Below are 144,179 nucleotides of genomic sequence, written 5' to 3' on the forward strand. Positions count from 1 at the left end.
TAAGCATAGGAAAAGATGCTCGATATCATTTGTCATTAGAAATGCAAATGTAAACAACGAGATACCACTACACACCTATTAGAATGGCTGAAATCTAAGAAAAGGCGACTATACCAATTGCTGGTGAGGAGGTGGAATGACAGGAACTCTCATTCATTGCTGTTAGGCATGTAAAATGGTACAGAAACTTCGGAAGACACAGCAGTTTTTTACGAAGCTGAACATAGTCTTACTGTACAATCTGGCAGCCGAAATCCTCGGTATTTATCCAAGTGATTTGAAACTTATATACACACAAAAATCAGCATGCGAATGTTTAGAGCAGCCTTATTCGTAATCACCAAACACTGGAAACAACCAAGATGTCCTTGGATAGGTGAATGGTTGAACAAACTCTACACCCTGACAATGTAATCTTTTTCTGTGACAACAAAGGGATGAGCTATCAAGTCATTTAAAAATATGGATAAATCTTAAATGTATATTGCTAAGTGAAAGAAGCCAGTCTGAAAAGCCCTCATATCACATACTTCTTTATGACATTGTAGAAAGGGCAAAAGTACAGATATCAGGGGTTGCAAGGCATTCAGCGAGTAGGGAGAGAGTTGAACACGTAAAGCCCAAGGAATTTTTTTTAAGGCAATAAAACCATTCTGTATGAAACTTATCCACTGGTCAAAATCTATAGAACTTTAACAGCACAAGGAGTGAAGCTTAATATATGAAATTCAAAAAACATAATTTAAGAGGTTGAGCAGTGGGGGGGGTAGGGAGATACAAAAAATAGAATGCAGAATGTGACAAAATAAGCAAACTTTATTAGAAATGTATGAAGTAACTTTGAAGGGGGTGATGGGAAAATGGCCTGACATAAGTGATGCTAGAAATGAGTGGAGTAAAACTAAAAGCAAAGGAACTGTATCTAATCACTCTACTCTAGCTGATAAAGTTGCGTCCTAATGGGGTATGGGTTAAAAATTCTGAAAACACTACATATGTATATTTGAGATGAACCATTAAATGTATGGATGACAGACTCGGGGAGGCCAGGTTTTTCACCATTGGGGTGGGAAGTTAGAGAAAAGCAAGGGGAGAATGCTAGAATGATCCATTTGGTAATGGATTAGAGTTGGAGACATCAGTGAGAAACACATTTAACTTAATATATATACAGATGGCTGCACAGAGAATATGTACAGATGTGTGTATATACACAGGTTAATAGACACCCATATATTTTGTTGCTCTCAGTTGAGAGGGCCTTGTACCAAGAATATCTCAGTAGCAAGGAGCACACCTATGGCTCAGATCTTGGTTTCTAATACCATTCTCAAATAAGAGGAACCAGGCATCCTTGGAAAAATAGCTGCTTCTAGGACTGAGATAGGAAATATTCAAGATAAGCCTGCGGTATTTATACTACCAGAAACTAAGGAAGTACTCCAAAAAAATTGTTTTTTAATTGACAGAGCTATGTCAAAGGGACTCTGGAGCCTTCCGAAAGAGTTCCCAATGGCCAAAGCTGGAATAATTTGAGCAAAAAGATAAATAAAATGATACTGGATTATAACTCAGAGTATAAAATAAATAACCATGAGTCCATAATGATACAAGTAGTTCACTGAATAAGGAGAATAGACAAATACCCCTTATAGAATAATTCCAAATAATTTATGTAGATACCCCACCCTTAAGAAGGTAGAAGACGACTTGCTCCTTCTTGCGTGTGAGCTGCACATAGTGACTTCTTTCCAAAGAGTAAAATATGGAAAAGAGGAAAAAGAATAACTTTAAAATGGAGACATCAGACCAGTAGTATCTCAGCCAGGTGACCCAGATTAACATCAACAGTGATAAGTCAGGTTGAACATGTACCACTGATATGATCTGATGAGAATGGCACTTGACCTCTGTGGTTTTTCTCCCCAAATCCCATAACTCCAGTTCGGTCATAAAGAAAACATCAGACCAATTCCAAAAGAGGGTGTCCTACAAAATACTTGATCAGTACTTGTCAAAACTGTCAAGGTCATCAAAAACAAAGAAAGTCTGAGTAACTGTCACAGCCAACAGGAACCTAAGAATACATGATAAATAAATATGACGTAATATTCTGGATAGGATCCTGGTACAAAAAAAACAAAGGACATTAGGTAAAAGCTACGGAGATCATAGTAAAGTACGGTCTTCAGTTAACAATAATGTAAAAAACTTTTTCCACTTAATTTCAACAGACTCCTCTCTACCCTTCCCAGTATTATCACTCTTATGTTCAGGGAACACAAACAGCTGTATAATCACAGATATCAGAACTCCCAGGGAATTGAGATTTCTCAGGAAACTGATTATTCTGCAGAGGACGAAGTCTTAGTAAAATAAGATTCCCCACCTTTTCAAGCAGTACACACTCAACCTGATTTAATCTTTCCTTGATGACTCAAGGTCTCTAGGGAGAGCAATTGTTGGATGATTTACAGGGATTTTTTTTTTTTTTTAAGGGCCAATTGTCCTAACTCCAAGTACTTCTAAGACAGAGGCAGCATCCCATTTTGAAAAAAGCATTTACACATATATCCTTTTTGGTGAGCATGACATTTGATGTGTCCCTAGATCACCATGGTCTCTTTTGGTTTTCTATTACAGTTCCTTCTCACTTTTTTGTCTGGCTCTGGATATAACTATCTGGCCTGACCTGAGAATTACTACCACGTTGCATCTTATAACTGTTCCTCACCTCTACATGTTGCAGCCATGGCAAGGGACATAATATCTCAGACCTTTGGGATACCACTATGGTAGCCTTGGTAACTCCTGAGCCCTATTTGTCATTTATTAAACTGCATGTTATTTATTTTGCATACTTTAATTTCAGAACAAAATAAACAAAAACAAAAAAAAACACTATACAAAACATCCAAACCCGATGTCAAATGTGGGAAGTTAACAGGGCTTGAGGCCCTTGTATCCTGCCTTAGACGGAAAGACAGAAATTAAACCACTAGACATCAGCAGGGGGAATCAGGCAGGTCGGGGCCACTGGGGCTACTGCTGGGGGAGCCATGGGAATGCCTATGAGAAAGGCATTTCTTGATGACTTTATATAAAATAATGTCTCCTAATAACTGTCTAGCCCTTCTGATTTATTTTCTGTAGCACTTATTACAGCTGGATTTACATGCTTATGTGTTTATTTGTTTATTGTTTATCTTCTCCATTTGAATGAAGTTCAACAAAGGCAGGCACCATGCCTTTCTAGTTCCCTGCTCCAAACCCCATGCTTACAATAGTCCTAGTTAATGAATATTTGTTAAATAAATGAAGATTGAACTTTCTAGGGTCAGAGTGTTCCTGTGTGTTTCTAAAAAAATTTTGGAAGTCTCTTTGCTTTGTCTAATCAACTTCCTCCACACTCACAGAAGTTACAATAACCACTGATGAATTAGATTTCAATAAACACTGGTTGATGGTCTGTGATGATCTCAGATAAGGAACTATCTGAACTATGTGTATGTACTTTATGACATCAATGTTGGCCACTCAAATGCCTTAAAGATTTCTTGGCCACATTCTGGAGGTTTTATGTGAAGTTGCTGAATTGTTATGCTATGAATCGCAGAAGACTAACTGTTACTTTAATTTACTCCCCCCCCAAACATGCACAGTACAGGAAGTATTCTTGGAAGAAAAAACTACAATCAATTCCAAAGACAAATATATGCTATTTTAAAAACTAAGTATTCTTTTTAAAAAAATCACATATTTGTGTCCCTCTTCTGTAGAGACTGTAATCAAGAGAGGATTAGATTAATATTGACAAATGTCACTAATTTTATTTCCCCCAAACATTTTCAGATCATAAGTAATATGCCCATATCCATGGGAACGACAAGACAACAGATTTTTCTTGAGGCCACATTGCCCCTATAAAAATAATTTTAACAGGCTAAACTGTCACTCAGTTTAAATAGTGCAAACTGCATTTCCTCTTGGCAAAAGCCATATTTTCATTAATAGCCAAGACTGATCATTGTAAATTAATTTTATCTTTTTATACAGTACTGTGCAACTCAAGGTAGTATCACAAGGTCAGAATGAATGTAAAACCCATCTTTATTCAAAATACACTAACAAAGACAGTAGGAACATTCTGTGCACAGCCCAACAATGAAACACACCAAAATGTCAGAACTGCTTTAATTATATGAGAGCACCAATTGTTCTTAACACAAATCAAATGTGTACACAAAAGAAACAAAACTACTTTTAGCTTCTTCACACACCTACTTATCTCACAGAATTTAAATCTTCAGGGGGCTTGAACTCCTAATTTTATTCCCCTCTTTTCCTTGGCACTCTAGGTTTAAAGGCTGTTTTTCTCACATCTCTCCTTTTGGAAAGGCCCTCATTTGGCTATTCTCATGAATGTTACTCCATTCTCATGAAAGTGGGTCATATAAACACAGAATGTTTCCTTAGCCGAATTCCTTCCGGTTCTATTGTCTCTTTCTATTTATAATGGAAAAACAACAATAAAAAAAATCAAACGTGCCCAGGCAGCATCCTCTTTTACTTTAGCTTCTCAGTCCCTCCTGTGGGGGTGAAGTGACCCAAGATGGCAGTGTGCCTCTTGGTTAATTACTTACAGGAGTCGTCTTCTCACACTCAGATTCAGAACATGGGTCGGATGAAGTCAAAGGATGTTTATAAGTACGTCGCCATTCTCAATTCCAGTTCATGCACCTAAGGAAAGTAGAAAAGGAAAAGACATGATCATACAGAAATATACGTCAGCACAAAACCATGAAATACACATGTAACAAAGATTAATATCTGAGTTAGAAACGGGCTGAGGTAGAATCAAGTGGCTAAGCATTTTAAGGCCTAGTTATTCAGAAGCCAGATACACCAGAAATACATCCACACGTGGAACAACTCCTACAGAACACCTACTGAACGCTGGCAGAAGACCTCAGACCTCCCAAAAGGCAAGAAACCCCCCCACATACCTGGGTAGGGCAAAAGAGAAAAGAATAAACACAGACAAAAGGATAGGGACGGGACCTGCACCAGTGGGAGGGAGCTGTGAAGGAGGAAAGGTGTCCACACACTAGGAAGCCCCTTCGCGGGCGGAGACTGCGGGTGGCGGAGGGGGAAAGCTTCGGAGCCGCGGAGGAGAGCGCAGCAACAGGGGTGCAGAGGGCAAAGCGAGGAGATTCCCGCACAGAGGATCGATGACGACCAGCACTCACCAGGCCAAGAGGTTTGTCTGCTCCCCCGCCGGGGCGGGCGGGGCTGGGAGCTGAGGCTCGGGCTTTGGTCGGAGCGCCGGGAGAGGACTGGGATTGGCGGCGTGAACACAGCCTGAAGGGGTTAGTGCGCCGCGGCTAGCCGGGAGGGAGTCCGGGGGAAAAAGCCTGGACCTGCCGAAGAGGCAAGAGACTTTTTCTTCCCTCTTTGTTTCCTGGTGCGCGAGGAGAGCGGATTAAGAACGCTGCTTAAAGGAGCTCCAGGGACGGGCGCGAGCCGCGGCTAACAGCGACGGGCATGAGACAGACGCTAAGGCGCTGCTGCCGGCACCAAGAAGCCCGTGTGCGAGCACAGGTTACTATCCACAACCCCCTTCCAGGGAGCCTGTGCAGCCCACCACTGCCAGGGTCCCGGGATCCAGGGACAACTCCCCCGGGAGAACGCACGGCGCGCCTCACGCTGGTGCAACGTCACGCCGACGCAACGTCACGCCGGCCTCTGCCGCCGCCGCAGGCCCGCCCCGCCCTCCGTGCCCCTCCCTCCCCCCCCCGGACTGAGTGCGCCAGAGCCCCTGAATCAGCGGCTCCTTTAACCCCCTCCTGTCTGAGCGAAGAACAGACGCCCTCCGGCGACCTACACGCAGAGGCGGGGCCAAATCCAAAGCTGAGACCCTGTGAGCCGTGAGAACAAAGAAGAGAAAGGGAAATCCCTCCCAGCAGCCTCAGAAGCAGCGGATTAAAGCTCGACAATCAACTTGATGCACCTGCATCTGTGGAATACCTGAATAGACAATGAATCATCCCAAATTGAGGAGGTGAACTTTGAGAGCAAGATTTATGATTTTTTCCCCTTTTCCTCTTTTTGTGAGTATGTGTATGCTTCTGTGTGAGATTTTGTCTGTATAGCTTTGCTTCCACCATTTGTCCTAGGGGTCTATCCGTCCGTTCTTTTTGTTTTTTTTCTTAATTATTTTTTTATTTAATAGCTTTATTATATTTTATCTTACTTTATCTTCTTTCTTTCTTTCTTTCATTCCTTCCTTCCCTCCTTCCTTCCTTCCTTCCTCCCTCCCTCCCTCCCTCCTTTCTTTCTTTCTTTCTACTAATTCTTTCTTTCTACTTTTTCTCCCTTTTATTCTGAGCCGTGTGGATGAAAGGCTCTTGGTGCTGCAGTCAGGAGTCAGTGCTGTGCCTCTGAGGTGGGAGAGCCAACTTCAGGACACTGGTCCACAAGAGACCTCCCAGCTCCACATAATATAAAACGGTGAAAATCTCCCAGAGATCTCCATCTCAACACCAGCACCCAGCTTCACTCAACCACCAGCAAGCTACAGTGCTGGACATCCTATGCCAACAACTAGCAAGATAGGAACACAACCCCACCCATTAGCAGAGAGGCTGCCTAAAATCATAATAAGTCCACAGACACCCCAAAACACACCACCAGACGTGGACCGGCCCACCAGAAAGACAAGATCCAGCCACATCCATCAGAACACAGGCACTAGTCCCCTCCACCAGGAAGCCTACACAACTCACTGAACCAACCTTAGCCACTGGGGAAAGACACCAAAAACAACAGGAACTATGAACCTGCAGCCTGCAGAAAGGAGACCCCAAACACAGTAAGATAAGCAAAATGAGAAGACGGAAAAACACACAGCAGATGAAGCAGCAAGGTAAAAACCCACCAGACCTAACAAATGAAGAGGAAAAAGGCAGTCTACCGTAAAAGAATTCAGAATAATGATAGGAAAGATGATCCAAAATCTTGGAAATAGAATGGACAAAATACAAGAAACATTTAACAAGGACCTAGAAGAACTAAAGATGAAACAAACAATGATGAACAACACAATAAATGAAATTAAAAATACTCTAGATGGGATCGATAGCAGAATAACTGAGGCAGAAGAACGGATAATTGACCTGGAAGATAAAAGAGCGGAAATAACTACTGCAGAGCAGAATAAAGAAAAAAGAATGAAAAGAACTGTGGACAGTCTCAGAGACCTCTGGGACAACATTAAACGCACCAACATTCGAATTATAAGGGTTCCAGAAGAAGAAGAGAAAAATAAAGGGACTGAGAAAATATTTGAAGAGATTATAGTTGAAAACTTTCCTAATATGGGAAAGGAAATAGTTAATCAAGTCCAGGAAGCACAGAGAGTCCCATACAGGATAAATCCAAGGAGAAATACGCCAAGACACATATTAATCAAACTGTCAAAAATTAAATACAAAGAAAGCATATTAAAAGCAGCAAGGGAAAAACAACAAATAACACACAAGGGAATCCCCATAAGGGTAACAGCTGATCTTTAAACAGAAACTCTGCAAGCCAGAAGGGAGTGGCAGGACATATTTAAAGTGATGAAGGAGAAAAACCTGCACCCAAGATTACTCTACCCAGCAAGGATCTCATTCAGATTTGATGGAGAAATTAAAACCTTTACAGACAAGCAAAAGCTGAGAGAGTTCAGCACCACCAAACCAGCTTTACAACAACTGCTAAACGAACTTCTCTAGGCAGGAAACACAAGAGAAGGAAAAGACCTACAATAACGAACCCAAAACAATTAAGAAAATGGGAATAGCAACATACATATCGATAATTACCTTAAATGTAAATGGACTAAATGCTCCCACCAAAAGACACAGATTGGCTGAATGGATACAAAAACAAGACCCATATATTTGCTGTCCACAAGAGACCCAATTCAGACCTAGAGACACATACAGACTGAAAGTAAGGGGATGGAAAAAGATATTTCATGCAAATGGAAACCTAAAGAAAGCTGGAGTAGCAATTCTCATATCAGACAGAATAGACTTTAAAATGAAGACTATTAGAAGAGACAAAGAAGGACACTACATAATGATCAAGGGATCGATCCAAGAAGAAGATATAACAATTGTAAATATTTATGCACCCAACATAGGAGCACCTCAATACATAAGGCAAATACTAACAGCCATAAAAGGGGAAATCGACAGTAACACATTCATAGTAGGGGACTTTAACAGCCCACTTTCACCCATGGACAGATCATCCAAAATGAAAATAAATAAGGAAACACAAGCTTTAAATGATATATTAAACAACATGGACTTAATTGATATTTATAGAACATCCAATCCAAAAACAAAAGAATACACATTTTTCTCAAGTGCTCATGGAACATTCTCCAGGATAGATCATATTTTGGGTCACAAGTCAAGCCTTGGTAAATTTAAGAAAACTGAAATTGTTTCAAGTATCTTTTCCGACCACAATGCTATGAGACTAGATATCAATTACAGGAAAAGATCTGTAAAAAATACAAACACATGGAGGCTAAACAATACACTACTTAATAACGAAGTGATCACTGAAGAAATCAAAGAGGAAATAAAAAAATACCTAGAAACAAATGACAATGGAGACACGACGACCCAAAATCGATGAGATGCAGAAAAAGCAGTTCTAAGAGGGAAGTTTATAGCAATACAATCCTACCTTAAGAAACAGGAAACATCTCGAATAAATAACCAAACCTTGCACCTAAAGCAATTAGAGAAAGAAGAACAAAAAACCCCCAGAATTAGCAGAAGGAAAGAAATCATAAAAATCAGATCAGAAATAAATGAAGAAGAAATGAAGGAAACGATAGCAAAGATCAATAAAACTAAAAGCTGGTTCTTTGAGAAGATAAACAAAATTGATAAACCATTAGCCAGACTCATCAAGAAAAAAAGGGAGAAGACTCAAATCAATAGAATTAGAAATGAAAAAGGAGAAGTAACAACTGAAACTGCAGAAATACAAAAGATCATGAGAGATTACTACAAGCAACTCTATGCCAATATAATGGACAACCTGGAAGAAATGGACAAATTCTTAGTAATGCACAACCTGCCAAGACTGAATCAGGGAGAAATAGAAAATATGAACAGACCAAGCACAAGCACTGAAATGGAAACTGTGATTAAAAATCTTCCAACAGGGCTTCCCTGGTGACGCAGTGGTTGAGAGTCCGCCTGCCGATGCAGGGGTCATGGGTTCGTGCCCCGGTCCGGGAAGATGCCACATGCCGCGGAGCGGCTGGGTCCGTGAGCCATGGCCACTGAGCCTGCGCCTCGGGAGCCTGTGCTCTGAAACGGGAGAGGCCACAACAGTGAGAGGCCTGCGTACTGCTAAAAAAAAAAAAAAAAAATCTTCCAACAAACAAAAGCCCAGGACCAGATGGCTTCACAGGCAAAATCTATCAAACATTTAGAGAAGAGCTAACACCTATCCTTCTCAAACTCTTCCAAAATATAGCAGAGGGAGGAACACTCCCAAACTCATTCTACGAGGCCACCATCACCTTGATACCAAAACCAGACAAGGATGTCACAAAGAAAGAAAACTACATGCCAATATCACTGAGGAACACAGATGCAAAAATCCTCAACAAAATACTAGCAAACACAATCCAACAGCACATTAAAAGGATCATACACCATGATGAAGTGGGGTTTATTCCAGGAATGCAAGGATTCTTCAATATACGCAAAACAATCAATGTGATAAACCATATTAACAAATTGAAGGAGAAAAACCATATGATCATCTCAATAGATGCAGAGAAAGCTTTCGACAAAATTCAACACCCATTTATGATAAAAACCCTGCAGAAAGTAGGCATAGAGGGAACTTTCCTCAACATAATAAAGGCCATATATGACAAACCCACAGCCAACATCGTCCTCAATGGTGAAAAACTGAAAGCATTTCCACTAAGATCAGGAACAAGACAAGGTTGCCCACTCTCACCACTCTTATTCAACATAGTTTTGGAAGTTTTAGCCACAGCAATCAGAGAAGAAAAGGAAATAAAAGGAATCCAAATCAGAAAAGAAGTAAAGCTGTCACTGTTTCCAGATGACATGAAACTATACATAGAGAATCCTAAAGATGCTACCAGAAAACTACTAGAGCTAATCAATGAATTTGGTAAAGTAGCAGGATACAAAATTAATGCACAGAAATCTCTGGCATTCCTACACAATAATGATGAAAAATCTGAAAGTGGAATCAAGAAAACACTCCCATTTACCACTGCAACAAAAAGAATAAAATATCTAGGAATAAACCTACCTAAGGAGACAAAAGACCTGTATGCAGAAAATTATAAGACACTGATGAAAGAAATTACAGATGATATAAATAGATGGAGAGATATACCATGTTCTTGGATTGGAAGAATCAACATTGTGAAAATGACTCTACTACCCAAAGCAATCTACAGATTCAATGCAATCCCTATCAAACTACCACTGGTATTTTTCACAGAACTAGAACAAAAAATTTCACAATTTGTATGGAAACACAAAAGACCCCGAATAGCCAAAGCAATCTTGAGGACGAAAAACGGAGCTGGAGGAATCAGGCTCCCTGGCTTCAGACTATACTACAAAGCTACAGTAATCAAGACAGTATGGTACTGGCACAAAAACAGAAATATAGATCAATGGAACAGGATAGAAAGCCCAGAGATAAACCCACGCACATATGGTCACCTTATCTTTGATAAAGGAGGCAGGAATGTACAGTGGAGAAAGGACAGCCTCTTCAATAAGTGGTGCTGGGAAAACTGGACAGGTACATGTAAAAGTATGAGATTAGATCACTCCCTAACACCATACACAAAAATAAGCTCAAAATGGATTAAAGACCTAAATGTAAGGCCAGAAACTATCAAACTCTTAGAGGAAAACATAGGCAGAACACTCTATGACATACATCACAGCAAGATCCTTTCTGACCCACCTCCCAGAGAAATGGAAATAAAAACAAAAATAAACAAATGGGACCTAATGAAACTTCAAAGCTTTTGCACAGCAAAGGAAACCATAAACAAGACCAAAAGCCAACCCTCAGAATGGGAGAAAATATTTGCAAATGAAGCAACTGACAAAGGATTAATCTCCAAAATTTATAAGCAGCTCATGGAGCTCAATAACAAAAAAACAAACAACCCAATCCAAAAATGGGCAGAAGACCTAAATAGACATTTCTCCAAAGAAGATATACAGACTGCCAACAAACACATGAAAGAATGCTCAACTTCATTAATCATCAGAGAAATGCAAATCAAAACTACAATGAGATATCATCTCACACCAGTCAGAATGGCCATCATCAAAAAATCTAGAAAAAATAAATGCTGGAGAGGGTGTGGAGAAAAGGGAACGCTCTTGCACTGTTGGTGGGAATGTAAATTGATACAGCCACTGTGGAGAACAGTATGGAGGTTCCTTAAAAAACTAAAAATAGAACTACCATATGACCCAGCAATCCCACTACTGGGCATATACCCTGAGAAAACCATAATTCAAAAAGAGTCATGTACCAAAATGTTCATTGCAGCTCTATTTACAATAGCCCGGAGATGGAAACAACCTAAGTGTCCATCGACAGATGAATGGATAAAGAAGATGTGGCACATATATACAATGGAATATTACTCAGTCATAAAAAGAAACGAAATTGAGCTATTTGTAATGAGGTGGATAGACCTAGAGTCTGTCATACAGAGCGAAGTAAGTCAGAAAGAGAAAGACAAATACCGTATGCTAACACATATATATGGAATTTAAGAAACAAAATGTCATGAAGAACCTAGGGGTAAGACAGGAATAAAGACACAAACCTACTAGAGAATGGACTTGAGGATATGGGGAGGCGGAAGGGTAATCTGTGACAAAGCGAGAGAGAGGCATGGACATATATACACTAACAAACGTAAGGTAGATAGCTAGTGGGAAGCAGCCGCATAGTACAGGGAGATCAGCTTGGTGCTTTGTGACCGCCTGGAGGGGTGGGATAGGGAGGGAGGGAGGGAGGGAGACGTAAGAGGGAAGAGATATGGAGACATATGTATATGTATAACTGATTCACTTTGTTATAAAGCAGAAACTAACGCACCATTGTAAAGCAATTTTACTCCAATAAAGATGTAAAAATAAATAAATAAATAAATAAAAAGATTATCTGAAGCAGAACAACTCTGAGAGAATTTACTTTTATTTAGGATTTGCTGCTCACTTCACAGAAGTAGTTTACTATACATACAAATTTATGATATGCTGCTATGGTATTGAGATTCAGCTGCTCAGAGAGGGACTGTGATTTGTAGCCTCCCTCTCCTCTTGTATCTAGGTGTGGTCATATCACTATTTCTCAGCAATGAAGTGTGTGCAGAAGTAATATGGATCTCTTCCGGGTCAGGGGGTTTAAGAAGCAGGTGGACCTTCCACTCACTGGCTGTTTACAAAAGATGATAAGGTCCTAAGGGATAGTGGAATTACAATAAGGTTGGCCCAGGAACCCCCTGAACTACCATGTGAAAAACCAGCAGCCAACCAGGAACACCCTCACTGAATCATTACTTGAAGGAAAAATATACTTCTCCTGCTTTAAGCTACTGCAACTTGGGGGTTTATTTCTTATAACTGCCAGTACTAACCTAATACATGCTTTCTTCCATATAGTTTAGGATTTCATTCCTGGTTCAAATTGCACCCTTTCTGTTACACCATGTTCAAGCCTCTGTTCTTCAAAGAAGAGTTATCTGATGGTTCCAACTTCTACTGATTTCTCCTTTCCCTGATTTCCCCTGTACTGTCTATCCTATATCCCAATGGTTGTCAAACCTGGAAAGATAGTGAAATCATCTTGGTAAATTTTTAGAAAAAACACTTAAGCATCACTTGACCTCATGATTTAGATTCTCTGATGATACAACCTGTGAATATGCATTTTTAAAAGCTCTCCAGATGATGCTGATATACACTCAGATTTGGAAACTTCTGGCATAGAAGAAATCTAAAGGTTTTCATATTTCATTGTTTTTGTTCTTTTCATTATTGCTTGGAATAGTCAACTATTTTAAATGAATAAATCTTCATCCTTTTCCCCATTTGTGCACAGATACAAGGAGTTGCCCATGTGTGAAGCAACTCCATGTCAAATCAATACTTGCAAAACTCTTGAGGATGACCACCTGCCTCTGCAATGCACCTCTCATAGGAACCCCAAATGTGAATTTCACATTTATCGCCTTTTAAGAAAATTATCTTATACACACCTTCAACTTTGTTAAATGGCAAATATCTAAAACAATTTTATTAATTGGAAGATGGATTGAACTTATTCTCATGCTTTCATATTTGTCTTTTTCTAGTAAGTGATTATCTCCTGAAAGACAGGGTTCTGCCTTAAGAATTCTAATTTAATTTGTGTCCCCTCAGACTTCCCAAGTTTACGGCAGGTAAAGGAGTCATGAGTCTATTCTCCTTACTTGTTAACATAAAGCATTCAGCTTCATGCAAAATCTCACCCATTAATTTCTGGGATTCCCTAGGGATATCTGTCATGCTGTTATGTTGTGTGTTTCTCTGAGAACTTGAAGTACCAAAGTATTTAGAGGCTGAAGAAAGAACCTCCTCTTGGGCACAATAGTGGCATTATTTTTCATTCTACTATATTATGAAGACCTTCATGGAAACAGCTCTTCTCATAAACTAAGGCTACAGCTTCCAGAGGTAGACCAGAAGACCAATATTTGATAGCTATCTTATAGTCCTCTCTATTTTCCCTCCCATAGGCAATGAACTACCTCCTTCTAGATCCTTTGTCTTTTATGGTCAAAACCACATACATAAACTCCTCTCTGGCTGCTTAACAACAGAAAAGGATGTGAGAGACACCAACGTTGCACCAACAGAATGTTAATAAGTAGTTAAATTAAATTTACATTTATATTGTTAATGTCAGTGATCTTAGTCCTGTGTCTCTGAGTTATTCACATAATGAACTATTTTTTTTAAATGGCACAAGACTAGACTGGATTTCTATAATACAGATATGGGTTTAATTTTATAAATTATTTTACTTTTCTATTAAATATGAATAGAATACCGTTCACAAATCCAATCCTTGAATTTCTCTACTGGGGATAACTCATATACAACATATGTGTACACTCTTAGGGACAGGCATAATAAGGTTACATTTATTTTTTATTACCTTCAAGTGGGCTATGCCTTTAAAGTTATCCTTAAAATATTAATAATTTGATATTTTAATACCAGAGCTTCAATTTTTCTTTGTTCTATGTCCAAATGAGTTTCATTCCATACTGAATTTCTTTGGAGCGTTTCGTATGTTCACTAGCCTTATATTCATTTTCATAAGCTCTATAAGGCTTGAGATATTTTAAGCTGCAACGACTGAAATTTAGTTTAAAATTAAGTTAGTTGGTTTTCCATTATGAGGCCCAGGGTCTCCCAAAGGCAAATAATGGTGAAGTTGGCTTCCTTTTCTAAGTTAACATGCCTGGTAGTGATTTAACTTGTTTTCATAAATAACTTCTCTTTTAGGGAAAATATTCTTGTTTCATCAGGCAAAAATAGGCTAAAACAGAAACCATAATTTTTTCCCAAGATCATAAAAGGAGAGGATAAATTCTAGGCTTCTGTTTACTAGTTCCTCATCATACGATCTTAGTAGGCTATGTTATATGGGTGACGACATAAATATCACAGTTATTTGCTTTTATTCAACTAGGAAACGGACCTTGGTTGAATGAAGGAGTCTTCCCTGGTCAGAAACACCATTCTAACAAATGTCATCTTAAACACTATGGGCTCCTTCTTAGGATATGGACATTTTCTGACATGTGGCCAAACATTTCGATTCCCCCATCTCTTATATTTACTATGGTTGTTGGAGTCAGGTCTAATCTTAATAAAAGTGTAGAGCCCCTGTCACACTGTCAGTTACAAGATCCTCAATACGTACTGGTTATTATCTCCTATCTCCACATTGTAAGACGGTAATCACACAATTTTATAACTAAAGTGTCCAGATTTTATAACTGAAGTTCAGATCCTTTAAAATAGACATTATTTATGCAACTGCACCTGTTGAATTTAAGACTTTTTGTCACATTTTCTACCACCTTACTTAATTATTACTCAGCACTTTACTGTTTTCTTAGGCTCTCATCTGACAGTAAAAGAGAGAAATCTTCCATTCTGTATTAAACCCGTAGAGAGCTTTCCTTTGTGGTTTAAGAACAGCCCAACATACTGGCTATTTTTAAGCACTCATGATAGTTGCTATCTGCCCTGGAACATGTTGAAAACATAGCTCTGAACAGAAAATAACAGAAGCTGTAACTCATGATTCTAACTTAGGGGTAGCCGCATATCTTAGTGGGAGTGAAAAATAATTAACATCTTCCTTCAAAATGGAGAGATTTATCCTGAGCATGCTATAGCAGATGTGCATACAATAAAAAAAAATCAATTTCTTCTCAGAAACCTTAAGAATATTTTCAAGTGGATAGAGAAAAATATGAAACTGTGAATGAATGTTATAATGACTCCCATGTGAATTATCAGGTTACCATGAGAATAAGGGATAGAGAGAAAAGGTATAAAATTTCAGCTCCTGGTAGAGCGTGCTCCAAAACTTTCCTATTATTCAGGGTTGTTGTGAAGCTCAAGTGAGCCAACGTACTTGAAAGTTCTTTGCAAACTGTAAAGTACTTACCATATGAGTACTTGTTCATAGAATACAGGGAGTTGAAACATGAATAAAAAGACTTTGGTGACCTTAAAAATCTATATAACATTCAATAAACATACAAAACTCTTTGACTAGTGATTCTAAACAAAGGTCTCATTCAGAATTTTTAAATCAATTTCAGTCACAGGCAGTAATTCCAAATAATCTATCCTCTTTCCTCTGTGACCTCTCATGTGTAGATTTGCACACAAAGTCATTATTACTTTTCATGCAGTACTTTGGAGTAGGGTCCATAACTGCCTTCCTATTTCTTGAACCTCTCTTTAAAATTCTACTGGCAGACAACTGCAACTATAATCAAAGCAATGGGACAGTTCAAGTGTTTGCAACAGCACAGCGTTTTGTTATGCAACGAAAGATAAATATGGCTTTATCTTTCCAACCGTCCAGCTTTATTTCTGCCAAAGAGTGGTAAAAGTGAAAAGGAAAATATTTGTGGGAAAATGGCTGAAAATGATGAGAAATATAGCAGATACAGATGGTATTGCTCAAGTTAGAGATTTCCTAATTTGGAAATTTTATGAAAGTAGGTTGGCTAGCCACTTCAGCAATACCTTGCAAAGTGGTAGTTCCATAGGTTAAGGCTGACCTCAGTTTTGCAGCCCCAGAAATGTGATTTTATCATTACTACGCTAAAGAATAGGCTTCTGGGAATTGATTCACGCTAAGCACAGCCATCAGATTCTGACCAGAATGTCACTGAATTCTTTACAAAGTATGAGTATGAGCAGTTATGTCAGTGGCTCAATATATCACTCTCCCTAGAAGGAAGTCTGCAAGAAAAGTTAAATTATACTGGAAGGTTGGTGAGCAAGGGAAAGGAAAAAGTGAAGCTTGGTTCAGTCCAGTTCTGTCTCCTATATATTCTAGATATTGCTGACCACTATGCATACTAAGATGAATGAAACAAGACTGTACACTTAGGAGATCAATGAAGTGGGGAACTGAAACATATACACATTATTTCCTATCAGCCAGGGTTCTTAGCTGCAAGTGGCTGAAATCAACTGTAACTTTGTCATGCATAATAGTTTATTAAAACTGGAATGGGTTGCTCCAGGAATTGCTAGAAACTCATCAATGAACTGGCAAGATTGTTTTCCTTGTTATGGCTAAAAGCTATGATAATCCTAAACATCCATCTCCATTAAATTCAAGACAACGAGGCAACATCAAGAACTGACATTAATCTAGGACACATGTAGTTCAAAATATCCTTACAAGGAATAAATTATTCTTTCTATTTGCAAATGTAGATGCCAAACTTTGGTCAGATCAAGAAATTGTGCCCAGATTGCCAACTGATAAGTAACAGAAAAAGATGCCAAGCCAGGCATGTCTGATGGCAACAAATCTGTTTTTTACAGTGTATCAAATGCATCTTAAGATGTATTTGGTTCTGGTCATTCCATCCAGGATTGAGAAAGTCAGGGGGACTGTCTCATGATAACTAAACACGTGAGACTGATTGACAATTTTGAATGCTGAATATTGAAGATCAAGTACTTAGTCATTATGCCCTCTTTTCTGGACAGTTTTGAAAGTCCACTGACCTAACGTTATCATTCTTTTTTTCTGGACATTATGTAGCTAACACTTTCTTGATAGCACATTCTTTTTTTGTTTTTGTTTTGCGGTACACGGGCCTCTCACTGTTGTGGCCTCTCCCGTTGCGGAGCACAGGCTCCGGACGCGCAGGCTCAGCGGCCATGGCTCACGGGCCCAGCCGCTCCGCGGCATGTGGGATCCTCCCGGACCGGGGCACGAACCCATGTCCCCTGCATCGGCAGGCGGACTCTCAACCACTGCGCCACCAGGGAATCCCGATAGCACATTCTTTATCCATGCACACATATCCTAACTAAGTGGATGATTTCTTTCAAAGTCCATCACATTTCAGTAATAACATATAGCTCAGACACTCGAATTAACCTTAAGTATTTCCCAATTCTCCTCTGACCCATATTTACAAAGTTTATCACAGGGTGGGAATAACTCTTACATGTGGATAATCTTTTCTATTACATATTGATTCATAATAGTTTTTGTTCCAGAAAATAAATTTATTTCTAATTCCTACAGGTGCCTACAGTTGCACTTCACTGCAGCCTTCTATGTTCAGAACATATTCTGGGTATAAACTTGAGACCAGCACATCTCCATAAACGTCAACAAAACTATGCTCCAGAATAAAAAGCACATCGACTCTGCCACCAACCAACAGAATCATCTGCCTGTTGAATATCAGATTCCTCCCTGTTCCTTCTTCCAGCTTCCTTCTGCCCTGAGGGTGGCTGATCACCCCATCAATTACACTTCCCAGACTTCCCTCCCCAGTGGCTTCTCTGGGTTCTCATGATGGTAGACACTGACAAGAATGTGGAAGGCAGAAAAAGAGAAGGAGGCAGAATACTTCTTCTCTGACTTTCTTTTGGATTTGTACCTTGGTGATCCCAGATTCTACTAAGACTCTGATAACACTTTTCTTTCCTTTGTTGTCTCAGCTCAAGAAATTTTAGTGGCTTTCAGATGTTGCTAATCTCTAGACTGCCTCATTGTCCCCTATTCGCCTTACTGATCTTCCATCCTCTTTGTAGAACTAATCTCCATATTATATCCTCTTGATTCAGATACTTGGTATTGGTCCTGTTTTCCCAACGGATCTCTGACTGATACTTCTCTCAATAGGATATAAATGAAAAGAAATATATAAATGTTGAAATAAACAGAAAAAATAAAATGATGAAATAACAAATAAACTTTGAAAGTGCGTGCAAGGAAAAAAAGGGACAATTATAAAGGACAGACTGAATCACTTAAAGCTTGAAAAGTCCTTGCCCATGCAACTGATAATAATAGGCTAAGATCGAGACAAAGTAATAGAAAAAACTGGGGGAAAACCTGTTTGATTGGCTAAAGATCAGCATCAACTAATTCTGGAAGCATACAGGGGTTTAAGAACATAAAGCCTGAAAGAAGAAAAAGAATACTTCTGGTCAACCCACCATCAGAAGCCTTGTTCCATTCCTTAAGCTCAAGTCCCATGCAAATCTGTGACTGCCAAAATGAACAACAAAGCAGCAAGACAGGATGCTGCAGTCTGCTGAAGACCTCTCTAGATACTTCCAGAGATGAACACGGACAGAAGTCGCCTGCCTCAATAGATGTGCCATGTAGAATAATCTGGGTTGAGAATGATGCCCAACAAGCTGTGTATCAGCAAGTTGGGGAAAAGATTTGATGAAACAACTCATCTTCAAATTTTATGAAAATAGTTCCGGAGGTTGACTGTAAGATTGAACTCCTCCTGGTGACTTAGGTCTTATAAAGTAGAACACTTGTGGAAAAGTACCCTTAAGGTACCTCACTGTTCCTTTGCAGGAAAGTCGCAACGATAAAATAGTCAACAATAAAAACAAAATAAAAATTCACCTTTAACTTGTACCTACCAAAAAATCCATGAATCTCTTTAGTAAGGTTTTCCCGAGAGGAATGATAACATCTATTTTGCAGTCTCACAAACCATGCAAGAGAGTTCCAGTTGTTCTGCATCCTTACCTGTACTTGGGCTTATCAGTCTTTTAAATTTTAATCATTCTAGTAAGTATTTAGTCACATTTCAATGTGGTTTAAACATGCACTTCCTTAAAGAATAAAGATGTTAAGCATTTTTAATGTTTTTTACACGCAATTCATATATCTTTTTTTGGTAAAATGCCTATTCAAATCTTTTGCCCATTTGGTATTGAATTATCTTTTTATTTTGTGTAATACAAAAAAATTCACCTTAAGTATTTTCAGCTTTAAACAAATAAATTATCGGGGTTCTATGGAATTAAGTTTCACATTAATTACTATTTAAGAGTTATTTGAAGGTTCTACTTGAAACTTGAAGAATTTGAGAAATGCTGTGAATGGCATTAGGCAACGGCTCAGCATTAATTTGTAGTTATAACTCTGCCATTATCTCCTCTTCCCTATGAATAGAACAATATCCTTGAAGTAAGAGTTAAAAAAACAAATAAAATCCAGCCACACAAAAGGTAAAAATTTAGTATGATTTTTAAAAGTTACAAGTGGTATGAGGACACACATGGGAAACATGTGGCTTCTCCAGATGTGATTTAGAAGAAAGCCAAGAACCACTGCAAATGGTTCTAGAATATGAAGATTCAAGAGTGTATCGGGGGAAAAAAAACACTCAAAAACCGAATTAGGATGTTTCCTTCACCAACATCAGAGGCTTAAAGGAATTTCTTTTGATGGAACTAGGAAAAAATTAAAATGGAAATGAATCCTAGATACAAAAAAAATCTACATACTGAAATTCTTAAGGGATACAGAGATGGCTCCGTAATCCCAAGATACTTACTTTATTCATTTGATTCATTTAACTCATTTTTTCCCTTAGCCAGACAAGAGCATTTTCTTAATAACTCTATGAAAACAAAATGATTGTTCAGCTTCAATTGGCTCTTACTTAAAAACTCATGAAATTAATGTAACAGAAATTTGCCGTAAGCCAATAGACAAACTAAAGATTTGCAAAACAAACAAAAAAGTTATTTCTCATTTCTTTACTAAAAAACTCATTGCTCGTCCAACAATGTATAGCTTTAAAATATACTTCCAGTTTAAACAGCACAGTGTAGCGAAGGGTAGTACATCTCAACTGTATAAAGTGCATCAGAGCATTACACACAGCGAGTGTGATGGAAGAGGCTGATTACCTTTGGGATTGCAACTATTTTGATGCTACCTACATCAGGCAAGAACACTGCTGTTACAGCCACATACTGTGGCTATTGTTAGAAATTCTGACTGTCTGCATTTAGCAACTGGGAATATGAAAACAAGCATCGTTCCAACTAAAACAATAGTCAAAGTAACCTTTTCAATTGAATTGGTGCTTGCAATAATGGAACTGTAGTACAGACCACTCCGTGTATTTGCAATCATTTCAGCTGTGTTTCTCTCACTGAAGCTGCTTTACACATCTTTCATAGAAATCTTTTTTTTTTTTTCTTAATCAGTCTACTTGGCAGTCTTCACACTTCCCTGGTGCTTTTATTTATCTTGAAGGCTGTATCTGTAATTGACACAAGAAAGCAGAAGCTAGGAGGATATAACTAAGAGGATCAGAAGGTGGAGGGGGTCCCACAGGCTCATGGATTCAGGTGCAGGACTTTCTCCAGGGTGATGTGCCTTTGGACCACTGGCTACACCTGACTGGAACACTCTGGACGACTGTCAAAATTCACAGTGATATCCTTATGTTTCCAGGCCAACCTTTCACAAAGACTTGGGTGGTGAGCTTAACAACAAACCTGGCTTAGCTTTGCTGGCATTTGCTATTTTGAGAAAATACTCAAAGGTCCTTCCTGCCATAAAACACTGGATAGAGGAAAGCTAGGAAAAGTCCAACTTTAATTTCATGAATTTGCACTTGCAAAAACACACATCTTCACCAAAAATTAAGAAGACTTGAGAATTTGGCTCCAAGCAAAATTCCACTCCTGGGACAGCAGGATTGAATGCAGATTTCTGCTGTGGGCAAAACCTCACTATTATTTCTAGACAATGGGGCTTTCTGTAGTGAAAATGGTGGCTCTCTCCACATAGAATGGCCACCAGCCAGTTCCCAGTTTTCTCCAGTGAATTTGCCAGATTGGCTAAGGGAGAGAATATTTTCACACAGACTGGTAATATGTCTGATGAAACCTGGGGGGAAATTAGTCCAGTTAACTTTTAAAAAAAAAACTGAAGATCCGAAAGCTCAGAGAAAATATATTAAATTACTTCCAAGGGGTAGAGCAGAGACAACTTTTCTTTACAATCTGGAAGGATATTACCCTCCAGTAAGCTCTGCATTTGTTTAATGTCCTCAGGGTGACCTAGCTCATAGCTTCTCTCACTATATTGCTAATACGAATTACCAGAGGGTCTTTTTCAACTTCAGATTCTAATTCTGGAGGTCTAGAGAGAGACCTGAAATTTCACCAGGTGATGGTGGCCCGGCGGATGCCCACCACACTTTGAGTAGCAAGGATTTAGATGACTATATGATCATTCACCTAAGCAACTGGCTGACAAATATTCAGTACAGCATTCCCTCCATACCCACAGGGCATACGTTCCAAGACCCCCCCAGTGGATGCCTGAAATCACAAATAGTACCTAACCCTATACCCTAGTATACACTAGGTTTTTTTCTTAATTATATATGCCTCTGATAAAGTTTAATTAGGCACAGTAAGAGATTAACCAAAATAACCAATAATAAAATAAAACAATTATAACAATATACTGTAATAAAAGTTATGTGAATATGCTCTTTCTCTCTGTCTCAAAATATCTTATTGTTCAAATTTAATGCCTTTTCCATCTTAACTAAACACCACACACCGTGGCTGTAACTTTTGCAGTTTGAGGTGCGCTAGCAAAACTAGCACAAATTTCTTTTTCCTTCTTCACAATATCATGGATAGAAGATTCCTTCTTACTGTAGATCTTAGCAATCTCAGTGTATGTTTTTTTTCCTTCCTTATTAAGTTGATAACTTCCACTTTTTTCACTTAAAGGAAGCACTTTACAACTTCTCTTCAGCGTATCACTACTCTTGCTCTTTGGGGCCATTCTTGAGTAAAATAAGGGTTACTTGAACACAAGCACTGTGGTAGATACCTCTACAGTTCATCTGATAACTGGGATGGCTACTAAGTGATTACTGGGTGGGATACATAGACAAAGGGATGATTCATGTCACGAGTGGGAAAGGGATGGTGGGGGATGGTGGGAGATTTCACCACACTACTCAGAAAAGCATGCAATTTAAAACTTCTGAATTGTTCATTTCTGGAATTTTCCATTTAATATTTTCAGGCCAAGGTTGACCACGAGAAACTGAAACCCTGGGAAGTGAAACCACAGATAAGGGAGGGACTACTGTATACTTAATCAACTAAAGAAAACAATTGACAAGAGTGATGTTACTGAAAAAGGTACCTACGTATCAATACCATGGGCCACTACTCAGCAATAAAAAGGCATGAACCATCCATACGCACAAGTTGGATAGATTTCTAGGGAATTACGCTGAGTGAAAAAAGCCAATCCCAAAAGGTTATATATTACGATTGCATTTATATAACATTTTGGAAATAACACAATTTTAGAAATGGCGGATGAATTAGGGGTTGTCAAGGGTTAAAGATGAAGGTGGGTGTGATTATATGCAGGTGTTGAATTAGAAACTAAAGGTATACAGATAAACCAGGAGATTGGTATAATATAACGTCCTAGACTTACATATAACAAAAGTACATTCAGACTCTTGCCACTGTTAAACAACTAAATTACCTTTGAGGAATACCCAATTAATTTTATTTACAATTCACTCTTTATTCTACCACTTAATACAATTCATGTGATTGACTGGGCTCTATTGCAATGCAAAGTTTTTCAAATTTCAAATTTTATGAAATTTATTTAAAACAGATCAAAATGTATGCACCTGAAATATAATTCGTTTCTAAATCTTGCAAATATTTCAAATTTGTAAAGGTATATCCTAATCAAGAAATAATTAGGTTTATAAGCCACATAAAATCCTCCTTAGAGAATCACGGCAGGTAACAGTCTTCCCAGCATCTCTTGCAAGGGTGTTTGTGATCCATTTCCCACCTTAAATCCATCTCCAAACTGTCACAAGGGTGAATATGGCAGATAGTACTGGTTGTCTGCACACAGATATTTCCGTCCTTCCTTCTAGCAGTTTCTCAATCTGTCCAGCTCCAGAAGATTAAGGCGGGCAAGGCAATCTGTGCTGGAGAGCTTCCATCTACCTCTCCAAATCTATTCTCCCTACTTCCTCACACTGTTCTCTACCACACAGGTTGACCTCTAGGGGCAATATCAGTGGACTCTTATCATCTGGCTTTCAGTTTGATTCAGTCAACGAGCTAGCTGGCAGTCAAGGCAGGGGTGATGTGTAAGGCTGGGGTATTTTCTTTTTTGGTCCTTGTGGAGTTGCTGTGCTGGCCATATCATGTGACCAAAGGGTATAACTCTAGTCAATTGGTACTGTCCACATGACTCTCTTTGTCTTCAGTTTCAATAACTATTTCCTCTGTTTTCTCCTTCAGGGAAAGGTATGAGTGGAAACTGCCCCACCCCCACTGCTACTCTTGCCAGCCCCCATTGAAGACTGTTCTTTGTGGTTTCCCTACACCTCATTCATATCTTTAATACCTAGGTGTTTTTTGTTTGTTTTTTCCTTGCCAGTTATTCATTTTCCCAGCCTCCCTTTCAGCTAGGAGTGGTTAGGCGATCCAGTTTTCTCCAATGAACATATGAGGACATCAGCTAAGAAGTTTGGGGAAGAGCCTTACTCCTTGATAAAAGACATAGCAGCTTTGGTATAGCAGTGTTTCCCTTTCCCTGCCTTCTTAATTTAGATGTTTGGGGTAGTACATGATGCATGGGGTGACCAATCTGTGACTATGAACCTGAGGATAAAAGCCAGCATGCAGAGGATGGCAAAAAGGAGAAGGATGCCAGGGTCTGGGCTTTGATGACATCATTGATCTAGAGTACTGCCTGATACTGACTGCAGTTAGACTTCTTGATGGGGATGCAATAAGTGCCCTTAAGGTTTAAATTTCTATTAATCAGATTTTCATTATCAGCAACCAAATCACTCCTAAATACTGGAGTAATCTATCTTTATTGCAAATATAACCTTGCCATTTTCCTGCTTAAAATTTTCCAGTGGTTCATCATCATCTACAGAAGAACCTCCAGCATAGTATGACCATCTCCTATGCCTTTACCCTTGACAGTTTCCCCACCCCTGCATGTTTCACCTTCCATGCTACACTGCTCATTCCCATCTTCCGGAGTTCCCACAGCATGGCATTCTAGCCTCCGTGTCTTTGTGTTGAGTGCTCTCCCAGGAATATCCTGCCTATCTTCTTTCTCTAGTTATCTTTTACTCATCTCTCAAGAATATACTCAGCAGAATAGGTCAGCATTTTAAATTACAGAGAATATAAATCTACTCTGGAACAATTATTCAAGAAGTAGGACTGATGGAACCAGTTTTGAGTAGTTCACAGAAAGTTGTGAGATGAGGCTTAGGAAGCAGGCAGGAAGAAGAGAAACTAACAGTCAGAAACAGCAAACCTCAGGAGAAATACGAGTCCAGTGAGGCCTCCTTCAGCCTTTCTGAAGAATGGATGCCTCAGCTTACACCACAACCAGCTACAGACAAGGGAAACTCAATGTTGCTGTTGCTGCCCTCTAATACCAGAATGAAGACCCTGTGGTTCACGCATCTTTGCCTCACCAACTTCCAGTTGCAAATCTAGGGAAGATGCATCTGATTGGCTGAGCCTGGGTCAACTACTGATTCCCTAACCAAGTGAGTACCTAGTTATTATACTTGCTTTGGAGGAAGGTGTCAAATTAAGAACATTCACCCACTATAACAGGGTTCAGATGATGTTTCACCAAAAAGCATGATACACGCTCAATATAATATCAATAAAGTGTGCTCAGTGCAATACTGGATGTATAAGTGGATTCAACTGGAATACAGAGTAAGTAGCTACACCTAGACCAAAGCTGTGCAACAGAAATAGTGAACAATGTATGTAATTTTCTATTTCCTAGTAGCTATGTTAAAAAAGTACACAGAAGGGCTTCCCTGGTGGCGCAGTGGTTGAGAGTCCGCCTGCCGATGCAGGGGACACGGGTTCGTGCCCCAGTCCGGGAAGATCCCACATGCCGTGGAGTGGCTGGGCCCGTGAGCCATGGCCGCTGAGCCTGCACGTCCGGAGCCTGTGCTCCGCAATGAGAGAGGCCACAACGGTGAGAGGCAAAAAAAAGTGTACGGCAAAAAAAAAAAAAAAAGTGTACGGCAAAAAAAAATAAAAGTACACAGAAAATTAAAATTAATCAATAATATATTTAACCTAATATATTCAAAATATTATTTCAACATTTAACGAAAATAAAATTATTAGAGTTATTTTTACATTATTCTTCCATATTAGGTCTTTAGAATTCAGTGTGTATTTTGCACTTACAGCACATCTCAATGTGGCTATTAGCTCTATTTCAAGTGCTCAAAAGCCACATGTGGCTAGTTTCTATCATAATGGATAGTGCAGACAGACAAACCAGCAAGTAGGAGGGGAGCAGTGACGATGGATCATCTACCCGATAGGTAACTGTGAATCTTTATATATTTGACATCAGAACACCAGGCAGAGCTTGTTACTTATTGTTTTGCCCTGGCTTAGAGAGTCGTCTATTGTGATGTATTTAGCACTCTGCTCTGAGCTATGAGAGATTAAAAAGACATATGGTTAAGGTACCTGAGTTGGGAACAAGAGCAGGGTGTTGGTAGCTTTGTCATTTAAATTGTTGAGTTTCAGGTGCCTGTGTGACAACTGATCAGTGCGATTGAATGCTAGGTTTTAGTTTTGATGGTGTTTCTTTGCATTTCGGTTGAGGCCATGGGAGTGATGAGATTTACTAATGAGACAGTGTAGAGGTGCAAAAGAAGGTCAATGATGAGTCCCTAAGGCACATCAATATTTAAAGATTAGGGAACAAGGGAACAAGAGGACTGAAAATCGTGTTCACTTTGGTAAAAGAACACTGAAAAACTATTTTCTCAGAAGTCAAGGGTCTCAACTGCAAAGTTATTTTCTTCTTGGAAAGCTGACTGAACTTGAGGTATTTCCCAACCTATGTACATAGGTTCCACTAAAAATTCAACTTTTTAAAAAAACTTTAATTAGGCATTCTACAATAACTTATTTGTTCTTGGTCAGTTCCCATTCCCATTTCACACAGAATTTCTTCTGAACATTTATCACTTTCCTTTATCCTCCTACCTACTGCTTCCCTCCTGCTCAATCACTAGCTGACCTTGCCTCTCACTTCAAAGAAAAGATAGAAACCTTCAGGCTGGAATCCCTCGCCTTCCTCAACACCTTCCCACATACAAATTTCAATCCATGTCCATCCTTCCTTTGTTGGAGTTTGGAAGTGCCTAATAAATAACACCACTGTTCTCCCACTTCCTGGACCCCACCACAGCTTGGAGCCAACCGAGAGATAGACCCAAAAGTCAGGCAGAGTACAAAACATCATCTCACTTAGTGACTAAACTGTTAGGGAACGTAGCTTAGGACTGTGACCAATTGGGCTTGAAGTCTCCATCTATCATATTTTCTTCTTCCTTTGTAGTCAGGTTTCTAGAAACCATCTCTACTTCCTCAACACCCAGACACCTCCCCATTCAAGGCAATGTGGCTTCTGATCCAATTACTCTGGTGACACTATTCTTAGAGATGTTCCCAATTCCCTCCCCATTGCTCAACCCCAGGGAGACTCACTAGTCTTTAGCTCCTTTGCCACTGAAAGTTTCACACTGTTGGCCACTCCCTCCTTTATGCAACTCCCTTCTAGTTTTTTCTTCATATTCTCTTGGCTGCCTTTTCTCAGCTTCCTTGGGCTACTCTTTCTCTAGTTAGCTGGTAAATATTTGCATTTCTTAGGGATTCATCTTTTACTCTCCTATTTTATTTGCTTCTTTCTCTACAAATCCCCCAGATTCATTGTATCTAATCCTGAGATTTAAGTCACTATTTCCATGTTACCCTGAACCCCAGCCTTCAGTACTGCCTGTTCTGACGACATTCTTCAGAGTGATCTTTCTACAAACCTGCTGTGATCATGCTTAAAACTTTTCTTTGGCTCCTGGTGCAAACGTTTATATCGTACCCCTCATGTTTCCTTGGGGGGCAGAATGTAAACTAGCATAACATTTCTGGCTAATCTCTACCCCCTTTCTCACATATTGGTAAAAGAGAAGGAGTGATTTAATCTTTCTGCTGAATTTTGACAAAGGAACTGGTCTTGAAAGAGTCAGCACCTTCTGAATCCTTCTCTGACTTTGGAGAGGGTACATTCTGAGCTGCTATCCTGCCACATGATAGGGCACTACCTTATCTGAGAGTCACAGTTTTGGAGAAAGTTTGGTTCAGGAGATTATTGACCACAAATCTAAATCACGTTCTGCAGACTAGTTTTTGTCCATAATAAAGACAACAATTTCATTGCCATTGTCCTCACTCCTGACTCTTAACAGATTGACGACTTTGATAGGGAAGCCATACCTCTATCTGTAGAAAAAAAGAACAAATGGAGAACATTTAGGGGCATTCTAATTTCTCATTAGTCAGGTTTCCAAATTGAGAAACTTCCTTTACACGTTACTTCCAATCTTTCTCCACATCCTTATCCTACAAGGAAGGAACACTGATTTATTTATCTGTTAGGTGAGTTTGGTAGGACAGATTGGACATAGACGGTGTTGCCCCTTCTGGGTCTTTGGAATCCACCCACCTGCAGGGTTGTAATCTTCCAGCTTGCTGTCCCCACAAAGAAAGATGTTTGTTCTTGTTGAAGTAGACTGCAATTTGTGGTGTATGTTTATCTCAGTAGAGTGTTAACAAATCCATTTAGCCACACAAGTAACATGTTTTATTGTGTTTCTCAATAATAAAATTTATATTTTAATATTTATCTGATTCTTGTATATCTCTTTCAATGGGTTCCAAATTCAGCCAAAAAAGGAATGTTACTTATTGGATCCTTTCAAATGCCCGAAGTTTCCCATATATTTACATTTCTTAACATGAAATATGAGACCATCGTCTCTCCCTGCCCCCATGATCTATGACATGGGCTAATATACAATTCAACACTTATTGAACACCTATTAGTTTACCACTCTGCCTGGTTTTAGAGTTAGAAGTTAAATGAAACGTGATCCATGCCTTCCAGGAGTTCACAGCTCAGCAGTACCAGTTTGTCTTTCCAATTCAGGTTTGGGGTATAGTTTCATGGTGTAGTTCTTTAAAAGAAGACCAAAACTATAAAAGAGAACTCATCAAAAGCCAGACTCAATTATGATCACTGGGGGCATGCTTTGCGGTGAGCTCCAGAGTCACATGATTCAGAAGATGGGGATAAATGAGACAGAGAAAATGAGAATAAGATCTCTTTGGTAGAGCAGATCATAATCTAGTTAACATCAGAAATCAGATGATAAAAATGCATAGCAATCTGAAAGCAAGTGCCAATGAGAAGTATACAGACATTCATATTCAGTAGAGGCTTATAACATCAACAGAAACATAGCAAGCTGTGCCCATCTTATAGTCAGGACGAGACCATATTGATTATTTTAACCATGGCTCAGATCATCTTATAGGCCACAGAAAGATATGCGTCCTCATTCCACACAGAAAAAGGCATTGGAAAGACTGGAGAAATTATCACACAAAACAAGTAAGTTCTGGTAACTTAAATTCTAATTTCACTCATGTAAAGAAAATAATCAAAACAGGTGATAGGATTTTTTTTCTGTTTTAAATTTTAAAAGCCCCATCTGTCACTAATTACACATTTATTTCATTATGCAGCATTATAAAAATAATTACTTGAGGTATTTTGTTGACAATTTAGAGTTTAAAGTAAATACTAATTATTTTGTTATAACTGTGTATTAAATTAAATAATTGCTAGACATTTTTTGGGCTTCAAATAATTTTATTAGAACCACATAAGACTGCAATTACATAATTAGTGACACATCTGCCAGTCTTATAAGTCCATCTTATAAAATTTGAATACTTTTTTCCTTTTCATTTCTCCTTTTTTTAGAAGCAGAGACAGACACTTCATGTGCACGTTTCAGCATTTTATAATGATGTATGTGGCCTGTCCAGCCAGCTGGTCTGCTCAGTCACTCTAGCAAAGTAGCAAAGATTCTAAGCAATTAACTAACTCTCACAACTATCGTGACCTTGAGTTGAAGAAAATGTATCTAGATAACTGCAATGTTTTCTACTTTAAGTAAATTCTTTTAGAAATTAAAATATCTTCCCCAAACTCCAACCAGAAGTTGCTGTGAGTTCCATTTGGAATGTGTACTAATAATAATATTTTCTGGAATAATAACAACAGGTTTGGATTTAATTAAATGTGTTGCTCACTGAAGCATCTGTTTTAAACATTAATGAATGGCAGCTCTTATGGGATATCCAAATGGAAGTGTTTTCACTCCATAACACTATCCTAAAGTGTGTTTTGGAATTTTCAAATCATTAGCTGGTCTTTGTTTTGAGAGACTTATCCAGGATAAAAAAGCAATCTTTCCTCAAATCATACGATAGATGGAAGCCATTTAGGGGGAGACAATCAATCATAAAAGCAGTCTCTGAGAAGCTGTTATGCAATCCACAGAATTAAGAGTCAAGTTTTCCTTCATGTTCACACATAATTCCCATTATCATTCATGAGAGTAGTATCTTATCAAGAAAAGGACGCATCCCTTCTCAATCAGGCTAAGCTGCTTTGGGCAGAAGCCATTAAAAATAGCAGACATGGAGCTCCAGAGACTACAGCTGACCTTGCAAGAATTGGAAGCCACCTTTGAAATAACTATTATTAACTTGGAAACATCATGTGAATAGAAAATTTCTGAATTCATGGTTTGTTCATCACTCAAAGGAAATCATTTGAGTAGGAGTTGTTTGTAAAATGGCACTATGCTTATCAGGCTTTATTAAAAAATAAATTGCTAGACTTAAGGTCCATAAAAACAGTGACTAAGTATTTCTTATCAATCAATCTATCCTCACCACAAAGACCAGTACTAGACATAATAGGTACATCAAGATATTTGTTGAATTAATGACTGAACAAGACTAACACATTCTTTTCAATTCAGTAAGCATTTATTGAGACTTTACTTGATGCTAGATCCCACTAGGAACAGAGCATATAAAGTATGTGCATATATATTTGTTCATTGGTTATAATAATTTATTTCTTATAATATGGACAATGCCATGATAAAAGAATTCTTAGGGTGCTATTGGAGCACAGATTTACATGGGGTTTTGGGAGGTATGGTACATGACATCTTAATTTGGTCTGCAACAAAATGCTATAGTTTTGTTGAAATTTATATCATTCAGACAATTTGAATTAACCATTAATACAAAATGTACTTAAGTATGATAATCAGAATCACCATCCTAATTTTCAAAAATATATTTTCAGAAGAATGAATGAAGAGAGAGACCTTCAAGATGGCGGAGGAGTAAGATGTGGAGATCACCTTCCTCCCCACAAAATACATCAAAAATACATCTACGTGTGGAACAACTCCTACACAACACCTGCTGAATGCTGGCAGAAGACCTCAAACTTCCCAAACGGCAAAAAACTCCCCACATACCTGGATAGGGCAAAAGAAAAAAGGAAAAACAAAGACAAAAGAATAGGGACGGGACCTGCACCACTAGGAGAGAGCTGTGAAGGAGGAAAAGTTTCACACACTAGGGAAGGCCCTTCACTGGTAGACAAGGGGTCGTGGGGGGAAGCTTCAGAGCCATGAAGGAGAGCGCAGCAACAGGGGTGCAGAGGGCAAAGCAGAGAGATTCCCACACAGAGGATTGGTGCCAACCATCACTCACCAGCCTGAGAAGCTTATCTGCCCACCCGCAGTGATGGATGGGGGCTGGAAGCCGAGGCTCAGGCTTCGGAGGTGAGATCCCAGGGAGAGGACTGGGGTTGGCTGCGTGAACACAGCCTGAAGTGGGCTAGTGCACCACAGCTGCCCAAGAGGGAGTCTGGGAAAAAGTCTGGACCTGCCAAAGAGGCAAGAGACCATTGTTTCAGGGTGCGTGAGGAGAGGGGATTCAGAGCACCCCCTAAACGAACTCCAGAGACAGGCACGAGCCATGGTAATCAGCACGGACACCAGAGCTGGGCATGAGACGCTAAGGCTGCTGCTGCAGCCACCAAGAAGCCTGTGTGCGAGCACAGGTCACTATCCACACCTCTCACCCCAAGAGCCTGTGCAGCCCGCCACTGCCAGGATCCCGTGATCCAGAGACAACTTTCCAAATCCAAAGCTGAACCCCAGGAGCTGTGCAAACAAAGAAGAGAAAGGGAAATTTCTCCCAGCAGCATCAGGAGCAGCAGATTAAATCTCCACAATCAAACTGATGTACCCTGCATCTGTGGAACACCTGAACAGACAACACGTCATCCCAAAACTGAGGCAGTGGATTTTGGGAGCAACTGTGGACTTGGGGTTTGCTTTCTGCATCTAATTTGTTTCTGGTTTTATGTTTATCTTAGTTTAATATTGACAGCTTATAATCATTGGTAGACTTGTTTATTGATTTGGTTGTTGCCTTCCTTTTTTTTAAAAAATATACATATATATATTTTTCTTTTTCTCTTTTTGTGAATGTGTACGGGTATGCTTCTTTGTGTGATTTTGTCTGTACAGCTTGGCTTTTACCATTTGTCCTAGGGTTCTGTCTGTCTTTGTGGGTTTTTTTAGTGTGCTTTTAGTGCTTGTTATCATTGCTGAATTTGTTTTTTGATTTGGTTGCTCTCTTCTTTCTTTTTTTTTTTTACTACTTTTTTATTATTTTATTTTTAATAATTTTTTTAATTTCTTATTTTTATAACTTTATTTTATTTTTTCTTTCCTTCTTTCTTTCTTTTTTTTTTTTTGTTTTTGTTTTTGCGGTACGTGGGCCTCTCACTGTTGTGTTGTGGCCTCTCCCGTTGCAGAGCACAGGCTCCGCACGCACAGGCTCAATGGCCATGGCTCGCGGGCCCAGCCGCTCCACGGCATGTGGGACCTTCCCGGACCGGGGCACAATCCCGTGTCCCCTGCATCGGCAGGTGGACTCTCAACCACTGCGCCACCAGGAAAGCCCCTTCTTTCTTTTTTTTTTCCTCCCGTTTCTCTAAGCCGCGTGGCTGACAGGGTCTTTCTGCTCCAGGCGCCATCAGGCCTGAGCCTCTGAGGTGGGAGAGCCAAGTTCAGGACATTGGTCCACCAGAGACCTCCTGGCCCCACGTAATATAAGATGGCAAAAGCTCTCCCAGAGATCTCCATCTCAACGCTAAGACCCAGCTCCAATCAATGACCAGCAAGCTACAGTGCTGGACACCCTATGCCAAACAACTAGCAAGACAGGAACACAACCCCACCCATTAGCAGAGAGGCTGCCTAAAATCATAAGTCCACAGACATCCCAAAACACACCACCGGACATGGTCCTGCCCCCCAGAAAGACAAGATCCAGCCTCATCCACCAGAACACAGGCACAAGTTCCCTCCACCAGGAAGCCTACACAACACATTGAACCAACCTTGGCCACTGGCAGTAGACACCAAAAACAATGGGAACTACAAACCTGCAGTCTGCAAAAAGGAAACCCCAAACACAGTAAGTTAAGCAAAATGGGAAGACAGAGAAATACACAGCACATGAAGCAGCAAGGTAAAAACCCACTAGACCAAACAAATGAAGAGGAAATAGGCAGTCTACCTGAAATAGAATTCATAGTAATTATAGTAAAGATGATCCAAAATCTTGGAAATAGAATGAACAAAATACAAGAAACATTTAACAAGGACCTAGAAGAACTAAAGATGAAACAGTGATGAACAACACAATAAATGAAATTAAAAATTCTCTGGAAGGAATCAATACCAGAATAATGGAGGCAGAAGAACAGATAAGTGACCTGGAAGATAAAAGAGTGGAAATAACTACTGCAGAGCAGAATAAAGAAAAAAGAATGAAAAGAATTGAAGACAGTCTCAAAGACCTCTGGGACAACATTAAATGCACCAACAGTCTAATTACAGGGGTCCCAGAAGAAGAAGAGAAAAAAAGAACTGAGAAAATATTTGAAGAGATTATAGTTGAAAACTTCCGTAATATGGGAAAGAAAATAGTTAATCAAGTCCAGGAAGCACAGAGAGTCCCATACAGGATAAATTCAAGAAGAAACATGCCAAGACACACATTAATCAAACTATCAAAAATTAAATACAAAGAAAAAATATTAAAAGCAGCAAGGGAAAAGCAACAAATAACATATAAGGGAATCCCCATAAGGGTAACAGCTGATCTTTAAACAGAAACTCTGCAAGCCAGAAGGGAGTGGCAGGACATATTTAAAGTGATGAAAGGGAAAAACCTACAACCAAGATTACTCTACCCAGCAAACCTCTCATTCAGATTTGATGGAGAGATTGAAACCTTTACAGACAAGCAAAAGCTAAGAGAATTCAGCACCACCAATCCAGCTTTACAACAAATGCTAAAGGAACTTCTCTAGGCAGGAAACACAAGAGAAGGAAAAGACCTACAATAGCAAACCCAAAACAATTAAGAGAATGGTCATAGGCACATACATATCGATAACTACCTTAAATGTAAATGGATTAAATGCTCCAAATAAAAGACATAGACTGGATGAATGGATACGAAAACAAGACCTGTTTATATGCTGTCTACAAGAGACGACTTCAGACCTAGGGAAAAATACAGACTGAAAGTGAGGGGATGGAAAAAGATATTCCATGTAAAAGGAGATCAAAAGAAAGCTGGAGTAGCAATTCTCATATCAGACAGAATAGACTTTAAAATAAAGACTATTACAAGAGACAAGGAAGGACACTACATAATGATCAAGGGATCAATCCAAGAAGAAGATATAACAACTGTAAACCTTTATTCACCCAACACAGGAGCACCTCAATACATAAGGAAAATACTAACAGCCATAAAAGGGGAAATCATAACACGTAACACAGTAACACAATCATAGTAGGGGACTTTAACACCCCACTTTCACTAATGGACAGATCATCCAAGATCAAAATAAGGAAACACAAACTTTAAATGATACTTTAAACAAGATGGACTTAATTGATATTTATAGGACATTCCACCCAAAAACAACAGAATACACTTTCTTCTCAAGTGCTCATAGAACATTCTCCAGCATAGGTCATACCTTGGGTCACAAATCAAGCCTTGGTAAATTTAAGAAAACTGAAATCGTATCAAGTATCTTTTCTGACCACAGCGCTCTGAGACTAGGTATCAATTACAGGAAAAAATCTGTAAGAAATACAAACACATGGAGGCTAAACAACACACTACTTAATAATCAAGGAATCACTGAAGAAATCAAAGAGGAAATCAAAAAATACCCAGAAACAAATGACAGTGAAAACACAATGACCCAAAACCTGTGGGATGCAGCAAAAGCAGTTCTAAGAGGGACGTTTATAGCAATACAATCCTACCTGAAGAAACAAGAAACATCTCAAATAAACAACCTAACCTTATACCTAAAGCAATTAGAGAAAGAAGAACAGAGAAGCCCCAAAGTGATCAGAAGGAAAGAAATCATAAAGATCAGATCAGAAAAAAATGAAAAAGAAATGAAGGAAACAATAGCAAAGATCAATAATATTAAAAGCTGGTTCTTTGAGAAGATAAATTAAATTGATAAACCATTAGCCAGATTCATCAAGAAAAAAGGGAGAAGACTCAAACCAATAGAATTAGAAAAGAAAAAGGAGAAGTAACAACTGGCACTGCAGAAATACAAAGGATCATGGGAGATTACTACAAGCAACTATACGTCAACAAAATGGACAACCTGGAAAAAATGGACAAATTCTTATCAAAGCACAACCTTCTCAGACTGAACCAGGAAGAAATAGAAACTATAAAAAGACCAATCACAAGTACTGAAATTGAAACTGTGATTTAAAATTTTCCAACAAACACAAGCCCAGAAGCAGATGGCTTCACAGGCAAATTTTATCAAATATTTAGAGAAGAGCTAACACATATCCTTCTGAAACTCTTCCAAAAGATAGCAGAGGGAGGAACACTCCCAAACTCATTCTACGAGGCCACCATCACCCTGATACCAAAACCAGACAAAGATGTCACAAAAAAAGAAAAGTAGAGGCCAATATCACTGAGGAACATAGATGTAAAATCTTCAGCAAAATACTAGCAAACAGAATCCAACAGCACATTAAAAGGATCATACAGCATGATCAAGTGGGGTTTATTGCAGGAATGCAAGGATTCTTCAATATACACAAATTAATCAGTGAGATAAACCATATTAACACACTGAAGGAGAAAAATCATGTGATCATCTCCATAGATGCAGAGAAAGCTTTCGACAAAATTCAACACCCATTTATGATAAAAACCCAATAGAAAGTAGGCATAGAGGGAACTTAATATAATAAAGGCCATATATGACAAACCCGCAGCCAACATCACTCTCAATGGTGAAAAACTGAAAGCATTTCCACTAAGATCAGGAACAAGACAAGGTTGCCCACTTTCACCAGTATTATTCAACATGGTTTTGGAAGTTTTAGCCATAGCAATCAGAGAAGAAAAAGAAATTAAAGGAATCCAAATTGGAAAAGAAGAAATAAAACTCACTGTTTGCAGATGACATGATACTATACATAGAGAATCCTAAAGATGCTACCAGAAAACTACCAGAGCTAATCAATGGATTTGGTAAAGTAGCAGTATGCGAAATAAATGCACTGAAATCTCTTGCATTCCTATACACTAAAGATGAAAAGTCTGAAACAGAAATTAAGGAAACACTCCCATTTACCATTACAACAAAAAGAATAAAATACCTAGGAATAAGCCTACCTAGGGAGACAAAAGACCTGTATGCAGAAAATTATAAGACACTGATGAAAGAAATTAAAGATGATACAAATAGATGGAGAGATATACCATGTTCCTGAACTGGAAGAATAAACATTGTGAAAATGACTATACTACCCATAGCAATCTACAGATTCAATGCAATCCCTATCAAACTACCAATGAAATTTCTTACAGAACTAGAATAAAAATTTTCAAAATTTCTTTGAAAATACAAATACCCCTAATAGCCAAAGCAATCTTTTTTTTTTAACATCTTTATTGAAGTATAATTGCTTTACAATGGTGTATTAGTTTCGGCTTTATAACAAAGTGAATCAGCTATACACATACAAATCTCCCCATAGCTCTTCCCTCTTGTGTCTCTCTCCCTCCCACCCTCTGTATCTCACCCCTCTAGGTGGTCACAGAGCACCGAGTTTATCTCCCTGTGCTATGCAGCTGCTTCCCACTAGCTACCAATTTTACATTTGGTAGTGTATATATGTCCATGCCACTCTGTCACTTTGTTCCAGCTTACCCTTTCCCCTGCCTGTGTCCTCAAGTGCATTCTCTAGTAGGTCTGCATCTTTATTCCCCTCCTGCCCCTAGGTTCTTCATGACCTTTTTTTTTTTTTAGATTCCATATATATGTGTTAGCATACGGTATTTGTTTCTCTCTTTCTGACTTATTTCACTCTGTATGACAGACTGTAGGTCCATCCACCTCACTACAAGTAACTCAATTTTGTTTCTTTCTATGGCTGAGTAGTATTCCATTGTGTATATGTGGCACATCTTCTTTATCCATTCATCTGTCGATGGACACTTAGGTTGCTGCCATGTCCTGGCTATTGTAACTAGAGCTGCAATGAACATTTTGGTACGTGACTCTTTTTGAATTATGGTTTTGTCAGGGTATATGCCCAGTAGTGGGATCACTGGGTCATATGGTAGTTCTATTTTTAGTTTTTTAAGGAACCTCCATACTGTTCTCTATAGTGGCTGTATCAATTTACATTCCCACCAACAGTGCAAGAGGGTTCCCTTTTCTCCACACCCTCTCCAGCATTTATTGTTTGTAGATTTTTTTGATGATGGCCATTTTAACTGCTGTGAGGTGATACCTCATTGTGCTTTTGATTTGCATTTCTCTAATGATTAATGATGTTGAGCATCCTTTCATGTGTTTGTTTTTCAATCTATATTTTTTTGGAGAAGTGTCTATTTAGGTCTTCCTAGGTATTTTATTCTTTTTGTTGCAATGGTAAATGGGAGTGTTTCCTTAATTTCTGTTTCAGACTTTTCATCATTAGTGTATAGGAATGCAAGAGATTTCTGTGCATTAATTTTGTATCCTGCTACTTTACCAAATTCATTGATTAGCTCTGGTAGTTTTCTGGTAGCATATTTAGGATTCTCTGTGTATTGTATCATGTCATCTGCAAACAATGACAGCTTTACTTCTTCTTTTCTGATTTGGATTCCTTTTATTTCGCTTTCTTCTCTGATTGCTGTGGATAAAACTTCCAAAATGATGTTGAATAACAGTGGTGAGAGTGGGCAACCCTGTCTTGTTCCTGATCTTAGTGAAAATGGTTTCAGTTTTTCACCATTGAGGATGATGTTGGCCGTGGGTTTGTCATATATGGCCTTTATTATGTTGAGGTAAGTTCCTTCTATGTGTACTTTCTGGAGCGTTTTCTTTTTTTTTTTTTAATCATAAACAGGTGTTGAATTTGTTCGAAAGCTTTTTGTGCATTGACTGAGGTGATATCGTTTTTATTCTTCATTTAGTTAATATGATGTATCACATTGATTGATTTGTGTATATTGAAGAATCCTTGCATCCCTGGGATAAACCCCACTTGATCATGTTGTATGATCCTTTTAATGTAGCCAAAGCCATCTTGAGGAAGAAAAATGGAGCTGGAGGAATCAGGCTCTCTGAGTTCAGACTATAATAGAAAGCTACAGTAATCAAGACAGTATGGTACTGGCACAAAAACAGAAATATAGATCAATGGAACAGGATAGAAAGCCTAGAGATAAACCCACACACATATGGTCATCTTATCTTTGATAAAGGAGACAAGAATATATAATGGAGAAAAGACAGACTCTTAAGTAAGTAGTGCTGGGAAAACTGGACAGCTGCATGTGAAAGAATGAAATTAGAACACTCCCTAACACCATATAGGGAAATAAACTCAAAATGGTTAAAGACCTAAATGTAAGGCCAGACACTATAAAACTCTTAGAGGAAAACACAGGCAGAACACTCTATGACATAAATCACAGCAAGATCCTTTTTGACCCACCTCCTAGAGAAATGGAAATAAAAACTTAAAAAAACAAATGGGACATAATGAAACTTAAAAGCTTTTGCACAGCAAAGGAAACCATAAACAAGATGAAAATACAACCCTCAGAATGGGAGAAAATATTTGCTACAGAAGCAACACACAAAGGATTAATTTCCAAAATATACAAGCAGCTCATGCAGCTCAGTATCAAAAAAACAAACAACCCAATCCAAATATGGGCCGAAGACCTAAATAGACATTTCTCCAAAGAAAATATACAGATTGCCAACAAACACATGAAAGAATGCTCAACATCACTAATCATTAGAGAAATGCAAATCAAAACTACAATGAGGTTATTACCTCTCATGGGTCAGAATGGCCATCATCAAAAAATCTACAAACAATAAATGCTGGATAGTTTGTGGAGAAAAGGGAACCCTCTTACACTGTTGGTGGAAATGTAAATTGATACAGCCAGTACGGAGAATAGTATGGAGGTGTCTTAAGAAACCAAAAATAGGACTACCATACAACCCAGGAATCTCACTACTGGGCATATACCCTGACAAAACCATAATTCAAAAAGAGTCATGTACCAAAATGTTCATTGCAGCTCTGGTTACAATAGCCAGGACATGGCAGCAACCTAAGTGTCCATCGACAGATGAATGGATAAAGAAGATGTGGCACATATATACAATGGAATATTACTCAGCCATAGAAAGAAACAAAATTGAGTTACTTGTAGTGAGGTGGATGGACCTAGAGACTGTCATACTGAGTGAAGTAAGTCAGAAAACAAAAACAAATACTGTATGCTAACACATATATATGGACTCTTAAAAAAAAAATGGTTCTGAGGAACCTAGGTGCAGGACAGGAATAAAGATGCAGACATAGAGAATGGACCTGCAGACACCGGGAGGCAGAAGGGTAAGCTGGGATGAAGTGAGAGAGTGGCATGGACATATATACACTACCAAATGTAAAATAGGTATCTAGTGGGAAGCAGCCACATAGCACAGGGCGATCAGCTTGGTGCTTTGTGTCCATCTAAAGGGGTGGGATAGGGAGGGTGGGAGGGAGACGCAAGAGGGAGGAGATATGGGGATATATGCACACATATAGTTGATTCACTTTGTTATACAGCAGCAACTAAGACAACATTGTAAAGCAATTATACACCAATAAAGTTGTTAAAAAAAAAAAGACTGACTATACAAATGTTGATGAATTTGGGGAGCTCATCTTATACATCGCTGGTGGGAGTATATTTTGATATAACCACTTTGGAAAAACTGTTTCACAGGATGTTTTAAAGCATATGGTATAACCCAACAATTCTATTCCTGGATGTGCACCCAACAGAAATGAGTGAATATGTCCACCAAAGACATGTACACGAGTTTCTTATGACAGCTTTGCTCATAAAAGGCAAAAACTTGAAACATCTCAAATTCTCATCCACAACAGAACAGGTAAGTAAATTGTGGTATATCCGTGAGCCACAACTACTGAAGCCTGCACACCTAGAGCCCGTGCTCTGCAATTAGAGAAGCCACCACAACAAGAAGCCTGCACACCACAACGAAGAGTAGCCCCTGCTCACTGAAGCTAGAGAAAGCCCACACACAGGTACAAAGACCCAACACAGCCAAAAATAAAATGTAGAAAATAAAAATTAAAAAATAATCAAGATTGGTCTCCAAAGAAGATATACAGAGTGCCAACAAACACATGAAAGAATGCTCAACATCACTAATCATGAGAGAAATGCAAATCAAAACTACAATGAGATATCATCTCACACCAGTCAGAATGGCCATCATCAAAAAATCTAGAAACAATAAATGCTGGAGAGGGTGTGGAGAAAAGGGAACCCTCTTACACTGTTGGTGGGAATGTAAATTGATACAGCCACTGTGGAGAACAGTATGGAGGTTCCTTAAAAAGCTACAAATAGAACTACCATATGACCCAGCAATCCCACTACTGGGCATATACCCTGAGAAAACCATAATTCAAAAAGAGTCATGTACCAAAATGTTCATTGCAGCTCTATTTACAATAGCCCAGAGATGGAAACAACCTAAGTGTCCATCATCGGATGAATGGATAAAGAAGATGTGGCACATATATACAATGGAATATTACTCAGCCATAAAAAGAGACGAAATTGAGCTATTTGTAATGAGGTGGATAGACCTAGAGTCTGTCATACAGAGTGAAGTAAGTCAGAAAGAGAGAGACAAATACCGTATGCTAACACATATATATGGAATTAAAAAAAAAAAAAATGTCATGAAAAACCTAGGGGTGAAACAGGAATAAAGACACAGACTTACTAGAGAATGGACTTGAGGCTATGGGGAGGGGGAAGGGTAAACGGTGACAAAGCGATAAAGAGGCATGGACATATATACACTACCAAACGTAAGGTAGATAGCTAGTGGGAAGCAGCCGCATAGCACAGGGAGATCAGCTCGGTGCTTTGTGACCGCCTGGAGGGGTGGGATAGGGAGGGTGGGAGGGAGGGAGACGCAAGCGGGAAGAGATATGGGAATGTATGTATATATATAACTGATTCATTTTGTTGTGAAGCTGAAACTAACATACCATTGTAAAGCAATTATACTCCAATAAAGATGTTAAAAAAAAAAAAAAAAAGATTGGGCTTCCCTGGTGGCGCAGTGGTTGAGAGTCCGCCTGCCAATGCAGGGGATGCAGGTTCGTGCCCCGGTCCGGGAAGATCCCACGTGCCGCGGAGCGGCTGGGCCCGTGAGCCATGGCCGCTGAGCCTGCGCTTCCGGAGCCTGTGCTCCGCAACGGGAGAGGCCACAACAGTGAGAGGCCCGCGTACAGCAAAAAAATAAATAAATAAAATAATCAAGATAATATTTACCAAAAAAAATGAATAAATGAAAAAGAACAAACTACTGATACATCTAACATGCAGAGAAATCCGTGAGTGAAAGAAGGACATACTGTATTACGCCACTGACAAAAATTTCAAGGCCAGGCAACATAAAGACAGAAGTCAGCATGGTGGTGTTGCCCTAGAGAGCAGCAGCCCTGACTGAGTGAGCCACGGGCAGCCTCTGGGGCATGGGAAATGCTCTGTCCTGATATGAGTGATGGTCACATGGGTGTACATATAGATCAAAATTCACCAGGCTGTACATATTTATGCCTTTATGTAATTACCTCAGTTTTGTAAAGTAGGAAAAAAAGCAGAAAAGGCCACTGTGTCAGTTAACTCTCTCTAGGTAACAAATTAACACAAACTTAATTGCTCAAAGCCACACACATCTACTGTCTCACAGTTTCTGTGGTTAGGACCCAGGTACAGCTTAGTCCTCTGCTCAGGGTCTCACAAGGCTGCAATCACGGAGGCAACTGGGCTGCATTCTCATCTGGAGGCTTGACTGGGGAGAAGAATCCACTTTCCAAGCTCATGCAGGTTGATGGTAGAACTCATTTCCTTGCAGCCATGGGACTGAGGGCCCCAGCTTCTTTCTGGCTGTTGGTGATCAGCTTCCCTAAGCCCCCAGAGGCTTCCCTCAGCTCCTTGCCACATGGGTCCCAGCCCATGGTCTTTATACCCAGCCAGGGAGAGAGTCTGCAGAGCAAGCCTTCCAGCAAGATGCAGTCTCATATAACAATGTGGTTACAGACATGACGTCTCATCACCTTTGCAATAGTCTATAGGTTAGAAGCACATCACAGGTCTCACCCACACTGTGGGGTGGGGGGTAGGGAAGGTTCTTGGGCTTACTAGAATCTGTCCACCACAGTTATACTTTTGCCCATTAAAATTTTGTGAATGTGAAAAAAAAATAAAAGAATGAATGAAGACTTTAACTACACAATACCAAAAAACTACTAGACTCTTATGAACTCTTTGGGAGCATGATAGATGGATGCCTTGGACATAGAATAAAGAATTATGATGCTAGGAGGTACATGTGCCAAACTGGGGAAAGCCATGATGGCTATGTATGGATTTCTTTAGTCAGACTTGGGGAACATTTATGATTTATAGCATCTTCTTCTCACAGAAATGACAACAATGCATCAAATTTGATCTCACACCTTCCAAAGCATTGGATACTCACAATTTCAGCCAATGGCAAGAGGACCCATGCTGCATTATCTGGCGAAGAGATATTTTAAAAGGTACATGGAGAAAAACATAATTCGAAAAGATACATGCACCCCAATGTTCATTGCAGCACTATTTACAATAGCCAAGACATGGAAGCAACCCAAGTGTCAACCTGACAGAGGAATGGCTGAAGAAGACATGGTACATATGTACAATGTAATATTATTCAGCCATAAAAAAGAACAAAATAATGCCATTTGCAGCAACATGGATGGACCCAGAGACTGTCATACTGAGTGAAGTAAGTCAGACAGAGAAAGACAAATATGTGATATCGCTTATATGTGGAATCTAAAAAAAGCATATAAATGAACTTATTTACAAAAACAGAAATAGAGTCACAGAGGTGGAACACAAACTTATGGTTACCAGGAGATGGGGGGAGGGATAAACTGGGAGAGTGGGATTGACATATACACACTACTACATATAAAATAGATAACTAATAAGAACCTGCTGTATAGCACAGGGAATTCAACTCAATACTCTGTAATGGCTATAAGGGAAAAGAATTTTTTTTTAAAAAGAGTGGATATATGTATATGTATAACTGATTCACTTTGCTGTACACCTGAAACTAACACAACATTGTAAATCAATTATACTTCAATAAAAATTTTTAAAAATAAATGGTACCATGAACTGAGCACTGACAGATTCTCACAAGAGGAACTCAGGCGATTGCTTCTAAGCCAATCCAAGGAACTCATACAGTGCTGAATTCACTGTGGTAAACTGGCCCAGAGGTTCCTTGAGGGAAAGATGCTGGTATACATAAACTCAGATTCATCATCTATAAAATGAAAGAGTTGAATTCCATGATCTGTAAGGTCACTACAGCTTTTTTGCTCCCCTTTCTTTTCTCTCAAAGTTCAAGGGTCAATGAATTGGGGTGATTGAATCTACCTTCCATATGTCTCCATAATCCCTTCTTTTATTTTTCTCCCTATCATTCTGAACACTGAGGTGTCCCTTGAGGCCAGATACTTTATCCTATTAATCTTTGTATCTCAGTGTCTAGAAACAGATTCTGGTACAGAATAGATGCTCGACGACTATTGGCTAAATGAGGGAATTAATTGGGTAACATCTATACAGCAAAAAAACTGTGTGTTTCTTTGAGTGATTCCAAAGCAATATGAGGTACCATCTCCAAGTATCATCTGCTCTATTTGGGAGACAAAGCCTTTTCACACACAGCAGTAAAGAATATAAACTTGTTCATTTCATCCTCACGAGAATTGTAAGGCCACAAAGACAATAACAATAGCATCTGGCATTTGTTGAAGGCTTATTTTATGTCCAGCATCTTAATTGGATTATTTCATTTAATCCTCACAACAGTTATGGTGTAGACACTAAGACTATCTCTATTCTGTAAGTGCAGAAACATGGACTTAGAGTAGTCAAGTAACTTGTCTCATAGCTGAGCCAAGATTTGAAAGAGGGTGTTTGATTCTAGAACCATGTTTTTAACCTCTAGAAAAGAGGGTCTGTTTTGCTCCAAGCGTTGAACACACACACACACACACACACACACACACATTCACACAGAGTCCCTGTTGAGTAAGCTCCCTCTGTGACCACGTTTTGTAACTCATTTCACTTCCCCATCTGCTAAGATTATTGCACCAGCAGTAGATGCCTGATCCAACAGCAGTCAGTATAGTCTAGCCAACAACTACTGAAGTTGCCTGGTACCAGAACTCCGATCTCTATGGCCAATATTAATTAATTAAATCAGTGAAGTTCATTTGGTAATAGTCATATGGGAGACAGAGCTACTGGTAGAAGAAGGCAAAAATTGAAAACACGCTGAGGAAAGCAGGCAGCAAAGGCCTGTAGCCAACAGGATCAATGAGCAAGTAGAGGAGAGGGTGAGGTAGCTGGTTGGCACTGAGATTAGCACTGGAAAGACATAGACAGAGAAGCAAAAACACAGAAAGGCTGACTCATATTATTGATAAAATATGAGTAAGTATCCACAAAATCCTCCTATAGCGAAGACTATAGATAAACTGAAAACTAGAGCGACTGTGGCTCTTAAAGAATCTCTTAGTCACTGAGGAAACTGTTCCACATTCAAGCCCCAGGGAAACTCGTCTTTCTTTGGGGCTGGGCCATAACATTGCCCTTGGGTTTCTATAATGCTTTGATGTATGACTTAGGTGTCTATAGCCTTATTATTACCTGTGTTTATTTCCTGTTGCTACTGTAACGAACTGCAACTAACTTAATTGTTTAAAACAACACAAATTTATAATCTTAGAGTTCTGGAGGTCAGAAGAAGAACATGGGTCTCAGTGGGTGAAAATCAAGGTGTCAGCAAGGTTGTGTTCCTTCCACAGAGGCTCTAGGGAAAATTTTGTTTCCTTGACTTTTCCAGCTTCTGGAGGTAGCTCACATTCCTTGGCTTATGACCTCTTCTTATTTCTTCAAAGCCAGCAGGAAAGCATCTTCAAATCTCTCTGACTGACACTGACTCTTCTCTCCTTCACTTATAAGAACCCTTGTGACTATTGTACATTTGAGCCCATAAAGAAACTCGTAAACGATCTCCCCATCTCCAGGTCAACTGATTAGCAATTTTACTCTATTTAAATCCCCTTTAATTCCTCTTTATTAAGAAGGCATACTTAAATCTCCGGTGCCATGCAATACCACATCTTCACAGTTTCTGCTGTTGGGTATGTAGACATCCATAAGGGAAGGGAAATTATTATGCCTACCACACACCCTATCTGCCTAGAATAAACTTGATATTACTTGAGAAAACTTGAGTGAGTCTCTGCTTTTTGTAACCACTAGATAATATTTTGCCAGTTTGACTAGGGCTTCTGTTGCAGCTAAAAAATGTCTTGCTTATAGGATTTCAATTCCACATAATTAATACTCATATTATTCTCCTTCTTGGTTTGCCTTTTTTCCCTCTTGCCTATTTAGTTCCCTCTCACTCTCCTAATCCTCTACTGTGAAAATCTAACTTACTTACAACAAATACTACATTATGCAAGACAGCATTAAATGGGTGATGAGACAGGAGGTAGAAATGTGCCATGGGAGCACAGAAGAACTGTGTATATGGGATGATCTTAAAAGGTTTCACGAAAGAGGAGATGGCATTTAAGCTAGAAGATGCTGGTGGGCCATCTACATGGAGAAGACCCATATTAGACAGAAGGTTAATGGTAGACAGGAATTATACCCAGGTCTTCTGATTTCTATTCCATCATTCTTGATAAGTGTTTCCTTATCTATTACGATTTGGGTATACCAAGTGCTGTCTGCGCTTGTTCATTGAATGAGCAAAGTGAATAAAAGAATAGAAGAATTAAATAAATGAATGAGTGAATGAATAGAATATGATGGAAGGCTCAAAGCAGTTGTAAAATATGGATTAAAGCAGGTTTATTCTGATAAAAAGCAAGGGAGAGATCTGGATTTGCAGGTAACATTCTGAAATGAAATAAGCTTTGTAAATGTGGGTATTTTAATTAATCTCTTGTGCTTCATCTTTTATCTATAAAAAGGAGATAATAATTATTACCTACTTATTTTATAGCATTATTTTAAGTACAAAATAATATACTACATGAAACTGCTTTTAAAGATGAAAAGAAAAAAACATGATGGATAAGATAGGTGAGTAGGTAAATAGACTGGTGATAGGTGATAGATGATTAATTTGTCCTTGACGGCACTAGAACCATTTTCACATGTATTTCTTAACATAAATTCATTAAAGATAAATAAAGTAAATGTGGAAACTAAGAAACATAAAAATAAAGTTAGTTACTCTCATGGAAATTGAGGCAGATTCACCAAGACTTGTGAAGTATGTTTAAGAGGTAATGCTAAGATCTTTCTTTAAGAAATTTACTACTTATCATTAACAGAGCTCTTTATACAGTACTATTTTCTACTGAGATGTATAATTGTTAACATTATTACACTGACTCTAATATGACAATAAATACCAATAGCAACATTTACTAAGCACTTTTCTTAACACCAGGCACAAAGTTAATCACTGTATATTAATTAATTCACATAATCTTTATGAAAATCCTGTGAATGGCTATTATTACCATTTTATAGATGATCTAGTAAGTGACCAAAATGAGTTGTGAATGAAAGACTCCATGTTCCTAACCACATTTCTTCTAAGATATAATAATAATTATCATTGCCATTATTATCATAATTGTCATAAAAATGAGTTAATTAAAATTATATTGCCGGCCACTGTATACATGCTCTCTCTAATGCTCAGGGGTACCTGTAAGAGTTATCATACTATTTCACCAACAGCTTAGTAGGTGTTCAAAGAAGTAAAGTTAGTTGCTCAAAGTCTCACAGCCAACAATTAATAAATTCAGGGGCAAACTCAGGTCTATCATTTTACCAGGCCAAGATGATTCTCAATGTTCCATGTTGCTTTATTAGTTTCAGCAAATTTGTTTATTAGTTTTACAAAGAGCTGAATGTCAGATCTGTTGGCCAGAGCTTTGTCAATCTGGCTTTATGACTCTATTCCAGTGAATTCTGAAATGATTATTTCCTGAATATTTCTGAATTTTACTCAAAATGCTTAGAGCTTTATTAATTGATACATTCAAATTAATTTCTGGTGAATAATTTTAAAACATCACTGTGAGGGTTGATCTAATCAAGGATAGCCAAGCTAATCCTCTGACTTTGTGTTCTATTTTTTTCACTAGTTGTAACACAGGATCTCCAACTGGCATCAATCAACTTTTCTTTATGTATTGAAATAATAATGGGTGGTACCTCACTGCTCAGAATTACCATGAAAATTCTTGTTTGTTATGAAATAAATTTCTTTCCTTTCCATAAATTAGTTACTATATTTATCTTCATAATCTCTAAACTAAAATAATATAGGTAACACATTACCTTTTTTGTCATGTGATATTTGTGATAGATTTATCATGAAGAAGCTGGTTTTTGGTTTCACCCAAATTTGAATGTGAGGGCTTCCCTGGTGGCGCAGTGGTTGAGAGTCCGCCTGCCGATGCAGGGGACACGGGTTCGTGCCCCGGTCCGGGAAGATCCCACATGCTGTGGAGCGGCTGGGCCCGTGAGCCATGGCCGCTGAGCCTGCGCGTCCGGAGCCTGTGCTCCGCAACGGGAGAGGCCACAGCAGTAAGAGGCCCGCGTACCGAAAAAAAAAAAAAAAAAAATTGAATGTGAATTCTGCTCCACCATTTACTAGTCTCGGGCAAGTTATTTTACGTCTCTGAGTCCTGATGTCCTCTTAGGATTATTGACGTCACTGAAAAAGATGATGGACGTAAAAATGCTCGGTACTGTACATGACAAATGGTAGATAGCCTGATCATTAAAATCATTATATGTAAATTCATTTTTGATCTCTCTTTAGTTTCATTAAGTTATTCTCCATTTTCCTTAGTATTAACCTATTCTTCCTTGGTTCTTCCCATCTAATTAAATGGTATCACCATCCACTAGAATGTTCAAGCCAGAACGCAGTCATTCTTTATAAACACTCTCTATCACCACCTTCTAGATAAAATCTATCACGAATCTTGTAATTCTGTCTCCAAAATGTAACTGATTCCATTTACATGTATCCATCTCCATTGCCATCACCAAATGAAATAGCAATATTTCAATAAAGGTTTTTTATAAAACATTAAAGGTTAATAATATCAAAATTATACCTAATAGTGTACCTAATATATGCTATTTTTCTAAATATTCAGAGATCTGCATAGTCATCTCTTATAGTTTCAAGGTAAATGTTTCAAAATGAAAACTTATATACACACACACACACACACACACACACACACATATATATAAAGTTAAATCCCTTTTAAATATATTAGGCATCACACAGACATATAGAATCTTGATTATAATCTACTTAAATGAAACTGTATAGTGCTTAATTTTTTAAGCACTTAACTTTAAATAAAGCAAAAATCTTAGACTGAATTGTTTTCAGTAGCCATGCTTTTGGTCTTTAAGCATCTATCAAAAGTGCATTTAATTACTATAACATGCACTGTATTTATATAAGGGTTCTAAATGATCTGCAGATTTCAGAATGGAGGAATCCACAATTCTACAATCAAAAGAAACCAACCCAAATGATGGTTCATCTTTCATCTTAATCCCCAATTCTACAATCTGTTTTTAAAAATGGAAGGATCAGTTAAGGTAGCCATAGGATTTTTACTGCTTTTCCTTGTTCCTGAATTCTCATAGGTTCTTACTAACTAGAGCTTATTTACACGTATGAAAATCAAATTCGAAATACATTTAAACAACTAAAAGGAGCTCTTGTGAATACAGATCTTATAAACACAGTACTTTGGAACATCTGATGTTGGTCTTTCTGGAAGTTATAAGCCTAGAATAGCTAAGTGGTAAAGAAATGAGAAATGTTTGTAACTAGAACAAAGTGATGATATAATAGATTTTAAGAGAAGCTTTATTATATAGAACTCTTCCTAGGAATGGAAGAGTTATGGTTTCCCATCAAATTCCCCCACAGACTTCAAAGAAGTCTTTGTTGATTTAGTTACAGTACACTCTTTATGTGGGATAATCTAGTACAACAAAAGCCTTAAACTAACCGAGTCACTGGAGTGGTTAAGCTTCTAGAGGAGACAAAATTATACTTAATTTGGATCCTAAAAGTTGCTGGCTGAAACGTGAATAGGCAGTCTAAAGGTCTGGACTGAGTTTGTTTTGATAGAATAAGTTAGTTTAGAGAATTGGTGGGAAATGATAGCAGGACGAAGAGTAGGAAGAGGAACTGGAGAAAAAGAGTTCTTCCAGAGGAGGTTTAGTGAGAGCTGGAAGAAGAACTGTCTAGAAATGGCATGTCTCTTGTTCCTTCTTTCTTTGCCATCAACCTCTCCCCATCTCTTGCTTTGTCCATGTTATTCCCTCTTGACACTGATGCCGCTTTCTTCTAATCTTTAGGATTTTTTTTCTCTGATCTTATCAGTTTCTGATATTCTTAATTTGGCTTTCCCTTATTCCCCTTGTCACTTCATGTGTTTCCCTCTTTGAAATGCACACATTTTGTATTTGTTGAAAAGCAAGTTTTATAACCCTAGTTTTAGGGCTAGAAAGTTAGATTAGCTTCTTCATTCTTTTTCTCTTGTCCTTCAAACTTAAAATCAAATGATGCTTCTTACATACATTCTTTCCCAGTTTTTGTGTGCATTAATGTTCCTCCGTAGAAAATATATTACATGATCTTGTGCTGAATCTCTGGTTTGCACTTAGGTTATTTTTCACTTTAAGAAGATGACCCTACTTCATCCCCCTCCTCCAAAAATAAATTTTTAAAAGGTCAGCTGATTTAATTAAAATTTTTGAAGCAGTGACTTCATGTAATAGAAATATACCCTTAGGAAAAACTGTAAGTGGAGGTGGGAGTAAATAATTAGCTTTTATCTTTACTTTTGATTATTATGATCTTTATTTTAGACCTTTTAAAAGGAACTGCTCAGTAATATATTTGCAAATGATCGAATAAATATATATATAAATGAAGGCAAAAGATTCTAGTACAAACGTGATAAACTTAAATCCCTTCACAGAGACCAAGAAATAAAATGGAAAAAGTGAAGCAATATTTTTTCTACAGAAAGAATAAGAAGTATTATTAACGTGTATAATGGATTGTAAAATTTCCCAGTATTTACAGTCTCTCTGCACATGAATAATTTCATAAGTGTTTTTTTCTTATGGATTCCATGGTTTAATGTTAAAAAAGATAATTTTATAATGTGTGTATAGCTTTGTGTATCTTTTGGTACATATACATGCATACTTTAACTGCATATATACAGACATATATCTATCTATTTATCTATCTATCTACCTATCTGAAGTTTTAACAAGGGCCATTAAAGAAACAGCATTGTCACCAGTGGTACTTAATGTGGTTGGGGTGAGGGAAGAAGGGTTTTGCAGTTATAAAAAACTATTTAGGGAAGTTTTCCAAACTTTCCTCTCTCTCAGAGATTAGGAGATACCCTCTAGGGAACATGCCAGAATGCTGGTAAGAGTGGAGAGGGAGAGAGTAGGAAAGGGGCATGTGTAAGTTCAGAAAATTCCTCAAGTGATTCTTATAACTTCTAATTGATATTACTGGTAGACAGTCTTATGAAGAGTCACTAATAAATCCACTAGTCAATCAAATAGTTCAAGGCCTCTCAAACACCATACAAAGTTGAAGGAGATTTGATAATGAGACTCTGATTATATGATCTTAAACATTTCGGGATAGCACACACTCCCAGTTTATGGGTGTGTGACCCAATTCTAAGTAGAGCAAATACAATGAATGATTTATATGAATACAACCTTACTAAGCAATTTTTAAATTCAGGAGTATCACTTAGGCTGAGCCCTAGGAGAGAGTCCCACCCACTTTAGTAAGATTTGTGGATTTTAGCTTCCTGATTTATAATTACAGATCCAATTAGCTGTAAATGATATTCACCTTTTCCATCATTTACTTGTCAACACTGTAAGGCAAGTCCTGGCAATTAAGTATTGTGCAAATATCTCAGGCATCTAGGGCTGGTAGACCATTAATGCAACAAACATTTATAAACAGGAGATTAGTTCAACTACAATGGCGATAATGCAGGTGAGATATGGTAATGGTATGAGCAAGGGTGGTAATGTGAGGAAGGTGACAGAAATACTCAAAAATTTTGAAAATAGAGACAACAGGATTTGCTAATGGTCAGATGTGGCACATTAGAGAAAAGAGTTAAGGATGACTCCAAAGAAATTGAAAGGATGAAGGAGCAGGTTTTAGGAATTTAGGTGGATCAGGGGCTCAGTCTTATTTTTACTTTTTTTTTTTTTTTTTTTTTTTTTTGCGTTACGCGGGCCTCTCACCGTTGTGGCCCCTCCCATTGTGGAGCACAGGCTCCGGACGCGCAGGCTCAGCGGCCATGGCTCACGGGCCCAGCCGCTCCGCAGCACGTGGGATCTTCCCAGACCGGGGCACGAACCTGCGTCCCCTGCATCAGCAGGCAGACTCTCAACCACTGCACCACCAGGGAAGCCCATTTTTACTTATTTTTAAAATGCTTATTAGACATTAAAGTTAGAGATGGAAGGAAGATAGTTGGACACAAATATCTGGAGGGAAAGGGAGAGGTCTGAATTGGATATATTCATTTGGAAGTCATCAGATACAGGATGGCATCTAAGTCCATAAAACTGGATAATGGGGGTCTGATTCTCCTACGGCAGGATAAATCTACTACAATTCAACCTTTCTTCTGATAACAACTAAAAACTTTTAAAAAGTGCTGCAGACAACCACCTGAGAACAATGAAAAGTACACAAAAGCAGGCAGAATATGCAAAGACCTCAAAAGTTGGAGAAACACATATATGGAAATGAACAAAAATAAACAAGAGCCTAAGGGATCTGTGTGACAATATTTATCAATCGAAGATGTGTGATAAAATGTCATAGAGAAAGGAGAAAGAGATGAAGGAAGGAAAATTATTTGAACAAATAATGGTGGAAAACTCCCCAAGTTTAGTAAAACACATACACTTACAGATTTTAAAAGTTCAGCAAATCTCAAACAGTATAAACTCAAAGAAAACTATGCTGGGATACATCACAAGCAAACTGTTAAAAATCAAAGGCTAAGAAATAAATAAACTGGGAATACCAGGGAGCACTTTCAAACTAGTTAAGGGGAAGCTAGAAAAAATTTACAGCTAATGTCATAGCTGATGGTAAAGAATTGAATATTTTCCTCCTTAATATCAAGAACAAAGAATGGATGCTCACTTTAACACTTCTATTCAACACTGTCCTGGCAGTCCTAGCCAATGCAAGAAAATAAGAAAAGAAAATTTAAATCATAAAGATCAGAAATTAAGATGTAAAATTTTATCTGCAGATGATATAATCTTTTAAATAGAAAATCCTAAGGAATCTTCAAAACAAAAACTAGACTAGTAAGTGAAAATAGAAAATTCATAAGACACAAGGTCATATACAAAAATAAATTATATTTTTATATATTAGCAATGAACAATTGGGAAATATAATTATAAAAATAATATAATTTACAGTTATGCCAAAAAAATACGCTTTTGCTATATACTTAGGAATAAGTCTAATAAAAGAGCTCTGTGTTCTCTACTTTGAAAAAACAATGCTAGAAAAATTAAAATTAATGATGGCTTAAATAAGTGGAAATATATACCATGTTCACAAAGTGGAAGATTCAAAATTGTGAAGATGACAATTCCCTTGAAATTTGTATGTGGAGTCAACATAATACCAGTCAGAAGCACAGCATGCTTTTTTTGTAAAAAATGACAAAATATTTTAAAATATATATGAAAACCCAAAGCCTTCTGAGAAAGTAAGTTTAGGAAAAAAGGACCCTACTTGATTTCAAGGATTATTATGAAGCTATTATGACAGTTTTGTAATGGCCAAGAGATAGACATAAGTATCAATGGAATGGAATAAAATCCAGAAAACCAGTTACAGTTATATCTATTGAGTTTTGTTAGAGTTGCTAAGTCAATTCAATTGGGGGAAGAAAACGACTTTTCCACAAATCTTGTTGGATCAACTGGCTATCCATATGGGAAAAAGATGAACATTGACCCTTATCTCACATACGCAAAAATTTACTCCAAATGGACATTAGGCCTAAAGTAAAGCCTAAACAGATAAAACAAATAAAAGAAAACACAGGATATAATCTTTGTAACCTTAGCATAGTAAGAGATTTTTTTAGATAGAAATATAAAACATTAATCATAAAGAAGAAAACTGATAAATTGGACTTCCTTAATATTAAAAGCTTTATCATATGAAAAAATGTCATGAAGAAAATTAAAATACCAGCCACCAAATGGGGAAAAATATTCATATCACTTATATCAGATAAAAGATTTGTTTCACGAGTACACAAGAGACTCATACTCCAATAAGGTAAACCAAACAAAGCAACAAACAAAAAAATGCAAATTGAAAGAAGATTTAAACAGAGATTCACATAAGTGAACGGTAAATAGGCACATGAAAAGATGTTAAATCTCATTAGTCATCAGGGAAATGCAAATTAAAACCACAATTAGAAATCACTATAACCTATTAGAATAGTTAAATTAGAAAAAAAAATGACTGTATAAAGCAGGGGTCGGTAAACATTTTTGTTTTTTTTTTTTTTCTTTCGTTTTGCATGAAGATTCCAGATATTTTAGTCTTCACTGGCCGTATGGTCTCTGTCAAAACTGTTCAACATTGCAGTCATAGCATGAAAGCAACCATAGATGATAAGAAAATGAATGGGCATAGCGCTACTGTTTACAAACACAAGTGGCAAGCCAGATTGAGATCTCGGAGCACAGTTTGCCTTAATATAAAGTCTCGGCACGGATATAAGCAACTGGAATTCCTACACACTGCTGATGGGAATATAAAACGGTACTATCATTTTGGAAAACAGTTGGTCAGTTTCTTAAAAAGTTAAGCATATATCTAACATAAAAGCCAATCGTTCCACTTCTAGGAATTTACCCGAGAGAAATTAAAACATATGTTTACACAAAGACTTGTACGCAAATATTTGTAACAGCTTTATTTGTAATAGCCCTAAACTAGAAACAACCCAAAGGTGCAACAGTTAAGTGGATAAATTATGGCATTATCATGCAATAGTATGGGTATAAATTATTACTCAGTACTAAGTGGCAAAAACCTATTGATGACTACAACAACATGGGTGGGTCTCAAAATTATAATTCTGAATGGAAGAAGCGAAGCCAAAAAAAAAGTACTTACTGTATCGTTCCCTCTGCATATAAAACTCTAGAAAATGCAATCTAATCTCTAGTAACAGAAATCACACCAATAGCTGCCTGTGAATGGGAGTGGAAGAATGCAAAGATTATAAAGAGAAATAAAATTTTTGAGAAGGAATGGAAATGTCTGTAATCTTAGATGTGGTGGTGATCCTTTCATGGGTGTATACATATGTCAAAACTGATCGAATTGTACAGTTTAAATACCTGCAGTTTAATTGAACTTCAAAAAAGTTTTAAAAAACTTCGATGTGATCACCAAGGGAATGAGCATAGTAAAAGAGGAGCAAAGGTCCAAGACTGGTTCCAGGCAAACTGCAATGTTCAGAGATGGGGAGATGAGGAATGACAACCAAAGGGGACGGAAGAGGAACGGCCAATAAGGTAAGAGGAAATCTGGGAATGAGTGAAGCGTTTGTAACTCAAGGGTAGTAAGTGTATCAAAGCAAAAGGTGTGATCAATTGAAGCAAATACCGATGCTGAGTCGAGTAAGATAAGGACTGAACGTTACCATGGGATTTACCAACATGCAAATGGATGCAGGCAATGAGAAAAGTAATTCACGTAGGAGAGTGGAGGAGTTTCGTGGTAAAGGAGAGCAGAGGAATAGGATGATAGCTGAGGGACGTGGGTGTCAAGAGAAGTTGAATTAGTTCATTTATTATTCTTCCAAAGAGGAGAAACCATAGCATATTTGTATGTTGATAAGAATGAGGGAGGGTGGATAGATATTGAGGCGATATCCGTGAGCAGATGAGAGGGTATGAATCTTGTGTACACAGGGAAGGGATGACATCAACTATAAGCTCAGAGTTCATCAAAAGAGAAGGCAGAGTATATGAGAATAGATACAGATAGGTAGATAAATATGGTCATGGTGATCTGTAGAACAGTGGTTCTCATCTTTGTACATTGGAAGCACGTGTATAGTATTCTAAAATACTAACGCCTAAATTCCCACTAGAAACACCCTGAGTTTCTTATTTAGTTAGTTTGGGTTGGGTTTTTTTGTCTTTGTGTTTTTAGTATGCAGGAGATTCTAGGGTGCCTTCCAGATTGAGAACCACTGTAACATAGAAATCCTATCATGATCGCCCCAGTGCTTTTCCATGAAGTCGGAAGCAAAGTCTGCAGCTAAGAGGAAGTATTGTGATTTCAGGTGATATACAAGAGACACAAATCCAATTTCAACCAGGCAACTAAGAGTGATATGAGGTCCCTGATGCAATGAGAGAAAGATTCAGGCAGAACTGCATCAGAACAAGCAATGGGGGGAAGGGAAGAGAAAGGTGAAGGCAGCATCCGTAAGAGAAACATAGTAAAGGAGTAGAAACCAAAGGGGATGTGTGACAAAGCTAGGTCTGGAGCTTCTGTAGGGGGCTTGGCAGGAACACGCTGTAGTAGGTGAGTCAGAAAAACTGGATTATTATCATGCCCGCACCATTCAGTACTTTTCCCTGGAGTTAAACTTCTTCTACGGAGAATAAGAGTTGTAGTTAAACTGCATAATATTTAATAAAACATCTGCCACAAAGCACTAGGCTAGAGAGGTCTGAAAGAGTTTTGTGGGAATCACACAATTTTTACATGCCAGTCTAAGACAACTGGCTTTTTCTTTTTAGGAAGTGACCCATTGAAGGGATTCGAATAGAAATTTGACATGGTCAAATGATGTTTACAGAGGATTCACCTGGAGGTGGCATGAAGGAAAAGACTGTGGTAAGTAAGGAAACGATTGTTTATCTAGAAGTGAGGCAATGAGTCTGCAGTGAAGTGGTGGCAGTGGGAATGGAAAGGAAATGATGGAGGCAAGATAAATTTTAGAGTAAAATTCAACTAATTGGATGACTAACTGGATAGAGAGAGCAAGGAGTCAAGAATGACTCAGTTTCATGCTTAGTTGACGGGGCAAATGGTGACAGAATGAATGAGAACCAAGGATGAGGATAGAAATTGGGAGGAGGAGCTGAATTTAGGCAGAAAGATGATGAATTTGTTTTTTGACACAGTTGTGGTTTTGTTAGCTATGAACGTGCCAATGAAACGCCCACCAGGCAGACAGATATTTGGAGCTGAGCTCTAAGCTCAGAAGAAGACGTGACCAGAAGATGGAAATTGATGATTAGTCACCAAGTATTTGATTGTTATAGAAATGAGATTAAAATCTCCCAAGAGGGCACGCTGAGAAAAGCCAAGAGTTAAGAGGGAACTGCTGTGCCTCGCATGAAGCCTTTTGTTGGTGGAGTGTGAGCTGGAGAGAGGGATTCCAGTGGAGACACTGGTGTGGAAACAGGCTACTCAGGACTCCGGGAAGTGGCTGTTTAGAAACCTGATTGGAAATAGTTTGATATTTTAACAATTTGTTTAGCTATATCTGTCTGTGAAGGCTGAATGTCAATCCCAAGTATAAAACAAGATTGAAAATTAATCTATACCAAGTAAAGGCACATCCGGGTCATTCTCTCTGGGATTTCTACAATTAAGAGATTTCTACGGCTGAAAGCAGCAGTTAAGTATTTATCACGTAAGATCAAGAATGTGCATTTCCAACAAGCATCCCAGATGACGTTGAAGCATAGCAACATGTTAGCAGCAACTGGGAAAGTTACGTGGGTGCTGCTTTTACCTGGGAGAGCAGAGCAGAATAAAGATACACTTTCTGATGCCAATCAAACAACATCTGAATACAGGTCAACCCATAAGGAGCCCCAATAAGGGATACCTTACTAGGACAATAAAAGGCATGAGTTTCACAATCAAAACATCTGATTGGTGGGACCGAGGGAGCCCATTTTTGTGAGATAAACATTGTATTATTGCAAATACAAGCCAGTGAAACAGCAATAGATGAGGCTGCCTTTGTGTCTAGGTTAATCTTTTCCCTAAGAGGATGCATTCAATTTCCCGCAGGCCATTTTTGTGAAGGGAAGGAGACCATCCTGGAGACTGCAGCCACATTTACACATGGTCTAATTAAAACACAAATTAAATACACGTCCTAAAAAAGATAGGAAAAATACTCTTCATATCAAAAGTGTGTAAATGTTCTGTAGCTTTATGTAGTCTGAGTCAATTTCAGTGGAAATAAAAACAGAGTGTCATAGAAATAACATTCGCTAAGGGAAAGTTGAGGGGGCAGGACTGATCTAATTCTGATAAAAAAAAAAAAATTGGTTTGAATTTATAGGCTAAGATGGTTATAAACCACTCTGTGAACTGCCATATTTTGCCTTAGTGGTAGTTTTCTAACTTAGAGAAGACTCAACTTTGTGACTGAATAAATAGCCTGAATCACTTAGCAAAGCTAAGATGTTGCCAAAGCACATCTGCAGTGGAACACATGGGCTGTCTCTGCCTTGCATATTCACACACATGACCTGAGAACTGAACAACAGCACATCCTTCAATGTGTCTGAAAATGCCAAGAAAGCCTCTTAGAATCACTCTATACCACCTAAAAGGGAGGCCACACTTCTAAAGGATTCAGGATTTTCAGACTGCTGTTCCCAAGGTTCCAATAGCCTATTGGCTCCATCTGAATTAAGCAAAATTGCCAACCGTGGAGTTGACCTTAGCCCTGTTTCTAATCTGCTTAGATAGGAGTGTGCTACTCGATATTAGAAACATAAACCTCCCCCACAGCAGACAACCACTGGCCTAATTGTTTTTGTTACAAAAATGGAAAGTATGGAAAACCTTCCCCCACCATAATATCTCGCTCCATTTGACAGATGATAAAAATCAGTTTTGTTCATTCTGGCAAAGAACAATGAAAATAGGGAAAATGTATTGTAAGAAAGCAGGTTTCAACAGACTTGGATAACTCTCCTGGAACCTGGGAATAATGCTGAAATGAGGCTGGAGCCCTGTGTGTTACATTACTATCCTCACAGAACTTGCAGCACAGAAAAGAATCTTACACCCCCTTGCACCCTCAAGTAGAATGCAGGTTTCTATAGCAGATAGGGTTTCTTCGAGAGATTTTTGTCCTGGTACTATGTCAACGTGACAGAATCTTAAAGGGAAAAGAAAATTAAAATAATTTCTGTATAAAACTTTAGGATCAACATACATCTATAATGGATGGGATTCATTCAATCAGATAAGAAACTATCCTCAGAATGGCAGAGTCTGGATAGTATTCACCCAGCAAGGTGGGAAACTATCCCAGGAACAGCAAGTATTTATCACGTGGGCCACCATGGTCCCACAGCAGACATCATCAATTGATTACGGCACTCTTTTCCACTGAGCTTGGATGAGCCACACGATTCTTCTCAGCATAACATCCAAGAAAGTCACCATTAATCATTCAGGTTGTTAAACAAAATGAAACCCATCTTTTACCTTTACTTTAGCACATTTGGTGAACAACCTTTAGGGAAGACACTTTCCTAGCATCTTCTCATAATTCTTTTCCATACAGATCTTGCTAAAACAAAATGATTCTTTTATGTAGTTCACTCATTCATTTATTCATTCAACCTGCATTTACTGACTGTTCAGTTTTGAGAACATGGCAAGAGCAAAGCAGACAAAAATTTCCTCGTCTGTGGGAACTTACATTCTAATGCTCATGAAGTTGGGAAAGCGGAACCAATTGATATTTGAGGTTATATTGGCCGCTTCTAATTCATTAAAGTGGCCACCCATTAGCAAAGCCATCCAAATGAGGAACTTCCAGGTCAGAGCATGCATGAACAATTTTCATTTTGTACCCAAATATAACCTACAAAAATGTTAATCTGACACATGGTTAGTGCACACTCAGTATTACACAACATGATAACAAAGGATAACCAACAAGCAGTTTAAGGATTTGACTATGATCAGTATTATATTTATAACAAATCCAAGCCCCCATTATGGTCAGTTTGTTGGGAGTTTTGGGGGCTTGGTCAGGAGGGAGGAGTACAGAATGAGGCCAGAATAAGTTACAAATGGAATTATTCTGACAATCTAGCACATGAAATTTATAACCAAGAAGTAAATTTAGGAAATTCATGATTATATGTATCTTCTAATATAATATTTAAAAAATCACTATCGGGTTATAACATGACTTACGTTCAACTAGTTTCCTGCAGTCTCTCTGACTGTACAATATATTGATACCTCAGTGAGCTGACACTCCCTTGCAGGAATATCAGCCGACCAAAGCTCCACTCTATGTAACTGTGCAGCTGATCACAAGAGGCTGAATGGAATGGCCCTAATATATAGGACAGTGTACCCGCTAGATAGATTCCAACCATGTCCTGGTGCTGAATATTTAAATTTCTGTATAGCAAGGTTGCCCATGGTCTGGCTTTCATCTTCCTCATAAATCTCATTGTTCTTTTAAGGTAAGAAATACTTGACAGCTTTATCAAAAAAGGCTGACAGTCCTGAATCAAGAATTTAAAATTTTAATGTAGTTCCAAATTCTTTAAAGGGGAAAAAATAAGGTTTCTTTCTCCAGCATAAAAATATTTTCAGACAGAGAAAATGCTTCTGATCAGTTCATATAGTCAGAATTGTTCCTTTGAAGCCCTGAATGTATATGCAAAAGAAATTCCATATAGAGAAGTGGTTTCCTTCAGAAAATTAACCACCTTGTGAAGTAAACGCCTTGAGTTTGGCGAACTTGAAGAAATTTCCTTTGGTTGAAGTAATTTAAATCTGGATGTTTTTCTCATGGAATAACACATCTCTTTCTAAATTGTCTTTATGACTAAGTTATTGTCTAAGATGGGACTTTTGTGTATTCCAGGGTAACCACATACTTACAGAGTGAAAATACTTTTATTTTCTAGCAAAAACATGCTACTTCGTATCTGCTGAAATTGTTTTAACATTCTATTTAAAATGCATTATGGACGGATATATTTTCTTTTAGATTTACACATAACTTGTGGAAGTTTGAATGCAACAAGTTGCATGTTCGGCCAATATAAAATAAATTTGTAGTTTTAAAATATATATTCTCACTTGTTTGAAAGTAGAACATGAAATTTTGAAAAATTGTAAAGGAATAAAAAGCTGTGCAATCTAAATAGAGTACATCAAAAAAATTCCCTTTTTCGGGTGGGAATTTAAATTGTTAATAAATTATTATTATTATTATTTTGCTCAATACCTAGTTAATTGGTTTTTATATCCAGTATTTCTATAGAAACTTGTGGCTACATTAAGAAGAATATGGCTTGAGTTTCCTGGGGAGAAGTCTGGAGAAAAGATGGGGAGATGTGGAGACAGTGTGATGGAAACACGGCCACAGGCTGAAACCTGGCTAATCTTCACCGGCCCTTCTAAAGCCAATGCTCCAGGTCCAAAGGAAGGACCCTGCCTCTGGCTTCTCCTCTCGAATTCCTCTAATGGCTCTGATCCCCTTGTCATCTCCATGAACTCCGACATGCACCCCACAGACCTAGCATCATGCTGGGGGTGAGTAAGCTTTTGACAAATGGCAGCTATTTTCATTGCATGATATCCACATATTTATGGAACGACAACAACAAAAAAGGAAACGTGAAGTATCATCCATTTATCGCTGTCACGGCATTTCACCCCCTTAACTTTCTCCCTGCCCTTGGACAACATTTCACTGTGTCCCATGCAGCAGGAACCCAAGGAGCTGAAATAACCACCTGGAGTCAAGGTAACTCTGGAGATGGGGAGACAGAGCTGAGGTGTAAGGTAGCCCTGGGGACTTTGTGCGCCACCTGAATCCAGCTGGAGGTTAAGGCAGCTGCCAAATGGACTTTATAATCACTAATACCAGCAAATCTCTCTCTCTTTTTTTTTTTTTTTTTTGCGGTACTTGGGCCTCTCACTGTTGTGGCCTCTCCCGTTGCGGAGCACAGGCTCCGGACGCGCAGGCTCAGCGGCCATGGCTCACGGGCCCAGCCGCTCCACGGCATGCGGGATCCTCCCAGACCGGGGCACGAACCCGTGTCCCCTGCATCGGCAGGCGGACTCTCAACCACTGCGCCACCAGGGAAGCCCTCATTTTTATTTTAAATATTACTCTAAGTTGGGTCTCTTTCCTTTACCACAGAAAAAGTCCTAACACAACTGTAATTGTTGATATTGGTTTTGGTTTTTATTGTTTGTTTTTCAAACAGCCAGAATTCTTAAAATGCAGTATCTCTTCTGGAGTATTTATCTAATAAGAATTATCTATCGATAAATGTAAATCCCATGCTTTTAGTTTCTTATTTTGTTTTCCTTGTTATTTTGTTCTTTGGTAAAGACTGAAGCCAGGTCTAGACAAATAAACAGGGAAAAGATAAACACTTAGGCCAGGGTATGATAAAGCCAGAACTGGATTATTTCATAAAGTAGGGAGGTAATTCCCTCATGAAGGATTATGTAATACATAATGAAGATTATAAAATGTGATTGATTCAGTTATTTCATATAAATCCAACCAGAGTATGGTTTCTGGGTATACGATTCTATGTATCTATTGTAACTCTTAAGGGTGGGTTTTCTAGGGTAAAAATTCTGTGGGAGCATAATAACCACTGATTCCAAAATAATGCCTCAGTTACAGCCATGAGGTTGATTTAATTTGATGACCTGTGCATGTGTCCATGCGTGTGCCTGTGTATGTAATCTGATACTTTTCATCATATCGCTGTACCTCCTCACCCCTTTTCAAAGGCAGTCATATGTGGATGATGCCAAACATTATGTGTATTTCCCTTTCTGAATAATGTAAGGCTTCTATGGATGGGTAGCACAAGGAAGCTTCTCATTTTGAATGATATATAGAATGTGGTCATTTATATATATATATATATATATATATATATATATATATATATATATATATAAATAAAAATTTCCATTACAGATTTAGGTCATCTGCAGCCATCTGTTTGTTTTGGTTTGGTTTTTATTTTATTTTGCCATCTGTGTTAGAAAATTTACAGAGCTAACAGATTTTGTTAATGCATATGGATATACAACCAAAATGTGGAGAAAGTTGAATTAAAAAAAAATCTTAATGTCATGAAAATGACCACAAGGAATAACAATAATGACAGAAAGAAAATAAGAAAGGAGAAAAAGAATTCAAGCTATACTAACTTATCAGATTTTTTTTTTTTTTAGTTTGAAACAACAAAAGACAACTCAGAATAAACTTTAGCAAAAAAAAAAAAAAAAAAAGCGCTTTTTTTCTGAAAAAGTGTTTCGTTTTTTCTGTCCATGGAAAAGGATATTAAGAGACCCTAAAAGGAGCTGATAATTAACCAATCCCTGATGAGGGGAGGCCCCAGGGTTGCTTCAGGGACCTACCAGTGGTATTCATGAGATAATAATAACAATGGCAATCGTAATCATCTGAAGAGCTCCATAACTATTGAATACGCAGTATGTTACATTTTAAATAAATTCCCTTATGTACATTTCACTGTAGTTGTATGAGAAAGCTCACATTACTTCTTCCTGTTTTGCAAATAACAAAACTAAAGACAAAGAGTCTAAATAGATTTCCCAAGACGACTTTGCTAGTCAGTGGTAGAACACGGCACTGAATTCAGTCAAGCAGGTATGAGAGCCCAAGTACTTAAGCAACCACAGGATTACATGGTTCCCCTTCAAACAACCCCCAGGTTCTGTGGTTCACTTCAAAATTACAACATTTCGAAAAAGGGATGCTTACGGCTCTAGCTTGGATCAGGTGTCCACATTTGGATCGACTTCCTCAGACTAATGGCCAAGGTTACTATGTAGAAGAAGGTGGCCCTTTGTGTTTTGGGGGAGCTGTGAAGAGCTCGGCAGGCCAAGAGGTACCTCTAGCGCATTCATCCAATTTTCCCAGTCAAATGTGATTGTTCCCTTCCCAGAAACCCAGAACTCTGTCCCCTTTTACGGCCCTCAGGAAACTCTGCTTTATGTTATAGTGATGGCCTTGTCTATCATCACCTCTAGAAAAGTTCTAGAATGCAGGGAGTTTTGCCTTTCTTTTATATATTCCCCACTGAATCTACTAGGTACTGGCCCATAGACCATTTAAAGACCAGTTGTTGAGTTTAAAAAGGAACTATGACTGGTCAATGAATGTGAAGAGTGTCATACCCTCTCCTATCATATACAAAGACCAGGCAGCCACATGCGCAAAGGCAAACTGAGACCAAAAAAAAAAAAAAAAAAATGTAGGGAGTAGAATATGATCTATGCATCCATTTTAAAATCAGCACATGAAAATGACATTATTTTTAGCTTCAGTTTCATGATTCAGCCTTTCCAGTGTAAATAATTTATAAGAGAAGTGAGGCAAATATCGGATTTGTGGGAGATGTAAAGTAATTTCAATCTAAAATTAGAAGAACCCTTCCCTCCCATGGACAGATGACAAGGGGACAAAAAGGACAAGAGGAATCTGATGAAAACACAGTGGAGAAACCACAGAACCACAAAACCTAGTGGGCTGATGGCCTTTTGATAAAGGAAATAGAAGAGTCAAATGTCCAGGGCGATCAGAGGTTTACACAGAAAGACGAATAACACAGGTCAAGAGAATGGATATAAAAGGACATCAAATTTATGACATATTTGCTTTGTAGACCTGGCTTGAGGCAAAAGTGAAAATTAGACATAGATTGTATTCAGGCATCCAAATCTCCCATTTTGTGCCCTCTTGGGCTCTGACACTTTCTCCAAACTTCAGTACCCAATAGCCTTCTGCTCCCCTATTTTCCCCCTTTTCTCAATGGAAGACGGGATCAGGTATCTCTCATTTACATGCAAATACAAATGAGTCAGTCCGGATGTTACCATTTCTTTAATTGTGAAAGGAAAAGTTTAATTCTGTTAAAAAAATTCCAAAAGCAACAGGTGACTGGGCAGACTTCGAAGGATCAGGATTCCTGATTCAGACATTGTGTAAAGCTGACCCTCCACTGAAGAGAATTCTACGTAGGGAAGAGGCATATTCTCTGCTAAATTCTCCTCTGCACAGAAAGAACATGGTATCACGGTGGACAGAATATTTTGGTTCTGCTTTGCCACTAAATACTATGTGATCTTGGATAAAACACTCAACTACTCTAGGCCTAATTCTCCTCTTTTTAAGCCTCCGTTTCTCTTACTCTATAAAATGTAGTTTAAAAAAAAATACACTGCTTGGGGATGTTGTAAGAATTGAATATCTGTAATTGCCTAGCTCAGGGCTTGGCGGTTAGTAAGTGCTCATTAAACGGTAGTTATCATTTTTAATTTACACTACTACTGATGTCATTACTTCTGTTACATTTGGTGAGTGATCTCCAAAGTGGGATATCTGAAACTCAGAGTGGGTGTGTGTGTTGAGAGGTGGGATGGAAATATATGAACTTACATTAATAAATGTGTATATACATATAAAACCTTTAAAAAGAGAAGAAATTAAGCTTTAATAATATTTAAAGTATGGACTGACACTCATGTTCTTCCTTAATCTCTGCATTGCTGTTCACTCACCACATAGGAAAAATCACCCTGTGTATCCTGGGACAGAATGGGGGGCTCACAGTGCGGAAGGGTTGACACGGCGCCTCTCTTGTTTGCCAGCTATGTATTGCCATTATTTATGAATTAAGCTGTTACATTTTCAAGAACAACTCACAAAACAAACAAGTGACTCACAGAACAAACAAATGGCTTGAGATAATTCCTGCAAAGAAACTATGATGTGAATTTGGTATTAAAAACGCACAATTTCAAGAAAATGACAGCACTGGCACACCCCCCATTCTTTACATGATCTCCTTGTCTGCCACACTGTCATTAGAACAACAGCTGATAAGAAGGCAGAGGCAAAAAAAAAAACTACCTATTGGAAATTGACATCCACTATAATTAACAATGCACCATTAGTAAGTAAAATGTTTGCCGTCTCTTCCTTTAATTTTTCTATCGTTCTGACTGCACTTGATTTCTAAATAAATATTCAAATGTTAGGGGTGTGTACTTCAACATTTTTTAGGATGGCAGCACCTAATGAAAAATGTTTGGAAACCACTCTACTAAATGCATGAAACTCTTGTATTTCCAGGATTTTTAACTTAATGGCAGGAAGAGGAAAACAATTTTAGCTGAAGCTGGGAAAATTTTTAAATATGGACATTTTATTCCCAGGTAAAAGAAAAGGAATCATTTAATATTTTATTTGATTTCATTATTAAACACAGTAAACACCCTAAAAGCGTAACATTTAGTTATCCCCGCCACCATCTCCTAGAACTTAGTTCTTTAAGTCTAACTCCCAAAGGCATCATAAGATCATTTAATCCTTCTGTGCATCTTATGCCAGGCCACTGGAAAGCTTTCCAGAAGCCAGGAGAATTCGAGATGACAAAGTCTGAATTTATTTCTAGAAAATTAAGGAAATAGCACTGAAAAATAAAAGTTATCTTCATAAAAGTGCACCAGGACAGTAGATTGGTGGGTCCCTTAATACTTCAAAACCCCTTGTTTATTCTTAGAGATATACCTCTAACAATAGATTGATGGATTGAGTGAGTGATCTCTATCTGTATCTACAGAGAGGGTCCTATCTTACTCCCTTTAAATCTACTTCCAGAATAATTTAATTATTTATTCTCTCTTTAAGAAAGCTCATAGGCTTTGCATGCTTTGTGTTTCACGTCCATGTGCCCTCACGCTAGCGGGAATGATAGTGTTCAATAAAAATAAGATACACTAGTATTTCCATTGAGGCATCACTTTTCTGGGTTGAATAAGGATCCAAATTAATATAATATTCTAAACAGGCTTTCATATTTCCTTATTCTTCTAGGTGAGGCTTTAAAATTCTCTTAAGCCCAATCTAGATTCTCAAAACCATAAAAAACTCTCTTTAACTGGACAGATTTTTAAAGCAAGAACGCCCTTCTAATTCTACTTTGTAGCTGACTGATCCTGAGCTGGGTATTTGTGCCTCTAAATCTCTCTGTGAGCCCGGGAGTTTCCATGAGTAAAATAAGCATCATAATACCAAAATGCTCCCATATTTCTGAGAGAAGTCCAGAGCGACTGCACAGGGCCTGGTGCTGCAGAGTCCTTGGGTGAAAGGCAGGCAGGACATTCGCCTAAGATTTCTATCAGTGCTCATTTCCAGATGGAATTCTGGAGCTATACTGAGTTCATTCCTGTTCAAAATCTGTTCAGTAAGTGCTTACAGAACTGGTATGGGCTCGTTTGTTTTTCCTGGTCACCATGGAGCTGCTAGTTTCAATCACAGAGCATCAGAGCAACTGGGAAAGAAGAGTGCCAGAACCCACTGGCTGGCTGTCTTTGGAGAAGCTCAAGGGTGAGTAGCAGGAAGCAGAAAACCAAAAACCATCACTGCCAATAAATGACCTAGACACTGTTTTCCTGGCGTTCCTGTTTGAGCTCTTTATGGTTAGGTAAATCAAGACAAATGGGGGGAAAACAAAGTTTTCTCAAGGATTCATGGAGGTGAATCTCTTTGTTATAATGTGAGTGAAACTCTTTTGCAAGAAGTTTAGTTCTGGCAGAATAGCAGAGATGGATCAGAGTTTGGATTCTGAATCACTGAGGCTGAGCACAGGCCTCAAACTTCACAAATCTCAGTTTCTTATCTGTAAAATGGGTATAATAATATCTACCTAATGGAACTGTATACTAAGACATATAAATTGCAAAGCACAGTGCCGGGCACATTGGAAGCACTAGTAAGTGATGGCAGATTTTGTTATTCTAGCCCTTGTAAACGAGAGTATTCAACATTTAAACAAAAGTATATCATAGGATTATAATTTTTATGTTGTCTTTTTTTTTTTTTTTTTAACATCTTTATTGGAGTATAATTGCTTTACAATGGTATGTTAGTTTAATGCTGAGTTTTAAGGCTTTCACTATATTTCACTCTACAATTGAGAAGACATGACATTTTAGAAAAAAAGCCATACGATGTTTCACAGTATTTAAATTTCCAAGCCTGTGAAACTCCAGCACTATCTAATTTTAGTAGCTGCTAAGTTTTATACATCTTGCTTTGCTTGGTTGGAAATCAAATGCTTTCCTTGGCAATAATCATTTTTACAAACACACTGTATGAAAAGTAATACATGTGTATTTTTAGGGAATCACTTTAAAAGCGTGATTGATTTAACTCCCCCTGTGTTTCTAAGTAGACACTGCCCCGCCCCTCAACCGTATGGTCAGGCTAGGATTAATGATAAAAAAATCTCTTGAACAATATATCAAAATTCATAAAGCTGCAGGAGAGAAAAGGCGCCACAGTAATTTAACTTTTGGAAATTCTGGGCCAAAATGCTCTGTAGAAACAACTAGCCTCCTTAATCATCCTATGCTTCTATTGTTAGGCTCTCTCTCAGGCTCGCCCAGAGCTGCTATCAGTGGGTTTTAATCCCATCCTCTCTTTTGGAAACTCTGTTTCCGTAGAACCAGATTATTTTCCTGCAATTTGAAGTTCCTGCATGTCACGGAGGTATGCCAGACCAGGGACTTAAAAGCTGATCCTTTCTTTATCATGGCTAAATTCTCGATAAGCAGAGAAAGGTTTTGACATTCAAACTGGCCCATTCTGGAACCTTTTAAAGGAACTGCTCATTCCAGTCTTTTAATAAAACTCAAATGAAAAGATTCTGGATTTAATAATATGAAACAGAAAAATTATTCCCTTCACCCAGAAATTTTTAGCTGCTTTGTTCAGATATTGGTCAGATGTCAGGGGCTGGGGGCAAGGAAGGAGTGGGAAGATGTTGGGGCTTGTTCCGAGGGATCTCTGGAAATTCAGGTACCCCTGTTGACTCTGACACCTCAACAGACTAATGAGAGGGAGCTCTGGCAGGGCAATTCTTGGATCTGTCAACAGTATACACAGTATAAATGAAAGTGTCCTTCCAGATAGATCACAATTTCCAGGGCCATTGTGAAATTCAGTGATTCTAAGGCAACCTGTCTTCTAATGGGCTTTGTTTTTTTAATTTCTCGCTCTCTGTCTCTTTCTCTCCCCCCTCTGTCCCACCACCCGTCATATTCCTGAGGATGAGGACATAGATTGATAAACTGAGAGGCAGTGGAGGCAAGGAAAGCAGGGTTCTGATGTTCCATACGTCATTTCAATTCACTATTTTATCATCCAGAGAACAGAATTCAAAAACTTCTCATCATGTCCAGGGATATTCTCTTTTTCCTTTCATAAAACGAACGTAAGAGCCTTTTACAGGAAACCAAACACTTACTGTGCTGCCATGAACTGAAAATCTACCTAAATGAATGGTGAGAGAAAAAGCTCATATACGGCAGCCACCCAATTTCACATTAAAAAAAAAAAAAATTCCCGCTTGAAGGCACTCTGTCTGTGTAACGCAGTAGAATCTCTACTTAACGGCCAGACTTAAAACTGGAATAAGAACAAAGGTAACAGCTCGAAACTCCAAAGTGTTATTGCTAGGAGACTTAAAAATAATCACAGTAATAATAAAAGGAATAAGTAATCAAGTCATTAGCTGTTTCCTAAGTCTATACTACGATCCACATGTGCACAGTTGCAACCATTTCTTGCTAATTCTGCCCACTGTGATGTTGCAAAGGCTCATTTATTCATGTGTCTCCCTCGGTGGCCAAATTCCTATCACTTGCAGATCTCTCCTTGCTTTTGTTTCTAGCGTTTCCACCTCTTTCAGGATATCCAACATATAAACACAAAAGGTGGTTGTTTGCATCAACGTAGCTTCATTATAATCCTGCTTTCTGAGTCTCACCCATTTTCTTTTTCATTTATTCTAATCAAATGAGACAGTTAGGCACCGACTGTTGCGTGTATTCTAGTCACTAATTTTTTTTTTTGAGTTACAGATACAACACTTGATTGTCTGTTTGAAAAGCAAAGGAGAAAGTCCTTTGGATTTCATTTGACATTGCACGACTAAAATGAGCTTACAAACATCTTTTTCTCTCTACCCAATCCTCTTGCTTTTATTGTGAAGACTACAATAAAATAAAAACACAAATGTAAAGAATTATTGGCTGAGATGGTTTTGGTCTTTCTTTCAAGCTATCTTTTGATGTTTGCCTCTAGAACTCCAGTGTTGCAGCCACCACGGCTTGAAGTATTTCCCCCACTGCTTGTGCCATTTCAAACATTCTCTTAGTATTAAAACAAATCAGAATCAGGAGGTATCTAATTGTGCTGGTTTTGATTTTGTTAATACAAAGTGAAAGATTAAAATGGAGCAGGAACAGCAAAAACATTTCTTAAAGCGGCAGTCACGGCAAACCATTAAAAGGCAAAGAAGCTGCAAAACCAAAGCCTTGAAAACTTAAAAAAAAAACAAAAGGAAAAAAAAATCAGGAAAGTACAATCATTACAGAGGTTGCTTCATAACCTCTTTATAAAAATGTTACTGCTTGGCAAAAGGCACTACTGTGAAGGTTTTCAAATAAATCATAACTGCTTCCCCCTGTAACATTTACAAGTTCCCATATTATAGTTGTCACTTTTGGTGGCAGTTGGTGAGTTTTGTAGTGGTCTGGGTGCTTCCCCAACATGCCTCCTCTGCTGTTTTGTTTTCTTCACCCTTTGTGTAATCTCAAATTCTCAGTTACTCCCAGGTTTATACTCCAGTTTTCCCTCTTCGCAGCTCCATTATTATTCCATCCGCGGGACAAGAGTCTTAGGTGTCTCTCTCACCCCCAACCCCAAGACCCTTAATGCAGTCTCGAACCGAGCATCACTTGAACTAAAGGGATCTCAAGAGTCATTCGGACTTTGCTCTTTAAGCCTACAACTTCCTTTTTGTCATGGCGATTATTATTTCGAATCACACTTTACACAGTTCCTAGGGCGCTGGTATGAACAGGTAGAACTTGCCCTGTTCAATGCTCGCCAAAATAACTCACTAATAGGAATTGTAGCAAAATCTCCACCTCCCCCCGCAATCTCAATTTCAAGTATTTTGGGATCTTACGCCATCTCCATTCTCTGTGATCATTCTCTCTTCCCCTAAGGACTGGGGGACGAGCAGACTTGCAAAGTAATGGAAGTCTTTCCAAGACTTGCCGAGCCCATGGATTATACCCTTTGGCAGAAAGTTAAAAAGGGTGAGTCCTCGTCAGTAAACTTTTGTGTTTCCTTTTCAAACTCCTTTGAGAAAATGTAAGGATCCCTTGTAAGCTGAATCTGATTCACACCTTGGCATGAAGTTATCACCTACCATCCTCTGGGACAAATTTCTCAGACCCCAAATTGGAAAATGTGGTTTGCCCACAGAAAATTGCACATTTGGACTGGTTGCTATAATGAACACCTATTGTGCATTCAATCATAATGGTATTCATTTAACTAAAAGGAGGAGTAAGACTTGAACTGAGATATGAAGGGGAAACAGGAGTTAGCCAGATAGGCAACTGGGAGAAAAGTGTTTAGACAAAAAGGAACAAAAAATACGAAGACAGTGGTGTATGAGTGTGTGAGACATTTCGAGGAGCTACAGGAAGCTGGTTATTAAGTGATTGCCAAGGGTTGCAGGACGAGTGTCAGGAGAAGAAACTGAATACACGGGCAGGGGACAGACCATCAAAGGCTTTGTGTATGGAGCTAATGCAGTCAGAATTTCATCCAGTAGGAGAGTGGATGAAGGATTTTGAGCAGAGGAGTGAGATACTCAGATTTGCATCTGACAGAGATGCCTGTTGGCAGCATGGGAGAATGGATCGAGAGGGTCAAGGCTGGAAGCAAAACACATTGGGGAGCCGCTGCAAAAATCGAGGTGACAGAGTCGGTGTGCCCCAACTAAGGCTGTGACAGTGGGGATGGAGCTAAAGGACAGGCAGTTTGGGGAATTGTTAGAATGGGAGAATTGGCAGAACTTAGGGGCTAATAAAATGTGAAAGATGAGAGGAGAAAGAGTCTTGGGTTCTCTTGAGGCATTTCATAATTAATTAATGGAGGAAATATTGACCCTACATGGTAAAGCCACCCCTCCACCTGTGTAGCAAATCCATTTCTCTCTCATATTCAAGGACTTTCTTGCTCTGAGTATACATCCTCTCTCTCTTTATTCCTCTTTACGGAATCATTCCTGCCAACAGGAAAACATGGTATAATAGCTCTTATCTTAAAAAAAAGGAAAAGCTCTTTTCGACTCTACTTTCCTTCCCATGCACTGCTTGATTTCTCTGCCCTCCTTTATAGACAAATGTCTTGTGTGAGTTGTCCAAACTGCTTCTCATTGTCTCACCAGCCAATTTCTGTCAAACTCCACACAAGCTTTTGTCCCCAACGCTCCACCCAAACTTCTCTTGCCAAGGTCTGGGAAAAATAACTTTGATTCTACCCCCTGGGCACACCTGGAGACGGCGTAGGCACAGTTCAGTGTGGTCTTGCTCAGGGATCTGTAGCGTCTATACCCTGGCACCTGCAGCAGTGGTTAAGGGCCGCCTAGGGTAGGGCAGGGAAATATGAATTCCCAGGCATCCCCAGCTCTCTGTGAAAGCAGGTTGCTGAAACCTGAGGCCAGTTTTCCTACGAAGAGATGCAGGTACTGGCTGTTAGCAAGAACCAGTGTTCACAAAAACAGCATAGGGAAGGGGTACCCAAAGTGGACTTCCCAGACCAGCAGGATTGGCACCCCCTGGAAACTTGCTGGAAACGCAAATTCTCTGACCCCACCTCAAATGACAAGCCCTCCGGGTGACTCTGATGTACATTAAAGTTTGAGAACCACTTCATAAAATCTCTGTGATAAAAACACAATTACATTATCCTTCTCGTACAAATAAGAAGAGTCCAGGAGATTTTGACCCCAGTATTTTGACATCATGGTAGTCTGACCCCACATTTATTAATACAGACTTTAAAATCAAAATTATAACAACATGGATGAATTTTTATGAAGAAACTATTTTCTGCAGCAGGCTATATTATACCAATTTAATTTCCTGATGAATTTTTTTATACATTACATGTAAGTCTTTTACTATTGATTTAACATTAACATCACTGGGACTAATACAATTTACTACATTACTTTTGTAAAGGAGTTTCAAGTTGTCAATTAAAAATTTTTATTTTATCTAATTCAAACTATTATGGTCATACATTTAGCTAATTTGAAATTTGTTTTGTGGCATTATTTTTATGAAGCCAATTGTTTTCCAGGCCAAATATTGCAAACCTATATTTTGCCAACAAGAGTTGATTTGCCAGTCAATTCTTCATCATTAGCAAATTTTACAGTGAGCAGTTTTAACTACTGTTAGTTTCATTCCATGTTGATTATTTCTATAAATTGTAAGTTGGATAAAATACTATATGTTTATCCTTATTTCTTAGTTAAAACATAAGAGAAATCGTGGTAAATTGTTATCAAGTATTACATAATTACCCTATTTTCTAAATCCCTGAGCTATCATAAACTATTTTTCAAGGCATGCAGTTTTTCCATAACCTCCTACCCTTGAGATTACCTTAAATGTGTGCTCCTAATTTCTTCCAGAGTGGATCCAGTAGATTTTACAAATGCAGAATGTGGGAAACTGTGCTCTCAGAATTCTGCTGGCCTAAAACAATGTGGGACTTCAACCAAGTGGTTTACTCTTGTTGTTTACTGAGTGCAAATAACAAACAGATTTACTATATGGAGGAAACGAGGGGGTTACTGAATTTTCCACAACGCATGCACCCAATCTCATGTCGTCCCTTTCTCTCTGTTTTGTACTAACTGCTATACCAATAACGGAACAGAGAGCATTAGTGAACAGATGCGTAGGAGCTTCATGCGTGGCAGCTTCAAGATCTTTGACTCTGTTGTACAGCCCAGACATTTGTTCATCAAGCCCATCTTTTCTCCCTCTTGAGCATACATCTGTATTACATGCCTCCTCTACAGTTTTCTGTGCACACGTGACTAGCAGATCTTAATGAAATATGAGGACGAGTGAGACACAGCTCCCTCACCATGCTCTCTTCTTCTAGCTGCGTGACCTGGAGACAATCCTGGGGCCATGTCAAGAGTTATGTGTTTCAAATGGCAGAACAACAAGAAGAAACACATCCATGGTTTTGGAATCATTGCTTAAAGGAAAGTTGCCCTACCAAGAATAACCACTTTGGAATATTCTATTAATAATAAACTGTATTATGTTAAATTATTGAGATTTGAATGTTTATTTGTTACAACACCCAGCATTATCCTAACACAGGCGGAAGAGCAGGAGAATCCTGCGGTAGGATCAAAACACACAGATGTGGAAAAGAAACAACACAAATGCCCTTCAATGGGTAAGTAGTTAAACTGTGGTACATTCATACCATGGAATGCTACTCATGGAATACAGGAAAAAATTAGTGACACATGCAACCACTTGGATAGATCACCAGGGAATTATGCTGGGTGAGAAAAGTCGATCTCAAAAGGTTACATCCTGCACGATTTATATAACATATTTGAAATAACACAGTAATAGAGTTATAAATTAGTGGTTGCCAAGAATTAGGGGTGAAGGAGTGAAAGTGATGAGTGTGGCTACAGTTTTGTATCTTGATTGTGGTGGTAGTTATATGAATCTACACACATGATATAGTCACATAGAACTATACATACACACAGGCACAGGAGAAACTGATGAAATCAGATAAAGTTCTGTGACTCTACCAATGTCAGTTTTCCTAGTTTTGAGATCATACTATAATTGTGCTTCATGTTACCACTGGGGAAAACTGAATGAAGGGTATACACGGAACCTCTCTATACATTTTTTGGTAACTTCCTATGAACCTTTAATCACTTAGAAATAAAAAGTATTGAAAATACATTGATTGAATTTTTATAAAATGTACAAAAGGATTGGACTTAAAGCAAGAAAAATTCAGTGGTTCTCTGTGGGGTATTATTTGGGGGTTCAAGGGGTGCTCCCCTGAGAATAAAAATGGCTGAAGCTTCATTGGAGAAACTGTACTTAGGCTTAAGTTATTGTTCCTAGTTAAGTGTTTCCACTGAATATATTTAGTTGTTAACATCTCAGTGTGATTTTATCAGATCCCTTCTGAAAACCAGTTCTGATTTTCTTTTCCCTCTCTCTCTTCCCCCTTCCAATTTCTATCTCTTTCAACCCACCTTCTTTTTAACCAATGGGAAGGGAGCAATTGTAATCTTTCTCTTTCTCTCTCTCTCTCTCTCTCTCTCTATATATATATATATATACACACACACACACACACACATTTATATATTTATACATATAAAGATATATGTATAAAATCTTTATATTCACATATATATTTTTTCCTAACACATCATATTACTACTCTGGCTTGAGTTCATTTTCTATAAGGAAAATATTTAAATGTTTATTTATCAAATATATATCTAAGTACTTTGAAATTCAAGATTTTACATTGGGGTTTCTGCTTGAGAAATCAGTCATAAAACAGGAAGGACCAAGTTGCTAACATCACTTATCTTATGTCCTTGTATATTACTGTTGATACTTTTTTTGGAGGAGTAAGTTTTTACTTGTCAACAGTCCGTTAATGACTGTTTAACCAAATGGTTAAAAGTAAGCTGGCACACTTAAAGAAGATATTTGTTGACAAAGGAAGTTTGCTACTGTTTCCACTAATATTTATCATTTATATTTTATGAAATGTATGCCTCACCTAAAAAACTGCGAGTTATATTTCATTCATTTAAATCTACAAGGAAAACCCGAATGCTTTCATTAAATTGTTTTCTTCCTAACACTTTACTTATTATCAAGTCATGATAAGCAACCTCCCAAAATCTGCCCCAGAAAACAAAAACAAAGGCCAGATTTATTGAAAGCCAATGTAAACAGCTGTGTCTACCATGCTGTATTCAAAAAAGAAAATGCTACCTACTTAAGGGATTTCTACATCACTGTTTAATCCTTCTATCCACTCTAATTTATCGTGCGCTGGTTTCCTCATCCATCAACAGAGATGGGTGCCCAAGATGAATGGCTTCCTCTTACGTTAAAGAAAACTTCCCACTCATACATCTCTTCCTTGAGACTCAAATGGCACTCTGCACTCTGAGAGAGATTCCTGTTTAACAGGTCTGCAGCATCTTTCTCTATGGTTCATTCAACGATCTGCATCCTCCAGGCTTCTGCTGTTCATCTTCTAAGCCAAGTCTTTGTGGGAGCTAAAGCAGAACTGTCTCTTAAGTTCAGCCCTCATAAATGAATAACACTCGTTTTGTCTCTTCCGAGCACTTAAAAACGAAACAAAACAAAAATCAGCATAGCCTGGTGTAATATTAACAACAATTTCTCACTTAAAAAGAGACAAGTTAGTACAGTTGGAAGGAAGAGAGCTGGGAATTAAGAAAAAGACTCCCAGCGCAGCCCCTTTCTAGGCTAGAGACTCCCTCAGCAGCACTGTGGCATGGAAGGGACCAGAGGTGTTTCATGCCCCTGTGGGGAATTGAGACTGAGCTGGCTGGGAGCTCCCCAGGACACTGGAGGCCAAGTCACTCTGGAGCAGAGGGCTGCAGAGTGGAAAACTCCAGAGATGGAAGACAGTCATAAATTAACTTCATACTAGCTGCCTGCCCAGTGCAGCCAGCAGGGACAGAGGCCAGGCTGCAGGCAGAAATTCCCCTGCACTGCTCATGCCAAGAGGACAGACTTGTGCCACCAGCAGCAAGCACAGCAAAGACAAAGGCAGACTCTCAAAGGCCAGGCCAGCAGAGAACAGGGAGGACACTGTGGACTCCTGGTACCATGCTGTATGTTAGCCTTGCCAGAACCAGAGCCAACGCAATCTGGAACCAGAGGGAGGGAGAAGAAGCAGGAGAGCAGAACTCTGCAACGCTACTGGCCCCTAAAAGACCGGGTTAACCTTAAAGTGACAGAATGAAACCACAAGTGATCAAATTATCCCAGATTAGAATTAGAGGCTCAGGAGCAAGATGTTATCTTTTTACCTACTAACATTGTAATGATAATTTTTAAAGCTTTACAAACCTCTTGGTGGGATTTTTGATCTCAGTAACCAGTAGGTGAGTTTTGCCAGAAGGGGGGGATTTAGATCTTAATGACTTGGTTTCAGGTTATTTGTGTAATTCCCTCCTCTCCTCCAACCTTACTTCATTTAAGGTTCTCCTTAAAGAGGCTTTGCCAGACCACTCTGTCTGCAATAGCCCACCCTCCTCCTCTCTCTCCCCTACCTTATTCTTCTTGTGAGCATGGACTACTATATGCTGTTTCATTATGTATGTATTTGTTTTTTGTCTCTCTTCACTACTAGAATGTAAGCTCCATGAGGACAGGAATTTAATTAATTTGTTTACAATTATTCCAATGTCACACAGTAGTTGTTCAATAAACATATGTTGAGTAATTAGTAATAAGCTACATCACCCAACTTCTCTCTTGCTTTCCTCACTTATACATTGGTGATAATATGAATATTGATTCATCAGAATTGAGGAATAAATGAGAGTGTACCTATAAATTCAGTGCTCCATGAATTATAAGTCCATAAGTAACTGGTAGTCAGTTAGTGTTTTAATTAAGATCATGAAAATGTTTAACTCAGGAGCCCTCAAATGATACCAACAAAATCCAAAAGGTGTTTATCTGCTGTGCCCATGCAAAAGCCAGTTTTGCTAACTGCAGTGTGCCCACTCCCCTTTATTTTGGATTAGCAATAAACTTGTAGCCACGTTCTACTGCCATTGCTTTTCAAATGAAATTCAAACTCCTGATAATGGACAATGCTTTAAGATCTTGAATGATCCAGATTCTGCCTACTTCCTGGTGTTCATCAGATACCACTGTTTCTGTTCTTCAGGGTCTAGGCACATCGACCTTCTTTCTGTCTCTTGAATACTCCAAGGTTTTTCACCAGTAGAGATTTTTAAGCTTCTCCTACTTGGAAAAGCTTCCTAAAGAGCTTTACAAGGCTGGTCGCTTTCATCATTCAGGGTTTGACTCAAACGTTAATGTCCTCAGATGATTCTTTCCTGATCACCTTGTCTGGAGGAGTCTTCCCCAATCACCAACACACATACCAACCTGCCAAAGTCATTCTCGATTCCAGAGCCCTGTGTTATTTTTGTCACAGCAAAACTCTACATTAGATTCTTTTCATAGCACTTAAAAATTTTAATCATTTCAGTCTCTTGGAGTTCTATATGAAAGGGAGTTCTTTAACATAAAGAGAGTTCTCTATCAAAGTCTTAATTACTGCATTGAGTTTAAGCTCTAACTTTTGAAAAATAATTGCTACTAAATGCTGGCTTTTGTGTATTATAAATAATTTTTAAATTTTATTATGCCCTACAAGTGTCTAAGTGACAAGTTTACAAATCTAAAAAATAGGTTTCTTTTGCTTTTCTCAGGACTAATTCAGTTTTTTATCTCTCTCTAAAAGATAAAAAGAAAGGAAACATTTCAAAATATTCTAGATATAAAAATTAATATATTGAGGTCTTAAAGTAGCCTGCAAAATAAATTCATAAACCCTGACTTTTATCTTCAACTAATTATGTAAGTGTGCTAAGAATTTGGCCCTGGTCCTTAGATTTGACACAGAAATTATCTGATAAATCAGAAAGACTACTAAACTATTCATTCAGTCAATAAATATTTATTGAGTGAATCATTTATGTCAGTCACTGGTCTATGCACAGGATGAGTAAAACAGATATTGGTGTCCTCTTATTGCTTACTATCTCAAAAGGGACACATATTAACCAATATATATGCAGAAAATATCTAATTTATTATTATAGTAAGAATGTAAATGGCATAACGAGAGTCAAATACATTAATAAAATAGATCAGGAAATTTAGAAATAGATCCACACTTACATGACCAATTGATATTTGACAAAGTCACCAAGGCAATTCAATGGAGAAAGAATGAACTTTTCAACAAATGGTGTTTGTGTTGAAACAACTGCATAACTACAAAAAAAAAAAAAAAAAACAAACCTCAATTTCTGTCTATTTGAGATGAACGAGAGAACTAAAATACATAGGAAAGCATACCTCTAATAGTGGAGGTAAGCAAAAATGCCTTTCAGAGGACAAAAAAAGTAAAAACAGCAAAAAAATAAAACCCACTAAAATTTTAAGAATTGATCAGTTTACATCTGTGTACACTAAAGTTGCTTTTATTCTCTGAAAATAAGTAATCAGTTTTTCTTTTAATGCTTGACTTCCAGAAACTTGTATAACTGAATGTTGACTGGGACTTTTTACATTGTGCAGCAATTTTAGTTAAATACCAAAGCTAAGGGAAAGGCTCCACATTCTAAGGTCAGAGAGCTCGCTAGGACCACTGACTTCTGAGGACACACCCTTTCTGTCCTACCCAACTTGATATAACATCAATCCTGGGAGCACTGGAAAGGGGTGAGCTTTATGGAAGCCAAGTGAGAAAGGCTCCAAAAGAGTCCCTCAGAAAGGGGAGCAGTTCCTGCAAAGCAGGGCCCGGCATGCTGTTCCCTGGCTGAATAGCACGGCTTGCTCTGTGCAGCCCCAGAATGGAGGTTGAAAAGACAGTTCTTGGAAGAGCATGAGAAATTAGGAGCACATCATTGTTCTCAGAACTTTCCACCCCACAGTGGAAAATAGGGGATTACTTCCCGCGTCCTCTCAAGTTGGGAGGCACACTTGAATAAAAACTCCTACCTACTTCTTGCCTAGGCCTATTGACTAGCCCCTTCCACCTAAGTTTGAAAGGACTCTAGTGTAGCCTAAGATAAAAACAAAGCCAACTGCACACCATCTCTGCACTCTGCAGCCATCAGAGGGAACAAGAAACAACCATGTTGGTTTCAGTGGAACTAAAGAGATATTTGAAACGGAAGGATCTGGGGAGCTACCCAGGCTTAGTGCTTAGTCTGATGCCCAGCATGAAGAAAACGTTGGGTTATACCTCTGGAACAGCTAAGAGCACACATGGCTGTCCCTCTGAGGGAGAAGTTGGAGGGGGCTGGATTGAGCGAAACAAGAAAGCCACAAACAGTACCCACAGGCAGACTCTATATAGACCACCTCAACGTCGAGGTCACCGGCAACAGAAGAAAGGACATTTCCCCAACATCCATATGAAGACATTCCCATGCAAAGACCTTTGCCAGAGCTATCCTTTCTCCCTGCCACCAGGACTGGAAAAGCTAGTGCTTCCTCTAAGAGGGAGAAGAATGAGAGGTAAGACCACATTCCCTACTCTTTCAGGTAGCCATGCTAAGGAGAGGAGCATGGAAGGAAGCTTGAGGGGTTTTGTTTTAGAAAAATGAGATTTTTTTTATGCTTTTTATTTTTTATTTATTTATTTTTTTGCGGTACGTGGGGCTCTCACGGTTGTGGCCTCTCGTGTTGCGGAGCACAGGCTCCGGACGCGCAGGCTCAGCGGCCATGGCTCACGGGCCCAGCTGCTCCGCGGCATGCGGGATCCTCCCGGACCGGGGCACGAACCCGTGTCCCCTGCATCGGCAGGCGGACTCTCAACCACTGCGCCTCCAGGGAAGCCCAAATGAAATGTTTTTAAATAAAGATAACTTAGTATTCAATATCAGATGAGATTGTCCTGTAACCCAAACGACTGAGACAAGTTTAAATTGGGCCAACGCTTCCTACGTGCTCACTATCCAGAAGGATACAGGAGAGAAATGAAGCCATTTCATATTTACACTCCAGTGAGTAGATACTTCAGTAAATGCTACCCACTTCATTGTTATTTTGTAGTAAAATATGTGCGGACCTTAAAATTCAATTATAATAAACTAAATTTGATATTATTAAAATCAGGAGTTAAGAGCTATAGCTCAGACTGTTTTGGTAAATATTAAATGGGAGTTTCCCCAAACCATTATTGGGCTAGCAATGTGAGTTATACAAATAATTATTTTCATGGTAAGATGTTTTCACATAGCAGACCCTAGGAGTTAGCTTGAAAATTTAGAGATGGTGACCTCTATTCATAAGTGAATCTCTGAACTAAAACTCTATGAAAGTAATTTTTGAAAGATATTCATTTGCAATAATTATACTTGAGTTCTCCATAAGGAATAATTTAGTTCCATGAAAGTTGCCTTTTTTGATCATTTTCAAATGGAATCTTTTATTTAAACTAAAATCAATCAAACTCATCATGAATATTGAGATTGATTTTTGAGGCCACAAACCTAAATAGCAATCCTGCAACAGTTCTTGAAGAGCTGAAGTCTACTTTGCATTCAATATATAAGCTTATTGTTTATATAGAACTAAAATCATAATCATCAAAGGGAAAACTGAAATATTTAATCTATGATATAATGAATTTTACAATTAAATCTAAAGTTAAAATAGCTCCCATATTTTCAGTGTTATGGACATACTTCAGAAAGAACGACTGACCAGACATTGAGAGAGATGAGTAAGTGGACTTTTAAATTGAGACTAAAAAGTTGAGTTGCCCAATCTCATGGTCAAGTGTGAAATGATCACCAGCTGTAAATTAGCAGATGAGCCTGTGTTCTGTACACATGGATAAAATCAGGAGATCTAGATTGTGTCTGTTTTTATACGTTTGGCAAAATGTGCTTATGAAATCATATTCACAAAATCTTCCAGGTGAGCCTACTGCCAAGAATTTGTTTCCTTAATGGACAGAGACATTTAAATGACTCCTCGTCTTGGGGCTCTGGATCTGTATTCGTGGAGGTCTGACTGGAAATTACCTTTCACTAAATAGTTCTATAATTGCTCTTCTGTAGCACATGTTAACATAATTTATATCTAGGAGATGTCAAAACTGGATGAAAACTAGAACAATCAAGTCAATCATCTGGATGGTTAGGGTTACTGTCACAGAGACATAAACTGAGGCCTCCTTCGGTAAGAAATCAAAGTCCAATCTAGCTCTAGAGTAAACAGCCACGTAGTTATTGTTTATTGTTGAAGGATGTATATTTTCATAAACATACTTAGATTACAAATGGTCCCCCTCATGCAGCTCCTAGTTTGTCTGTCTCCCACGAACCCGTGACCCCTGCATCGGCAGGCGGACTCTCAACCACTGCGCCACCAGGGAAGCCCCCATTTAAATTTTAAATCCAAATTTTTCCAGGAGCATGTCTCAATAAAAAATTTAGAATCCTATGCCCTATTAGGAGAGTACACTTATTCTTTTTCCCTTGACTGAAAAATAATTTTTCCTTTCTCAGATAAGACTGTCATAAAGTCAGTCTCAGGAGGAACGAGCCTAGAACGGTAAGAGGGGGAGCGGGCGTCTGCCTAGTCATTCTGGTCAGCCAGATTGATTCTGGCAATCAAAAGACTGACAGACGCCCCCTAAGATCGTCCTCACATCCAAAGCAAACATGAAACCTAACACAGGCCCTACAAACCTACAAAGCCAGGCTAACGACCTACTTTTCATGGCACCTAAAGCATTAGGTGGATTTTAATCATGGTTATTATTCATATCCTGGCATCACTTGATATTTGCTCCTCAAATTACTGATGGTTTTTAACACTCTCTTTTTGGGGTGGGTTAATGGTTTGTTTCATCGATGACATTGGTTTTTGTTTTTTTCCTTTTCTATACTTCAGCACGGTTCTAAGAAAAAAGTTAAGTCCCTGTTAGTTGTGTTTTTTTTAAGTTGAATTTCCAAGTTTTAAAGAAAATGAAGTAAATAGTGAGGTGTGGAATTACAGTATTTCAGTAGGTCAGTCCTCAATTATGGTATCTCAATTGTCCAAAGGTAAGAGATAAACAAATAAACATAAGGCATTGCCACTTCTCCTTCTTTCTTTACAACCTTACTGTGACAATGACCATACAGGCCTCATTTTTAAGTACGGCAGAGTGGCATCACCCAGATTGACACAGTTTTGGATCCCTGAGCCACAGTACTAGTTGCCATGTGGTTTGGGGGTAAAGAATAGCTCTATTGATGAAAATCTGTAGTAACTCAGACTTCTACCAAAAATTTTAATAGATTATAATAACTTAAGAATCTATTATTAGTTAGGGAAAAACCACCAACTAGAAAGTTTCATTCTTTTTAGAAGGAATTAAGTCAGAAAACACAGCTAAGTGATATGGTACCAGAACGGTATCTGTCTGGAACAATCTAGCAGATACACCTCAAAGTTAAGACATTTTTTCTAGTAAGGCTTCCAGAAAAAAGATGTCACCTTTCACTTTCCCAAACTAGACTGGAAGAAAGGAGGAACAGCAGGGGAAACCAAAGTCTGCTCATTTATTAATCAGGCTTTATTATATCTCCTTTGTTTTGAGTAAACTTGCTAATCCCCATCGTGATGGATGTTACCAAACCTGGTGAGTCATCAAAACAAAGTGACCACGGCTCAGGAATCAGAAAGAGACAGGGTTTAGAGGATAAACCACGCTCTGCAAATAATTTTTTTTAAAGGCAGTTTCCTTCAGAAAAGCAACATTAATATGTTTTTCTTCTTGCAAGAAGATGGAAAAAGAGAATCCGTTTCAACAAATATCTATTTCAAGAGGAAAAGTCCCACACTGAGCTCTGATTTAAAATACAAATGAAAATATTGGTAAAATACCCAGAACAAACCTATTTTACTAGCAGACCAACAGCTAAGGATGAAACTTTTCACGCTACTGTTAACATTTTATTTTAAAATTTGTGTGTTTTTTTTCCCTTCCCATGGAATAATGTGTAGTAATTAAGCCAGCAAGTCTCTGATTAGTATGAAAATGTTACTCTGCTATTAAATTAAGAGTAATAATGCCTTCTGTGCACGTATTAGGCTAAAACCTGAAGGCTCCATAAGAGGCTTTTTGCGTGTAGGATGAGGACTTCATCAGCATGAGAACTAAGGAAAAGGATGCTAAGAACAGTGGGCCTTTCGAAATGGTGAGGACAGTTTGCTTACTTGAGAAATTGGCAAGGTACAGTCACTCAGAAAAAAGTTTGGCAGATCTGGCAATAACAGCCATGAGACTCAGGATCCGTCTGGCAAGGAAGTTATTCAATGCCATTCTTGAACTGTTTTATTTAATAATTAAACTAAATACAATCAATCACTTGCTGGTCCCAAATTTCCAGCCTATCCCATTGATAGACTCCTTAGCCTATCCCATTGCCATATTATTTATTCCTGCCAACCTCCTGAAACCAGTTAGGAACCCATGTATCCAGTGGTCTTGGATAACCATTGAAAGTCTGTTGAATCTGATGGCCTGTTCTTTGGTCCTGTAGTAATAACCTTTAAAATACGCATAAAGCAAATACTGAAAAGTAAACCACTAGGTTAGAAAGAAACTGCACATTTTCCCTTGGGACAATGAAGTCATTTCCCCCTATGGCACTTGCATAGCATCATGTACTTCGCCTTTCAGCTCATTTATTACCTTTTTTAATTGGGTTATAGTTGCTTTACAATGCTGTGTTAGTTTCTGCTGTATAAGGAAGTGAATCAGCCGTATGCATACATATATCCCCTCCCTCTTGGGCCTCCCTCCCACCCACCTAGGTCATCACAGAACACTGAGCTGAGCTCCCTATGCTATAGAGTAGGTTCCCACTAGCTATCTGCTTTACACATGGTAGTGTATATATGTCAATCCCAGTCTCCCAGTTCACCCCACCCCCTTCCGCCCCCGGGTCAGCTCATTTAATAGTTAAAATTTTACATGTATTTGTATAGTCACTTAGTTATAGCTCTATCATAATTGTATAGCTCAGTATCTGCAACATTATGGGTATATAATACTTTGTTCAATACATGAATGGATGGATAATCAACTAGATTATTTTTAGTACAGAAATGATCTTCTACCAAACTGTAAGACATACAAAATTTGCACATGTTCACTTTGTTGAAAGTAGTGTAAAGCTTCACTAGCCCAGGACATATGTGGAATCTCGGCATGCTGATGAGTCTTTCATTTTCCTTCATACTGTCCTTGACCTAAAAGCTTACTAAGCAAACTGACTGTGTGAGCAAGTTTCCAGGGAATGTAAACAATATTTCAGAGAAGGTTCAACTTACAAAGGTCAGAATCTTTTCAAGTTACCTCGAAGGCATCAAATTGAATTTAAATACTATGCTATTCATTACATTTTGATCTAATTCATAAATCTGTAGGTCGTTTCCAGACAACCCTTCCATGGCAGTTGCCCCTAGTCATTTTATGGTGTCAGGAGCAGTAAAGCTGCACTTCAGGAAGCGCCTTTCACTGAATTCAGATGGTCTTTTCTTCAGTTGGTCTGAGGGAAGTTTTAATACATAGTTATTTAGGTACGTGAGAATAACTCTCAAAGCAGGAGGGAAGAAAACACTCAGGCCGAGCATATAAATAGATAGATTCAAGCCCTACATTTTGAGATTCTATAAAGGATTACATTAAAAATGAACCCGGACCTGGTATGGTCCAATCAAGAAATTGCTCTATACATCAGAACTGCATTGCTCACAGTGTGGCCAGAAATGGGAAGGTTTATAGAAATTTAGGGGTGTTACTTCAGAGCTCCTGACTCAGAAGCTCTGTGATAGGCTTAGGAATCTGTGTTTGAACAGTCTTCTAAGAGCTGGAGTTTAAAAACTGCTGGATTAAAGTACTGGTTTCCAAAGTGGCATGTTCTTACCTGAGGGATATGTACCAACAAACAAATAAACCAAAAAAAGACTAGAATTTGTGTGTGTGTGTGTGTATATATATATATATATACACACACACACACATATAGGTATGTATATATAAATTTAAATCAGTTTCCAGTTTCTATTTCAATAAATGTTTTACAGTATTTTATATAGATGTACATGTATATAACATAAAAATAAATGAATATACATTATAGGATGCCAAAATGTTTTTACTTATGGGATAGGCAAAGAAGAAAGTTTGGAGACCCAAGGCCCAGAGAATAGTATCTAATCGATCTTTTTGAATAAAATCTCTTGTGTCTGTATACAAATACCTTTAAATGGGTTCTGTTCCCAGCTCCAAAAGAAAGGACAGGAAACATACCAAGAGTTTAGCCTGGATGATTAGGATTTTGTAGCTTTGTCTTTAAAAATAAAATGAAAACTATTCAACAAGTACAAGTTAAGCATGTGCTTCTGTGGAAGGTGTTAGGAAGGTTTTCAAAGGTAGGCTATGGAGGGAGGGAGGGAGGGGGAGGTACCTATTATCAACTTAAATGGAGTCAGGTGGTTGAGAGCAAATAAAGGATTAGGCACTTGGGGGAAAAAGAAATCAAACAATTGAAGTAAACAAGCCTTTAGATTCTGCCGGTCTGATGCCTAGGAACAATTAGTTTGGGGAGCTGCAAGGGCATTCGAAAATTTAAAGTAGGTGGAACAAGCCTGTAAGCATCAGATTTAGTAGTTTGGGATGCGGTCCCTGGTAACAAAGAATCCCATTCCCAGTAACAGGGTGAAATTGACTTCAGCTGTCTGCATGCAGCTAGAGTGGGTCTTGATTTGAAGCCTAGGGAAAAATGTCTTGAAAGCCTGTAGAGCATGATCTTCCCTTTGTTATTTTTTTCCTCTGTCTGTCTTGTGTTGTACTCTGCCTTAGATTTAAGAAAAAAATAAATAAAAAGGGGACTGTAATTGAATTAAGAACAGTGAGTCCCAAACTGCACAGTTCTTCACGTGAGACCAAAAGAAGATTTGGTTTTGATCTTAGAGTAACCAGATGCCTCACTTTAACAGATTCCCCTGACTAACACACACATACCCTCACCCCCCCAAAAAAATAAAATCCTACAGAACAAAATTAAGGAGGAGGGAGTGGGTATAAACAACAAATGCTTCCCTTTTTCCAAGTGTGGGAAAGGAAAAGAAATAGTCCTTTCTGTGGTCTAAATGTAAGTTTGCCTGATTTGTGATAGAAAAGAAAAGGAATCAGAATGTTGAACAGGAACACAGAAAGACAAAAGTAAAACTTGGATAGGTTTTGGCATATATCAATCGCTATTATTTTGTAAAGCTGAGGAAAAGATGCCGCCAATCATTGGGATGTTGAGAAGTACACAAACAGTTTATATTAAATGGATGTTTGACTCACTTTTTGTCAGGTTTAAGACGGCACCATTTACATGGGCCTGGCCTTCTTTTCAGTGTAAGATTCTTGGGTAATTATTTACTAGAGACCTTAGTACTCATGAATGCTTATCCAAATGCAGTATCACAATTATTAATATTATTTTATCTTTTGCAGGACTTGGTGCTCATTTCAAGATTAGATAATAGTGAAAAGTAAAAAAAAAAACAAAAAACCTTCTTGAATAGCAAGGTATCTTTGACTTTATAGTGTTTATTTGACCACTTTATCGCTGACCCCAAGTTGATGGTAAAAGTTCCAGACAAGTCGCTCCCAAAAGAAGAATTATTTTTTTTGAATGGGCCTCCCTATCTTTCATTTCCTTTCTCTCTCTCTCTTTCTTTTTCTTTCTCTCCCTCTTTCTCTCCCTTTCTCCCCCTCTCCCTCTCTCTCCGTCACCCAAGGTAATAAACACAAGGCTCCAGAACTAAGAAAACTTTTCTGTAAATCTCTAAGAATGATACACACACACACACACACACACACACACACACACACACACACACACACACACAATAAGACAGTGAAATGTGCTCAGGGGTCTAAAGAAACAGAAGTGGACGATACAAAAAGTATTTCCAGCCTTTCTCTTTGTGCTCTAAAAGTTTTTCCAGTAAACCTGTGGCAAGCCAGGAGGTCACAGGTTCCTTTATTAGCAACTGCTGAAAAGTTATCTCAAAGGCATAGTTGATCTCTGGTAATTGTGTGTGGTTTCTGAACCAGTGTTTCATGGGTGTGAAATCAGATGAAATGTGTTTATGAGGTTTTGACCCAGATATTCCCTTCTAAGTTTTGCCAAGACATTATATGCTTGGATCTTTTACCATATTTGCTTCTATAAATAAACTGAGGTTAAGTGCAGACTTGACACTGAAACATGCTATAATTGTACTCTGTCAAAATATCATACGTGGAGCTTAGATGTGTGTGTGTGTGTGTGTGTGTATTTTCTATATATAGTTTCATTTGCTAGTTTTCTGGGATCAAGCTTATGCAATTTGAAGTGGAATGGAATACTTGCCATTATCCAGGGAATTTCATCTGATATACCAAATCTCAAATCCAAGATTCACTCATAAACACTAAACAACCCAAGCTACTGTCAGCGATTAGCCATCTTAAAAGAATGTTTCAATTTTAAATCTCTTTGACAAAAGCTATCATTAACATTTAAAACTTCAAGATTTTTTAATGAAGTGACTTCTAGGGCACAAAAGCTTCTAACAGTTGCTAAAAAAAAATAATTCCAATAGTAGCTTCAGCAATGTTTCCTTCATACTGTTTACCACTACAATCTATTCCATATTATCTCTCAGGTTCATCCAATGGGATGTCTGAAGTCTATTCTTTTAGGGCATTATTATTTTTAATAGCCTCTTAGGCATTTTTACTTGAGAGCAGACAGTAACTTTGCACAGGATGGTCAAATGTTTAGTTTGCAATGTATCATGTTCACATATTTCACATATTAATGCTTAAACTCAACCTTAATAAAACTTCATAAAACCCCTAGATCTTAAGCATCATTTGTCTGCTCACACCGATGCAACATTTGGACAAGATATTTGGTATCCGTCTTTAATACACTGTGACAGAACAAAATTTCCACAAGCCATTTATAGGCAGAAAATTGCAGATCCTCAATTTGGTGACTCAGTTCGTTGTATACAAACCTGTATACAAGGAACATAAAACTGAGCCAAGGCTGAATCATTGATTAGCACTCTGCTCATGAATACTGTTACCAGCACCGAAGGGACTTGGGGTAAACCACTTCCACTCTTCTCTGTCTTTATAGAACAGATTAATTAGTTACCTGCTTACTTTCCACTTCACGTTGTGATGTATAAATCTGGCCTGATGGTATCATGTCTTGTGAATATGAATGTAGTGAAAAATTAACAGGGAAATCAAACCCAGCCCTTCTTCCTCTTCCGAGGTCTACTTCTATCTGGCTCCAGCTTCACAGTGCTGCTGTGAATTTTACTTCTTCTAGACTGCTCAGGTAAATAATTTTAAGGATATTTTTAATAACTAATACAGATTCATTTTTGAAAAAATAATTCATTTTTAATTTTTGAAAAAATTAAAAAATTACATACACATATGTAAATAAATAGAATAGGAACTTCATCAACAAGCAATAAATAATTTCATATTCTTTTTGGACATGTATCAATTTCAATTTTTTTTCAGCATAATTTTCAAAATATTATTGATACTTCCATGGTCATTGGGAAAACATTCTTCAACAACGAATGTCAGAGTTAAAGGTTTAAACAGTAATCTGCTTAAAAAATAGCATTTTTAGAACATGTTATTAAAACTTAGGTTTCTTTTTCTTATGAAGCTAACTTATTGTGACTGTAGTTATAATCATTTCAGATAGAAAGAATAGGGTTATTGTTTCATTTGTTGTTGTAGTTCAAAACCTTAACATATATATTAGGCCTTTAACCATGTCTGACTTTTTTTCTGTCATTTAACTTCATTTAAAAATAGTTGTGGACTTCCTTGGTGGCGCAGTGGTTAAGAATCCACCTGCCAATGCAGGAGACATGGGTTCGATCCCTGGTCCAGGAAGATCCCACATGCCACAGAGCAACTAAGCCCGTGCACCACAACTACTGAAGCCCATGTGCCCTAGAGCCCGCACGCTGCAACTACTGAAGCCCACGCGCCTAGATCCTGTGCTCCGCAACAGAGAAGCCACCACAATGAGAAGCCCTCTCACCGCAACGAAGAGTAGCGCCCGCTTACTGCAACTAGAGAAAGCCTGTGCACGGCAACGAAGACCCAATGCAGCCAAAAAGAAAAAAAATAGTTGCAAATTTTCCATTGTATAGATGTGTCAACATTTATTGCACTAATCCCCTATTTTAACATTTAGGTTTTTTGCAGTTTTCTCTATTAAAATCAACATGCAATGAACAACTTGATGAGATACCTGTTCTGGACATTCCTGATTACTAATGAAGATAAATTCAACAGAATGAAAAGAGCTTTGGCATATTGTAATTTTCTTCCAAAAAGTCTGTACCAATTTACCCTCCCAACAGTGGTGTTTAGGGGTGTCTCTCTCCCTATCCCTTTGCCAACACTGGTTAATAGTATTAAAAATTAAACAACAACAAAAATAAACATTATCTTAAGCCAGCTCTTTCACTTTGAAGAAAATCATATGGGAAATTTTTAGGTTGGTCTGCTTCTGGCTAACTAAGAAGAAAATTTCAGAGTGGGTAGTCCCCCAAGCTGGGGGAATGGGGAACATGACGGAGCAGACTCTAGGACAGGGAGAGAATCCATGGTCTCTGTTCGGACTGAAGTGGAAAGACTCCGTGGGGTCAACATGGAGAGTTTAGACATCACCAGAGACAATGGCCTCAGCATGGAGGACAAGTCCTCTTTTCAACAACAACTACTAACTCGCAGTAGAAAAATTAAAATTTCCACTAGTGTCCTCCCAACAAATATCAAATAAAGACAATGATAGCTAAAGGAGAGGGGACAGATGAGGTGTTAGACAGATTGGTTTGTCAGCCAAATGTCAGCAACTGTATATTCCAAACCCTCTATGTTTAAGGGTCACTCTTTTCCTTTACTCTTCAAATAGCAAGACATCCATTCCCATGCCACGTACTGTAAAAAATGCCAAGGTTACACCATCTCCCCGAGAATTCTTAGGGGACTGCAGTTTTACTTTCGTTTACTCTTTTTATGGTTTGGCCTTTGTCTCAGTGGCTGCAGTTTCTGTCATGGTTCTGTGATACTTCACCCCATTTATCTGTCCAGAATGACACAAAGATTAGGCTTTTACAGGAAGCTTAGTGTAAAAGGAGAATTAAAGTACATCTCAATATAGGAAATGGGCTAATGTTAATACTAATTTTCACTGACCTAAATACCCACGAATCTTCACCATAATTTTTTCACTGAGTGTGATCAGGTGACATACTGAGATAGACCTTGAGAGATATGTAACAGTAGAAACTTGACAAAGTGGCATTTCAGTCAGAGGTGTTTCAGGCACAAGAGGACATGGCATGACAGGAGACGATGGCTACATGATAGTAGCCATGCTTGTAGGCAGTGGTAGAGATGAGGCTGGAAAATTGGCAAGGAAAGCACATAGAAAACTATTTAACATGTGCCATGTTAAGTATTTGGAAGGCATACTGAAGATGATGGGGATTTACTGGAAGGTTTCTAGCAGGGTATGACATGATTAGATTCTTGCATTAAAAAATGCCCTCTTCTAGGTAGTATAGAAGATGCTACCATCAGAATCTAACCAGAGGTAAGATGATTCATAAGGAAGCTGTTGCCATAGCCCCAGCAAGAAATAATAAAACCCTAAACTAGAAATGTAATGGCATGGATGTGGAGAACAATTTGAGAGGTATTTGAGAGGATGAATTGATGAACCCTGATCCTGTCATAAAGAAATATGAGGCATTATAAAGAACTGTTGTTTAAAATTTCAGCTCAATGCCTTTAGAAATAGCTAGCAATCTGCAAGTTCCTTGTGTAAGACAGATTTTTGCATTTAAAAACATTTATTTAGAAAAATGATCAAGAAAGTAGGCTCTTCTTCCTTAGATGTCTGTTGATATGTATGATGAAATTTGAGAGAATCAAAATCATTCCTTCTGGCTTTTTTTTTTTTTTTTTTTGTAGTTTGTGCCCTTTAAACTAAATCCAGATCTAACAATTTCAGGCTATTATTGTAAGAGGGAAAACATAAAAGCATTTTGCCAAAGCCACCCAAACTACACATCTTTTAGGAGGTCTACCCCTAAACAGGCAAGAGAGAGAAAAATCGGAGCGCAATGCTTTCAAGATGAGAGACAAGAAGCAGATCAAACATTTTGGGTTGAGGTTAGTGCTGTCAGCTCCTTCAAATACTTGACTTGCATTAGAAAGATCTGTAGTACAGACTGGAAGGCGGAACCGGGTTCTAAATTTGGAACCCTAGTAGGAAATTATTATAGTTCTGTGATTAATTTATGCAAAAGTAGAATCATACCAACTCAGAGCCCGGGCTGGAAACTGAGTCCCTTTGTAAGCCTTCGGAGTTTCTAACGTTAGTTTGCAAGTTATCCAATCCCTACTACGGTGAGTGAATTTGTAGACCTGAGTCAGACATCACCTTCGCATAGACCTTGCCTAGGAATTGGTTCTTTTCTTCAGCTGGTATGTGGTTTCCTGCCCTTTATTTAATGTTTCCAAGGTATGTTTCCAAATGGATGAGACATAATTTCCTGAGCCTGAATGTGAACAAAATTGCAACTGTATTAACTGGTCCTAAGGGCTTCCAGCTAAGGGCCTTAAACAGTTATCATCTTGATCTTGGCTCTCACTGTATTAAATGAGCAACCGTGATTAGCAACGTGAGAACATTGATGCATTTTGGCTGTCCCTTGAATCCCAGTGTAAATGTATCATTAGAGCTCATAGATTTCAGGCTTTTGGTGCAGGGATGAGAACACACAAAAGCTTCTAACAACTACTGGAAAAGTGAAACAGTGGCTCCCAGCCATGGTTCTCTTGCATGTCTGCCATGGTAATGTGTTCCACATTGATCTTTCAGTTCTTACGCTCTGAGGGGTATTTGGAGTGTTCCAGAAAGAACATCTTACTCCCCAATTCTTAGTTATCAGAATTTTATATTATATGCATGTACTCTGAGGACAATCTTCTATATTTATTTAGCACACACATATCTTAAGGGGTTGTTCAAACTTTTTTCTTTAATAACTTTAGATGAAGTATGCTCTGTGAAAATGTCAAATCACACACAAAAAAGAACAGAGATGCGAAGGCTCTCTCTCTGTCCACCAAGTAAGGACACAGCAAGAAGGCAGCCATCTGTAAGCCAAGAGGAGTTTTCTTACTAGGAACTGAATTAGTCAGCACCTTGAAATGGACTTCTCAAATACCAGAACTATGAGAAAATAAAGTTTTTGTTGTTTAAGACAAATTTTTTTTTTCTTTTACAAAGCTTTTATGTTCACTTTAAGTGTTTTTCTGTTTCCCATCATAGGAGTTTTCTTTGAAACTGTTAAAAGGGTTTTAGTATCTGGTCTCTCTGGTAATACACATTAATAGAGTTTTACTGAAAAGAAACACTATAATTAGATTGCCATATAAACTTCATTAGCTAAACCACTCCATACTCTTTTGAAACAAGATGATATTGTTCTTATAATAGTATTTTTATAGGTACATACACAAAGGTAAAGGGGCCACACTAGCACATGCTACCATACATCTGGTTTTACCAAACGACCTGGTCTGGTGTCTGAGACATGAGGAAAGCTTAGAATGGTGGCAGCTATGTTCAAACCCCCTTCCTTCTCCTTTCCTTCCCTTCCCTTTCATTCTTCTCTCTTCCCCTATCCTGCCAGATTCTTGAACATTCCACTCAGGCTGGGAAACTAGATAGTGAGGGTACTACTAAAAGTACTCAAGTAATTGCTATCATTCTCAACCACTAATGTGGGAAGCTTTCTGCAACGCCGTAGCCCTGCTTAACGGCTGCCCAACACATTCATAGAACAGTTTCTCTGTTTGCACCTGCTGAAGAAACACTGATTCCTTCAGACTTTGAAATTCTGTTTCTCAATAATTCAATTTAAAAAGTCAAACTCGTGGGAATTCCCTGGCGGTCCAGTGGTTAAGACTCTGCACTTCCAATGCAGGGGACGCAGGTTCCATTCCTGGTTGTGGAACTAAGATCCCACATGCCGCGCAGTGTGGCCAAAAAATAAAAATAAACTTTAAAGTCAAACTAGTAAAAATAAAACTAATAAATACTAATTCAGAGACACACCCTGTGTTAAACAGGTGCTGAAGAACTGTGATGAACCAGATACATCTCCTCATCTTGATGTTCCTCAGCAAACATATATACTATCTGTATGATGGGCCCACAGATTTGCAGGATGGAATCATGAAAGGGATGAGTACCCAGTGGGCACCCAGTGGTTGGGAGATACTAGTTCACTCTCCCAGTAGTTGTTACGAGCTTTTGTGTGTTCTCGTTGCAGCATCAGAGGCTGAAATCTCTGAGCTCTAATGACAGATTTACTCTGGGATTCAAAGAGCCTCAATGTCCCTGCTCCGACTTCTAAGGAAGAAGCAGCATTGCCAGTTCATTTGAATACAGGGTAGAAAACAGAACTGGAAAAGCAGGACGGCCTTAGATACCTGCATAATACCTGCATGTGAAACAGCACAGAGTATTTTAAAGAGAAACAAATAGGCTGGAAAGGAGGGCAGGTGCGGGGTGGGGGCGGGGAGCGGGGAAGTTGACTGATTTGACTGATTAACAAAAGCAGCTTGGGGACACTTTGGGAGAACATGGCACCCTGAGGGAGATAGATAAATAAAAAGAATTTTTAAGATCTGTTGCTGTGCATTATAATCCCCCATCTGGCAACTTTAAGGGGCCACAGTAGAAATTTTAATTATTTGCAATGGTAGGATTTTATTTCCTCCGCCAATACCGCTGTACTGAGGATTGCTCATGGGGTGTCACGATTTTATGGGATTTGTCCTGGCTTCAACATTGCCTGTGAATTGTTTGCTAATTACTTTGAGCAGCTCTGTTTATTTCTTCTAAATAAATTTAAATCACTCAAGTGTTACACTTCTTTTCTAACTTCTTACACTGCCAGGAACATTTTCGTTTTCCATGATGCCTTACCCACCATTCTTTCCCCATTTTTTTTCGGTGGCTTTATCTCACTTTTCTTTTGAGAATGATTCTTTTCCCCACTCAGTGTTGCCTTGGTGGGAATATAAGTCAAGATGCCTTTTGCCACATCAGTTTCTTCCCACCATCACAGCCAAGGCAGGCTCGTGGCCTGCCCTGGTGACCAAGATGGCCTTAGCATTTCCTTCCCTTAGCGCATTTTCCTTATAAAGCTTGTACAGCTTTGAGATGGAAGTCTTTCTTAAAGCCTCTTGCCAGTTTTACAACACAAGACTGTCTTTCTTAAGGATCTGGGAACCATCCCTCTGAAATGTAATCATCAAGAAAGATAGAATCTTCATCTTCCAGTCTCTGTGGAAGGATGGGACCCTAACTTTGGTGGGAGCTTTGCCCCAAGTTGTAAAATTACCTCCTGTCATGAAGATACGAGAAAGTTTACTTTCCTTTTGTGTAAAGCCAATTAGTAAGCACAGGTAGCCTACAATCTACTCCTCACCCCACCCCTCTTAAAGACCCTACTCCCCTTTGTTTCAGCAGAGTTGAGTTCAGAGTTCTCTCCTCTCTCCCCTCTTGCAATAGCCTTGAATAAAGTCTTCCCTGTCTGTTTAGTTTTGCACTGTGCAATTTTTACTGTGTCACAGGCTCATCAGATACTTTGTTTCTCCTGGGAATTTGGATCCTGAATAAGTAATACAATGACATAAATCATGTAGCAATGAGATAACCTAATGACAGCAACTTGAAGACACACCCTTTGGTTCTTTCTCCCTAGATCTCTAGATTGACCCTCATTCATTCTCCTTTCAATCATGTGAGTTACCCCATATCTTCCAATGTGTTCCCTTCTTGCTGTCCAGAAATTGTTTAGAAAATATGCCCACTGATGGGTTAGCTACATTAATCCCCACAAAACCTCTCGTAGGTAAGGAGTATGGGCCTAATATTAAAGATGAAGGAATTTAGGGTTCTTCAAAGTTTATTATTTTTGTAAAGGTCACCAGTTAGTAAAAGCAGAATTCTGAAAACATACTCTTTCCAGAAATGATCACTGAATTAAAACTCACAAAAATGGACCCCATAAGATTTCAAAGAACATTCATCTCAAGTGTAGAGTTTTGCTTTGTTTTGTTTAATAAATGTCTCCCTTCTGTCCTCCCCACACTCCCTCATAATGACTCTGTCAAAGTTAATATCTCTCAAGACACCTCTTATTCTGTCAGTGGGTCACATTTTCTTTCCCTACAAGTTCTAATATAAGCAAAAATCCTTGAGGGAGAGGGAGAGATTTAGCTCTCATGAGTCATGCATTGGTCAATACCAATTTTTGTTTATATTTGAATGGAAGGGAATTATGACTCAACTCCATACTTGCCCCCAATTTCTACAAGCTCATCTCTTTCCAAACTCATCTTCGTCACCTCCTAATTAAGAACCTTCACTGTTTTCTTTTTCCTGTAAAGAAGGAAGATGCTTTCAAGTTCCTTTAGGATACAGTTCCATATTCCATGTTAAACTGGACTATTACTCTAGAAGACATGGCCTCTCTTTTGTCAGACAGCTCTCTTCCTTCCCCTGCTTGCCTTCCCTCACATACCATGTTCTGTCTCTCATTCACTCTTTTCATTTTGCTAATTCTATTCCTTTTATCTGAAAGTCCATTTCAATGCTATGTTGCCTTAAGGTTCCCAGCAATTAGATCATCCTTTATAGCTCTATTTCTTTCTTGAACTTTAATTGTATTCCTGGTCAGCACAATTTATCCATCAATTTTTCTCTAATTGTTGAAAGTTCATTAATCTTGTCTCTTTAAGAACTGTGCCATAGTATGGTATCCTCATGGTGAGCTGATGAATAAGAAGACAGATAAGAAGTTCTTAATCAATGCTCATTTTTTAGACAGAACTAGGTAACGAGCTATAAAGAAGGTATTAAATGAATGAATTTTACCTCCTTCGCTTAAAAAGAATAAAGGATATCTAAAAATGCTATAAACTACAATATGCTTTTGAGAAGTTTTTTCATATCTAATAGGATGACAAACTAAACAAGAGAATTCTCTTTCACAGGTTAAAGGCTCCTGAATTCTCTGATGCTAATAACATCTTCATGACAAACCTGGGTAGTAGTGACTATTAACTCAGTTTTGCCATCCAAGCAACTGAAGACACTTAAGTAACTTACCCAAGATCAAACAGGTGATATAGAATTGGAAAGTAAATGCAAGTCTGTTACATAATACCTCCATATTCTTGCTTCTACCTGCGGTAGGCAGAATATTGGATCCCCTCAACATGCCCGTGCCCTAATTCCCAGGACATGTAAATATGTTATGTTATATGGTAAAGGGCAATTAAGGTAGCAAATAAAATGAAGTTTGTTAATCAGCTGACCTTAAATTAGGGAATTTATTCTGGATTATCCAGGCAGGCCCAATATAATCACAAAGGTCCTTAAATAGTGGAAGAGGAAAACAGAAGAGTCAGTGTCACAGTAATGCATTCTGAGAAAGACTCCACTGGCCATTTCTGGCTTTAAAGATGGAAGGGGGGCCATGGGACAAGGAATCAGGGCAACCCCTAGAAGCTGGAAAAAGCAAGAAAATGGATTTTTCCCTGGAACCTCCAGATGACAACACAGCCCTGCCACACCTCAATTCTAGCCCAGTGAGACCCATTCTGGACCTCCGATCGCCAGCGCTATAACATAATAAATTTATGTTGTTTTAAGCAACTAAATTCGTGGTAATCTGTTAAAGCAGCAATAGGAAATTGATACACTACCCAAACTAATATTTTAAATATTCCAATGGTTTAAGACTTAACTAATCGCAAAGGTACATGAGTTTGATCCCAAAAGATTCTGAAGGTATAACTGAACTGAAGGGAGGTTAATTTTAGGATGTTTATTGTCTCTCTTGGAAAGAAATTCACCTTATGTTAGAGAGTATTTCACTTCTTCCAGAATATTAGGAGACTGAGGCAAAGTGACATCCTGAAGCGATGAGAACATCTGAAGCATCTACTGCACGTTCATACCAGTAAACTTGCTTTCCCTGAACAATATCAGTCCCTAAACTTAGTTCCTACCAGTTAGAGACAGGAGTATCTTTTAATTCAGTACACACTGTCTTCCAGAAAGCCGCTAAAGTCACCAATTCATGGCTAATATAATGGGGGAAGATATATACACACACATATATATATATATATATATATGAAGAGATTCTGAGTTATACAGTAATTACGTAGACCAGGCTATGTGTCTCATGCAAGTAAAAATATGCATCTGTCAGCTTATAGACCTCCCAGTATACCCCAAGTTATAACAGTTACATAGCAACCCTAAATCATTTAATTTATTAATGCAGTAAGTACTCTGAACACTCACTATGTGCTAAACATTATTTAGGTGATTGGGATTCATCAGAGATTCACTGTATTTCCTAGAAAATTGTTTTTCTTGAGAATTTTTTAAATGTTCTTGTTTAAACTTAACTCCTCACATACACAGTATTTCAGGTTCTGTAATCCTGACACCCTAAATTCTATCCCACTCGTTACACTGAATGCCTGACACGGTGATTAAGAAAATGGGTTGTAGAGTCGGACAAATTTGGGTTTTGGACACTATCACCTACTAGCTGGGACACTGGGCAAGGTGCTAAAAATAAGTTTTAATTTTATTTTCTGTAAAATGCGAATAATAATCTTTATCCCATAAAATTATTGCAAGTTTTATGTACATTGCCCCATCAAGTATTCAATAATGATCATTACTGCTATTATATTTGTTACATTGTTATTTGCCTACTACTATAGCCCTGAGAAACAAAAGACATAAATCCTGACTAAGATACAGAGGTAATTCTGCCACGATATTGACCTCACTGATTTGTAGCTTATTTGTACCTACAATTATAACATGCCAATTGATTCTGAATGAGTCTTACTAGTTTGTTTGTTTTTCCCTAAATCTAAGTGTTCTGATCATCCCATTCATTGAAAAGAGTGTCTACCAGCAAATGGGGGCTGGGAGGAGGATACATCTCCTTAGAGACACTCAGCAGGAAAGTTGTTTCTACCCATCAAAGACTCATAACAGTAACACCTAACCTTGCCCTAGGGTTAAGACCAGGTTTTCACAAATCCAGGGAGAGATCACCAGTTTTGCAACAAATACAACAGAATGGAACATAATTTGGGCAGCCAGGCTGTTTTCTATAGGTTAAAATTAAAAAGCTGCAGCAATTTTAAAGAGAACGTTCTGAGATCATCTTTCCAAGCAACTGAAAAGAGAAAATTTAAGTACCTGACATCTAAATGTCATTAATTAATGTAATTAATAAAATAAAATTAATATAATTATGTATCCAATACCTAAATCAACACTTCTCTGTAACTATTATCTTTGTAGTCTCATTTCTGTGTTTTCCCCCTACTGATTTCCAAAGAATATTTTTTGTGATATTGAAATAAAGCCGTTCTGTGTCCATGTACATATTTTTTTATTGAGCAAATGATTATTAGAAGTGTTTCATTTTCACTGGCAAGTTTTAGTAAACTTTTTTTTTGACATTTTAGAAATTAGGCACAGGAATACAAACATATTTATCATCCTTTGGCTGGGATAATAGCTCCTCCTTGGGACCCAATAAATAGCCTCTAATGTTTATTTGATCAATCAACAACGAAATTGGGATCCAAAGGTCAACAAACGTATAGGCAAGAATCCATGAGTGTGTTGCTCTGCCTCGGAACCAGCCATCTAGCCTTGATGCACACACTTCCCCGCTGAAAGCAGGCGCTTTGCACATAAGCCACACACTGTGTTGATCTGAGAAAGTCTGAGCCAAAATCCCAGTTGACGAAGCACACCTGCAGTGGCTCAGCCTTTCAACACATCTCCTTCTGACACTAACCAGGTAGGGAAATGGGTGGGGTGGGCTGGGGTGGGAGGTGAGCCTCCAGCCCCATGAGTATATCTCCACCTTAGCAGCATGGGAGTGATTTCACACAAATCCACCCAGCATTTTGGAGTAAATCACTTCCATCTCCCACACTACCACTATCAAGCCAAAAATGTGGTCTTTTGACGTTGTGCACATATATTGAAGACACTGATATTTTCAAACAAAAGTTCCTGAGTAAAAGGTATAAGACAGAAGAGTGTTTTCATTCAAAATCAAAGCCATTCTTTCTTTTCCTCTTTTTTTTTTCTTCTGTAAATAAAGGAGGTTTTCTATTTGTACTGTCCAGCAGAACTTTCTGCAATGATGGAAATGTTCCATAGCTGAGCTCTTCATTACAGTAGCCACTAGCCATGTGTGACTAACAAAGATGTCTAATGGGCCTGAAGAACTGAACCTTAAATTCATTTAAATTTAAATAGTCATATATTGTTAGTGGCGACTGCATTAAATAGAGTAGCTCTAGATATTGATGAGCGCATTTCACATTTTGAAATTTGGGATTAATGAGAATTAACCAAGTCAACACTTTGGCAAAACAAAACAAAAATTGATATAAGGAAATAGAGGGGCAAAATCATTTCAGCTATTATTTTCAGTGCAAAATGTAAGTGCTCTTAAGTGCAAACTATTACTCAGGCAACTGTAAATATTTTGTTCTGATCAATTGTCTACATTATTTTGATCAACTGGAAGATACTAGATACCATGGGCTTCCAGTTTCCAAATGATGCTACCCCAGTAAAGTACAGTTCTCACAAAAATACCCTCTAACAGTAAAACTAGCAAGAATCACAAGATCAAGGACTTTGTGGGCTCATCTGTTTCAAAGTGATGGGAACAAGAAGCCTTCTTCTCACTATTCTACTTGAAATAACACTCCATCAAAATGATGTAAGAAGTGTTTTCTGTTTATTCCCCTCAAAATAACACCCTAAATAACAAGAAAAGAAAGAAAAGAGACAGACTCCACCATCAAAGAAAATGAGGCTGTTAGTAATCCTTACCCTAAGAATACAAAGACAGAAAGTACATAACGGAGAGCTTGCAAGTCCATCCAACATTCCTGCAGGGAGGCTGGGGAAAGCAAGGGGAGGCAAAGGAGAATTTTGCTTACTTACCCCTAAAAAATTCCAGAAAGTCTCAGGAATTAGAGGCCGCAGGTATCACTGAGATCAGGAGTCAAGTTTGAGATGGTGAAGCAATGGGACTGTCTAAAAGCCATGCAGTTACAGACTTCTCACTCATCTCCATGTGAAACCAGAGGGTTACATTCCAGAATGGTGCTTCTCAAACTGTGGTCCTCAGGCCCCAGATCTGGGAACCTGTTGGGAATGTGTAGTTCCCAACCTCACCCCAGTCCTACTGAATCAGAAGCTCTGGAGGCGAGGCCCAATTATCAGTGGTTTAACAAGCCTTCCAGGTCACTCTGATATATGCTTAACAACAACTGCTCTAGGGTAATTGAACCAGAGAAGCTCTGGCCTCCTTAGCCCAGGCACAGGTTGTCATTTAAATTCAATACTGAAGACAAAGGAATAAAGTGAAAGTATTTATTGAAAGACTCCAGCTCCAGGAAAGCAGTAGCCTCACAGCCCTTCAGACAGAAGACCATGGGATCCCCTACTGATGAAACCAACTACCCCAGAGAAAACTAAGCAGTTAAAAATCTGTGGGCTACTTGATGGCCCTACAAGCCCACAGCACTAATCAATTAGGTTTAAGTGCCCAATCTTAGAACTGATTGGATAGTCAAGGTTGATCAGCTATTTGAGGAAAGTTTATTACAAACACCAAAACAAATAAGCAGAAAAACTAGGCACTCAAGGGAAACAGATGATGCAGAGACCCAAAGAAAACCTCAAAAATATATATAATTAATGTTCTTCAAAAGAGAAAAAAGGAAATGCTGCATCAAGGAGAAAAAAAGTATCATGGTATACACAAGAAACAATGATAGGAAACAGCTGAAGCTTAAAAATGTGATCACTGAAATTAGTAATTCAGTAGAAGGTGTAATAGAACATTCAATCAGGCACTCAGAGCAATAAAACAGAAAGTGGAAAATAGAAAAGAAAATTAATTAAAAGATCTACCCAGGTGATCCAATATAAAATAAATAGGGGCTCAAATAAGAGTAGAAAATGATGGTGATGGGAGAGAGGACAATTTCAAAGCAATCATGTAAGAACAGTTTTTGGAACTGAAAAACATAACCCTCTTACTGAACATCCAGCCTAATAAATGAGAAGAAAAGTCACATCATCATTAAGTCTTAGAGTATTAGAAATTTTAAAAAGTATCCTAATCATTTCCAGAGATGAAAAACCTGGTCACTTACACAAACTAGGGAATCAGATTGATATCTGCCTTCCCAAGAGCAATATCAGAAAATAAAATATAGTGGAACAATGTATAAAAAACTCCTAGTGTGGGTTTTCCTGGTGGCGGAGTGGTTGAGAGTACGCCTGCCGATGCAGGGGACACGGGTTCGTGCCCCGGTCCGGGAAGATCCCACATGCCGCGGAGCGGCTGGGCCCGTGAGCCATGGCCACTGAGCCTGCGCGTCCAGAGGCTGTGCTCCGCAACGGGAGAGGCCACAGCAGTGAGAGACCTGCGTATCGCAAAAACAAACAAACAAACAAACAACTCCTAGTGAAATGAAGTTCAATCTAAAATGCGCTAGCCAGCCAGTTCATCAAGCAGGAGTATAAAAATGACAATTTCAAGTGTGCAAAAGGTCAAAAAAATTTCCTCCTATGTAAACTTTCTTGGGGAAACCACTGGAAAATTTATCCCAGTAAAGTAAATCTGGGTTCTCAGAGCAAGATTCCCAGGAGAGCAAGGTAGACGTGCATAGTTTTTTCATGGAAAATCGCAAACTGTCACCTCAGACAGACTCTATTAATCGAGGTTTGCACAGATTCAAGGAGAGGGGACCTGGATTCAGCTTCTCAAAGGGGGAGTGAAAAGATTCTAAAGAAGTGTAGGGGACAGGAGCTATTATTGCAGTTACCTGGCCAACTATATTACAAACTGACTTTTAGAAATGAAGATTTGGTAACAGAAGTATGAGGAAACCAACATGAACTATATGAAGACTTTTTACTAATTCATCCTTTTTTTGTTAGAGAGCCTCTAAAAAGAGGATGCAGTATCTAGGTGACACACATATTGATTGATGTATTCTTAGATATAGCCTTTGATTGGCTTTGACCCACCCTCTAGTGAAAGAGTCCTCTGTAAAAAGAAGGTAAGAACTAAGCTCTAGCACTGTGCTCCTAGCAGAGTGCTGGCCCAAGTTATCATTCATTACATGTTAGGCATTTTAAAATCTCTCTGTCTCTCTGTCTCTCTCTCTCTCTCTCTCTCTCACACACACACACACACACACACACACACACACACTTTTGTTGCTGGGCCAGCCTACCATTTTGTAATTATGCAGTCTATTCGAGAAATATTTATTGAGCTCCTCCTATGTGCCAAAATTGTGTAATACAAAAATGAGTGAAGTATGCTCCCTCCCTTTTTGATGTCACAGAATAATGGAGGACACAGACAGGTAGACAGATGGCTGCAATGTGTTTGAAAAGGAGCTTTATCCTGGCCATAGTATCAGAATCACAATTTAGAATATATAGTCTAAAATAAGATTTTCCCTAATTTATTAATGTATTTGTACAAAAACTTATATAACAACTAACTGTATCTATCTGTTGAAATGGATTTATTGAAAAGAACAAAATTACAGGAAATTATAACTCTCCCAGTAAATAGGGTTACCATATTTAGCAAATAAAGATACAGAACACTGAGTTAAATTTGAATTTCAGATAAAACGTGACTAATTTTTTAGTCTAAGTGTCTCCCATGCAATTTTAAGGACATACTTATGCTAAAATTTATTCATGGTTTATCTGAAATATAAATTCAACTGGGTATCTTGAATTTTATTGGCAACCCTACCAGTAAACCTAGATTGTGTGGTCACAATAAAACAAAACTATTAAGAATGGGGCTTCCCTGGTGGCGCAGTGGTTGAGAGTCCGCCTGCCGATGCAGGGGACACGGCTTCGTGCCCCGGTCCGGGAGGATCCCACATGCCGCGGAGCGGCTGGGCTCGTGAGCCATGGCCGCTGAGCCTGCGCGTCCGGAGCCTGTGCTCCGCAACGGGAGAGGCCACAACAGTGAGAGGCCCGCGTACCGCAAAAAAAAAAAAAAAAAAAAAAAAGAATGGACTCTGGGAATTACAAAGGAAAAAAAAAAAACCCAAAGTATAGAGCTTTGCTTATTTTGGTCTGATATAAAATGGGCTGCAACGTAGATTAGAGTGAGGTTAATACAAAGGACAGTTGTCTGAATCAACAAAATTATTGTTAAGGTTGATTTAGCCCTAACATAAGGAAAAGCAACAAACATAAGGAAAATCAGTCTGTACAACTTTTTTCTAATCCATGAGGCAAATTAATATTAAGATTCAGGGTCATGAGGCAACAACTAATAGCATATGCAATTCCAGCCATGAAGAGTGTTTGCATTGTCTTCCAAGATCTGTCTCTACTTACTTCTGTAGCCTAAGGGGGCCATTTGGATCATCAGACTCTATCTCTACATTAGAAGTCAATTATCATTGCTGCCTTATTTTCTTGACTTATAAAATTGGGTCAATACATTTAGTGAAAAAATTGGAAAAAAACATAGCAGGTTAGAAATTGTGACCGAATGGACTTGAAATCAAACATTAGCCATCTTCTCTCTCTTGTAATCAGAAATACTCCAGGCTCAGAAAACTGTCTTATATCTCTGCACAAATTGAAGCAGTGAAAAATTTCAGCAAATGGTAATTTTATGGATTTACTACATGACAGAAGCATCAGTGACTGACTTAATGCAAGGCATAGAAAATTAATAAAAATCTACCATAGGCCTGCTCATCACAGAAATAGGAGGGGCTGCTACCCCATCACAATTTTTTATGTCCTCTGAGCTGGGAAGACAAAGTCTTATCATGGTTATTGACAATCTGACAACCAACTGAGATGTAGTACGAGTCATTCCTATGCTTGGAAAAAGGAAGCATGTACTTCTTTTCAAGGTATCAGTGGTAGGCGGGAAGTCTTACTTGGGGTGTTTTTAGTTCCCTTTGAACTAAGAGTAACATTTAATTTCTAAGTCAAAAAATTCAAGAATGTGGGTGTCCAAAGTGATTGCATCTATGGCAAGACCAAAACAAAAATTCAACTCTTGGTCCTGTGAAGTTCAATAGCAACGGTGCCTTCTGCAAATCGCTCCAATTGCCAGGGCCCACCCAGCGGAAAGGGAGTGATGGGTTATAAATACTGCAATACTTATTGTAAAATGACTACAGATAAATAAGAGGGAGAGAGACAGACAGAGACAAAGAGAGAGGAGACAGAAAGTTTGTAAGCTTTTGAACCTTCCTCACTTTCTTACTTCAGTGTTTTTCTCCTAGGTTCTAGATAATACATGGAGAAATAAAAACAAAAAGAAAGATTACCTTTCTGTACTTTAGAAGTCCTGGTGAGCTACTGGCTCAGAAAACACTAGATTAAAAAGGTTGGAAGGAGAGGGAAGAAGAAAGAGAACCAGAGTTGTGGGATACTGGGGGGAGTTTGACAAAGGTGAGGTCAGAAACCAGGGACAATTGCTAGGTTATTTGGAATGAGCCTTCCACAGAGATAGGGAAAGAGAATCTGTAAGAGGTTTCACTCAGTGTTATGCAACGTATTACTTCTTTGGCATTTTTCAAGACAGCTTTATACTGGTTACCAAAATAAATGAATAGATGCCATGTGGAATTTTAGAAGAGGGCAAAGAGAAAGCACAGATAATAAAGTCAAAGCAGAGAGTGTCACAATATCAAAGTTGTGGGAAATCAAGTCTCCTAACAAAATCATTTATAGATGTTAGAAGTACTGGATCAGATCCAGCAAAATCTTGATAGAAAAGAGCCAGAAAAAAGAAATACAACACATACATTTAAACTTGGTAATGCATCCACATCCCTCTGAAGAAGCTGAAGCACTTGATCATCTTCTATCCTTCATTTGGAGTAATTTTCTTTAGGTATAAAAGTTTTATCATTCAGCTTTTCTATTAAACTCCTTCCAATGCTCCCCATGATTTATAGAATAAATTCCAATTTCTTAGCGTAGTATTCCAAGTATCCTATAATCTGGTCCTAATATCTCTTTCCAGGCTTTTTTCCTATTATATCTACTCAAGCACACGTTGGTAGACTTCTTTTCTGATTCTTTATCTGTGTTTATCACATTCCCTCTTCTTGCAATATCCTTTCCGAATGGAATGGGTTTAAATCTGGGCTCCATTACTTCTTAGCTGGGAGGGCTTAGACATTACTTCATGTCTCAAAACCTCCTTGGTAAAACAGATCTAATAACAACGTCTACACCATAGATATTCTGTAAATATTAAAAAAATGATGCATGTAAAAGACTTAGCACAGGGCACAGCATATAGTAATCAATAGCTGCTAGCAATATTATTTTCTCTTCTCCTATAAATCATATGCATCTTTATTCAGATTCATGGAATATTCTCCAGTCTGGACTTTACCTCCAACTGAAATGATTCTTTTGACCCTCCAGACCCCCATAACACTTTGCATATAGCTTCTTATGCACTTTCTCCATTCAAACTTATTTTATAAGGAGTTAGGTCATGTTGGTTTTCCCCACTAAAATTGTAAACTTAATTTTTGTTGGGGCTGCATTACGTTTATCACAGTGCTTCCGTAACACAGCATACGTGGAGCTTGACATAATGCTAGCCACGGGGGGAAACGTCAATTAGTCCTCATCTCTGCCTCCAGAAGCTTCTAGTCTAATGAAGAAATTCAGCCTTTTAGATCACCTTCTAAAAATGTTCGTTGAATTAAATGGAATCTGATGTCCCAGTGTTTAATTTTAAAGACTATGACTTTCCCAGTCTTTCATTGTAAAGACTATGACTCCAAAGCAGGTCCCTGCCTCAGTTTGACCAAGTTGCAGAGCCTGAGGTGGGAACTACTGTGCAGATGATTTAAAGTGGGAGTGCTCTCAGGAGAAGCATGTAAGGAAGGGAGGAAAAAGTCGGAGAGGCCAGAGTGGTAACATGAGAAATCTAGCCACCTGATGACATGGGGAGCTCTGGGGCAAGAATTGTACTAGAGGTTATCTCACCCGGCTTCAAGGGAGCTTGAATGTCAAGCCCCTGTAACCCCCTCCCATCAGATAAACCTGATTATGGCTGACCTGGGGGGGAAGGTCCTCAACCTTTCTGGCATTTCCATGCTAGACAGGCCTCATCAACTGAGTGCAAGCATCCAGAAAAGGACGCAGGAGTGAGCAAAGCAAGTCAAAAAACCAAACGGAAGAAAGGGAAACGTGTGGGAAGGAAGAAGGGGTTGCACATATGGAAACTCACATAACTGCTGAAGAAAGATTACTTTTATCGATAATCTGGACATTCGGAAAAGAGGGGTGGTTTTTTTCCCCTCATTTTCCACTGGAGAGAGAATTGCTTCTTGGAGACAAGAGCTTTGATAGTGCAAGCAGTTAGAAGTTGTTGAAGTTCCAGAGTGTATGGAGACAAGAGGTAATTTCTGTGCTAATGGAGGAAGGGGAAAGCTGCTGAGCATGTGCTAATTGCGCAGAGAAGGGGAAACACAGGAAACTCTGCATATTTAAAATATGTCCCATCTACTAGGTCCCCTACCAACTGCATGAAGGCAGGAAGTTTCAGGGACTGAAAAGCAGTGTCATCGTAGGAGGCCTCAGTTTCTGGGGATTTAAATGTATTTTCCCTCCTCATCTTCCCATTTTAGTATGACTGAAGGTAAAACGCAGTTCCCACCAACAAGAGGCTTTGGGGGATTTCTTTCTGGTTTGCTTGTTTTCAGGTTTTTAATATCCATAGGGTTTTGTGTTTGTCGAGTGGAACTCCTATTGTAATTCATTAGAGCCATTCCAGATTCTCAGCATCTAGAGCAGCCAAGAATCTTGTGGTTTTCTCTCAGTTGTCCCATCATGCACTTCTGGGGACCTACATGATAAAAGACAAAAAAGCATAAAGGAAAATCCTTTACATGTAGTTTTTAAAAAATCAATTACATAAGGACAGGATGAGAAATACATGGCTTGACTACACTTCCTAGGGGAAAATAAAAGGCCTGGGGCTTTAGACCACAAGTTCAATAAAAGCCATGAGTGTAACGCTACTGTTTTAAAAGCTAATGCAAACTTAGGCTGCAATGACAGAAACACCATTTCTAAAGCAAGAGAAATTATAGTTTCAGGGTTTTCTGCCCTTCTCAGGCCACATCTGGTTTATTGTATTCTCAGGATGGAGGAGAATAACCAGAGGAGAAAAGCCAGCATGGTGAGACATCTGGAAACTAAGTCAAATGACTATTGGCTGAAAGAACTAGAGATTTTTGCCCTGAGGGGAGGGGAGATATGAGACGGAAATTAGGAAGAGACAGAGCAGCTTTTCTCAAATAATTAGAGAAGTTGCATTGAGGAAAACAATTCAAGATTGTTTATTTTGTTTTATCTAATATAATATAAAAACAGCATTGTTCAGAATAAGGGAGAATGGGGCAGTGCTATAGCGAGAAAGATGGAGGCTTGTTATCAGACAGAACTGTTGGAAAATTATAAATGCCTAACGATGGGTGGGGCCAGCTCAGAAGCACTGAGTTTCCTGTTACTGGAGGTGGTCAAACGCGAGCTGAATGATAGTGTGACAGGATCACAACACGGCAAGAAGTTTTCTCCAGTGCAGAAGAGGTTGGACTCAGAATCTATGGGGAATCTGAGAGTGAGGTAGTCTGAAAATAACTGAGTGTGTTGGGGTGAAGTGTGGGGTGGGTATCTCATTCTTTTTGCAATTTACATTTAGTGTATATTACATATTAGAGGCAGTCTGAGAACAATACACAGAAAGTTAACCTTTGATCTACTAAGTATCGTTTAAGAATTGTTGACTTCCTCTGCGCAGATTTTCTGCAAACTTTTTTCTAAATATACTTTTAGTCCCATTGACTTGTAATGAACCTGGTATTACCATAAAACTACAAATTTTAGAATTCATGTTTGTGCCCCAAATTTTATTACCCAGTAAAATTTTTCTGTTGGAGGAGTGTTTAAATTATACCTGAAATCACAATATATCAAGGTCATTGCATTGTTTGCATAAATAACTCACTTCATCGCCATGGCTGAGTTGATCAATACAGTCGGAGTGACCAGTCTGGGCAAACAATTTGACCGAATTTCTTAAACAATCAAAGCATCAAGTATTTATTTATCTCTTCCTACATGTAAGAAACTGTACGGAGACCAAGTTACTGATGATATGGCTGGATAAATACAACAACATAAGAGCACACAAAAAATAAATTTAAGCCAAAAGTATTAATGCTAGCATGGGACAACGATAAATCTGCCACAGGCCAGCAGAAAAATAATTAGCAAATTATTTACTTTGTGTATCCAGGAATTTCATAGAATAGAATCATCTTTAGAATGGGATGGTTAGATTAGATTTTAAAAAGGAAATGAGGTTTTTTATGGGATTTGAAAAATAGATGACATTTCACTGGGCAGAAGGAATGGCATTCCAGGTACAATGGTGTGAGGGGAAAAAAAGGGGACAATGGCAGAAAACTTTAAGGCATACTCAAGAAAATAGAATAGTTTGGTTGAAGGCAAACCTTTGTGGGAGGCATTATAAAATGGTGGTTAAGAACATAGCTTTAGGTTAAGCCCTGGGTATAAATTCTGTCTCTATGACCATGTAACTTTGTGTGAGCTATTCATATCTACCTGAGTGTCTCTTTCCTTGTGTGAAAAATGGATATAATAATATCTACTTCCTGGTTGTTGCGAGGGTTAACTTAGATTATGTAGCTAAAGCATTTAGCACAGTACCTGGCAGACTGAAAAGACTCAAAAGTCTTCTGTAAATAATTAGTGCTACAGTCTGAATGTTTATGTACCACCAAAATTCACATGTGGAAATCCTGTCCTCCCAAGGTGATTATATTAAGGTATGGAGCCTTTGGGAGGTGATTAGACCATGAATGGGATCAGTGCCCTTATAAAAAAGGCCCAACCAAGCCCCGTTGCCCCTTCTGCCATGCAAGGTTACAGCAAAAAGAGGGCCATCTAAGGAAGCAGGTCCTCACCAGAAACCCAATCTGCTGGTGCCATGATTTTGGACTTCCCAGCTCCAGAAGTATACGTTTGTCATTCATAAACTACTGGTTTATGGTATTTTTATTATAGCAGCCCAAACAGATTAAGGCAATGTGTGTTAATATTAATATTACTCTAGAAAGTAGAATATGAAATGAAGTCTGAAGAGGGACCTGGTCAACAGGTTTGAGGTTGAAACTATTACTAAAGGGCATTGAGCGAGAGGGGAGAAGCAGGACAGTGATATTTTAGAAAGAGGTATTAGATAGCTTTGCATGCATTTGATTGGTGGAATGGACTGGAGTGGGGGTGAGAAATGAATTAAAGGCAGAGCAAGTGGATAGGAAGATACTCACAAGGTACATATCTTATACTATAAGTGCCTGGATAGTAGTGGGTGGTGGAGTTGGAAAGCAAAGCAAAAACGTAATCAAAAGGTATACAGGCACTATCCAGACATGGGAAGAATCAGACTTCTGAATCGAAGTTGATGGCCCAACTGATAGCTTGAAAATTGAGAACATTGGCACTAGCAGTGAAAACCATGAAGTTAGGATGAGAGCCAGATTGGGAAGGAAAATGGAGATTTCAGTTTTATATCTATAAAGTTAGAGGTGACATCAAAATGCACATATAGAAATGACCTGTAGGAACACATAGATTTTTTTGCCCATATTTGCCTTAGAATTCGGTGAAACTGGAGAACTTGTTGATCACAGGGACTCTTTTTTTTACACAATAATATGCATTATTGTTTTGATCTAAGTGGAAGCACTGGGACACACTGTGGAAGAGGCGAGCTGCAGATTAAAAATGAAACTACCTCAGTGACAGCTGCACAGGCCTGGGTGTTTCTCTGCAAGGTTACTGACTGTGAGATGTGAAAAACTCCATGAAAAAGCCCACTCCATCTAGTTTGTGAATAAAAGAAACTCACAAACATTTCTGTGGGATAATTAATACAGATCACATCAAAACGAGTCCTTTAAATTGTCCAGTTTAAAGAGAAAGAGGTGACGGAAAGTTTTCTCTGTTCTGGAAGATTAAAAAAGAAAGGAAAGAGTTTTAAAAGAAAGGCTCCAGTATATATGTTTCTAATTACAATATTATGAACAAATGTTTTATAAATAAAAACAGAAGTTTTTGAAAATGTCCCAAACACTGAGGATGTATGTAGTGCATGGTAAATGTGGAATTTAAAAAAAAATAATAGAGAATAATTTAACAGGGACATTAATATCTAAGAGTAAGTTATTTTGTTAAAATCATTACTTTGAGAATTTACAGCACAAAATAGGAAATAGTCAAAGTGTTATTTATGAATATTATTATCCATCTATTGTTGAAGTTAAAAGAGTTATATTCTTTCTCTAATGGATCAAAGTTTAACATCTATGAATCAAGAAAAAAATATATAAAATCTTCCTTGAAAATATGCTATGCGGAAGAGATTGTATTCTAATATTTTTAAATTTTATGCTTGGTCTGATTGATAACATATGAAGGGGTTGCAAAAAGAAAGATGTTTTTAAACAGTGCTTGCTAGCCTCTCCTTTAAAAGGCAGATGCACTGTGGAACTTTAAACAAAAGTTTCATTAGTGATGTATTAAACTACGCGAAAAATTATTACTTATGTAGGCAAAGTTGAAAAGTTACCACTATTTCAACAATTACTATTTTTTTAATACTTGAAGTTTGGTCTCTGCTGACAGATGGGAAACGATGAATACGTTCAGAGTAAAACTACAGGAGAGGCAATAATTTATATTACCTTAGTGGTAAAACACTGCTGGATTTCAATTAGCCCATAATAGGCAGTCTCAATCACTCTTTTCCTCCTGCTTCTGCTTCTTGGACAGTACTACTATAAATGCAAAGTTCCTGGTCACACCATTAGGATTCTAGTATTACCCTGATACTTCATCAAATTTCCAAAGATGGCAGAAAATAAAAGGGGGAACTGTAAACAAAGTAAGGCAAAACACGTTTTTGAAAATGAAACAAGTCTTGTTTTGCTCGTACAATGTTTAAGGTGAAGGAAACTTTTCAAGCATATTTGCCAGCATGGTAATACAGTTTGGAAGACTTTTTTAATTAAAACCAACCAAAGTAAACAAATCAATAAATTGAAAGCTAGTCGTGTGTAATCTCACAATACAATGACTTTGAGGTCATTAATGTTTTCAAAGTGACAGAGCACAATGTGACTTCAGCAGCTTTCAGGACAGAAACTCTCAAACCGAGGTGGATTGGAAGAGATTGATCTGATGAATCAATTTTGAAATTCTCAGTAAGTCTCAGTGTAAATTCAAGTGCGTGAATTTTCTCCCCTTCTCTACACCTCTCCTCCTAGCTAACTGGGAGACGTTGACCGTCGAAAAATCATAGCAAATGCAGAGTTTGTTCAGGATTTCATGTATCAGGCACAAAAGGAATTTCTCTATGAGATTGCCAGTGTTCTCATACACAAGCTCTCACACACCTGGGAAGCGACACAGAAGGCTGGATGGAAAAAGGAGCTTCTCATGGCAACTAACCCATTCTCCTTTGATCAGCAAACAGCTCTGCTGTCAAAGGAGCTTGGGGTGATGCCTCAGGAAAATCAGAAGGTCTTGCTGGGCAAAGGAAGAAATAAAAGAGGCTAGAAAATCTCAAAGAACCATAGGAAATCCAACTCTTTCTTTGGAACAGGAAAAAGGGCTTCCGACTTCATGTCTAACAACATTGGGTAGGTTCACTGGTTTTTCAATGTCCTGGGGCTGATGCTGGATCATTGGAAATTTCTTTAAATCCGCAAACTTCATGACAATTGCCATGAACAGTTTTTATGCAATTCAGAGCCTGCCTAATCAGAAGGTTCCTTGCCACCAGTATCATTATTAATATAGGATGAGATGCTCATCAATACATAGAACACTTTGGAAGGTTACTTACGAACTGGGTGGCAAAATGGCACATTTTAAACTAGTAAGCAGAACATTTGTCCCATGTAATAAGTCAGATAGAGGTGTCACCAGGAAAGAAATTTGGAACACTCAGCAATTAATCTGTCCTTGTGACATTTATTTCTATCTTTTATTATAAGGATCTCTATACAGACATGCTTTATCTCCCTAGTAGGCAATGTGCTATATAAGAGAAAACGTCCAGGATTACAGCTGGACATATTTGTGTTCACATCACTGCCTTGCCACTTCCTAGCTATGTGTCTTTGTTAAGTTTTTTTTTAACATTTTAATGTGCCCATTTGTTTACAATGAATGAAAATGCCCACCTTGAAGGGGGTTTGTGAAGATTAGAGATAAGAGAGATCAACAACTAGAATCATATCTGGGTCACAAGATTTTTGCCAGATTTAATGCTATCTGACTTCCAAGAAAACCACAGGCAATCCTTTTAAGTCAGTTTTCCAAGGCATACTTAAGCACCTACTTCACCAAACACCTAACATTGCAGCAGCAGGTCCATATCAGCTCAGTATAATTCCATGTGTGCAGCATTGAGACAGGGCAAGAAATGGGCAACAAAGCAATAGCAGAAAGGGGGAGCGGCTCTGAATAACCAGGGCAAACTATTCTTTTCTTGGTCCTATAAAGGTAGTTCCATAAACCAGGACTCCCCTTCTTCCCTATGGTCTAGATTAGCGCTGTCCAGTAGGACTTTCCGAGATGACGGAAACGTTCGGTATCTCTGCAGTCCAATATGGCAGCCGTTAGCCACGCATGTCACCTGAGCCCTTGCAGTGTGGCTCATGCGACTAAGGAACTGAAGTTCTAGTTTTATTTAACTTTAAGAAGTTTAAATTTAAAAATCCACATATAGCTAGAAGCCATTGCATTAGACAGTGCGGGTCTAGAAGTCAGGAAAAAAGGGAAATACGTTAGACACAGGATATATACTATGGTGACCAGGCAAACTTGGGTAGCTCAGTCTCCTGGGCTGACTTATTATTTTTAAGTTGAAGCTGTCATTGGTGGCCTCTGCTCCAACTCTTTGGTGACATTTCTGACTCTGCTGTTATGTCTAATTCTAATGTGTGGCTCGGTTCCCTCCTATTTAAGCCAAGAAATGACTTGCCTAGGTTTCTTAGGACAGTGTAACTATAAAAATGGGCAGAGCTCTCTCCCTACCAGTCTTACACTTTCTTAGTAGGCTCCCAAAAACGCATTCTTCTTCCAGTTTTTCTACATTACTATAATATACATATTAATATATAAATATAAGTATACCAATACATTATTATGCTAATATATGCTATTCTATATATTGCTATACTACTATGCCTCATGATTACATTTGCTGTTTCTTACAACCCACTCTGTCACGGAAGTTGGAGTTTCCCAGACTGAGCAGATCCTAGATGAGTGGCACCACACTGTGTCACATCCCAAAGTCTTTTTCTTTCCCCCACTGAAGCAAGATGAAACCCAGGCTCCCACACCAGAAATGGCAGACGCTGCTTACTGACTGTGGCACTCTTTCCCACTGGGTTTTCACAGAGCCTCTGAATCCTCCTTAACACAACCCATTGATTGTTTTTTATATGTGACATGAGATATATTTACTTTCAGTGGCATATTTTCTTTTTTACTCCAGAATGAGTTCCTTCCCGTGTAAGGTTATAAACTCCAAGGCTTGAGGTGACCTTTGTCCTCATTGTTCAAGAGTCTAGGTTCTGGGAAATGTGGTAAGTATGACAGTGCTTCTTCCAGGTGGCCCTTTGGGTGTGTATGAATACACAACTTTTGGCAGTCTTCTCTGGCATGGCACAGCTTCACACACAAATTAGTTAGGACGTCCTCTTGGACTTGACCTGACTAACCAAGAAGTCCTAAATATTAAAAATCCTGCCAAACACAGGTTGAAAAAGTCCCTTGCTGATCCTTGGCTAATGACTAGATATTTCTTGTTGGCTCTTAAGAAGTGAGAATTTCTTTCTAGCAGGATCCTGCTCCATTCACTGGCCATTTTAGAAATGAATTTCAGATGCTACTTGCAGTTCAGAAACAGGTTCAGAAACTTTCTGACTACCCAATTTAAAAGCTACATTTGATCAATGAAGTTCTAGGTAGTATATGCCAATCTTTTGCATTTTAATGAGAGACAGGGATATCACAAAGCACATATGACTCCCCTAGACACTCTGCAGACTTGTGCTTCGCTATTCTAGAAGGAAGGAGACAGAGAGAGAGAGAGAGAGAACTAAGAAGGGAGAAAGTGGAAAAGAGGAAAGACAATAATGGGACTGATGTCGCTGAATGCTTCTTTCCTTTCTTTCTACAGTTTTTGAAAACTGTTCCCCAAATCATTAGCTCACAGATTTAGTCATTCGTTTTTGTTATTTTATCGTTGGCCCTTGTTAGTTGTGAATATTGCACAATTAGCACATTTCTGAAAGCCCCGATGGCCATGTCCTCAAGCTTCCTCCCCAGTTCCTGGAATTTATGCCGTAGGACCTCAGCCCTATTTCTGTCTGTGGTTTTGATTCTGGCTCAGACTCTGAGTACAGAGACATCCCCTCTCCCTGGCGAATACCTTTTTCTCCTTGTGGTGATGTTTCCAGTACAGCTTGAGGAGTCATAAAGTGCTATTAAAACAGTCATCTCTCTTCATCTGTCCTCAGTAGTCATCACACAGTATTGCTATTGTCCAGGGGCTGGAGGCCGAGGCTGAAGCTGAATCGGAAAGTTGGTTTTAGCGTCCCAGCAGGGCCAGGGAAAATAAACCCCCGAGCAAGGATATGGCTCGGCGTCAAGCAGCTGGAGAACCGGTCCGTGAACAGGGTCCAGGGGCAGATTATTTGGGTGAGTGTGCATGGCTACCAGACATCAGTTTCATTTGACTAATATGTTCTTTTCCATCCAAGTGAATGGATTACCACAGTGTCAAATAAATAACGTGTTGCCACATTTGGCCCAACGAGAAAAATACTGGGTATCAATAAGCAAGTGGAATACCACATGAAAGCCCAACTGTGTTTGAGAAAAACAGGAAGGAGCCCTCAGGTATCTCGAAACGCAGTCATGCTTCTTGTCAAAATGTTCTAGGAGCCAAATGTGTGGAGTCCCCACTGCTGTGACAACACTCTGGTGTCTGAAGCTCAATCAACACAGCCACGGACCCAAATTAAACCCGAGGTATTTGAGAAAGTGGCCACAAAGGTGGGACAATGGCTCATTACCCCATTCAGAATGCATTCAGTCAACGCTCATTGAACGCCTACTGGTTGCCAGGCACAGAGGTGGCATCTGGGGGTGGCAGAGAGGAGAACAAGGGTTGAAAAGAAATAAAAAATGAACAAGGCACAAACTCTTGGCTCACGTTCTGGTGGAAGACACACACACAGAAGATCCTTGCATCATGCAGCAAAGTGTTATAATAGAAATGTGGGTAAAGGAAGCAGGAGGTGAGAACAGGTCAGGCTGCAAGAAAGCAGAGAGCATGGGGAGCGTCTTCATGAAGTGATGACATTTGGGCTCTGCCTTAAAATATGTTGCTCGAATGCAATATTTTTTTCAGAATGTATAAAATGTACATTACAAACCATAAGAAATCCACCCCCCCCCCCCGCCGCCAAACCCTTCTCATTCTGTAACACACATCAGCACTGATGGTATTATGTAACTTTGTTAAAGGAATAAGAAAAATAAGACAGGAATAATAAACACTGTCCTAAGCATTTTACACATACTGGTTAATTCAATCCTTATGATATTTCTGTGCTCTAGGTATTATCCTTACTTTAGAATAGTGGAAGTAAGACACAGAGAAGTTAAGTAAATTGCCTAAGGTCACACTGTAGGTGCTCTTACACTGTCAGTGCTCACTGTAAGTGGTCACAGCGCTAAGTGCTTTAGACTGGTTCTCACAACAGCCTTTGCCCTGAGCTATGTACGGTTATTTCAGGGTGGAGGGTTGAGAGGGTTAAGGACCTGAAGCTTAGAGAGGTTTAGTCTCCTCTCAGAAAAACGTTTCAGATAGAAGGCTAAGTATGGCTGTTGGCTCAGTGGCACAGAAATACACGTGCGGTGTGTTTAGAGAAGGCAAATGAAAATATCATAAATATCAAGGGGCTTGAAATTCATTCTCTAGAAATGGGGAGACACTCATGAGAATAACGTAATTGGAGTCTTCTATATATATTTACATGCTCTGCTGGCACTCTGAATGGAATGGAGGGGAGAAGAGTACAAGGAAAGACTGCTCGGTGGCTATTGAAATGATCTCAGTCAGGGTGGTGGCCACTGACTAAGGGGGGTGCATCTGAAAGGTATTCTAGAGGAGAATCAAGAAGACGAAACCCCTGATCTGGTAAGTGAAATATGGTCTGGGGAGAGAAATAAAAGCCCACTCCAAAATTTCTCACATTGCCCACTATGCTGGAATACGCTGGGGCCACCCACCAAGACAGGAAAAGGAGGAGAACTGGTAGATTTTATGGGAAAAAATAACTGGTTTCGGTGGTGTGAGTATAAGGGGGCTACTAAGGGGAAGATGTCCACTACGCAACTGAATATACAGTTCTAGAGTGATCCATTGCACTATTTCTTCCCTGTGTGAGGACAATTCATTGCCTAGCATTTGGGGACATTCCTTGGTGGGATAATAATACTATAGCTGGCATATCTTTATAAGGCTGACTTGGTGACAGACGCTTCTAACAATCATGTATTAACCTTTACAACATTCTCCCTGCAGCACAGAGAGTGTAAGTCATTTTTCCAGTGCAGCACAGCCCAAGGAGTTCCAGAGGGAAATTCTTCAGTCTCCAAGCAGCATTTCCCATATCCATGATTTCAGGCTTCTATGGCTAAAATTCCCATTCTGAAAGTTTTTCTAACTATTCTGGGAACTGGGAGAAGAGAGAGATGCTGTGGATGGAGATATAGGTGAGGGCATGCTGTGTTGTGAAACCCCTGCTCCTTTGACCTTTATAAAATTTAGTACACTTGTTCTCGACTTGAAGATTCTGCAGGACAGCTCGTCTTCCCTGCCTCATTTTCCTTCTCTATGGTAGAGAAGGATAACGATACTTGCTTCCTAAGATGGTTGAGAGGATTAAATAGGTTCCTACATCTACAGTGCTTATTCTTGGCTCAGGTACATGTTCCAGAAATGTGAACTAAGATGGTGACATTCTAGACAAGGAGTGTGACAGTGAGGATGGCTACCTGTTTATCTCTACACTATTTTGCTCAATGGTTTACAGAAGAAACACCAGGTCAAGCCCTGCCCTTCTAAACCACAGAGAGAAAGAGAGAGTAAATTACCAGCAGTTGTCAAGATTTAGAACGCAGAGGTCTCTGGCCTATGCATTTTGGGAAGTAAGGGTAATCGAAACTGTGGTGGCAAATTGAGAAGCAAGAGAAAGGCCCCAGGGTCCAGACCAGACAGAGAAGCTCGGTATCCCTCAGTTAGCCTTCAGGAGCACCACAAGAGATAAAGGGGATGAGACGCTATGAGACGAGGGGTTAAAGGACATAGAAACCTGATGCTCTGGGCCTCAGGTGGACCTGTTCAGGTACCAGTGAGAGGCTGGACTGGGTCCTGTAAGGGGAGAAATTCTAGGGGACCAGCCCAAGCGCAGACAGCCTTTGTTTGGACTTTTAAAACCGAGGAGGGAAAATGCTGAAAACATAAAAGACCAACTTGGACCATCTGGTTCTGTAACAGTCTCCCATCAACACGTCCTCACTTGATGAAGCCAATATAATAAATGAGGATAGATGCGTTTCACTCCTGTCAACAGCCATCCGAGAGGAAAGATAAGAGAAGCTTTTGAAATCGTAGCGATCTTTTGGCTTTAGCTATTCCAGAGGCAATTAGTTCCATATGGAAAGCAAATCCATGCGGATAGATTTAACTATCAATTCTGTAGCTGCTTATCACGAGGCAGTATATTTTGTAATGCACACACAAAAGCTGGATCCCCTTACTGTGACACCTGCTTTCACCCAGACCAGGCAGCAATGAATTAGCCTTAGGTCTCCTGATAGTCCACGTGTCAACTCACTTTAAGGAAACGAATTAATTATCCCTGGAATCAGTAATAATAATAATAAATTGCTTTTTAAAACAAACCGAATCGGGACAACACTACTTGCATGAGACTCTAACACACTTATAACACAGCATACTAAGTCCAAACATCTCCCCTTATGCCACAGGAAACAGCTAGGCGATCCACTGAAAAAGACTTTCAGATATTCTCTGATGGAACTTACAGTGGGTAACTCTCAAGAAAAGACATTAGACCACAGATAATTCATCCCTTCACCCTCCTACAAGCTTTCCCTTATAAGCATCCTGTTTTTATCCATTCTTCTGTTCTAAGAGAGTTAAGAAAGAAGGTAGGGAGGAGGAAAAAGAGACAGCAAAATAAGGAAGAAGTGAAGGATGAAAAGAGTAAAGGGAAAGCACTGAAGAAAAAAGAGAAAAACTGAAAAGCAAAAGAGGAGGAGAGAAAAATCCAACCACCTCCTCTCCCTGCCCCCATTTCTTCCATTCTTTCAAGATCGGTTTCTCTTTGATAACTACACACTTGTGTGCATGGTGAGGAGACGGGAACAAGAGCAATGATGGCAGGAGCTGGCCCTGACAGGTCACACAGTCCTCAAAGCCAAGCAACCTCAAGGCTCAGAAGATTTCTGAAAATACCCATAGGACAAACCCATGGCCTTCAAGATCTGGCAAGCAAATTCAACGCATTATTCAAACATTTTGAGCTAAGCGAAGTGCAGTGCATTTTGTCAGGCAGTTTCCCCTTAATTTCCAAACCCATGTGTATTTCCAAGGGAATGTGATCCATATGTTTCTAATTCATTTGCATTTAAATCATCATAATGCTGTTTTGCTGAGCTATTTGATGTCCAAGAAGCCTATGAGGCCTTTTACAAGCCCTTTTAAAGGCTTTCTCCTTTGAACCTGCAAGTCATGGTTTTCCTGTACAGAATGTGAATTAAAATAAAGAAAGGTTATAGTTTCTCTTCAAACTAAATTCCTCTGTATTTAAATAGATAATAATAATGACAACCATTAAAATAGTGTGACCTCTGTGGCAGCCTTACATATAAATTTAGAGAAATCTATCGGTTGAGAAAAAAATGTTCCACCTTTTCCAATGCAGCAGCCATGAATAGTAGTGGCTGGATTCTACTCTGTTTGCAGAGTAAGTTGAAAATATTATTTGTTTTTTTAACCCCCGGATTTTTCTGAAGCCCAACCTACTTTCTTTCAGACTTTGAATACATTCATGGATGTTTATTGTGACTATCCTATAATATTTTTAAAGCAAGTTTTGAATGTCTTTGGGCTCAAATCACTTAGGTCCTCAATATATTTATGAAACATTAGAATATTGATTTGTTCTTGAAACAGTAACAATCACAATATTATCTACCTTGTATTTAGCACATTGATATGGGCTGGGCACTGTACCGGATGCTTTATACACACATCCTAATTTAATATTTGTAACACTACAAGTTTCTCATGATTGCTACCCATTTCACAGATGCAGAAACTAAGGCACAAAATTTGGCCAAGCTACTTGATTTAAGGAAACTTGTTCAAATTCACAAAACCAGCAAGCAGAAGAATAGACAACTAGGGATAAGCAATTACTATTTGTGTAGCTTCCAGAAGGGCCCCTGTTAAAAACAGGAGGAGGAATCTGTGAAACGTAGTATAAACTTCTTTTGTTTATTGAGTTTCTACTATCTCCCAGCCACTGTCCTAAGCACACTGAAAAACAAAAACAAGCAAAACATCATCCTTTTACTTAAAGAGCTCTGAGTTTAGTGGTCTGGAAAGAAGTGCTTGTCAATGCAGTGTGACTATGTCCTTAATTAGAGACTGGAAGTTAGGGTGTGTAGAATAGTACTGGGAGATGGGGATCAGGGTTCATTCTGAAGAACCAATGATACACATAAACCACTTAGGACTAAACCTGTCCCACAGGCTTAATAGACATTGGTTTTCTTCTTCAATAAGGTTTGGAATTTGTCCTGAAGACAAGGACCAGGGGTTTTGTTTTCTTGGAAGAGAACTTTGGACAGCAGTGCAAAGAATGAATTCGGAGACACCTAAGACAGGGAAGCCAGCTAGGAGGCTGTTTCAATAACCTAGTGATGGATGCAAGGCAGTGGGCTGGGGAAAAGAATTAATTAGAGAGAAACTTACATTTCACATTTTCTAAATAATTTTGAATCACTTGGCCTTTTAAACAAAAAAGCTCATTTTGCAGTATTTGCTGAAAACTCAAATTTCTCTCTCATTTCCCAATGTAATGTCTATGCACTCGTAGACACACATATGCAGTCATCTGTAATAAACACTAGCTTAATGATCATGTAAGCAGAAATGCTCCTTTCTGGATAACTGTTTCAATTCAAGAATGATTTTACACTGGGCTTTGTCTTTCTCCATTGATATTGAGAAACTGATCTACTGTAATGACTTTTCAAGAGAAAAAGAGAAAATTAAGACCTCCCAAATGGAAAATGGTCAAAGCCATTTACATAAAATAGTTTCTTTTCCGCATTGCTTCAATGAAACATCATCAGTCATCAGTCATACCAGCAGTATATATATTGAGTATGCAGAGTCATTGATTTGACAATTAACAGGTCTCAAAATATCTGCTCATCGAAATATTTCCCCTCCCTTGTTAGTTTAAATGAGACTTAAAAGCGTTAGTTTACTTCATTTTTTATAAAAAGGTCTTTGGATCTTTTATGATTTGGGGCTTGGGGTTTGAGAGGTGAAAAGGAGTTTTTGAAGAGTAGCTCATTAACCTTCCTTGTCACTTGTGACAATGAGATAATTGAATTATCTAGATACACTCCAGTATCTTAAATCTCTGTTTTCTTTCCCTCTTCCCAAAGTCTCTCATTTGGTACCACTGCATTTACTACAATATTTGCATCTGTTCATTTCCCATCATCACCCCTACTATAACCCTCTCACCTGGACCCTGCCTCTCAGCTTCCAATTTTGTCCTGTTATAATCTCTTCTCCACACAACCCCAGAACAACCACTTACAAAGGTAAGACAAATGATGTCACTTAAAACCTTTCAACAGCATGGCATATCATTGTTTCTCATTGTACTTATAAAAGTGAAACTTTATGATCCACTCCAGCCAAGCCCCAACCTCAGCTCACTGGCTGTTCCCCTGTCTATGAACTCCAGCAACCCCGGCTGCCCTGCTCAACTTGCCTCCTTAGGCTTAGATCTCACCTCTGGTGTCACCTGTTCAGAAAGACCTCTCATCACTCCAGATGAAGCACTGAGTGTGAAGACCCATGTGTGGGATTCAAATCAATAAGGGTCATAACCAGAATGAGTTAAACACACACATGTACATATACCTACACAAACACGCACACACACACACACAACAGGGAAGAGAAATAGAGAGTTCAATGTACTCTTGCTTCAGTGAACTATCAGTGTACTACTGGATTGAAATATCAAATACATGTCTTGCTGGTTACAGCCCCCTACATACCTGCCCATAAATTATCACATTGCCTTCCTTGTTTGCTTCCTTCATTGCCCTTCTCACAATCTGAAATCTGGCTTATTTCTGTGTTAACTTATTTTTTGAGAATGTAAGCACCTTAAAAGCAGGGCTTCATCTCTTTTATACATTTCCTTATTGCCAGCACCTAGAACAGCACCTGATACAGATCAAGTTCTAAAGGAACTTTTGTTCAAAGAATATCTGAAAAATCTTGTCATTGTTAACTTTATGTGTCAATTTGACTGGGTCACATCACCCAGATATTTGGTCAAACATCAGTCTAGATGCTGCAGTGAAGGTATTTTTTTAGATGTGATTAATATTTAAATATGTAGACTTTGAGTAAAGCAGATTACTCTCCATTTTTGTGGGTGGGCCTCTTCTAATCAGTTGAAGGCCGTAAGAGAAAAAGACTGAGGCCTGCTAAGGAGAAAGGATTCTGCCTCCAGACTGAGTCTGGACTTGAGACTGCAACATTAAGTCTTTCCTGAGTCTCCAACCTGCCAGCCTGCTCGGCAGATTTTGGAACTCATCAGCCCCCACAACTGCACGAGCCAATTTCTTAAAATAACTCTCTTGCTTATACACACACACACACACACCCCACTGGTTCTGCTTCTCTGGAGAATGCTGACTAACACAGATGTGTTGACACTCACAGCCCAGTGAAATTTACCAGCATTCCTCTTTAGATATTTCTCCCTTTGCCTAGAACACTCCAGTCAGGGTAAGAGCTGAGCCTAACTCTCTCTTTTCCAAACCCCCAAACTCTCTGCCCCACCTTTATTCTCTGTTCATTTTCTTCTCCTCATCATAACCTTGCCACTTGACCTTCTGGTAGAAGTAACCTCCATAATTGCCTCTCACATCCTCCAAGCTTTCCATGTCACACTAAGAAGGGCCTGTAACTCTAGAACTCCTGGTTGCTTTGATAAACACAATTCTTCTATTGTTTTGATTTCTTTTCTCCTGCAAAACTTCTGGTGGATAAAATGTTCCACGTTGTTCCATATACATACTCATATGGAAGTAGAATCAGAAGAATATAAGATAACCACAAAATGAGCTTGTGCCGCTCTGTAGTGTCAAGTATTCTACACTGAGAATTTTAATTCAAAAGAAGTCATAAAGAACATGTGTTTTGGTTTTTTTCTGAGTAGTTTTTTTTTAATTTTTATTGGAATATAATTGATTTACAATGCTATGTTAGTTTCAGGTGTACAGCAAAGTGAATCAGTTATATATATACATATATCCACTCTTTTTTTTTTAGATTCTATTTCCATATAGCCCATTACAGATTATTGAGTGGAGTTCCCTATGCTATACAGGAGGTTCTTTAAAAAACTAAAAATAGAACTACCATATTACCCAGCAATTCCACTCCTGGGCATGTACCTGGAGAAAACCATAATTCAAAAAGATCCATGCACCCTAATGTTCATTGCAGCACTATTTACAATATCCAGGACATGGAAGCAACCTAAATGTCCATCAACAGAGGAATGGATGAAGAAGATGTGGTGTATATATGTGTGTGCGTGTGTGTGTGTGTGTGTGTGTGTGTGTGTGTGTGTGTGTGCATAATGGAATATTACTCAGCAATAAAAAAGAATAAAATAATGCCATCTGCAGCAACATGGATGGGCCTAGAGATTGTAATACTGAGTGAAGTAAGTCAGACACAGAAAGACAAATATCATATGATATCGCTTATATGTGGAATCTTAAAAAAAAAGGGTACAAATGAACTTATTTACAAAACAGAAGTAGAGACACGGGTGTAGAAAACAAACTCATAGTTACCAGGGGATGGCAGGGGAGGGATAAATTGGGAGATTGGTTGGGACTGATATATATACACTACTATATATAAAATAGAAAACATGTGATTTTTAAAAGAGAATTTGAGAAATAAATGGAAGTTAACTGCAAGAGGTCTTCATTAAGGAGTCCTCCCTTCAACTAGCTTTCTCATCAGTACCATTCAAACTGGTACCTGATCTGAATGCAACTCTGACGGCTTCACGTGTGATTGTCACCGATAGGACTTTGAGTCTCTTTTGAACAGGGACAGCGTCTCTTACATAATAATGTGCAAATAGGGCTTCACAATCCTACAGACCAGGGTTAGAAACGTATCTGTCACAACCATGTTCCCCAATCACATGATTTCCTCTCAATTGCTTAACATGGAATAATATGACATTTATGTGATGCACCTAACAGTGCTTGGTGCCTAGTAGATGGCCAATAATTGCTAGTGTCTATCCTTGGAGTTATAGTCTAACCTCCGCAGTACCTAATAACATGCTAAGCACATAATAAAATAAAATCATTGTCTATGAAACGAAACAGAATGAAATTAAACTGATGCAGGGCACTTTTCTTTTTTATAGTTCTAAGCTACACTGAAACACATCACTATATAGAGTTTTCCAAATCGCTATGTTCATGTTTTATTATTAGATAAGTCTGCCCTACATACACAACATTTTGTAGTGTTTCTGAAAAAGTATATATAAACGGCAGTCTTGATAAAAATACTATTTTATTCTTAACATAGGATTCATCTATTGCCTTTATTTTGAATTCATGTTATGTCCTAAAAATGTCAGGTTTCAAAATTTTGTGTAAACTTGATTCTTTATACCTAGGAATAAATAGTGATGGAGGTACACGTATCATTTTTCTTTAAAACTTTAGTTTCAGGGGCTCCCCTGGTGGCGCAGTGGTTGAGAATCTGCCTGTCAATGCAGGGGACACAGGTTTGAGCCCTGGTCTGGGAAGATCCCACATGCCATGGAGCAACTAGGCCCGTGAGCCACAACTACTGAGCCTGCGCGTCTGGAGCCTGTGCCCCGCAACAAGAGAGGCCACGACAGTGAAAGGCCCGCGCACCGCGATGAAGAGAGGCCCCCTCTTGCCACAACCAGAGAAAGCCCTCGCACAGAAACGAAGACCCAACACAGCCAAAAATAAATAAATAAATAAATAAACTTATAAAAAAAAAAAAACCTTTAGTTTCAAAAGTCACTAGAGCTAGATTTGATACGGGCAGCCACTCTAAATGCAAGAAAATGAATCAAACACACACTCTTCTTCCAAACAAAAATAGTTATTGTAAAAATGCATTAATGAAAATATTCTAGCCTTTGAACAAGAGGCTCATCAACTAGGCAAAACTAAAAAATACTTTTCTAACTTAAAAGAGATATATAAGGGCTTCCCTGGTGGTGCAGTGGTTGAGAGTCCGCCTGCCGATGCAGGGGACGCGGGTTCGTGCCCCAGTCCGGGAGGATCCCGCATGCCGCGGAGCGGCTGGGCCCGTGAGCCATGGCCGCTGAGCCTGCGCGTCCGGAGCCTGTGCTCCGCAACGGAAGAGGCCACAACAGTGAGAGGCCCGCGTACCGCAAAAAAAAAAAAAAAAAAAAAGATATATATACATATATATATATATATATATATATTCCATTTTATTCTGTAGGCATCCTTCTTATAAGAGGCAAATAGAAGTTTGAGATTGGTTTGATCTTGTTATAGAAGAAATCTCTGTATTTAGTGAAGAGCCCAGGAGACTCTTCCAACTCTAAGATTTTATAGTTCTGTGATTTAGCTACTCCAGGAAATTTTTTAAGTGTTCATTCCTAATATTTTTTATGTCCCCATTTTTGTTTGGTGCTATACAACTATGACCTCAGTGTTGAAAATCCAGAGTTTTTTCCCCACTCAATTTTTTTGTATTTCAAAAAGCAAGAAGAAAAAATAAGAACAAAGAAAGAACTGCATAAATGTTACTGAAATTTTACAGGGTAATTCCACTTAACTCTAGAGTTATACAAATACATAATATAATTACACAAATATATAAAACATCTGCTTATATCACCACCGAGTTACACAATGCCTTCTGTATGATTTTCAAGAACCATCTTGAGAACTAAGGCTGAAGCGTTAAAATTTAAAGTATGTCCTAAATGACCTTTAACCTTTATTAGATGTCCTAGTATAAGAAACTCGAAAAACAAGTCTGGGAGTGTATGGATATGTAAATTCTCCGCTATTGATGCTTGCTTTAAATATTTGATTAAGCACATCCATATGTCAACCTGATCTTACAGAAGATCAAAGCAAATAAAGTGCTTCCAAAGTTCAATGCTCGAACACATGAGGCTACTGATTCTTCTGGAGTTAGAGAAGAGAATTTATTTAGCAAATTGCATCTAATGTCCTTGGAAAATTCAGACATGTCACTAGATATGAACTGACACAAACGAATTTTAAAAACCCATAACTAGATCCCAAATTCCAAAGAAATCAACATTTCTTTTGGATGCTAATTTTCTAAAAATGTGACCAATTTTTCCTGGATTAGTGAAATAAGCACATGATATTAGAAATTGCAAATGGATTTATTTTTTCTAGCTCCATGGGAGAAATAAGACAATATACATTTTGAAGGGTGATCAAGGAAAGTCTATGTATCCTGTAATAGTGTAACTGGATGAACACACTGGTGTATAGGGCTCCACCTAAGCCTCTGAGATTTGAGTCAGGTTTCCCTGGCAGGCACTGTGACATTGCTAGTGGCCTATCTGCACCTACAAACAGTGTCTTACTTAGAAGCTCTGCCCAGTGGCTTGGCATGAGGGGAGCTGAAGTGCCTGCTGCAAAGAGCAGTTCTGTTGCTATAACAGCAAGGCCCCCAGAGGGAGCCCGACCTGCCTGCGTCTGGGGAACCAGGAGCTCCCTAAACAGTCTGTCATGTTTCTTATTCACAGGAAAATTTAATAATCCCCATAGAAGGACGAGTGAAGAAGAATTTAAGGACTGATGGTCAGTCTCCTGGAAAACTGAGCCAAATAATCTTCAGTAGAGGAGATAAAGAGAAATATTTGGAAGCTGAGAACACGAAGTTAAAAGAGAATGAAGGTATGGCTTGGGTTTTATAGTGGGAAACTATATTTTTATTTAAGCAGAAGTCACAATCATTAGTAAAATTTAAATGTTCTCTCTGATATGATAAAGAATATATCTGGTTTTTGTCCCTGGTTCCTGGCCCAGATGTTCAAAAACCATTGGGATTTACTGAGTGACAGGAGTGTCTTTGTTTGCTCACTCATGGTGAGTCCCTAAATAGATGCAGCACAGGGACTGGTCACCGGAAAGACCAACCGTGTGATTAGATGGTTGGAACTCTGGGCCCACCTGATGACCCCTGATCTCCGAAGAGGTAAGAGGGACTGGAGACTAAGTTCAATCATGTGGCCAACGATTTAATCAATCATGCCTATGTAATAAAAGCTCAGTAAAAACTCTGTACAGAGGCTCAGGAGAACTTTCCTGGTTGGTGAACACACTGATATGCTGAGAGGATGACAAGTTCTGACCTCACAGGGGTTAGGCATGGAAGCTCTGAATCTGACCCTTCCGGACCCTGTCCTATGTGTACCCTTTATAACAAAATTGTAATCATATTATGGTGCTTTCAGGGAGTCCTGTGACTCTTTCTAGAATGTCAACCCTGATGGGGTTGCAAGAACCCCCAAATGTATAGCCAGCCCACCAGAAGTGCAGATGGCCCCTGAGACTTATAGCTGGCACCTGAAATGAGGGCAGTTTTGTGGGGGACTAAGCCCTAATACCTTAGTGTGAAGTCTGGCACTAACTTTGGGTAGTTTGGGCCAGAATTGTACTGAAGTACATCCACCTGGGGTAAAAACAGAGCATCTCTAACCTAGAGATTTAGCCCATGTTCCTTGAGACACAACAGTAATACACATCCAGAGAGCCAGGCTCTCTCTCCCATCTTAGTGAAATCAGAAGTGGAAGTCAATGCCATCCCCCAGGATGTGCAAATACATCTAACCCTGGTGCTGGCCTTGAAGGAAGAGCAACCAGGCACTTGTTGGAGAGGGCATAGCAGGAGTGCAGGGGAAACACCAGGGCTGAAGCCATCAGAGATTTACAAATGCCACAACAGACAATGTTTAAATAAAGGTGAGACAAAAGAGATGACCCTGAGTAAAATATCAGGAAATGGGGGTAGGATGTGGTAAAAAAAAAAAAAATGAGCTTCACATTTAGGTGCAGGCCATGCTGCTATCAAGTAGTGAGCAGTTCTAGTATCAGATGAGAGGCATTAGAAGTAAAATCTCCTAGGCTTGAAGGTTGCAGATTGAGAATGCAGCCTAAGGGAATGGCTTACCATCAAGTTCCCCCATCTCTCAACAGGATAGAGAACTGCAAGCACCAAGAGACCCAGACAGTAGGGAGCCAGAGACTGGGGCAGACAGAAGATAGTGACTGTGTGTCTAAATTAGCTAACATTTGCTATTGAACATTAAAGTCTAGAGTGAAAATAACATCCAAATATTAATGATGGTAATAATAATGATAAATATCTATAGAATATTTTCTATGTGCTGGACACTCCAGAGCATTTTACGTGTATTTTCTCAGTTAATTCTTACGACAGCAGCATCAAGTAGCTACTATATTGTCCCCATTTTATTCAATACATAGGAGAAAACTGAGGCCTGGAAATCAGTGCCCGAGAGGCTGAAATGCTGGAAGAGACTTGGGTCCAGAGAAGCGTAAGGTGTCCTGCAGTTGGTGGGATGACCCTTGTGTTCAGCTGAGAAAGAGTTAGAACGAGGTCAGGGAATGGTGAAAAAGAAAAAGAGGATAGCAGTGGCAAATGCAGCTGCTATTTGGTTTTTACAATTAAAAAAAATAATAAAAACCAATATGGCTCATCAAACTGACCCTGTAGTCAACAGATTCCAGTCAGTATGAATTTAAAAACAAAACATCAAATGATTTTCAATATGAAGATTTTCTTTGCAAGGACACTGTCTGGATACTTTCCCAAAAGGAAAATTTAACAAAAGACCGCATATGTCCTTGACTGTATCATTCCAATCAAATAATAATCTAGGTTTCTTGGAGACCGAGAACAACATGAGGAGAGAACTCAGGAGCGGCACAATCCAGTGAAGGGCCTTGGCTAAGTCCTGGTATTTTCAGTCCTTCTGAAGATTCCCACACCTTGTGGACATATGAAAGGGCTTAGTATTTGGGAGGTTTTATTACCAAATCATAAATATTTTATTTACCCAAACCAGTAAGGAAGGAAGAAATGAGGGGGAATTTGGGCAGCTTTCTGAGGAAACCCTTGCCAAGGCCCCATTTGCATCGACTCTGCCCAGCATTCAAAAGGACTTTTGTTTTGTTTTAAATCTTTCATTCTGTTGGAATACAGCCATCAGGTATGCAGCACAGACTCATCTGCCAATATCCGAGATTAAATCTGAAAAATAAATACATCAATGAACTTGATCGAGGTAACATCTTTCACGCTAGCATCTGCTCTGCTGTTTCCAAAGGTACGTCAGCAATGGAATCAATATTAATGCTGTCCTTATAAAGACAGATCTACTGACCCACCACCACTGGCGTGACCGCTTTGAGAGTTCTCTTGAAGATGAGAAAACTGGTCCTTACTCACTCTGTTGACTAAACCCCAGTGTGCCCATGAGAAGAGTGTGCCAGATGAAATGGGTAGGCTGTGGCTGGAAAACAGCACTGTAACTGGTTTTTGTAGGGATGAAATCCTTGACTTTGCCTTTGAAATCGTTCTTACTGATGGCCGTAGGATCAGTCCTCACCTCATAACTGAAGTTGTTATGTGCCTGTTGTTAGCCTCTGTTCTTTTCAATCTATCCTCTACACATCTTCTGGACTTGTTTTTACTAAAATGAAACACTATTGTGTCACTCTGCTTAAAAACCCTCAACGACTTCTCATGGCCTCCAGCACAAGCAGATTGCAATCTAGCTTGTGGGGAATTATTACTACGGTTATGGAATTAGTTTCTAATACTGAAAAATCAAGAGATTTTACCTTAATAGATATATGGATTTCTGTCTTTTCTTGTTAGACTGAGATGTCTGGAAATCCTGTGGCCCTATCCTTGCCTAGAAGGGAGCTGAGTTGCCACTATCCTCTACAAGGTAGGGCACTCACACTGCTGCTCTCCATGGTTCATGGGTCTTCCCAAATTCATGCTTGTCAGTTGCCACTTACTGGGCTGCCTGTTTAATTTTAGAAAGGTAGAGAAATATTCTTCTGCACATTCATCAAGCGGGCAAACAAAGTTGGGCTGGAAAACAGCAAAAAAACAAACTACCAAAAATAACAAAAGGGAGAAAAAATTACTCTCAATTGTCACGTTTGCCCATTTCCATGTTGCAAATACTGATACTTCCACCATGCCAGATTTTAAGCTACCAACGTGAAATCGCTGAATTCGAAGTTGAGAGCACATGCTAACAATCCACTCTCATACCAGCTCCAGCACATCATTGCAAAAAATCCAAGGGAAGGTGCGTGTTTCAAAATTAGAAGACAAAACAGAAGGAAGGAGCTTACATCCTACCCTATTCTCACTCTATTTTCCTGGCCTGTGCAGACCCTTGGGTGTGCAATTCTTATGAGTGATCAAATAAAATTCAAACTACTTTGAATGGCTTACAAATCTCTTCACAATCTGGCCCCAACCTAAATTTCTAACCTATTTCCTTTCACTACCCGTATCAGCTAATCAAAGGGGTTCTTGCTGGTCCCTGCACATACCAAGAATTTTAATACATTTATGTCTCCATGAACGATATTCCCTACACCTAGAACACCATTCTCGTCTTTCACACCTACTGTACATTCTCTCCGAAACTTTCTCTAGTGACGCTGGGCAGAGTTAAATTCTCATCTCTGCTTCTATATCACTTTGCATTTGGGGTTGTAAATTGTGAGCTCTCTGAGGGACCATATCTTATTTATCTGTGTATTCAAAATGCCTAGCATGCACTAGATCTCTGATAAACACTTGTTGAAAGCAAGATATAACTGAGCCCTTAAATGAAAGACTTAGGTTTCATTTTCAAATTGTATAAAATGCTCATATATATCTACATGTTAATCTATATGATTTCTTTGCCAGTTTTCTATCAGAGTACATGCTAGGGGAGTGAGAGTATTTATCTTGCAACCTCCAGCTGACCAACTGTCACCACTACCAAGTAGTATATTCTCATAAATGCAAACATGGAGACTTCCTTTTGACACACAGCTCTTGAGAGATACAAATTTGGCTCCATCACAAGGCCAGGACTTGGGTTTATACAGAACTGCTGATTCTAAAGCACTGAATTCAGATAGAATGTAGCTCTAAAAACACAGCAGTCAAACCCAAATGATGAGAAATGGATTGAATGGATGGTTGGAAATGATAAATTTAGGAAGATTTCCTCCTGTCTTAGCTACTATATTGAAAAACATCTACATCTTACCCATTTGTATTTTTTTTTTTTTTACTAATATGTTGCCCTAGCGCAGAAGTTCACAAAGTATTTGGTTTCAGAACCATTTTACATGTTTTAAATTATTGAAGACCCACAAAGAGATTTTGTGTATGTGGGTTATATTTATGAGTAATTATTTACTGTACTCAAATTAAAACAGAAAATTTTAAACACAAGAATCCACAAGCACACATATCATTAGCATCAGAAAGATGATGCCATTAGATATTACGTAGCCTCTGGAAAACTCTACTGCATAGTTGTGGGAGAATGAGAGTGAAAAATGAACATCATTCTTGGTATTATTATGAAGAAAGACTTGACCTTGAAGATCCCTTAAAGGGATCTTGGGGACTACCAGGGGTCCCTGGACCATACTTTGAATACTGCTGAACCTAGTTCTTTAGGTTCAAACAAACAAGTTTGTTGAATAAATTAAGTAGTGATAGGTTAAATTCATGGCCAATATTTACTACCAATGTTACATTTACCCAACTGTCTTTAATGAATAATGATCAGAGTCTGCTTGTTTTTGCACTTTTATTGCCATATCAATCAATCAATCAGTTTTGGTTACTAGCCAATAGACTATGAAATAGAAAATACTTGGGACAACAAGAAAATAAGTGTTATGAAAGGACAATTATCTACCTTGTTTGAAATCTTTGTTTATAATGATGTAAAAGGAGTCAGGTGGAAAGTAGGGGAGGGAAGGACATGTTTGATGGATTCAGAGAAGGCTGAAATTACCTATCTGAACAACCACTAAATCAATGATTCCATCACTGCTTTCAGATTCATACCATTATGACATGTCATCTAGATAGAGAAAAGAGCCTAAATTGGCCTAGTTACAGTATTTGTTGTTAAGTTTACAAGCACTAGATTTGACATAATCTCTTATAAAACACCCTTAGATACATGCAGAATTGCCTTGGTTTACCTAGTTTTTCCATAGGTCAGGTTCATTTCCCTTTCCATCTTCAGTTCATTTCAATGTAATAAATGTGCAAATAAAGGCATAAATAAATGGTAATGAGACCTCAAATTGCTAAGTATTTTTCTTATATGTTATTTAATCTTAGACTCAGAATAGAAGGAAATAAAGTTTTCTTTAACAAACTGTGTAAATATCCTTCAAACAAGGAATCTATATACCTCTTAGATACAAAAGCCATTGCTATTGTGCTTCTGCTTGGAGCATTCTTCACAATTTTCAGCCTGTAGCCCATTTCATGTAGATGAGAGAGTCAAATAAATCATGCCAGTAGAGGACAATCTTAAAATGAAATGTCTCTTGGAGAAATAGCTTTTCCACTTATTAATATTAATTTTTAACTTTACCATATGTTCAGTTCATTTTCCACCTCTGAAAGTCAGGGTTCATGGTGTGCGTGTGTTTTTCTGAATAGTTGAAAGAATGATATTATCCACCCAGTGGTCAGTTTATAGCCTTCCCATTCCCAGTTCTTTATCCTGATTTTAACTCAATCCCAGGTATGGCCACATTCTGGTAAATCCCTTAAGCAAGAAACACTGCAGCCAAATTAAACAAAAGAAAGGGCGGGGGTGCTGCTGTGAAGGCAGTTATGCCAATGGGAAAAACGAAATCAACTCTTTGCCAATACTCTGTGGCCTGAAGGTTAACGTAGTGTCCAAGAAGAACTTATAAAATGAGCCTTAAAATTGAAGCATCAGAGAGTAGGGAAAAGAAACTGCCAACTTGAGGTGATGAAATGCTTTCCTATTTCAGCACTGAGTTTGTATCTTCAGAACGTCAGATAAACACAGCGTATTAGAAATACGTCTCATATTGGTGATGTTTTATAAGACCAGATTGATACCGGTTACAGGTTTAGATATGATTTACTTTCAAGTGGATTTATATTTGCACTAAATAAACCCAGTAAGATGACGCCGTGCATTCAAACCTATTTGCTTTTGTTGATGAACATACAGTGGTTGGTAAATATAGAAGGAAAAAACTTTTTAAATTGTCAAACTAAGGAGAAGGTGTCTATCAATTGAGTTTTCAGAAAGAATTTTAAGTAATCTGCTGGCTTAGGCAAAAAGGAACTTCAAAATACTGTGAGACAGAAATTATTCTGGCTCTTCATAATCTCCATTCTACCCTCCTCCTTCCTCTAAAGGGAAATTCTGTACAAGTCCGAAGTAGGAAAAGAGACACTTAAAAAGAAGAAAGAAAAAATAGTACTAAAAAAAGAAAAACGTTTCTACTAACTATAACAACTACTGGGGATTATAGCTTTTGTCAGAATGACATTAAAATAGCTTGTTTAAAAGCAGATGCATAGGGACTTCCCTGATGGCGCAGTGGTTGAGAATCTGCCTGCCAGTGCAGGGGACACGGGTTCGAGCCCTGGTCCAGGAAGATCCCACATGGCCACGGAGCAACTAAGCCTGTGTGCCACAACTACTGAAGCCCACACACCTAGAGCCCGAGATCTGCAAGAAGAGAAGCCACCGCAATGAGAAGCCTGCGCACCACAACAGAGAGTAGCCCCCGCTCACCGCAACTAGAGAAAGCCCGCGCGCAGCAAAGAAGACCCAATAATGAAGACCCAATGCAGCCGTAAATAAATAAATAAAGCAGATGCATGTAAATACTACCACATGTACTTAGCTAGTTCATATATAGTTTATCCTCCTCCTGAGTGTTTTATAGGGTTTTTACTAACAAAGTAGTAATATCAGCAGTTGTTTATTTTCATCTGTACTTCGTGGTACTTAATCCTCACGCTGACTCTACAAGCTAGACGGTTGGGATTTGAACCCAGATCTTTCTTCCTCCATATACTTCGTTATTTTCACTAAGCTACAATCATGTCTAAGCCACTGCCAACTGGATAAGAATACATATGCCTTATTGTCCCCATACCTTTCATGTTAGAGTGAATAAGACTCACTCACCCAGGAAGGGAGGTGTGGGCAGGAGAGGGAGAGAAGACTGTACTGTGGCTATTTGTGTAAGATGGATTCTGATGATAACTATTTCAATTTCTGGGGCAACAAAGCCAACACTGAACAACAAACCCTGGCTTTCTCTTTACTGTAGACACCAAAGACATGTTGCTATTATGTTGGGTTTTCTTATAAGTGGATTGAGCAAAGACAAGGGTCAGAGCGGGGTCAGCATTTTACACATGGCAGCCCTAGAAACTGTGGCTTTTGCTGTTGATGAGCAATGGCTGGAGGATGATGTTTCTCCATTTTCTGACAAAGACGACCAAAAACAAAGACAAAAAGCCACCAAGACACAGTATGAAAAGCTAGAAGATATGCCAATGTCATATCTACAATGGGGAGTGAAGCTCATCTAAAAGATCTTCTATTACGTGCCCAATGTAAATCCATGATTACTATTTGTATTTAGTCAGTGGTCGTTTGCCACTTGGTTAACCAAACTGTCAACAGCGCTTAGCAGTCGAACTGAAAATCGGTTAGGACTGCCAATCCTCTTCTAACCCACTGAGACGTTAATAATAAATGGAAAGATTCATCTGTGTCATTATTACGTTGTGTTTATTTTGAGTTATGGAATAATTCTTGTTTACCTTCCATGTGAAAGATAAAAAAAAACAATTTAAAGTGATCTCTGTAAAGATTTTCAATTCAGGCACTCAACGACATTTGAACCTCCTTAAAGGGGTAGCAATAAAACATATTCATTTTCAAAATTTTTAAGCATGAAACTCTATATTATAATTAAATTTTCTTACTGAGACACAATAAGTAAAACAGATAAAAGTGTAACTGCTTTGGTGAAATCTGATTGGGAAGGTGCTGGCGGCTCTCCTCAATACTAGCTTCCCCTTCCTACCTCTGACTGCTCTCAAGAATAAGGCTTGACGGATTCCTCAGGACTCCCGGGACTCAGTCCTCTAATATGATCAATTACATGATTTACTGAATTTTTTCTTGAAACTGGAAATCAACTATTACATGAGCTGTAACTTTAGAGTGATTAATTTAAAAAGAAAAAAAAAAAACAGCAAGAATACCATGATTCATACAGTCCCATGAGTGCTGTCTACTTCAGGATAGTCCAATTTGGAAACTAGGCACTTACTTCACAAATGATGGCATTGCTCAAAATAGTTTTGGAATGTCTGTTTTATTATTGTCCCTTACATGTTCTTCTGGATTCTGTCAATATTGGCAAAACTTTGTCATCTGAAACTGAATTTGATCTTTTGGAATAATCAAAATCATTCATAACAAGGGTTGTTGATGGAAGTAAATGGTTTGTTAGAGTAACACGGCTTACTTATTCATTTGTTTTAATAAACCTGCCATGTGACCTTAAAGCACTAAGATTTTTTTGTGTGGGTTAAAAACTTTTTTTTGAGAAGAAATAAATCCAGAGGAGATCTAAAAGCAATTTAGCTTGGAATAAGGATAGAATTTTATAAAGCAACTTTTTGACGGTAACTTTTTTTGTGAATGTATAAATTCTTGCTGAATAGTCTGACTTTTAAATAAGCATTTTTAAATATAGAAACAATCTACCACTACACATCTTGAAAGCTCAGGTTTCCCATTACAGACCAAGGGAAATTCTACCAGTTCCTTCTTTATTATAAAAGGTTACATAAAAACTAATTGGATTGTTTCTGCATGGAACATTTATGGCCTTGAAAATTTCCTATTAAAAAAAGGACAGGGCTTCCCTGGTGGCGCAGTGGTTGAGAGTCTGCCTGCCGATGCAAGGGACACGGGTTCGTGCCCTGGTCCGGGAAGATCCCACATGCCACAGAGCGGCTGGGCCCGTGAGCCATGGCCGCTGAGCCTGTGCATCCAGAGCCCGTGCTCTGCAACAGGAGAGGCCACGACAGTGAGAGGCCTGCGTATTGAAAAAAAAAAAAAAGGACATTTGATTGGTTAAAAAAAAAAAAAAAAAATTAGAGTTGTAAGAAGATGAGGAAGAATTTCAGCAAAAGTACCTCTGGATTGATTTTTTAAACATTTTTACTTATGTTATTTGAAAATATTATTTAAGAAAGCTTATTTTAATATAATGATTTTAAGGAGAAGTAACACAAAATCTGAGAAAATGGTAGAATACAGAGTAGTCAGCCTGGGAAAGTCTGATTGTACACTGGGAGGCTACTTAAGATTCAGATTTAGTTAAATGTTCCAGAGTGTCTACTACACAGGCACAAACTCTAACTCATTCAATCCTCAAGATAGTCTTAGAAGATACATGATGTTATCTCCACATTAGAACTAGAAGAAAAAAAAAAGCAAGACTCAGAGAGGTAAAATAATTTTCTCATAGTCACATTCTGGCAAAATTGTCTTTTGACTCTATGCCCAATGCCCCTCCCATGACAGCATTTCAACTCTGTGGCTAGAAAGGCCATTGTGCTAAGCATCAGCAATAAGGGGAAAACAGGGAACATTAGAATCCTAACGGATTAGAATTCAAGATAAGGAATGTCTCAGGATTCAGTTCCTTGGACAGGAAAGGCTGGTGGACATGTGACTTTGGTTTCAGTGAAAGGTACAATCAGTCAGCTTAGACAAAATGAGGCAGATCCAATCATAGAGATAGGGCTTACTCTAGGTGAACAGGAGATCTGGTGGGAGAAAATAGGATGAAATCATGGATGACCCTTAAAACCTAGTTCTTCATGGTCTTCAATCTTCTATTCTATAGACTTCTGTTCTCTTTTGAGGAGAGAGGCAAAGGATTGGACTAATCACAACTGCTTTCTCATGCCCGGAGGACTTTTGAAGGTGGAGCAAAAACCTTGATCAAGGTCACATGTCTTCCTCAACCAGCTCTCCTCAACTGTCTTCTCATCCATCTTTACACTCAATTTTATTCTTAAAATCTTGCCTATTGGTGGGAATGTAAATTGGTGCATCCACTATGGAAAACAGTATGGAGGTTCCTACAAAAACTAAAAATAGAACTACCATATGATCCAGCAATTTCATTCCTGGGTATAAATCCAAAGAAAACAAAAACAATAATCTAAAAAGATACATGCACCTCAATGTTCATAGCAGCATTATTTAAATAGCCAATACACGGAAGCAACCCAAATGCTCATTGACAGACAACTGGCTTAGGAAGATATGGTATGTGTGTATATATATATACACACACACACACACACACACACACACACACACAATGTATATGTGTGTGTGTGTATATACACACACACACACACACACACACACACACACACACACACACACACACAATGGAATATTACTCAGCCATAAAAAAGAATGAAATATTGACATTTGCAGCAATGTGGATGGACCTAGATAATATTATGCTTAGTGAAATAAGTCAGACAGAGAAAGACAAATACTGTATAATATTACTTATATGTAGAATCTAAAAAGTAATACAAATGAATTTATATACAAAACAGAAACAGACTCACAGACATAGAAAACAAACTTATGGTTACCAAAGGGGAGAGGGAGGGGGAGAGGGACAAATTAGGAGTACGGGATTAACAGATACAAACTAATATATATAAAATAGATAAACAACAAGAATTTACTGTATATCACAGGGATTTATAACATATAATGGAATATAATCTGCAAAAAAACCGAATCACTATGCTGTACATCTGAAAATAACACAGTATTATAAATCAACTATACTTCAATTAAAAAAATAATCTTGCCAAGCAAAAGCAAGCCACACCTGGTAATGATTAGTCCCAGGGTAGGTCAGCCAATGACAGTGAAAAATAGTTGAGATAGATTAGTGAATGCTAAATTCATAATGGATTACTATAAAGCCAATATGTTATGGGGGAAATGTCTTCTCCTTTGATCTTTAAGTCATTGAGAGAGAGGAAAAACTAAGTGTTGTTATTCATCTATCATTTAATCATTATAATAACCAATAATTAATATTTTTACAGATGTGGAACCAAAGGGACAAACTTGTCCAGATTCACAGTCAGTAGTAGTACTGAGACCAGAATTTAGATACACTCTTGTCAGTTTCCTATATACCCTTGCTCATTAGATTTTTTCTTTCTGCTTCAGACTAAACAAATATTTCAACATACACACACACACACACACACACACACACACACACACACACACACGCACACCCCTTGGCTGACAGTATCAGGGGAGCAAATCATGGAATTGCATAGTCTATGGGCCTTCCACTGTGAGAAAATTTTAAATTCTCAAATTTTACTTGCAAATCCTATATGAAATGGTTGTGTACACTGTAATTTGCAGTGTACATTTTGGAACTGGTCCAAATACACAAAAAGTACTATCAGAAAATGTTCTACAATGGCATTATCACTAAATACAATTGCACATTATATCACTATACCTCGAGATACCTCACTATACCTTAAGAATTCCACTTATATCACAATCCAAACGAAAGTCCCTCTCTGAAACAGATCAAGGATATCACTCTGAGTTTTTAAGGAAAACTCAAAGCTGCAACTTCAGTACAACAAATTCATCATTATAGATTATTTGGTGAATTGGTATTACCTTTTTAACTTCACTAATTTGCACCAATTAAAAATACTGCCATAAAAGAAAGAAACTCCATCATAATATCATGTTATCTATTTGCCTTTCATGTTTGGAAAGTCTGTTTACATATCAATGAGGGGAGTCCAAGGATTACATTCTACCTAATGTTTAATCTCTTTGGATATTCTTTTCTCTCTCTTCCCTGATATCCTCTTCCCTGGGTTATATGTGATTTCCCTTACTATATGATGTGCAATTTTCTTTCACAGTTCCAATCATAGTTTATAATGCTACTTTTTAAGCATAATTCTCTGACTAATACCATTCTCCCCTACTAGACTCTAAATGCCATAAGGGTATTGACTGTATCCCTAGCACCTTCTTGCTCAGTGGTTCAATAAGTAAATGTTCGTTGATAAATAAATTTTTTACATATACTCCACAAGGTTATTGTGAGTGAAAAAAAAAATGTTAATGTGAAAGTCTTTTGTAAACTGAGGAAAAAATGCTCTATAAATGTAAGCTCTTCTGGATCTATTGTCTTTTCAGTCAATATTCAAAGTAAGAGGAAGCGATACTACATATACCGTCAGACTGGCTAGACCCCAAAGTTTCTGGGCTTAAAGCTGGCAGTTGGCAAATGCTTCATCATCTCTGCGGGGGAGGAGAGAGAGAAGTGATTCATCTCTCATATCACCCCCAAGGGACAAGCAATTCACATAATTGCCCCTGTAGGAGGGAAGAGAGAAAGAAGAAAACAATTCGGAAGACATGAGACTGGTCCTACAGTATCAGGATCTTTGGGGGATTCCTGCCACTACTGCTATTTTTACAGGTGGCGCTCATGGGCTATAATATTCAAATTCACTGAAGACGGCATGCTATAGAGGAAAATTCTGTAGCCTATAATTTATTTTTTAAAGCCATCTATCTAAGCCCTCTTGAGTTCTAAATAACTTAATGCCATGTCTTAAAGTTAATCTAACCAGGAAAGTCACAAACACTGGCAATAATCACCTTCATCATTCCAGCTAGCATTGTTAAAAAGTAGGGCATGGAGAGCCGCAAACAAATGCATGGCACTCAATCAATCAGAGCTTGGAGGAACGATTGTACACTGGGGGTGTGTTTGGAAACTGACTGAAAACTGTGTGAGCAGTAAGCCATGAAGATTGTGCCTCCCGGGTTCCCACCTCTGCTCAACAGTCAACATGCCTAACTTCAGGACGCGCTCTTAATTTTGCTCAGGGCTCCTACCCTCAGTCAAGTGAGGGCAAAGCAGGGTGTGAGAGGTCAGATAAGAGGAAGCAAATTTGTGATCTGTTTGCACTGGCACAGTGGAGGGGTCATGATTTTGGAGCCAAGTGGGAGATACCTTTGTGGTCTCCTTGGTGAGGGAAATTCCCAGAAAAAGCCAACTCTGAATATGTATATGTGGAGGCAGCATGGTTAATCATCATGTTGCACATTGAAAGGGATCAAGCCAGCACCAAGTGCTTTTGCTGAAAACAGATGATGTGTCCCTTCTCCCTAGCCGGAGGCAAACTGTTTCTACAAAGAGCTGACTTCTTATATAAAGAACTGGTACTGCCTGATTCTGAGAGGATGATTACCAAGGGGCAGTGACCTTCTGTCTGATCTGAATATCAGCTTATCTTGGTGCTGAATAATGCATAGTTATATTTATGTCCTCATTTAAATACTGTTTAATATTTAACTTGCTATTGCCCATTCACTGGGTTAAAATAAGTGATTCCTAAATAGCACAGACGTCGCATGTACTGTAAATGCAGTCATGTTGACATTTGGGGTCTCTCAGAAAACTTATATGAACCTCAGTCATTGAAAAAAATCGTCCTAGAATCTGGGACATGTTACTTCATCAACTCTCGATTGGCCTTCAAAGATCTTTGCAGTATCTGTTGTGGGGAGCCTGAGGGCACCTCATTTTCTTCAAAAACAGTCTTAGGATTAAGAAATGAACTAAGTTTTAAGAAGGTTATTTAAAACTTCGATCATGTTAATGGGATTTTTAAAAACCCCATAAAGACATCATCCTGATTTAATTGCAGAGGCTATTAGTTTATTAAACACTTTGTTATCTGTCCGTTTATACACCACACACTGATTCTAAGTGACAGCGAGCATCCAAATGAAGAATAAATTAACAACCCTGTGTTTCTAAGCATCCAATGTTGAAGCAAAGAGGTTGACAAAAATTCTAGATGATGTAAATTATTCTCCCACTTTTTTTTTTTCCAAACAGTTGGTCTCCCATGATTTCAATATAATCTTAGATGTTGCATAGATATCTTTGGTGTAGTGACATCTGCACTGGATTTGGAGCCCAAATCCATCGGTAAATCTGTTTTTCTGCCCTAAGTGAGGGCATGGGTGATTCATTACCTCTGGATGCCAGTTTGTTCATCTGCAGGATGAAGGTGCTGGATTAGGTGCTTATCCTGCTTCCTTTCTGCTCTAACATTCCTTGGCTCCGAGTATTATCCACAGCACTTCTATTAGGTAGGGATGGAACCATGATCCCCCTTTCAAAGCTCAAAGTCTGAAGGACTAGCTCAAGGTCATATATAATCTGAGGAAGCAGCCAGGCTTTGAAGACATTATGACTGCTAATGTCTAACTCATGTTTCCTCTCCAATGAAATAGCTGCCTGAAAGAAATGCCGCATTCAGATGTATGAGTAACAGAGCGTCCACAAATAACTCAGTAAGATCCAAGACCACTCGACTTCTAATTTTATCATCTTTAAAAATTATAGGGCAGAAATAAAAAGGGATTTTAAATTACAGCTGGCAAGTGTGTTTCCAACGGAACTTTTTGAAGTCTAAATCATATTTGGACAAAATTACTGACATAAGTAAATTAATAACTCAGCTGAGAGAAAAATCACACTAAAGTATCATTTAATTGCAAAGACAACCAGCACCATTCTCAAGTTAAGAAAAACAAACATAGCGTATCTCCTAACCCCAGCACAGATCTTCTTATTTATAAAATTAATTATGACAATGAGATTAAGAGGTTTAAAATGCAGACTGCTGTACCATACTTTGGTAGCACTATAGCAACAATTATATTTAGAAGCTTTTAAATTAAAAATGTAAAAGCCTCGTATTTGTCTTTTTAGTTTAATTAGTTGCTAAGTACCATACTGGAGGTTGCATTCATGACACAAGGCTGATGGTTGCAAATCAGTACTCTCTAAAGGATTCACAGCAATTCTTTAAATGAGATGTCATAAATGCCCCATAACAATGCATTTAATTTCAATTTAATATAATCACTTTTATATGGTAAATAGTAAAAAACAAATCCAGTGCCTTCATAGGCCTCTAAATTGTCAATTTGTTTCCCAGTCCTTCCTCTAGCCTCTCGGAGAAAACACACATATTACAGGAACGCATAAAACAAGCATAGCAAGCATTACTCTGATTTGGTAACACAGCTACAAACATCTTCTCTGAATGAAGGATAAGTTATCTAAGGTGAATAAAGAATATACCGTTTGTCTAATGAGTTTAAAACATGAAATAGGTTTACTGTGAAAGCGAAAGCTAAAATAACGGACACTCAAGCCTTGCAGCACTGGCTCACAAGCTTGCCCGAGGGTGGTAATGACAAATAAAGGCCAGTGGTGAGGATACTTTCTGCTTCCCTTATGTACTGCCCTGGGGAAAATGACAGCACAAGAGTTAAATCTCAAGTCCCAAACTGTCACTACTGCCTCTACGATAGCAAATAGAGCTAATTCTCCGGAGGTCTTGGTTCTTGCCCTCAAATTCGTCTAAGGGGCTCTACTTTTTCAAAATAATTACTACTAATATGGCAGGCCCACTGCCAGGTGCCTTCCATGATCTTAACAACGCCCCAATTCATTTATTATTAGCTCTATTTTAAAGCTGAAGACATTTAGATTCAGGTTAACAGTCCCACAGCTAGTAAGTTATGGAATCTATATTTGAACACAAGTCAACTTGATTCCACAGCCCATGCCCTTTTCCACAAGCTATACTGTAGCCACGTGATAAGGAATGATCTCTGTGTTCTGCTTCATATTACTCTGTACCTGAATGCTGAGAAGGATGAAACATATGTTTACCCCACTCTGCCATACTTCCTTTGGTGCGCCTGGCCCAGTCGAGCGTCTGCCTCTCCCCGGGCCAGCCTTCCTGAAAGTAGATTTTTTTTTTTCTCCCTGCCTCCTCATCCTTATTCTCAATTCACTGAAGTCTGGGCTCCATCCCCACTTGCTGAAGTTATTTTCTAGTGCCAAGAGCAACTGGTGCATCTTACGTGGCCTCTTTAAAGCGTTTGGCACTGACGACCGTTCCTTCCTCAGGAAGGGTTTCTGGAGTTCCTCCTTCCTCTCCGGCTGCCCCTTCTCAGTTTTCCCTCCTGGCTCCTCTTCTGCATCTACTCCTAAAATGCTCCTGCCTCCTGAGTTCAGTTCCTAGACCAGGTATGATTACTCTATATACTCAACTTGAGTGATACCATCTAAATGCTGGTGATTTTTCTGGGAGAATATTCTCCCTGGTTCTCTTATATTCTTTCATGTCTTGTGAAGTCAGGTACTGACTACCCTTTATCTGAAACTATCATTTTAATAAAGGACAGTCTTGGAACATAGAAAAAGTATCTCCTCCTGGATAAAAGGAGAAAGTTCACTTTCAGGTTTAGATCACATGATGCCCCCTCCTGAAGAAAGTCAATCATGCTATTGCCCATTATAAACGACTTGGATTCCCTAAACTCAGACTTCCACTCCTGTAATGTAACTCACTGAGTGCACAGGTGCCATCTGGATGCTTGTGAATCACCCTGTGGGAACTGGGGCTATGGGCAGCTGTATAAGCCATCATGACACTCTGGCTACTACCATTGCTGTGAATAATACGCTGCCCTTCATTTTGATCTAGGAGTTTCACATCTCCCATCAACATCCATGATCCATGGAATTATGGCAAGTTTAGTTGTTAATTTGAAAGTAGGT

Source organism: Leucopleurus acutus (assembly GCF_964270905.1).
Source record: "Leucopleurus acutus genome assembly, chromosome: 17".
Classification (NCBI taxonomy): Eukaryota; Metazoa; Chordata; class Mammalia; order Artiodactyla; family Delphinidae; genus Leucopleurus; species Leucopleurus acutus.